Here is a 143228-nt window from a genome sequence, read left to right as displayed (position 1 = left end):
AATGGGAAAATAGCCCGACCCAATCAGAAATGAATGAAACCATTTTTTGTCTTTTTAAGATAAAACCCTTTTTTATTTTATTTTTCTCTGGTACAGCAAGATCTCTGTATTCACACTAATTTTATTAAGTCCATAACGTAAGAGAGTGTGTGTGTATTGTATATATGTGTGTGTGTGAGTGTGTGTGTACTGGGAATTTAACATTATAAGTTTATTTTGAATAGTGTCATTGAAAATACATCCCCTTGTGCATTATTGGGAGATTTCATATAGTTAATAACTATCGTTTATGGTTATAGCAGAGGTTTTTATGCTTTTATTTAAGTTAGGATCCCAGATTTTAAATGCATGCCTTGTTCTCAAGAACTCTGCAAGAAAAGTGTCTGTGGCAGCCCTTTTTGTAGTGGCCAGAAACTGGAAAGTGAGTGGACGCCCATCAGTTGGAGAATGGCTGAATAAACTGTGGTATATGAATGTTATGGAATATTATTGTTCTGCAGGATGATTTCAGAGAAGTCTGGAGAGACTGACATGAACTGATGCTAAGTGCAGTGAGCAGAAGTAGGAGAACATTGTACATGGCAACAGCAAGATTATATCATGATCAATTCTGACTGCCATGGCTCTCTTCAACAATGAGACAATTCAAACCAGTTCCAGTTGTTCAGTGATGAAGAGAGAGCCATCTACACCCAGAGAGAGAACTGTGGGAACTGAGTGTGGACCACAACATGGCATTCTCACCTGCTCTATTGTTATTTGCTTACATTTTGTTTTCTTTCTCAGATTTTTTTTTTTTTTTTTTTTGCTTCTTGATACTATTTTTCTTGTGCAACAAGATAACTGTATAGATATGTATATATATGTTGGATTTAATATATTTAACATGGATGGGACTACCTGCCATCTAGGGGAGAGGGTGGGGGAAAGGAGGGGAAAATTTGGAACAGAAAGTTTTTTAAGGGCCAATGTTGAAAAATTTCCCATGCATTTGTTTTATAAATAAAAAACTTTAACTTAAAAAAGAAAGAAAGAAAAAGAACTCTGCCAGAAATTGGCTTGCACAATTAGGATGTCTCCCCTTCTTTTTGCTAATTCCCTTAATTCCGATCTCTGGCTTGCGGAGTTCTTGGAGAAGAAAGGGTGGGGCATTAGTGAAGTCCCTTATCTTTCTGGCTAGACTGGGGCTAATGGACATGATCTCACTGGTGCCAGGAAGGTCAGTATCGCCTTATTGCTTTCTGAAGCCTGGTTTGGGGCCGCTCTCCACCCTCATCAGACATGTCAGTCTTTACCTTCATGGTGTTTGTCTGCTCTGAGCTTCCTTCAAAGCCCGGATCAGTGTCAGTTGCCCTGACAGGAGGCCTTTCCTGACTTTGCCAGGTGCCCTCTTACTTGTACTTTCTGCCTCTTGATGTGTGACATTGTATTTACTTACGTCCTTCCAGCTGGATGCCAGGTGTTCCCCTTGCCTGTGCGTCTCAGAGACTTGGGGAGCATTTGTGCATCTTGGGGGGGGCTGATGGGGAAGAATCGGACCCGTGATTGCCTAAGTGGAGTTATCTCTCTGGAGGAACTTCCTCTGCCAAGGTGGCAGTGTCAGTCTGAAAGTCAAGAAGACTCATCTTCATGGGTTCAAATCCAGCCTCAGACACTTACTAGCTGTGTGACCCTAGAAAGGCCATTTATACCTGCTTCCCTCTATTTTGTCATCCATAAAATGATTTGGAAAAGAAAATGGCAAGTTACTCCAGTATTTTTGCCAGGAAAACCCCAAAAGGGGTCGCTGAAAGTTGTATTACTGAACAACAAAGGAGAGTAACCAAAGTTCATTGAATCGAATGGAGCAGAAATGAAGGGACATGTCCATCCCAACTGCTACTGTTGAAAGCAATATGTTATATTCTAGGTATAGTATATACTATGTTATACATTTATGTATAACAGGCACTATACCAAGCACTGAGGAAACAAAAAGATGCAAAAGGTAGTTCCTGTTCTCAAAGAGGTTATAATCTAATAGATTTTCATGAAGTCTTCCTTCACGCCATTTTATCTTCCTGTGACAGTCAGGAAAAATCGTGATCATGGAAATTTTGGAAAATATTAATGATCATACCCATAATCCTTTGAGCCAAACCCCAACAGCACAACCTATCTCCTACCTACTTATGGTACCCAGGGTTCACTTAAAATTTGCAACTCATGAATCCCCACTAGTGTGTTTACTTTTGATAGTAAACCAGTCGACACAATTAAAATACAAAGAGACATCTACTAAGATTGAATAATAACAGCACCAGCTAAAAATATTTCCCACATAAACTTAGGGCCCCCTTTCCCACAAATGCACACAGCATCAGTGGCAAGAATAAGCACATACATAGAGCTCAGTAGAAAAGAGAAACATATTTAGCCAACTCACACCTCTACTGCAGCAGAGCTCCCTCCTATAGCATCTGGGTGAGTCTCCAGGGGTCTCTACTGGACCTCGTAGGCTTGTTCCTCACTGGACAGCTTTAGTCTCACCACCTCCAACTTGCAACTCAGAGACCATTTGGGCTTACATCTCTTAGGGCTGACAGAAGCCAGATCAATTCTTTCTCCTCGGGGTTTTATCTCTGAGACCTGCCACTTCTTAGGAGGGGTGATCGGGGCACAAAATCATCCCAACAACTTCAATGCCCTGAGAGCGAGTCTTTCCTATCACAATTTTTCCTTCTATGGTTCTCTCAGTAGGAGTCTTTCTCCTAATGAATGATAACTGTCTCTTCACATTTCCTAAATTTTCACCTCTATAGACTACTCTACTACTGTCTTAGGCAATGGTCATTTGTCCAATAATCAAAAAGTGCCTCTGGGGTAAGGGATTTCCCAGTTAAAAAACCAAAAACCCTCTAAATCTCTCTTGTGGCTCCATGCAAATAAGTAATGTTCCAGAGGCCTTCTTTGGTCTGGGGAAAAGGCTCATTGAGCTGCTTCTCAGCCGCTCCCATGGACAAAAGAGCTGCTCGAATCCTCGCATCCTTTATGAAGTTCAAAAGAGAAAATTCAAAGTTTGTGCCCTTTATAAGGTGCAAAACAATCCCCTCAAACCCAAAAGAGGCTCATTTAGCCTCTATGTGGTGGTGATTCGGTCTGAAAGGGGCCCACTCCTGCATCTCATTGTCTCTAGATTATTTGTCCCAGTTCCTTCTTGCAAACTTACTAAAGTCAGAAAGGGGCAAACACTCCTTCTACAAGAAAATGACCCCCCTTAGCAAAGCCATTTTTGAGCAGAAAAAACAAATCTATCCCATTTAAACCAGGTGAACCTCATTTCCTAAATGGTGTTTTATTTTTTCCAGAACAGCTCAGATTAAGATTATCTCACTTGGCCAAGACAACCTTATCTGGCCAAGATCACCTCCCCTGGCCAAGACCCCCTCACCTGGCCACACTTGCTTTTGCTAACCAATTCTTGGCTTTTTTGGTACACTTCCTACCTATGGTTTTTTCCCTGGTACATTTTCTTATTCATGAGTACCAGTAGAAAGAAACTGCCCAATCCAGCGAATGGTCCTTTGCTTTTTCTCTAACCTTTAGTATGTAGATCTGCCCCCTCCTTTAAATGTTCTTTCCTTTCTTTGCTTACATGACACAATCTTCTGGTCTGACCAGTCATTATCAATCTTCATTCCCGGTTAATTCTCCTCCTGCTGCTGCCCTAGAAATGTGGGCCTGTACCAAGCCCTTATTCCTGACCCATTTCACTTCTTTCTACATTCTCTTCTCAACCACTCAGATATCTTCAAGCATCTTTGTGTGTGGATAATTTTCGAATCTCTATTTTTAGCCTCAGTTTCTCCCCGGGGTTTCAGACCGATACTTCCAACTCACCCTTAGCTATCTCATGGGATTGTGAATTCAGAGTTAGGAAGGACTTTTAGAAGGTCAATTAAGCGAATCCCCTCATTTTAAAATTGTAGGTGCCGGGGCCTAGGTCCAGGTTTGGTGACTTTCCCAAGTAGCAACTAAAGAGCCAGGTCCTCTGACTTCAAACCCAGTATTCTTTCTTTTGAATCCAACTGTATAGAAGTAGCTCAATTAGCCTCGTTCCCTTCCAAAGAATGCCTCTGGAGCATTTCCTTACCCACTTATTTGCATGGACCAAGAGAGATTTAGAATTTTGTTTTTTGTGGGGTTTTTTTTAAACTGGGAAACTGATCCCCAGAGACTTTTTAATTATTGGACAAATGGCCATTGCCCATTTATGAGTAGCCTATAGTGGTGAAGGTAAAAGGCCATATTTTCCCCACCAAAGTCATCTTTTCTCTACCCGTCCCCTAACTTCCCTCTTTTTGTCCGTGGAACTTTGCCCAGACTAGCAACCTTATAGTCACCTATTCTTCCATTTCTCTCACCCTCTTGCTGTTTAATCTGCTTTGCATCCCCATGACTCCTTTTTGGAGTTTTCTTGACAAAGACATCGGAGTGGTTTGACATTTTTTTTCTCCAGGTTATTTGACAGATGAGGAAACAGAGGCAAACAAGGTCAAGGACTTGCCCCAGTTCCACAAGTGTCTGAGGCTGGATTTGAACTCATGAAAGTGAGGCCGCCTTACTTTAGGTCACATGTTCCACCGCCTAGCTGCCTCCTCTCAATCTCTATATCCAACCACTTGCCAAGATGCGTAACTTAATATCTTCGCCAGATCTTCTATCTTTTATTGTCTACTTTGTACACTTTGTTACAGCCTTGAAGTTAAAGGCAGGCTTAGAAGGAGGCAAGGGCGGAGTCCGCAGGCCGGCCACTCCGAGGCTGCAGACTTAGGTGACTTGAAAATAGTGATACTCTAGACAGAAACAAAGGAGGGAGGAGGAGGCAGGGCTGGATCTTCTACACAGCAGTGAGGCTCAAATATTCTGAAAAGGGAAGGCTCTAAGACCTGGAAGAAGGTTCCTTTTTTCGGGCCTAAAAAATCAGAGCATCTTGGATCTCTCCAAATTGGAGATCTTATCCAGGAGGGGGGGAAACGGTGGCAAGGGTGTAGAAAAAGCAAGAAAAAGGAGAGAAAAGGCCTTCAGTTGGAAGGAAAGTGCTGGCTCCATGAGTCTGCAGAAAGCAGCTCCCACAGAGCCATGGGTCCCAAGCAGAGATTGAAAAGGGAGAAAGGTAAGGGCAAAGTGTTCCACTTAGGACACTCTCCCGGAAAATCTTCCTGGCCCCCCATGCCCAACTTCTGGGCTCCCTCTATATGCTCTGGGCCTCAGTTTCTTTATCTGTAAAATGAGGGTCCAACGGAATCACTTCTCTAGTTCCCCCCTCCCCGGAAAAACGCAACGGTTCCTTAACCCTTAAAAAAGGTGTCTATGGAGGTAGCTGGTGGTGCAGCGGATAGAGAACCTGACCTGGAGTTAGGAGGACCTGAGCTCAAATCTAACCTCAGACACTTAACACTTCCCAGCTGTGTGACCCTGGGCAAGTCAACCCCGATTGGCTCAGAAAATAAAATGCCTAGAGGCAGCTTGGTGACCCAGTGGATAGAGAACCTGCCCTGGAGTCAGGAGAATCTGAGTTCAAATTCCACCCCTGACAATGGCTGTGTGACCCTGGGCAAGTCATTTCATCTTAATCCCCGCTATTAGAACCTTCCCAGGTCTCCTTCCCAGGTCTCCTTCCCAGGTCTCCTTCCCAGGTCTCCAAGGCTTTTTTCCCACGAGGGTCAGTGCCTCCGTCTCCCGAAGAGAAAGCAGTTGCGAATGGACAAAAGGTAGTCTCGGGGTGCGGGGTTGGGGTCCCCCCCCCCGCCAGGCCCCGCTCCTGGGTAAGACCCGCGCCCGGCCGGCCCTCGGGACAGAGCCTCCGGCCCCCCGCGCCCGGGAGGCGCCGTTGCTTCCCGGTACTGAGGGAGCCAAAGGGGGCAGGAGCCAGAGGTGGGGAGGAGGAGGGAAGGACAGGGGAGGGGAGGCGGGGAGCGGGTGCTGAGCTCCGCGGGGATTTCCCTGAGGGAGGGTAGAGGGGGGGGGGAAAAGGAGGGGGGAGCGCGCCAAGGGAGGGGACGGGGGGGGGGACCGAGCCCAGGAAAAGCGGGAGAGGGCCGAGGATTGGCGGGAAGGGGAGTCCCGCAGCCTCGGGCCGGGGCCGGAGGCCGTCCCAGCGCAGGGGGGGGGGGCGGAGGGGAGGGGCCGCGAGCCCTATTTGTGCCGGCGCTGGACAGCGCTCGGCTCAGAGCCTGGGTCCCGGGGTCCTGGCCGCCTAGGCTGCACCGCCTCCGCCCCGTCGGCCCCCGCCGCGCCTCCCGCTGCCATGCTCGCCCGCCGGCGGCCGGCCGGCCCCGGCCCGACGGCGCTGCTGCTCGTGGCGCTGCTGGCCGCCGAGGCGCGGGCCTCCTGGCTCATCCGGCGGCCGCTGAGTCCGTCCGGGCCCGAGCTGCGCCAGGCCGCCCGGGCTGCCCTGCATTTCTTCAACTACCGCGCCGCCTCGCCCAGCACCGTGCGGGTCCTGAAGGAAGTGCTCAACGGCACCGCCCTGGTGAGTGAGCCCGGGCCCCGGGCCGGGGGGCTAGGAGGGCGACCGCGGGGTCCCGGGGGGCTCCTCCGCGCTCCCGGGAACGCGCCGCAGCGCGCCCGCACCCCGCGCCTAAGCTCCCTGCGCCCCGAGTCTAACATCCCTCTCTCCCGCCTCCACATCCCTGCGGCCCGCGTCGGGACCCGCCGAAGGCCAGCTCGAAGCTTCCCCGAGGCCGCCGTGGTGCGCGTCCCTCCCAAAGCGCGGGGTTTCCCGCCCTCCCGTCCCCCGGGCCCACGCTCTCTCCAAGTCCCCGTCTAAACTTTCTCAACCTCCCGGTATCCGAACCCATCCCAGCCCCCTCGGGCGGAGTCCTAAAGTGACCGGCCCCCCTCCTGCCGCTGTCAGCGTTCTGAACCACGTTCTCTAAGTTCTGGGCCGCGCTCCAGGTCTCCGACCGACCCATGGTTGTAAAGCTGCCGTCCCTGCGTTCGGAAAGTAGGCGGCGTCAGCCTTCTCACGTCCCCCGCGGGGCCCTCCCCGTAAAGCTCGGGGCCGGCTCCCGAAGCCGAGGGTTGGGGGACCCCCCCACCCCGAGTCTGGCCCCAGCGCCCGGCGGCCGAAGGCCCCGGCGGCTCGACTTTCAAAAGGCGGCGCCGTGGGCAGGTGGAGAGCGGGGGAAGGGGGCTCCGGCCCGGGAAACTTCGGGACCGGGGCCCTCGGGAGAGAAGCTCCCCATCTGCCCGGCAACCTCACTCAGCGTCAACTAATCAACGAGCACTGATTTAACGTCAAAACATACGTGCTGAGGGGGGGAGGGAGGAGAGATGCAAGCAGAAAGAAGGAACCAGTAAGCATTTATTAAGCACCTACTGTCTCCTTCCCCACAGTTTAGCTGCAGACTGATGGGGCTGATTGTAAATGGGGATCTGGGGGGAAGGATGAAAGATGCACACAGAAAGAAGGAAACCAGTAAGCATTTATTAAGCACCTACTGTCTCCTTCCCCACGGTTTAGCTGCAGACTGAGGGGGCTGATTGTAAATGGGGATCTGGGGGAAAGGAGGAGAGATGCACACAGAAAGAAGGAAACCAGTAAGCATTTATTAAGCACCTACTGTCTCCTTCCCCACGGTTTAGCTGCAAACTGATTGTAAATGGGGATCTCCGAAAAGCAGCTTGGGTTAGAATATGAGTCTTGGAGTCAGGAAACCCTAAGGGGACTGAGCAACCTCGAACCACGATTTTCTGCTCTGTAAAATGGAGGTAATAATAGCATCGACATCCCCAGGTTGTGGTGAGAAAACGTGCTGTGGCAGTCAAAGGAGATAATATAGGAAGGACCCTGTTTCAATATGAATTTTGATTTTCCCAAGACTTCTTCCTGCCCGAGTCCTGGGATTTTAGGGCCTCTGAAAGGAAGCTGGATTCGCTGCCCTTTCTGTCTCTCTCCTGGCCCTACATCCTCTGAGCTGGGAAATGAGGGGGCTCTTACCTGAACCTGGCCAGGGCAGGCTCCTCTTTGTATCCTACCTTTATCTTGCAGTAACGGGCTTGTCTCTGTTAAATGGGAGCTTCAGAACAGATTTTTCTTCTAGCCCCAGTCTCACAGAATAGGCGTCTAATAAATGCTTGTGGGTTGACTGATTAATTAGCACTAACTGGGCCCCAGATGGGGCTGCACAGGTTTTCAGGGAAGAAAGCCGCCCCTAAACAGGATGTCCACCTGCATAGGCCGAGTTTCCACCCGCTCCAACGGTGTGATTATGAGCCTTTGTTTCCTCATCCACAAAATGGGGATGATGCTATTTGCTCTTGTACCTTGCTCTGTCTAATACCTCTGAGGATTACTGCATTCTCATTTACCGTAAGTGCCATATATGTCCCGCGCTGATGCTATTTTAAAGTGACAGGTAAAGAAATGTGAGGCAGTGAGACTGACATAGAGCTGGCTTTGGAGCCAGAAAGGGGTTCGAATCCTGTCTCTGACACATACTGGGGCGACTCCGGCCAATCGCTTACCTCTCGGTTCCCCCGTGGGGCTTGTCCGCCTTGATAGCCAGAACATCCTTGGTGGGACTTCCCCATGCCAATGGAAGCCTAGATTGAGTCCATAAAAAAATGATAATAATAATCACCAAGGAGGAGGATATAAAGATCGCATCATGACTTTTGGAAATCGTAGTGACGGGCACCAATTTCCCTTAAAATATAGCACACACTTTTCTGGCCCCCTGAGAGAATTTTTTAGTGGTTTACAGCTGAATAGCCTTGTGTCCTATAGACCTACCTGTGGCCTTTAGGTGGCGCAGTGCACACAGAGCATTTTCCTGTGTTCAAATCCGGCCTCAGACACTACTCACTGTGTGACCTTGGGCAAGTCTCTTGGCTCCGTTTGCCTCGGTTTCCTCCTCTGTAAAATGAGGAGGAGAAGGAGATGGCCAGCCTCTCCAGTATTTTTGCCAAGAAAACGTGGAGTCACAGAGAGTCAGACATGGCTGAAAACTGACTGAACAGACCTACTCCGAGGTCCCAGACATTTACACATTCTCCTTCTGATACGTAAAGAGCTGCAGTCTTCAGCAGCTCAAGCGTGGAGTCTGTCACCAGGTGGCCGACTATTTCGTTCTTGTTCATATCTGGAATGAAAGAAAACATGGAGTTTTCTCTCCCCTCAGACTTGGTTTTCCCAAAACGTAGGCAAGCAGGTGGTTTGGTGGATAGAAAACACCTGGGACGTAGATTCAAGAAGAGAAGTTCAAATCCAGCCTCTGATACTTACTCGTTTCATGAAGATGGGTGAAGTGGTCATTTAACTTCTGCCTGCCTCAGTTTCCTCATAAATGAAATGACATCATTACTAGTGAGAGAAAATGAGAAATTTGTAAAGTGCTTTGCGAACCTTCACGTGTTAGATCAATCTGCCTATTCTCGTCACTTGCCCCGTTAGCATCTGGATAGCTTGACTTGCTGTCACATCAGGGAAGCCTCCAGGGGGCAAGGTTCAGCCCCTGTTGTCCCAACAGAGAGAAAGCAATTGAAGGCTTGTAAAGAACCTTACCTGCGCTTCCACATTTTCTCCCCACAAAATCCTGTAAGGTGGGTGTGGCTATGAAGCCCATTTTACAAAAAAAAAGTCACTTGCCCAGGATTTACCCAGCTAGGAAGTATATGAACACAGGTCTCTCTTGCTCTAATCCTATTGCTTTTTGTGGGGGAGGCAATTTGGGATAAGGGATTTGCCCAGGATCTCAAAGCTGGTGTTAAGTATCTGAGGCCAGATTTGAACTCTTAACTTCAGGGCCCGTGTTCTAGCTACTGGCGCCATCTTGATGCCCCAAACCTATTCCGCTTAACTTGATCCACTTAATTGCATTACCTACTTCACAGTGTTGATATGAACCAAAAGCTTTGGAAACTCAGAATGCAAGAAAAATGGGAGATAGCAGATTATAGGCTCGGTTCTCACCCCCTCCGGGGCTTAGTAGCTCATTTCTCCGGTTGATGTGGCCGTGAGCTCTTGGCCAAGCCATCAGCTTTTCCAGATTTAGTCCCCTTGGTCCTCTCATCACCGGAGCCATCCTCTGAACCCTTTCAGCGAGGTAGGCCCCTTGAAAGAAGGCAGGGACGCTGATGGCACTGGGGAGGGGGAAGCGGGCCTTGGACGTTAGGAGTGGGAAAGACCCAGGCTCAGACGCTGGCTAGCTGCGTGACCCAGTCACCCTCCCTCTCGCCTCAGTTTCCTCATCTGTAAGGGGAGGAGGAGCAGTGGTGAAGGCTCTCCCAAAGCCAGAGTCCTTGGTCCTTAAGTAATCTGCTCAAAGAATTGTTCTGGAAACGCCAGCGGCCTCTAGTGGGCAAAGGCAACAACGGGATGTTGTGAGCAAGCCCCGGAGAGATGCTGCGGTCCCCAGATCCAAGTCTGCCGGGGGCCCTGCGCTCCCTTCTCGGATCCAGACTTATCCGGGAGCAGTGAACTCTGGCTAATAGTTGGGAATGGACCCAAAAACAATGTGTGTGTGTACGTGTGTGTGTGCTGTGTGTTTATGCGTTGGACTGTGTGTGTGTAAGTACAGGTGTGTAAGTGCATGTGTGTTTATATGTATGTGTGTAAGCATGTGTGTGCACATATTGTATTTATGTGTTGTGCATGCGTGTATCTGTGTTTACGTGTGGGGGTAAATACACAAACATATATATCCACACATGTCTCTATGCGAAGAAATGGGCGTTCATTCCAAGGCAGTCCCAGTAGACTTTGGACAGAAAACGCCGTCTGCGTCCAGAAAAGAACTAAGGAGACTGAATGTAATTCAACACTTGGGAGCTTCACTTTGCTGTTCTGTTTGTTTTTTTCATCTTTCCCATGGTTTTTTCCAATAAACTTTGGATAGGAAATGCCATTTGCATTCAGAAAAAGAACTATGGAGATTGAATGTAAATCAATACATGCTCTGTTCACTTCTTTTTCTGTTTATTTTTCCTCTCTGTTATGATTTTTCCCTCTTGTTCTGATTTTTCTCTCTTGACATGATTCTTAAAGCAATGTGTATTAAAAAGAAAGAAAGAGAGAGAAGAAAGGAAGGAAGAAAGGGAGGAAGGAAGAAAGGGAGGAAGGAAGGAAGGAACGGAGGAAGGAAGGAAGGAAAGAAGGAAGGAAAAAATGGGCATTCATACACAGAACCCTTCCTTGTTTGTCCAGCACTTTACTAAATGCTTATTGGGCAGCAAGGTGGTAAAATGGTTAGAGTGTTAGTTCTGAAATAAAGAGGACTCATCTTTATCCAAATCTGATCTCAGACACTTACTGGGTGACCCTGTTTGCCTCAGTTTGCTCACCTGTAAAATAAGTCGGAGAAGGAAATGGCAAACTGTCCCAGGATTTTTGTCAAGAAAACCCTAAAGTGGTGACACAAAGAGTTGAATCAGCCTGAAAGTGACTGGACAGCAACAAAAGATGCTTCCTGGCTGACCAGAAAAGCTAGTGCACACATACACACACAGAGCGTCCCCAAAGCAAAGGACTCCAGTCCCAGGCTTGCCGATGTTTTCAGTTCTGACCTTGAACTCTGCATAAATGCAAATCAATCCTGAAAACTGTGATACAGAAGCCCAAAGCACCAGGTGCTGAGCTCCTCCACCTCCCTCTCCCCATCACCCATCCTCCCTGTGATTGAACCATCGATTGGTGTTTTGTCATCAGTGATCATAATGACCGATGTTTAGAGATGCTTTCAAATATTTGTGTACCTTATGTCTCCCTACAAGGGTAGAAGGGGGGTGTTCCAGCCCCGTTTTATCAAAACAGAGGCGCCCACAACTTCAGCAGCTCTGCCATGAAATGCCCCTGCTCCCCCAGGCAGAAGTGCAACGGCTCCTCCTTGGGCCTTCCCCACGCCAGTGCGGCCGTCTCTCCCAACCACAGGGGCCGGGATGTAGAAGTGCAGAGAGGCTGTCGGCCTCATTTTACAGATGGGGAAACCGAGGCTCACTGCTGCAGCCACCTGCGCCCAGTAATAAATATGGGCTAAATGTATAGTAAAACTACATCGAAGTGCTATATATATATATATATATATATATATATATATATATATATATATATTTATACTATATGTATATATACTATAAATAGTGATACTAATAAATATAGCAATAACAAAGTCAGGCCGGCAATAAGGAGCAGAGCTGAAGCTTAATCCCAGCCTGGTCTCCGGGTCTCCAGAAGAGCTCCAGGACACGGAACTTGTCCTTCACATGGCCTCCCACTGGATTTCATGTTTTCCATTCCTGTTGCCCGCTGTATCCCTTCGCTTTGTCCATAAGCCCTTCCCTGAATAAATCCTCCTTTGGACAGAGGCCACCCACAAAGCCAGGCTCCCGCTCAGCATTTCCTCCGGGACACAGGCAGACAGATGATCATAATAAGAGCCATAAGTAATTCTGGGAAACTGATGGTGGAGTCTCTTTTCCATGACATTTTCAAGTAAAATGCCATCTCGACTCCCCTGCTGTTTGACATTTCTTGATGTTTCTCCTCTATTTTTTGAGCCAGAATCCTAACCCCGGAGTGGGTAGTGGAAAGTCACAGAGTGAGAGAGGCTGGGCTGATTTCTCCCAAGTTCTTTCTTTCCTAAGCAGGGGCCTTGTCGGATGCTTCTCTTCATCCCTGGAAACCTCAAAAAACAGAGAACAGGAAGTGCCTAAGTAACATTTATTAATTGAGTTTGCCCTAATATATATATTATTTTACCAGCTGCTTGAACAAAGACATAGCCAATGAGCTTAGATAGATGACGGGAAGCTGGAACACAGTGTGACCACATCAAAGATGTCTTGGCAGCCTGGAGTGAGAGGTTAAGCCATGGGAGTCTGAAGAAAATGGGGTTTGAGCCCAGCATTTCCACTTAATAAGTAGCCACATGGTCACAAGAAATCATATTCTTTAGAGCCTTGTGATCCAGTTTGAGCGCCAGAATGGTGGCTGACGGAGACATTAGATGCCGGTAAGCACCAGAAGTTGGGGTTCGGTCAATGGCCATCCTCTTTGGCAAAAGGCAGATTTACACAAGGAAGAGCTTACGGATGAAATGAAGGGACACGGTGTGCACCAGGAATGGATATGAAATAGAGCGGGAGGGCGGGTGAAAGACCAGTTCCTCAGTGGAACTCACAGTTACCAGTAGGAAGGGAGGACCCATGAGGTTGGGGATGCCCTTAGCCGGGAGGCTAAATCCTGAAAGGGACTTAGTACCCTGAAAGAGTTAGCTGTAAGGGGGAGAAGTGGGGGTAAGCGAGATACCACATGGCAGGGGGAAAGGTTCCATGCAGTATTTCTCCCTGAAATACCTATGGGAAGACTCTCTTGTTGGTTGGAGTCGGCTGGATTTTCTCCCCTAGAATACACTTGCTAATAAATGATGCGCTCTGAGTTTCTGCTTGTTACAGGAGCTCTGTGGGCTTGGCGGTGGAGAGGAGGGGCTCCGGCGGCTGCTAGGCCAGAGTTGCCACTAGAGTTTGTCTTGGGCTTGAGATTGCTGGGCTGGTTTTTGGAGGTTTCTGGCACAGGCACCCGAGGAGTCTCACGGAGCCCTGGCACATGGGATACATCGTCAGACTGTTGGCATCTTGGTTGGTTTTGATGACCTGCTTTTTTTCCTCTTCCATTTTTCTTTAAATTTTTGTGAAAGAGAGGGAAGGGATCTACACAGAAATGAGGAATTGGAAAAATAAAAAGTCATTTTAAAAAAAAATTGTTCATAGATAGCACAGTGGCTAGAGCACTGGCCCTGAAGTCAGGAGGACTTCGGATCCAGCCTCAGACACTGGCAAGTCTCTTAACCCTAATACATCACTGAAAAACCCCTATTCCAAATAAAGATTTATTTACTGAATGAATGAACAGCTGGGATGGAATTGAGGCAGCAGAGAACGGCTCTGCCAATCTCAAACTTGCTGGCCAAGCTAACTAATCAGCCACTACTTTCTGGGAGGACTCAAAAATGTCCGTCCCCTTTTCAGGGACTAGTGTAGGGGTGACCCCGTAGTTCTCAGCCAGCTCCAGCTAGATGCACCAAGATGAATGATAGCTCATAATGAGAGAGCTACTATGTTTATAGTTTTAGATAGTTAAGGTTTACAAAGCACTTTGCATATTTTATCTCATCAGATCCTCATAACAAACATTATTATCCCTTTTCTACAGATAAGGAAACTGAGAATGAGAGAGGTTAAATAACTTACCCAAAACTGCAGAGCTCCTAAGTGTCTGTGACAGGATTTGGACTGGGGTCTTCCCCAGCTCTAGTCACTATACCTCCTAAAGGGATGGCTTTGAGTACTGCCTATTGACTGGCTCTGTGTCAGTTTTCCTAAGAAAGTGCAGAGCCCCACTGAAGGTCAGCTCTTAAGTAATAATTGGTTTTGCCCCAACATGTCCTGAAATGGTCACTTACAAATGGAGGCGTTGCCATCTGTGTCAAGGGAGGGGATACCCATAGCAATGGTCACAATCTACTGAATGAATGAAAAGGTCCATCATCCCCATTTTGAGCCAACTGGGGGTGTTTTAATGGGGAAGGGATTCTCCCCTTTCCATTCAGAATCACAGATCTTCAGAGTGAAAAAAGATCCTGGAGGTCAGAAACTCTAGCTTATACTGAGTAGAATATGTGTGTATATGTACAAGATATTTTGTCGTTGTTATTCATTCATTTCAGTCATGTCCAACTGCATTTGGGGTTGCTTGCTATCTATGGAAAAGGAAGGGGGGAGGAGAGAGAGAGGAAAATTTGGAACACAAAGTTTTGCAAAGATGAATGCTGAAAACTATCTTTTCACATACTTGGAAAAATAAAAAGCTACATTCAAAAAAGAAATTAAAACATCTTAGGATTCACATAAAATCGTTTTGACCTTATATATTCCCTGGAAAGGTCTCAGGCATCCTCAGATCACACTTTGGGAATGGTTTCTCTAGATCATCCCAAACCCAATTCCTCCAAATGGCTCCAATTCTACAAAACCAACCTTAGGAGAAGATGATTCTCTCCTTTAATTGGAAGAGATCGACGTCTATGAGTTCTAAATACAAAACAGCCAGGGATAGAAAGAGTCATTTTTATATGAATTTTTAAAGTTCTAAAATCAGGTTAAAGAAATCAGGCCTTAGCAACCAAGGGGAGATGGGACGGAGTCCAAGATGAGCAATGTTTTCCTTTGGAACAAGAGGGTGTCCTTTCAACAGATCAGCTTCGGGCAGCAGCATCTGTCTGGAGATAAGAATATACGGCATTATATGATTTCCATGATCTCCTACCACAGAAAACACAGTCCTCTGGCAATAAGGTCCTTAAGCTAATGATGTTGTTTTACTGATTTCAATGCTTTCGTGATTTTGAACGATTGATTAGATAAATGAATTTTTAAAATGTCCACTTTTGAAACCAGTTAATATGGTGCTCAAAATATCCCAGTTCTTTAGTAAGTTCCCTGGGTTGTACCGGTGACCCTGCGCATGGCTCTTTCCGTATCTATTTCTTTGTTTTTCACTGTGTATTTCTGTGACTTTAGGCAGGAGATGATCCCGAATTTCCCAAGGGTCCAACAGCAAAGGGCCAGCTCCAGGTATTCAGACCAAGCTGAATAGCTCATAATGAAAACTAGTATTTCTAGAGCTTGAGGTAATCACTTATCCGGGGTGCCCTAGCGCCTAAGCGTCTGTGGCAGGACATGTGGGCCCCATGAAGGGATCTGGAATAGAGTTGGGGGTGAGGAGAGGAGGCCTTAACCTTTTCATAGCTCTCACTCCCAAATTCAAACTGTTTCTACATCTGAAAATTGAAGGTGACTTCTAATATTCTTTTTATTCTCAGTTGGAGCTCATGCATCCCTAAGGCTCCTCAATCCCCCTTCCACAGCATAACACCCATCCCCTCTCGGAGCTCCCAGCCCTTTTCAAGGCTCTGTTACTTTCCACTTATTGAACTGTTACACAACAGCTTTCTCATTGGACTCCAGCTTCTCTTCTCTCCCTGTTCCATTTCAATCAATGATCATCTATTATCCAGAGCCATCTCCCGTCATTCTGATCTATATCTGGCCCAGATGGCTCTGGAGGAGAGAGTGAGCCTGGTCATTTGGCACAGGCCTCCCTCCCCTAAATCCAATTCACCTACGAGATTTCGCCCTCCTGATGCCATTACTCCTCTTCAATAACGAAGGACAAACAACAACAATGGTCATTTATTAAAGGTTTCTATTTGCCAGGGGCTGTGACAAATATGACCTCATTCACAAAAATGGGGAAAGGGCCCACATGTGCAAAAGTGTTTGTGGCGGCCCTTTTTGTAGTGGCAAGGAACTGGAAGCTGGGTGGCTGCCCATCAGCTGGGGAATGGCTGAACAAATCGTGGTCTATGAATGTTATGGGATATTATTGTTCTGTAAGAAATGACCAGAGGGATGATTTCAGAGAGGGCTGGGGAAACTAACAGGAACTGATGCTGAGTGAAACGAGCAGGGCCAGGAGACCATTGTACACGGCAACTAGATTATCTGATGATCAACCGTGATGGATTTGACTCTTTTCAACAATAAGGTGATTCAGGGCAATTCCTATAGGCTTTGATAGAGTCACCTGCATCTAGAAAGAGTGTGGAGACTGAATGTGGAACACAACATTGTGTTTTCACTTTTTTTGTTATTGTTTCTTGCATTTTGTTTTTTTCTCATTTTTTTCCCATTTTGATCTAATTTTTCTTGTGCAGCAGAATTGTGGAAATATGCATGGAAGAATTGCACATGTTCAGCATATATTGGATTGCTTGCCATCTAAGGGAGGCGGTAGGTGGAAGAGACAGAGAAAAAATTTGGAACACAAAGTTTTGCAAGAGTGAATGATGAAAACATCCATGCATGTATTTTGAAAATATAAAGCTCAGAAAAAACTTTTCCACTATTATCTCATTTGATCCTCAAACAACCATGGGAGAGAGATGCTAGGATTATCACAGATGAGGAAACTGAGGCAAACAGAGGTTAATGACTTGCCCAGGACCACATGGTGGGTCTGAGGCTGGCTTTGAATCCAGGTTTCCCTGATGCCAGACCAGGGCTTTATTCACTGCACCACCAGCTGTTGGTGAAATAGGGCTGCTGTGAGGGTCAAATAAGTGAGCATAGGTAACATGTCGCATACGGTTTTGTAACTGAGGAGATGCGTTTAAATGGCAGCTGTTATTGTGAGGAGGAGAAGAAAAGGAGGAGGAGGAGGAGGAAGAAGAGGAAGAGAGGAGGAGGAGAAGGAAGAAGAGGAAGAGAAGGAAGAAGAGGAGGAGGAGGAGGAGGAGGAGAAGGAAGAGGGGGAGGAGGAGGGGGAGGAGGAGGAGGAGGAACGATCTCCCCAGCTACAGCACCAGGACTTTGCTTTTAAAATGCCACTTAACTCTGGTCTACTGCACTTGTATTTACGACAAGCCGTGCCCAATTGCACCTTAAGCTGCTCCCAGTTGCCTGAGGGAGTGTGGACCCCTTGTTCTAAGTCATCCCCGAGTACAGCTGCTGCTCTATACAGTTCCAAGAAGTTTTCTCACCCCCCAACCCTATGCCTCAGTTCCTTCTGGTCCCAAATCCCCTATTCTTCATTTTTAAAGAGCTTCTGGGGCTTCAACTTTATTCATCAATAATTCAAAACTTTGGACCTCATCAGTCTGGAGACCCCTTCTACCAGCTTTGACAACTTGTCAATCAAGCAGTGAGCAATTATTAAGTGCCTAAGTGGAATCATGGAGAGAATGATGGGACTGGAGATCTGAGTTCAAATCCCACCTCAGACTCTTACTGGCCCAATCCCTTTACTTTATAGATGAGGAAACTGAGTCCCAGAGAAGTAGAGTGACTTACCTGTGGCCCTACTGCCAGGATTTAGATCCAAGTTCCTTTTGATCTTCAAAAATATCAGTGGCTGCCCCAGACCTCTCCTTGCAGCCGTCGGATGATAAGTGTCTGTGAAATCAGTGAGACCAGGGCTTGGAACAGGCATGCGGTCCATTGCTGGGCCCACACTCAGTCTGGCCCTCTGCTGGGATAGCCTTAGGGAACTCAGGATCCTCTTCATGTCAGGATGAGGCATCGAGGAGAACCTTAGTGAAGGATGATGTGGAAGTATTATCATCATCACCATCACCATCGTCATCATCTCATTATCATGTTCCATCATCATCTCCATTATCACCATCTCCGCCACCATCATCATCATCACCATCATCATTATCACATCACCATCACTATCATAACCATCATTAACACATCCACATAACCACATTATCACCTCACCGTCACCACCATTATCACTAGCACCTTCAGGATCATCATAATCACCTCATTATCATGTTCCATTATCTCCATCCTCACCCTCACCATCATCACCATCATAATCACCTCATTATCATGTTCCATTATCTCCATCCTCACCATCACCATCATCACCATCATTATCACCTCATTATCATGTTCCATCACCACCATCACCACCATCGTCCCCATCACAGCCCACACTCCTACTATTCTCTACTCGACAAGCGGTTCCCCGGGGGGCCCCAGGAGAACGCAGACTTCCCGAGGGCCATTTTGGTTTTGCTCCGAGTCTCCCGCAGAGGTCCAGAGCAGACGAGGGATCTCGGAGGACACCGAGTCCGGGCCCTCATGTTTCAGAAGAAAGGGGTTAAGTGGTCTGCCCAGGGCTACACAGCAAATCAGAGGCTGTATCCAAGCCCAAAGCCCCGTGCCGGCTTGGAGAGTCTGGCCCAGTCACAAGTCCTTCCCATCTCCCCGAGTGCAGGGAAGGAGCTGGATTGGTGGAGGGAGTTTCCTCAGTGAGAATCCCTCTTACCAGTGAAGCCGCCAGTCCGGTCAGGAGCCTCTTACAGCTTCCCGAGGGCAAAAACTCCGACCTGGATGTTTCTGTACATGGAGGGCCTTGCCTAGCGTCTGGTCCATTCTTATACAGGAGGCTCTTAATAGATGCTTGCTGAATACCCGTACACCACTCTGTCCTGGGGGGTGCTAAAAGGGAAGGAAAGAAGCTTCTGTGAACGCCCCGCCCCAGAAAGACACAGGGGTCCTATCTCCCATCCTCTGACCGGAGGGATTGTCTCAGGGCTTATCTCTGAAGGGACTGGTCAGACATCGAGGGCAATGGCTGAGTCATGGGAGGAAGAAGGGAGGGAGGGCCCCGTGGCAGGACAAAGTCTCATCTCCGATAGAACCCGAGGACCTAGGAAAAGGGCCTTTAAGAAAACAGCCCCACAAAGACCAAAGCAGCCAATAAGAGCTATGTGAAGACGCACTGGAACATGGTCAGCTGCTGCCTCCCGGCAGCGATGCAGTGGCAGCCGGGGTGTGCACCCACAAACTGCAGACCCAGGGGTCTTACCCTGCCCCCCTGCCCCCAATTGTACTGGGTTTAAGTTTCATGTTTATATTTCTATTCTCAATGCCGGGCACATAGTGGTGCTCAATCAGTGCTTGCTGATTGACTGATTGGTCCAGCAGGAGCCAAGTGGGTCCCATCCTAAGTGATCTCCAACTTCCCCGCACAATTCACCTTGAGTGGGGGGGCTGGTTTTCTGCCATTGTTAAGTTTGCTTCTGATGGCGTCTGTCCACGCCCAGCCCGGTGCCTGCTGACCGAAGGCACAGAACAGAGCTACTGGTGGGTCTATGTCCTGGGGGCGGCTGGAATCCCCCTCAACAGTCACTTCCCTGCCTCCAGCAAGGTCTCTGAGGATCGTGGTGGAGTCACTCCTGTCAGGCAACTAAGCAAGCCTTCGGTTAGCAAACATTAGGCGCCTACTGCATGCTAGGCACTGGCACAAAGGAATGAAACCTTCCTTATTTGTGAAGAATCTCTGTTTAAACAGAGACAAGTAAATATTACACAAAAGCGGAAGTCCGGCCATTTTCAGCCATGTCTGGCACTCGATGATCCCATTTGGGGCTGGCGTACTTTGCCGTTTCCTTCTCCAGCTTATTGTACGGGAATCAGAGAGCGCAGGGTTCCCTGAGACAGCGGCTGGGAAGGACGGGGCCGGGTCCTCCTGATTCCAGTCCCCGCTGGTCCTCCTGACTCCAGCCCCACTGGTCCACCACACCAGCTCGTTGCCCGTCTAAATAAATCCTGCCCAATGACAAAGCGAATACCTACAGAGATCCCATGCCGTCAAACACAGGCCAGGTGGGCGCCGGGATGGCTGATGTCTGAGCCCGTCCGGGATGGTGGGCATCTGTGGGCCAGACGGCACATCCTGGGCTAACCTTTCCTTTCTCTGTTTCAGATCAGGGAAGAAGGGGAGAACATCAAAGTGGCGTTTTCCATAGAAAGCTACAGGACCGAGGTGGGTTGGATTCCCAGGAATGGGCCAGGGAGGAGGAAGCCCCAAGGGAGAGGGTCATGGAAAGCAGGAGAGCGGAGGGGTAGTTGTGTGTGCCTGAGGGGCCCGGAGGACCCAAGGGGGCTGGGCAAGGTGAAACCGAGAACGTGAGACACCCAGGGCCAGACTCCCACTAGAACTCTGGCTTGGACCCAGGAAGACTCCACCTCCTCCTGAGCCCCTCAGCAACTTTATGGAGCTGGTTCAGCCATTTATCCTCTGGGGGGTGGACTGGGTGCATCCTGAGGACCCTATCAGCCCTACTAAGGTCCCCCCCATCTCAACTTCTATAATCCCCACAAAAAGTGGCCCCAATGCAGATGAGTGAGCGAGAGGTTATTGATCCCTCCAGAAGAGTCTCCTCCCCTAGCTAGATGACCCAAAGCCAGGTTCTTCCAGATGGTCCCAGGCCATGTCCTGCTCCTGGGGACCTCCCCCTGGGCTTCTCCCCTTGCTGACCCTCTCTCTGTGTCTGTGTTTCTCTCTCTGCCTCTCTCTTTGTGTCTCCCTGTCTGTTTCTCTGTTTCGGTCTCTAACTCCCCCTTCCTCCCTCCACTTTCCTCTCCCTCCCTCTCTCTCTCTCTCACTCTCTGTTTCTCTCTCCTCTTCTCTCCCTCCCTCCCTCCTTTTCTCTCTCTCTCTCTCTCTCTCTCTCTCTCTCTCTCTCTCTCTCTCTCTCTCTCTGTATGTGTGTATATCTTTCCTCAATCAAAGAACTCGCAACTGGGCACATGCTCTGCCCTAGTGGGGTTCAAGGATCATAAATCCAGACCTACTGTCAACATATCCTGCACACCACTCCTAGACCAGAAGGAAAGAAAGAAAGAGGATTACAAACTATACAAGCAAATAAAGCAGCTGGAGACACCCCCTTTCGAAACCACAATCCCAGGTATGTGCCAGCATCCATTGAAACATCCAGGGTATCCGATAGTTTCTGGAGATAGGTTCTCCACTGAACTGAAGGACGGAGCAGGGGAACGATCCAAAATATTTTTCTGAAGCTGCAGTTGCGGGCAGGTGGAGAACAGGGACAAGATCTTGAGCACTCGATTGCTTGCATTAGATTTAAAAGTTACTCGTCCCTGCCTGGTTGTTCATCCCTGACAACATGACTACTATCCTCTTTCACAAGAAGGCCGTCTGTGTGGAGAGGGTTAGGAACAGAAACAATTGGTTTCCAATCAATAACATCATCTCCAAAATATCCAAAGGAAATTCTCCCTTACTTTGTGCCAATTGACATTTCAGAAGATGCTAGTGGCAAATTTGGATTTGGATTACTCTTCAAGGAATCTAATTCTTATGATGCAATTATAGGTTTATTAGTAGTAATCCAATCTGAATTATAATATTTCTATCTAATTATTTATCACTATGTATTATATTACTAAGTACTATAGTAATTAAAGGAATAGCTAAATGAAATACAGGATAAAATACAAAGTAGAACTAGAATAGTGGAGGACCTCAATATGCTCCTATCAGATGTAGACAAATCTAAGAAAAAAAGAATTTAAAGGCAAGGAGGGAAGTTTTGAAAATTTTAGAGATAGTAGATTTCTGGTGACTGCTACAGAGGAATAGAAAAGAATGTTTGTGTGTGTATGTGTGCACATATGTATATATGCAGGCATGTATATACATTAAATAAAATTCACATATACATATATGTATATTTTAAGTCATGTGCAGCATCTTTCTTTTTCTTTTTTTTTTTTTTTTAAATTTAATAGCCTTTTATTTACAGGATATATATGGGTAACTTTACAGCATTAACAATTGCCAAACCTCTTGTTCCAATTTTTCACCTCTTACCCCACCCCCACCCCCTCCCCTAGATGGCAGGATGACCATTAGATGTTAAATATATTAAAATATAAATTAGATACACAATAAGTATACCTGACCAAAATGTTATTTTGCTGTAGAAAAAGAATCAGACTCTGAAATATTATACAATTAGCTTGTGAAGGAAATCAAAAATGCAGGTGTGCATAAATATAGGGATTGGGAATTCAGTGTAATGGTTTTTAGTCATCTCCCAGAGTTCTTTTTCTGGGCATAGCTAGTTCAGTTCATTACTGCTCCATTAGAAATGATTGGTTGATCTCGTTGCTGAGGATGGCCTGATCCATCAGAACTGGTCATCATATAGTATTGTTGTTGAAGTATATAATGATCTCCTGGTCCTGCTCATTTCACTCAGCATCAGTTCGTGTAAGTCTCTCCAGGCCTTTCTGAAATTATCCTGTTGGTCATTTCTTACAGAACAGTAATATTCCATGTGCAGCATCTTTCTAAAAATAGACCATATATTAAACCACAAAAACTTTACAACCAAATGCAAAGAAACAGAAATACTAAATACATCTTTTACTTACCATAATGCAGCAAAAAAAGATACTAACTTAAGGACCACTGAAGAAAGGATTAAAATTAATTGGAGACTAAATAACTTAAAGAATTGGTAAATCAAAGAACAAATCATAGAAACAACAGATAATTTCATTCTGATAACAATGAGACAACATTTTAGAATTCTGGGAATGCAGTCAAAGCAGTTCTTGGGGGAAAATTTTTATCTCCAAGCACTTTTATCAACAAAATCGAGAAAGAGAAAGGATAGACCTTAAAAACAAACAAACAGAAAATCAATCATTTGAATTACAATTGGAGGATATTGGTAGTAGATAAAGTGAATTTGAGATCCAGAGCTGTCCCTGGAAATAACTGATCATTTCACTCATACTATGTAGGCTCATAACAAAGCAACCCTTTGTGCATTGACATCAGTGATAATAATAACAATAGATTTTCATACATCACTTTGACATTTAGAAAGTCCCTTTTGTATATTATTGCATTTGAACCTCACAACATCCCTGAGAAGTAGGCACTATTATCACTCCCCATTCAACAGAGATGGAAAACTGGTTCAGAGAGGTTAAAGGTTAGTACATTATCACACAGACCATCAATGTCAGAAACAGGATTGGGGTTCCGTCTTCATGATTCTGGATCCAGAACTGTGCTGCCACAATTTAAAAGACTGGAACAGAAATTTTTTTTCCCCTAAAATATTTTTAGGAAGGATTTTTCTAAGAGAATTTAGAATTGATTTTGCTCTCTGCTGGAATTTCCCCTTTTTAATATGATAATGAACACATTCTAAATTTTTTCATTAGTAGCTGTGAGCCTCAGTTTCCACAGCTATAAAATGGGAGAAATAATATTTAAACTACGCATCTTTCCAAACCTTTGAGGTGCTATAGAAATTTAATAATTCATAGCTCAGAATGCCCCTGTAGCACAGACAAAGCATTGGACTATACCTTTGTGTTAAATTGGTTAAAGTCCTGTCCTGCTTAATTTTGGGTTAATCCTATGGGGTAGGAGAAACAATTTGATACAGTGTCCTTGGAGCCAAAAAAAACTCTGATTCAAGGCCTATTTCTGACGTGGACTGGCAGGGTAAGTCAGGACTAGACCTTTCCCTTCTCAGTGTCCAACCCAGATCTCCAAGACTATGGGCTGCAGGGGAAATACCTACCTGCATTGGTAAAGGGAATTTCCTTACCTGGGAGTTCCTTATGTCAATGACATCACAGGTCTAGTCTCTATCCCCAATAATGAGTAATGCTTCCTAGAAGGTTCTTCTTCATCCGAATCCTGCCATCAGTCCAACTTCCCATGAATCAATTTGCCTTCTACAGTGTCAGATTTCTAGCTGACAGATATTTTAAGAACATAAGAGCAGTGTAAGATGAAACAAGGTGAGCAGGAAGAAAAATAAAAAACAAGGCAGCTGAAGGATGCAGGGTAAACTCTGAACTTGGAGTCAGGAAAATCCAAATTAAAATCCAATTTCAGGTACTTATGTGTGACCTGAGCAAATCATTGAACTTCTGCCTCAGTTTCCTCATCTGTGATATGAAGATCCTAATAATACCTACCTTGTTGTGGTGAGGATCAGATGAAATTTTAAATATATATATATGTATATATATATAAATAAAACACTTACTTATATTTATATGTATGTATATATACATATATACACATAAAGCACTTAACATATAGAAAACACTTACGAAATGTTGGTTAAATCTAAATCCAAACTGAGTGAAGATTTGCAGGTGTCCATAATGGGGCATCAATAGGGAAACTGATGAAAATGAATTTGTGAAGAAGGTTTTGTTCTGCTTTATAAATGTGTTTACATCTCAATGTTCCAGCCAGTGTCTTTTGCTCCATCTAATGTTCTTTGAGTTTAGCTCTCCAGCTGTTCGGGCATCATGGTAGCAAGGAATGACAAATCCACCTTTGAAATACTGATTAATACTTTTGTGAGAAACAACTGAACATCTGGACCCATTTTCTATGGGAACATCTGCAGGAGCAGCCATCATTTCCCATTTATCCCCGCAGCTAACATGCAGGAAGTGGGAAAATAGGAAATAACCTGGTAGATTTGGACAATTAAAAGGCAAATTGGGATGGAAAAAAATGGTTGATTAACATCAAACCGGCTCAACAGCTCGCTTTGGAGACATCGGGGGATTATTTTTGAATTTAAAAAATTTGGAGGCACACCTGCTGATGGAGAAAAGGAAGATAAGATCCTTGGCCCGTGATATTAGGCCTTATTTTCAGTCCCTTTTCTTCCCCAAATCACAAATTGTTTTCACTATTCTCCCATCATCTCCATTAAGAGTCAAACAGCACCAAGTGGGATTTATGCGAGATGAGTTTCCTGCAGAAGGCTCATTTGCTAAGTGATTCTTTTTAGCAGTCACCGTTTTATTTTGTGTGATCACACACAAACGCGGCTTGTTAACTCAGGAACGCAAGCAGATGGCACGTGGAAGGAGCCAGCTGGTGAGGCTTTTTCCATCTCACAGTCTGGAGTCAAACCCTGTGACTCGGCCACAGCAGACTCCCAGAGCATCCTGAGACTGGGCAGAGACCCCGGCAAATGAGAGGGTGCGCTCAGGCAGGGTCCCGGGAAGGCTTATAAGCAAACCTTTGAATTTTATAGTTTTCAGAGTGTTTTAAAACTTGAAAAATCCTTTATACCTATTATCTCATTGAGTAACAGTATTGATAAGTGCATTTAGGAAGTGCCCTGCAGGAACAGCTACGTGGCTCAGTGGATAGAGCACTCAGAACTCAACACTTCCTCGCGGGGTGACCCTGCCAGAGAGAGAGAGAGAGAGAGAGAGAGAGAGAGAGAGAGAGAGAGAGAGAAAGTGTTCTGCATATATTAATTCACTGGTCCTTAATCCTGAAGGAAGATATTACAGTCACTGTAATCTCCAGTTTATGAACGAGGGAACAGATGTCAAGAAAGATGAGACGATTAACCAGGTGCACAACTAGCATCAGAGTGGGCTCCCAGCCCCAAAAGTCCCACCCAGCTCCAGACCCCATCACCCTCCGACATAGAGCATTGTATTCCATTGTATTTCCACATGCTATAAAGCATGGGAGTTCTTTGCTCCACCAGGGGTGCTGCTGGACTTCGCGTGATCCTGTTCCACCATGGCAACCCAATGGTCAGGCAAAAAGGTGCTCTCTCCACCAGAAGGAGCCTAAGGAAATTGCCAAGCTCTCTGTGATACTCAGAAAGCTGGCTGCCCCTGCCCTTGGTCTGGCCGGTAATATAATCCATCTCCTTATTCCAGGAGTGTCGGTTCTGTGCGTTCTTCCCATTGGATGCTTGGCTTAGCACACACCCTGTGAAAAAAGGCACTTTCTCTTATTTTCAGTGGCAGGATTGGCGTCCAAAAGTCTTAGGGCCATAGTAGAACACCTCCCTTGGGGTGACATGCTCCCCCACTAAGGTAAACTCTACCCATCCAGAGCAGAGGAGTTTAAAAAGAACAAGTCCTGGATACTCGGCCGCTGGCCCCCTATTCTCATTTCTGCAGGGAGGATGGAGCATGAGTCGCTACTCGTTGGATGGCCCATCACTCTGGGTCCCCCACAAGTCTCCATTCTTGGGCTTCTTCCGTGCTCCAGAGCGTAATCGCTGGCCGTCTCTCCCTGCAGTTTCTAAGTCTCGTCCAGTAGAGGAAGACTCATCCTTACGTTTTCAGGCACCTGCCGCTCTCTCTAACTCTTCCCTGTTCTTTGGCTCCTTCCCTTTAGGAGCTTGGCAGGTAGGTAGGGTCTCTTTTGGAATTCCACGGGCAGGACCAACTGAGGACCTGGGATGTGTTCCCTTCTCTTCCTCAGTCTCCAGGAGCACAAAATGAGAAGGACGTCACTTCTCCCTTTCTGAAGGTTCATTCCTTGACGCCATTGTTCTGCTTTTGCACTACAGAGCACAAAGACTAGCGGTTCCCTTAGTGTTTTATAACTGGCTTCCCCCGAGTGGCAAGAAGCAGCAGGGAAGGTTTCAGAGAAGCAGAGTGACCAGCTCCAGATGCCGGGCCTGTCACAGCCCGGGTCCTCAGTTTAGCACTGAAATTTCTCTCCACTAAACATCTCTTCTTCCTTCCTTCTTCTCAGGCAAGCTTGGAGACATGGACCCATCTCTGCAGCCCCTGTGGGAGTTAGCCATGATCGGGAACTCTTTCCTGATGTGGGAGAAGACGACGTCGACGTCATCCTACTATTACGTGCAGCAGATCACTAATATAAAGAAATGGGTAAGCAATAAAGAAAAAAAATCTGCATTAAAGAGTGAATCCACCCCACGGCCCCATGAAGGAAGGAGCGGGACCCAGAATGCACTCTGGCCCTCTTGGCAGCTCGTGGGCTAACTTGCCATGTTAGGGGGTTTCCAGAATCTAGATAAGAACTTTCGATTGCTCAGCCAAGATTGTAGTTTCCTTTCAGGAGACCAAAAGGCACAGGACACACCCTCCCTCCCGGCTAGAGATAAACTCATTTTTCAACCCTAACCCTAACCCTAAATCATCCTTATCTCCTCTGAGGACACATGCTTGTTATCGGTGAATGCTCTGTCACAAGGTTATGGATGGCCTGTTGTCCACAGTTCCACTACAAGCATTATTCCCTTCCTGTGTCTCAGACTCCTCCTAACTGGGTGGTCCTGAAAGTCTGGGACCCTCTACAGAACTCAGTTTCCTTATCTGTAAAATGAGGGGATTAGGCCACATGATCTCTGTGGTTCTGAACTTGCAAAGCTCTTCTCTTCTATGGGATGGATGGTCCCCCAGAAAGGTGAAAAGCTCTCCATCATCGGCTTCTCTAACAGATTCTGTTGGGAAGAGCCTAGGCCAGGTGACAAGGCCCAGGTGGGTTGTAATCTGCTCCAGTGGAGTCTTCACATTCGTGAAGTCATTCATTTGTGATGTTCAGTTCAGTTCAATCCAATTAATATTTGTTGAGCCACAGCGGGTGAGCTCAGCCACTAATCCCCATCTCTGTCTACTTCTCCTAAATTGTATTAGACTAGATAGCTTGTAAAATGGCCCCAGCTGAGTCATTCTGAGGCTCCAATCTTAATATCGAGCCAGATACAACTGAAAAGCTTTACTCCAGGGTCCTGGGTTTAAGTCTCCCTTTTGACACCTCAAAAAGTCAAGACCCAACCCTGAGCCTCAGTTTCCTTCTCTGTAAAATGCCAGGACTGGGGTGGGGGTGGGGGAGAAAGCTAAGAGGCCTCTGAGTTGGGATCCTTTGGCCCTCCGTGCCTCCATTGGAATAGTGACTAACTCAATTCAGTTCAATAAGCATTTCTGTATTTCTTTCAGAGAAGAAGCTCTCTCTATCAAAGCAGGTCCCTCCCTTCTGGGCCACGGTCATAGTCAGTAAATCCTGATTAAGCAGACTTGGGGCAGAGCATAATCTTGGGAGGGGGCACTAAGAGGTTAAGGGACCTGGAGGAAAACTATAAAAACTCACTTCCCAGAGCCCCCATTTTAAAGTGTTAGTCAGTCATTAGAGATAATGGGGACTGTCCCATTTGGGGAAAGTCTTGTGCTTCCTTTTAAAAACTCATTTAGAGGAACAGCGTTCCCTTGGTCTGATCTTGGGGCCACTGGGGGGGGGGGTTCCTCTGATTTTCCCTCCTTCCCCAAGGCTCAGTTGGCTCAGTGTCGGGGGCAGCTGTGCTCAGAGAGAAAGAGCCGATGCAGACCTGAGCAGGCCCGAGAGTCTGCCGGGAAGGGGGAAGCAGAACTGGTTCCATTCCAGCCAAGTGGGTGGGGGCTAGGAGCCCCTCCTCCAAGGCTCGGTTATTCCCAATGATTTTTTGATGCAGTAGCCCCCGGCATCCCAGGCCCATCAGCGGAAACAAATGGAGCCCGAAAGACATCCAGAACTTTGGGTAATGGAGATTTAAATAAAAATATAAGCTACAGATCAACAAATGTAGCCGAGCTTCCGCTGGCTCCCAGCCAGCCTCCATAACTCTCACCCCTGGGACTTGGGGAACAGCTGGGGAGAGTTCTGAAAACAAAAAAGGATTAAGGTGTTCGGTGCCATTGGGAGCACCTGAGCCAGAGCCCTGCGCCTCTTACCCAAGTCAAAAAGGGAGCCCTGGGTCATCGTCCACACAGCCCTTCACAGCGAGCTCAGTCACTCTGTTCTCACACACACACACACTCCCTCCCTCTCTCTCTCTCTGTCTCTGTCTCTCCCTCTCTTCCTTCCCCGCCATGAATCCATATGGATCCATATAGGAGGATGCCCTTTAAAGTTTTTCGCAAACGTACTCTGGTGCCCTCAGAAAAGAATTATGGGGCAGTTGGTGGCTCAGTGGATAGAGCACCAGCCCTGAAGTCAGGAGGACCTGAGTCCAAATCTGGCCTCAGACACTTAACACTTCCTGGCTGTGCGACCCTGGGCAAGTCACTTAACATCAATTGCCTCAGCAAAAAAAAAAAAAAAAAAAAAAAAAAAAAAAAAAAAAAAAAAAAAAAAAAAAAAAAAGAAAGAAAGAGAGAGGAAGAGAGAGAGAAAGGAAGGAAGGAAAAGAAGGAAGGAAAAAAAAGAAAGAAGGAAGGAAGGAAGGAAGACCTCATTAACTGGAGATAGAACATGGAAGTCATTTAGGGCATTAAGGGAAACGATTGTTCCCAGAAGTTTTCCTTGGGAAAACCAGACTTGCCCCATCTCCGACATCAAACCCAGACCATCCCTTCCGTGGCTCACCATCTCATTAAAAAGACAAAATGGGGAGAAGCAAAAGCCAGTGGAATCAGCCCTAACTGAGATGTTCCCCATCCTAATGAAATCACAGCTCCAGCCCCCCAAAGTTGACTCCTTTATATTACTGGGGCACAAGCCACTATTTCCCACCCTAGGGTATGTACTGAGTTTTCTTAGTCCCTGTTTCCCATTTGTAAATGGCCCAGAAAAGGAGTGGGACAATAATGTAGTACGAGCAGGGACAACAGATGGATACACAGAATGGGTCAACAGTCAGAGAACCACAGAAAATGCAACCCAAGACTGGGTTTCAGATCTCACACTCACTATCTGTGGGACTCGGGGCAAACTCTTGCTCAGTAAAATGGAGAGCTTGGGATGGGCGGCCATTGGGGTTCATTACAGCTCTACCTTTGTGATCCAGTCATCCAACCCCTTTGTCAAGGGATCAAAATTACAGTAAATTCTCACCAACTCACCCAATGGACCTTGTGATCATTTGTCCAGGTAAAAGTACTTAAGGAGGACCCCATGACGTAGAACAAGGATATTCTAAAGGCCAAGAGGGATTCTGACATCCACCCTTGCCCAAGAACCGAGTTCTAGGCGTGGGGTGAGAGTGAGGGATGGCGAGCTAAGCGCAAGCCCCAGAATCCCACCAGGAAGGATTTCTCCAAGGAAATCAGCCGAGACGCCTTTGCTGAGGAAGGCAATAACCATAAGAACAAGAGTTTGAAACTCTGAGGATGCTGGAAATTGCCTGATGTAAAAATGGGGAAACTGGCCTGATGTGTTTGATGTGTCTTAAGTCAATGATGTCATCCAGGGGGGCCAGATTCCCATCACTGACTTCAGCACAAGCCCTGTCTCTGTTTAGCATAAAATCGGCCTCCAAGACATCGCTTCTGAAGGGCAGAACTAGGAGCCATTGTCATGGGAACGTCATCCAAGATTTAAAAATAAAACAGATTTTTTTAATTACTGAAGGAAAAGGATGACATACACCAGTCAGCTTTTGAGAAGCTCAGCAAAAGAAGAGAACAAGCTAATGAGATGAGGTGGACAAACAGAAGCATCAGGATCCGGACAGAGCAGTCTCCTTCAGACCCAAACACGACAAAGTGGATCTCGTCGCTCCAGAACCATCGGGGCCAAATGGGACTGGAAATCGGCAAAGCTTCTCCAGGAGCAAGGGGAGGGGGGTTTTCTCTAGCTCTCCGCAGGGGCCAGGGTTTCAGCCGGCTGGTTCTAGAGCAGTCTCTCGGGGGATAAGCTGCCAAGAATGGCAAAAAGCTACCAACTCTGGGTGGGGAATTATCCAGACACTTGGATGCTCTTATCCGCCATCTTCCTCAGGCTGGGCTCCTGGTGACTTAGGGTCATGGATTTAGAGCTTGGAAGAGACCACGGAAATCCTATAGCCCAACCCCTTCGCTTTACAGATAAGGAAACTGAGGTTCAGTAACTTGGCCCATGGAATAAGAAGGATTGGGATTCAGGTCCAGGTTCTCTTAAGTCCAAATGCAATTTTTTTTTTCCTAAGAGGAGGAGCTGCACAACCACTTAGTCTGACCCATCCCTGGAAAAGAAGCCCCTTTCTACAACATCCAACAAGGGGTCATCCAGCCTGGCCTTGGGAGCTGTGGGCTCCTCCGGAGCCCATCAAGCAAAAGCTAGATGACCATTCCTTTGCCATATTAGGTGGGGGACTTCCTTACATAGCTTGGACTGAATGGCTGCTGAGGTCTCTCCCAACCCTGAAATCTTACGTTTCGATGACTTCCATGATGGGGGAACCCATGCTCTCCTAAGGCAGTTGCTTTCTATTTTTTGATTAACATTGGATAACAATTTTAAGAGGTTCTTAGCTAGGCAGCCAGGTAGAACACGGGCCAGATAGATCGCTGGCCCCGGAGTCAGGAAGACGAGTTAAAATCCTTCAGACCATGACTAGCTGTGTAACCCTAGGCCCTGAATCGCTTTCTGCCTCAGTTTCCCCATCTGTGAAATGTGGGTAATAATAGCACCTATCATCCAACTTTCTGTGAGGACAAAATGGGATAATATTTAAAGTGTTTTATAAACCTTAATATATTAGTGTTTTATAAAACAATATGTTAAAACACTATATAAATGCTATTACTATTATTTTAATTATTATTAATCTGTTTCTTTCTACCCATGAGTCTGAGTTCTATCGTTTGGAACCAGAGGAAGCCTAATCCCTCTCGCACCAGGAGACAACTTTTCAAAAACCTCAAATCAGTGTCATTATCCCACCACAACCAACCTACTCTGAGTCTTAGCCACTGCTGACAATGACACATTTCAGTCACATTACAAGCTGGTTCCAAAACAGAAATGGAAAACTTCCTCCTCCCAGATCGCATTCTAAAACATCCCCAAGGAAAGAAAAGAAACAAGGAGTTTATCTAGCATGACATTGGTCAACAAGCATTTACTAAGCACTGAAAATAATAAATAATGGAAAAATCAGCCCTGCCCTCTACGGAGTCACAGTCCAGTGGGGAAGACGGCATGTTAACAACTATGTACATACAAGATTGGAGTTAGTTAACACTTGCATTGAGTTGAATAGGAAGCCACTGAAACTCTTCTGCAGGATCTGGCATGTCACAGGCATCTGTTGACTTGATTGATTTGATTTGACTTGATCTGATACCAATTCAAGCTATTTTTCATGCTCATTCTTCTTTCCTTTTGCCAGATAAGGCCAGATGATTTTATCATTCTCCACTATAGGCTCCTGCTTCATGAATTCAGGACCCAGGTAAGAGATCTCACAAACCCTTAATAAATAAACATCACGTTCATTGTGGGTCCTTGTCCATGCAGTAACGGCGCTTTCTATTCTGTCTTTTCTAGGAGATCATTTCCTGCCACTTGCATCTGGTCTGGCATCCTGAAAAACCCTCAAAAACACAGTATCACTGTCAAGATTCCGGGACACAAGAAAATGGTTCTGGGAATAGTGAAGGCTCAGGCTTCCTATAAAATCACATAGTAACTTCTGAAAGCCTCCTTATTATGCTTCTACCAAATTAAAATGATTATACTCAATGGCTTCAGCTGCTACCTGGTACCATAGGTGACTAGAATCAACTCCAAGTGTTCTGGAGATGTAGATAACACGGGGATTAAATAGTCAATGTTCAGAAAAATGCACATTATTTTTTTAATCAGCTTCTAGGAGCACATGGCTGGTTCCCATAACTCACGAGTTCGCTTATCTTCACTCGGAGCTATTTTGGGGCCACTTGAATGTCAGGACTGGTCAAGCCCTAAACTACTACCTAGAAATTTAGAACGAATTAACGGCTTCCAGAATTTGACTGAATTTGCTATTCTCCAAAGCTTGCCCCTAATATTATTTTTCACACTATAACTGATTGTTTTATATCACTCAAATCTCAAGAGTATCCATGTCAGTAGGTAAATAAAGATAATATATTTGAATAAAAGCAAACTGAAAGGGAAATAAATATTAAGCTGATTTAAGATAAAGTTGGTGATTTTAAGGTTTCTGGCAGAACAATTTCTTCTTGCCCAAGAATCAGTGGTTAAATAAACATGATTACATTTCTAATTAAGAAACTGGCTTTGTCATCATTTGCCTTGATGGGCAAGGCTTGCTGAGGATGGAGAGTGAATTTAAAACTGAGATCGTAAAGCATGGATCGGCAAACAAAGTCTAGGGGAAGGTTTTAGGAACGGGTTAAAAAGGCTGCCTTGTCCAACTTTCTCATTTAACCGACAAGGAAACCGAGACCCAGAAAAGGTAAGAGTCTTGCCCAGATACCCAAAGGGAGTAAACATCTGAAATGGGATTTGAATTCAGGACTTCAGGATCTAGTTAGTCGTCTTTCTTGTTGTGCCACAGTTCTCTTTTATTGTCCTGACTCAGTTTCCCTAATTGTCTATCTTGCCTCGGTTTCTCCGGCATTACATTTCCAGCATACCAAGCGTCTTTCTGTTTTTCACTCACAAAAGACTTTGCACCCTTGGTTTTTCCCCTTAGCCTAAGTAATTTAATAGCAAGCAGGAGAACACATAATGGAAGCTCTAATTGAATCCAATGGGGTACCTCCTAGGGGCAGGACCAAAAGGGCTGCGGAAGGAAACAAAAGGGATGGAAAATAGATGTTCCTATTATCTGATGGTACTCAGAACTGGTACCGTGTCATGGAAGGTCAGTGACAATGTCAGAAACCTATTAAGCAAATTACTCGGGCCAATAATGACGAAGCAGCAGCCTCAAAAGATCTAGCTGACAAAAAAATGAACATTTCCCCGTTTACGTGGAATGGTAAAACAGCCGGCACACCTGCCTAAAGCCTTGGAGCTGATTCCGGATCAAAGGATGACAGCCATTTAGTCCAACCATCTCTTTCTACAGATGAGGAAACAGACCCCCGAGGGCAAAAGGTTTGCCTAAGATCCTACAGAAATCAGATTCTGGAGGGTCATGGGTCACAGATTTAGAGTTAGAGAGAAGGGACTGCCCAAAGTCTCACAAGAGAGGGACAGACCCACGGACATCAACGGAGCTCTTTCCATTGTATCATGAGGTCATATGACCATTAGTAACACTATGAATGACTCAGGCTCCTCCAGCACTCCTCCTCCACCACACCCTGACATCTGTCTGCCCAGCACCCCTTCCTTATTTACACTGACTTAGGAAAGAAAGGCAGCTCACCTCAAACATCTCAGAGTCTGATGGGAAAGACAACACACAAAGGACTTCCATTCACAAACAAGATCCACAGAATAAATTAGTCACAGAGAGAAAATAGTAGAGTTAAAAATCCCACATAAAGGTGGGATTTAAACTGGGACTTGAGAGAAATCAGGGAAATCAAGAGGCAGAGATGAGGAAGAGCATTTAAATGGAGGTTATGGGATGGAGGGTCTGATTCCACATACAGAAAGAGACCAGGGTCATTGGACCACTGAGTATTTGCGGGTGGGATGCAGTGTAAGAAGAATGGAAAGGGAGGACAGACTGGGCTATAAAGGGCTTTGAATATCAAACAGATTTTTAATTTGATCCTGCAGGTACTGGGGACCCAATGGAGTTTATCGAGTAAGGGGGGGACATGGCCAGATGTGGGTTTTCAAAAGATCAATTTGATAGCTGAGTAAAGCATGAACTGGATTGGAAACACATTTGAGGCTGTGAGAACAGCCAGATCACAATAGTCCAAGTGTATGGTGACGAGATTGAGAGCCAGCTCTTCCTGACTTTATATCCAGTGATGTAGCCATGACTTCACACTTTCTAAATTAACTTCCATAGATTAAACACTCTTGATAATACAGTAAAATGGATGATTTCTGCTCAAATCTGCTCCTCAAGACAATGATTTTAGTAATCCAATGGGTGTGACATTTTCAGAAAAAAAGACTTAAAATTTTTCAAAAACTTTGCCTACTCTGATTAGCACCAAGTCTCCCATGATCATCCACAAAAGAAGGGATTTTTGTTTTCAGGTGCCTAAGCCAAGTATCTTCATTCAGTCTTAATCTTGATTCAAGAAAGGGAAAAAAAAAAGCTTTGTTAGATTATTAACCTCCAGGTGGACAATTAAGTCCTTCCCACTATTTTGTGAGGTTCTGAGACGAGGTCTGCAAACACAGTGAGCTAATTAAGAATAGGAATTTGGCTCTTAAAAAAAAAGTTATCAGGGGAGAATCCACATGGAGGCACCCAATATCTTGACATTTTTATTTTTAAATTAATATATAATTCATAAAAGGGAAAGGAAAGGGCATCCATTTAGCATGTAAGATTTTCTCAAAAATCTCTCCATTGGAAATGGAAAGGTCATTTTAGACCTTTTATCTTATTTCACTGAATAGATACTGATGACTCATCTAAAGTAACTGGGATCATGTCATTTTTTATGCTCTGTATAGCAAAGAGTAGCTAGAAGATGGCTTGGATACGTCAATTATTTAGAATTACAGGAAAATGCCTTTTCTTTTCCAATTTCATTCGGCCAGCTGCTTATATTAATAGGTAAGGTTTTTTCCTCTTAGAATTACAGATTTAAAGCAGAAAGGGACCTCAGAAGTTGAGTACAATCCTTTCATTTTCTACATGAGAAAACTGAGGCCCAAGTTCACATAGGAAGTCAGTTACAAGAGTTGGGATTTGAACTGGGGTCCATTATTAGGCTAATTCATTATTTTTCATGTTTAACTTTAAAAATCAGTCTGGTTGAATGGGAGAATTAATCCTTTTAATGGGACATTCAGGAGAATCGAGATTAAAGGATCTATTCTTCACCCAGAGTAGGACTTGGGGGGAGTTATCTTAAAAAGTCCACCTTGATAAAGGGTTAAAAACTCTTTAATCAGAACTAAGCACTGTTAATTGGGTGGGGTCTCCGCCAAGATTCAACTCAATCTCATCATCAGCCCAGTCCTTCAGAGGCTGCTTTGACTAACAGGAGCTAGTTTCTGAATGAGGAAGTAGAAAGGGGGAAAAAAACTTGGATCACCCCATAGTCCTAATGGATATAATTAATAAATAATGTTATAGAAATGAAATAATTATTTCTCTCACCATAGTTATAAGTATTGCATAAATTAGGAAACTTTTTTGCATGTTTAGAGAATTGAAAACACAAGATAAATCATACCTTTCTACCCCAAAATAACAAACTCTTCCCAGCACGTAGAGTCTACTCTTCCTTGGATTTACAGAAAAAGTCAGGTGTTCCTACATGTTTGCAATTACCTAAAATCTTTCTAGCAGGATTGGGTCCAAAAATATGCTCTAGATCAGGGCTCCTTAAACTTTAAACCTCTTTTCCCCTGGAAAATTTTTATGCAACCTCAGGTATATATTTATACAAAACAGTCGTACAAATCAAACATTTACTGATAATAAATCATGATTTCGTGACCCTCACCTTTAGTTACATGACTCCATATAAAGATCCCAAACCCAGAGTTTAAAGAACCTTGTCTCTAGATAACCTGTGAAATTATTTCTATGGAAGAAAATTGAAAAGTCCTAAATAAAAATGAGAACATATCTGATTAACATTTAGTGCTATTAGACTTCCGGCCAAACGTTCAAGATACAGAAAACCAAAGGCAGCTATCGAACCTAATGGGAAATAAAGTTTATGGCTACTTTCAAAAGTGGAATCATTTAAATATTTAGTCCGATGCAAAAGACCAAATATCAAGCCAATGTCTGAGGGCCCAAATACTAACCCAAGAGTTAAGGGTTAACTAGAAATTGCCTGGGGCTCCATAAGTAAATAATGGAGCAATTAGCTTCCCATGGGAAGGGACCAAGTTCAGTCCTTATTTTCTTGTGCCAGTATCTGTCATCACTTCATCACAGTACAATTAACACCGTAACTTGCCTGTCCCAATTATTCCTCTAGTCGTGAGAGAGCCAGCGGGTGGTTTTTAGACATTTTGAGTATATGAGGCGATTCCAAGCAGCTTTGATAGCTAGAGAAAGCGCTTCCTCCCTGGGAGTTCCCCAAGTCAACGGACTCACAGGTTGCTCCGATTCAGAAACCACATGTAGCCTTGAGGGTCCCACTCACAACTAAGGAGCCTGCCATGAAGGGCTAAAGGCCAGGATGACCTCTGGGATCACCAGCCAGGGGCATGTCTGGTTGGTCTGAGCTGGGGGGGGAGGTTTGGACCCATCTGGAAGAAAAGGGTCTGTACAAAAAACACAGGAATTGGGTGGGAATCGGCATGCAAAGGCGGGCTCTGAGAAGAATGGGCAGGCCCAAAGTTCCATGTGGTGTCACTGGGAGACTTGGTTCTGAAAGACTCAAAGATCTGGCTCAGGGTGCAAAGAACAGCTTCTCACTCACTCCGAGGTCCAATGAGGGGGTCTCTTTTTCACTGGTGGGTGTAAGGAGAGGAGACTTGCCAATGGCTTTTAGATCTCCCAAGATGATGGGCAAGACGGACGGTGAAGGGGTTTTCCATCCCAGCTACACACACACTGTATGTTTCCCTGTAGTCCTAATAGATTGCTGTTATGTTGCAGAACAGGGGTAAGGAGTGGGGTGAAGTCTGCAATTCTCTCCCTAAAAGGGGGAATCTTGGATTTGGGGCATCACTTAGCCAGGGGAAGGGGATCTAGCTTGAAACCTGATAAAAGCACCCTTGAGCTAAGACCTGGATTACTGTATAGTGGAAAGAAGTGTGATTATCAGCAACACAGAGATGTTAGACTGGTAGCTATGGTGCCATCAAAGTATAATAATATCAGGGATGTTACACTGGTACCTAGGGTGCCATTGGAGTATGAGATATATATATATATATATATATATATAGGTTGTCCACAAAACATTTGACACTCACTCTTGGATGGATGCTGGCTCCCATGTGCCCTCCTCTGCTGGAGGTATTCCGAAGCCCCGTTCCACTCAAACCCTTGAATCCCGCATCCTCTAGGTTGGAAATCATCTGACCCAACAACATGCACCCTCCGTTATGTGTGACCTTCCCCCTCCTCCTCCCCATTAAAACGTGACCCCCTTGCCAGAAGAGCCGTCTATGTCCCCAGCCCTGGGGCGTACTTGGCTCATAGCGGGCGCTTAGTGTGTTCCCATTCCATCCCATAGACGGCCCGTCAAGCAAAATGGAGTGATTACGAGGGAGAGAGGGCTAACGGACAAGACAGTGACACAGAAGCAAAGACTGACAGGCTGGAACGATGGGACAAATTTCTATTTATTTTATCCCGGTTACATTTTCTTATTAAAATCTTACACTTAGGTTCAAGAACAGAACTGCCATGTACAGAATGGAAGTCATGGGTCAGTGCAAGAGTTCGGACTCTTAAGTATGAGGCTACAAAAGCTCATTAAGAGAACGCGAGCTCCCCAGACAAAGGCAGCGTTGGTTGCAGTGCACTCTGGCCTGGTCGGCCTGCATCTGATGTGCTGTGTGTAGGTTTGGCTGCCCCATTTTAAGAGTCCTTTATATGCTAGAGCGAGTGCAGGGTCTGAACGGGGAAGCAACAGAAAAGCATTTCGTGGGAATCTGCCGCCGCACTTTCGGCTAGAGGTGCTCCAGGCTGACCAGGTGCTTTCCTTGGCCGGAGAAAACAGAATTAGGACCAGTGACAGACTCTAGCTTGAGAGGAGTAAAATTTCCTTAATTATGCACATAATTATATATATTTTTTCATATATATAGAGGGGGGAGGCAGCCCAAAAGTTGAATAAGTTGCCTTCTGGAGTTTGACTGCTCATCAAGGGTGTTGCAGAGGGATTCAACTATATGATTCCTGGGATCCCTTCCAACCTCAAAAACTTGATTCTGTAAACGCTTAAGGAAGAAAAGTCTCCCGAGTTAATTCATTCCTATTGCCAACTTCCCTGAAAATCTGAACGAGCCTCGAACGACTGGAGCCAAGATGGCTGACCCAAAAGCACAGTCCATGAGGACATTTAGTAACAACACTTGCAAGGCTTAAGTCACCTTCATAGCTAATTATCAACTCAAAATACAAAGTCATGCCAGGGGATGCTCCCAGAAACCACAAGGAACCCAATGTCATCCTTTAGTTACTGGGTTTTTGCTTTTTTAACATCCCAAGAAAGAGACGGGAAGTCTACAGTCATAGGGTTTCTGCAGGAAATGATCAGTATTCCCAACTTGGTTTAAATCAAACTGTGGAGATGAATGAGCACCCGCCTCTTCCTCCCCTTTCTCTCATTTCTCCCCATCCTCCCCAAATGCCAATTTTCCTAAATATCAGTTGTTTCAAGCCTCCAGACCACTGTTCATTTGTTTGCAAACAGAAACCATCTTTGTAAGAGGCAATAACCTGCTGTGGACCCATCTCGGAAGGCTGGATAAAGGCCTCTCTGAAACCGAGGGTTCTAAGGCAAGACAGACTCTTCCGCTACACGAGATAGAGTCTAGAACGATAGGCCATGATGCCATCCAGAATGCTCACAAGCCCAAGCTCCCACCCATCCCCTTGCAGGCACCAGGGGGCCTGGAGCTGTCCGCGGTGCTGCCGAGCACCTTCTGACTCATCTAGCTAGGAAACACTGGACCGCCCTCACTCCCTACATGAGGCCCTAGCGGAATGTCCTCCGCCCTCCTAAAACCAGACAGAGCTGTGGGAGCCTCCAGAGTCACAAACGCAGGGCCCTAAACCCTTCAGAGCGAGAAATTCGGGCCAGTACATCAATTTCCTGAAGCAAGGACCCGAGCCTGAAAAAGCGCCTTTATCCCCTTCAACAATCAAAAAACATTGGTTCACTGGGCATGCAGACATTTGGTAAGAAAAACCCCCAGTCCAAGATGGTAACCCCTCAAATAAATATTGTTCAGAATAGTATAAACGTTTTTAATAGACATCTTACAAGACTGAAAAAAAGGACTCCATGGCCATAGGGCATTATACATATATTAACTTTAGGTTACTTCTGAATAAAAAGAGAGGAAATCCGCTCACATCCTATTCTCCTCGGCCTAAATCCACTCTCCTGGACTCCAGCCTTCGGGGGAACATGGGAGACTGGAGAGGGAAGCAGAATGCAGTCCATTGCTCGGCTCAGGGGAGAAAATCAGCTCTTGGCTTTTCCCTTCTTGGCAGGGAGCTGGCCCGTGGCTTCCAGGTACTTGTGGATGAGCTCCTCCTGCGTGGCGGGCAAGCACTGCTGGTAGCGGGAGTACTCCATCGTATATTCGCCTTTTCCCTGCGGGACGGAAGAGAGCACAAGGTCGCCCTGGACTCATTATGACTGTCATGGAAAGTCAGGCAAAAGTGAGGCTGAAGAGGGGACCCCGAAACTCTGAAAATCCTTAAAGGAGAAAGTCTCCTTCAACTCCGCCTCAGTGAGGGACCCCGCCCCAAAGGGCTCGGCTCAGTCCTGAAACTCACTGAATTCAATTCAAATTCCAGCTCAAGCTGAGACCCAGCGAGGAGCCAACTTGGGATTCCCCCCACGGGCCCCCTTCAGCTTATATCCATAAAAGAGCCAAACTAAAACCCTCTCTTTGCAGAGGTTCCAAACATTCCATGCTATGCCATGCTTGGCACGCCAAGGGCCTCTGCCCACGGGAGAACTCTTTCCAGGGCCACCCTCTCTTTACCCTCACCTATTTCCCTAACCAGACTCGATGCCTCTGTCAGGATTTCTAACCTTACTTCCAATCCCCATAATAAACTTCTTTTATCAAGCTATGTTTCTGGGTCTGTAAATTCCTTTACAGGGAACTTCTGTGCCACCAGAAGGGAGTCCCCAAACTCCCTACCCTTGCGCCCAATCCCAAGGGGGTGCAGGGGAGCCAAACCTCTGCATCTGGTTCCCTGAACCCCAAACCTGCCACTAGACCAAATCATTTAAGTCCCTGGCCACCAGAAACCCCGATCTCATTTTGGTTCCTTAAATCTAATCCTCATCAAGGTCTGTTACCCAATGACCAAGCATGCATTTATGTGCTTGTTGGGTGCTGGGCACAAGAGTGGGGACGGTCAGTCCTTTCCCTGGGTGCTTACGTTCTATCAGAGGAAACACCGTAATTAAATATAAAATATGCAAGGCAAGTGGGGGCAGCACTAACAGTGTGGGGGCTGGGGGTGAGAGGAGAGGCCGTGGATGCCGTGAGAGTAAGAAAGCTTTCTAAGAGTTTTAAGTGAAAGGATGGACACGGGACAATCCGTTTCCCTTTTCTCTGTAAGACAGAGCAGGGAAGAGAACTCGCCGGGCACGCTGGCGCAGCTGCTTTCCCGGGCCTCCCGGGGTGGGCAGCCTGGCTTACCTCGGTGCACGACCGCAGTTCCGTGGCGTAGCCAAACATTTCATTCAGCGGCACCTGAAAGGCAAGGCAGGGAAGGTTCCAGCCCGGCTTCCAGAAAAACATCGAACACAGAAAAGGCGCTCGCTCCCATTCACCTCCGGGGAAGCGTCAGAGGAACAAGCCAGAGCCCCCCAACAACTTTCTGGGCATAACCCCCCACTGACTTGAAGCCCATCTGGCCAGACTCGCCACTTGTGTCTTGCTGTTTGAATCCATGGGACCGAGATCAGGCCCCCGCAGTGTTGTGCCTCTCCCCTTTGGCCTCCTGGAGCAGCCCCTGGGGAGGCCAGAGCCTTCTCCTCTCCTCAGAGGGTCCCTGGGGAGGCCAGAGCCCTCTCCTCTCCTCAGAGGGTCCCTGGGGAGGCCAGAGCCTTTTCCTCTCCTCAGAGGGTCCCTGGGGAGGCTTGAATCCTCTCTTCCCCTCAAAAGGCCCTTGGGGAGGCCAGAACCCTCTCCTCTCCTCAAAGGGTCTCCTGGGAAGATCCCCTGATACACAAGGGCGAGGGAAAGGCAGGGGCAGAAGAAGCATCACTCAGCTAATTCCAAGGCCCACCTCCGAGGGAAGCAGCTGGACAGACACACCCAAGCCGGGAGATGCTTCCATAGCCTGGGCACTGTTCTGGGTCCAGACTCCCAGGATCCCAAGCTCCCTGCAGGCCCCAAGCCTGCTGCCTCTTAGCTCCCAGCCCCCTGCCACAAGGTCTCCCCCATGGACACAAGGCAGGTCTCCAAGAGCCACAAGGGGGTCTGTGTGAGCCCGTCACTGCCACAGATCTCAGGGCTCCCACGGACTCCGCCTCCCCGGGGTCCCAGCGGCACTTACGTCTGCGTACAAAGTGAAGCAGTCCTCGGCGCCGTCCTGGCCCGTGATCACTCCGTGGCGGCGGTTAATCCCAGCAATCACGCTGCCCTGGAACTCGTTGGGAGCTACCACCTCCACCGACATCACGGGCTCCAGGATGCACAGAGTGGTGTTTGCCAGGGCTGGGGAACAGAAGCAGACTTAGCACCCACGGGCACAGAGGGCACGAGCGTGTGCCAGTGTCTGCCGTGACAGCAGAGGGAATGGATGCGTCCGCCCCGACTCACTTCTACTAGCCCAGCCCAGAGGCCGGTGCCCCAGACGGTTCTGCAGACTGCAACGTTCCATCTAGACCCGCTTCTCTCTGGGGCTGGTTTCCCCAAAGGAGACACCAGTTAACTGGGGCTTCCTTCTGACCTGAGCAACCTTTCCAAGCACAGACACTTAGCCCTCTCATGGTGGGACCCAGGGATGTAAAGCTAGGGGGGGCCTCCCCAAGGTTATCAAGCCCAGTCCCCAAGTCCCCTTTCTCCAGGCATGAGATTGCCCAGACCACCCCAGGATAAGAACCAGGAGCCCACATGGGATAGCCCACTGTGCCAGACCCTCGGGGGTTCAGTTTTAATCACATCATTACAAAGTTCTTCCTTTTATCTAAATGAAATCATTCTTGCTTCAATTTAAATCCATTTTTTCTTTTCCACTTCTTGTCAGACATGAACAACAATTGCTCCTCTGTCCCTGCTGGAGTAACTAAATCACACCTTTGAGTTTTCCCTTCTTAAAAAAAAAAAAGACTTTTTAAATACACATTTCTTTATGAATCATGTTGGGAGAGAAAAACTACAACAAAAGGGAAAGATCACATGTGTTGATTTACATTCAACCTCCTTCGTTCTCTTTCTGGATGCAGACGACATTTTCTGTCCAGAGTTCACTGGGATTGTCTTTGATGACTGAACTGACTCAAGTCTTTCATGGTTAATCAATGCATATTCTTATTGTTACCGTGTACAATGTTTTCTTGGTTCTGCTTGTTACACTCGGCCCCGGTTCATACAAATCTTTTCAGGCCTTTTCTAAAATCAGCTTGTTCATCATTTTAAAAGAGAATATTCCTTCAATATACCTTCAAAAACCAGGACTTATTCTATCCACTACCTTCAAAAACCACTCCCTGACTGATGGGCGAACACACATTTTCCAATTCTTTGCCACCACAAAAAGAGCCGCTACAAACATTTTTGCACGTGTGAGTCCTTTTCCCTCCTTTATGATTTCCTTGGGCTACAGACCCTTAATGGCACTGTGGGGTCATAGGTTATGCACAGTTTTATATGGGCTTTCCCTTTTTAAGCTAAATAATCCAACTTTTTTCTTTTTTTTTTTCTGTTTTACCTTAGAAACAAATACTTTAATTATTCAACACAATAAATTGTTAATCACCAAGCATATGTTTTTGATTTTGTTTTTCTGGATGCAGATGGTATTTTCTACCTAAAATTTATTGAGATTGCCTTGGATAATCCAACTTTTTCACTTTTCTTCCTCCTAACTGTGTTCCCTTTCATAAGTCACTTTGGAGGCTTAAACATACCTCAAATTAAATGCATCCGCTGCTGTAACACAAGCCCGTTTAAGGTGGTTGATTGGACACTAATGGGACCTTTGGGATCATTCTGAAAATGGTCTTTGTGCTAGTTAGCAAGGGCGGTCTGCCTAAATCTGACAAGGTTACCGATCTCTTCTTAAATGGTTCTTTTAACAACGGAAAGAATTTCAGTTCCTTCATGCTAAATTTCTTTCTTTGGGGGGAAAGGGGGAAAGAAGGGGAGACTTTATTTATTCAGCACTTAGTACCTACCACACATTGGGCTAAACACTTTACAAGTATCATATCATTTGATCCTCACACCCAACTTGGAAAGTAGGTGCTATTTATTATCCCCATTTTACAGTTATGGAAACTGAGGAGCACAGAGGTTGCATGATTTGCTGAGGGTCATAAAGCTAGTGAGTGAGTGAGGCTGGACTCAGACCTTCCTAACTCCAGGCTGGAGCTCTATCCACTACTTGCTAGCTGCAGGCAGGCATTAAGGTTAAGGGAGATAACATCAATGCAAAAATTAAAAGCATTAGGGAAAAACAACACTGGCTGCCTCCAGCCTCTCTTACTTGGTCTGGGTACTCTCTTCTTGGTCTGGGGCTGTTCAATGAGGCACATGTTCTCAGATAGGACCAAGTTAATTTTCCTTTCCTTGTGACCAGACCGGGTCCCCAGTCTTCTCGCTAAATTTCTATTTGGGGGAACGAAAACAAAGACAGCTCTTTTCCCATCCACCATCACAAGCTCCCTGAAATCTGCTCAAGCTTAAGGAGGTGAACCCCAGGTTAAGAATTCCTGGCCAACCTCAAGGCTCACAGGCTGGCGTCCTCCGGAGCGCAGAAGGGCCTTCAGAGGCGCCCGTCCCTTCAAACAACCCCAATCACAAGCAGGGAAGTGCGTCGCCAACCACAATCTGCCAGTCCAACTATGCTCGTGTTCTGAAGCACTGAGCCGAAATTCTTGAAACCGTTCTCCAATTCGGAGCCCTCTGCCCAAGCCGAGCCCCATTTAGTCCAAACGAGGGACTTTTACAGCATTTTTTCAAAGGCCTTCAATGTAAAAGGCCATCTCAGACTCCCAGGCTCCCTTTGATGATCTCTTAGAGGACTGAGTTCTAAACCCAGACGGGAGGATGAGGATGAACAAAAGCCACGGACCAGCTTGTGAGCCTGATCGGCTGCAGATGGAGGAATGGCAGCCACATCACCGGCTTTCCCTGGCTCTAAAAACAGCTGGGGGTTGGTTTGGTTTAACATGGACTGTTTTAAGCAGATGAAGAAGTCCAACACCTTGCGAGAATGGCAGCTCCCCAGAGCCCTTCCCCTCTCCCTCCGTCCTCCCTCTCACTTTGAGCCTTCTCCAGTCAGCCCCACTACCTGACGAGGTTCCGATCCGTAACCGCCAGTTGGCAGCCATCGAGAAGGGAGCAATGGCCCGCCTGACATTGCCAGGATACGGGCACAGCAGAGACATCTGCAGCCAAAGGCTGCAATGGAGAATCCCATGGGATGGCAGCGGAGCGCCTGACTTAATCCCAGGGAAACCTAGAAGGTCAAACTGCTCCCTGGAGCTCGGCCTAGCTGCTCTAGAGGGCTCTATGTGTGATGGGGTAAAGCCAGGTGAGAAAGACAGCATAATCTGCATATGCTGCAAAGACAGCATAATAATAAGTCAACTAGTCCATCAAACAACAAACATTTATTAAGCACCTACTGGGTGCCTGTGGCACTATTCTGAAGATACAATTCAAAAGAAGGAGGATATCAAGCAAACCAGTATGCACAAAGCAAGATAAATAGGGAATGATGGAGAGAGAAGAGGCCCCAGAATTAAGAGGGCCTGGAAGAGCCTGTGACAGACGGGATTTTATTTGGGACATAAAGGCAGCCAGGAAAGACAAGTGGTGGCCACAAGGAGGGAAACCCTAGAATTTAAAATGTTAAGAAATGAATGATAAAAAAAAATTTTAATACCCAATTGGGAAATATTTGTACAAAACAAGTACAAATATATTATTTTAAAAAAAAAAAGGAAAAGAAAATGTGAGCCAGGTGAATTTTTGCTTGTCGTCACTGTGAAACCATGTGTTTGGGATGAAGAATAACTATGAAAAGATTTTTTCTCTAATATTTTCCCATCTATAGCAATAAAATATCATCTCTGAAGGAGATAAGGTAGAATTAGTACTGACATGTAGTGACCAGTATTTTATCTCTAAGTATTAAGTAGGAGATGGGTAGTGAGGAAACTGGAAGAACTGGAATTTTCACATTGGGTTTCTGAGTTATTTTCTTTTCCTCTAGAACAGTGATCATCTCTCAGTGACTAAGCAGGGGAGAGGAGGAAGAAAACAGCCATTCTGAATGAGCAAGTTTAAAATGAGAGGAAAAGGTGAAGAAAAAGACATTTAAGATGGACTTTGCGTGTAGGCCTCCGTCTGCTCGAACCACTTGTATGGGGGCTCTTCACAAGTGCTCCATCTGTGGGGTGACCGTCTAGACACGTAGACATATGGACGTGTGCATGTACGTGGGAGGACCTGTATGTGTAGATGTGCTTGCCTGCACAGAGATTTTAACGATCCAGAAATGATCCTCCTCAAACGGCTTGTAGTTAACATTGACGGCTATTTGGGGACTTTTTTTCCCAACATGTTTATTCAGTGGGGAGTAGCGGATGGAGCTGGGAGTGAAACCAGGGAAACCTCCTTGATTCAAGTCCTTCCTGACAAATGCTATTTGGGTGACCCTGGGCAAGTCTAGGTCGGGGAGTTAAACATACAAAAACTCTTGGAAATGTTTAACAAAATAAATAAAACATAATGTAAATTTGTGGCCTTCTAAATCACACTATTGAGCAGAATTTGCTATCACTGCTCTAAGCAAGGCCCTAAGTCTGAGCTGATGAGAAACTGCACCACAAGTCTGAGCTTTACCTCCTATTTATTCTTCAGTGCTTTCCTTAAAAGGATAAGACTTAAAAAAAAAAAAACTTTAAATATAAAGCAACTAGATGTTTATGTAATCCCTATAAGGAATCAATATTTAGCTAATAATAATTGAGTGATGCATAATTTTCATTTTAAAAAAAGCAATTTGTTTTCAACACACTGCGCTCAGGTAAAGGGCCGATGCTTGATTTACAGCTTTGGATTTACTAACGAAAATTTGTGAAAACTAAATCCACCTACGTTAAATGTTCCTCGAATATCATACAGTCCTTGAAATCTGGTATTTATAATAAATAAAATGTACAAAGCATCTCTTTGCTCTACTGATGTGACCATTTCCAGGTTTCCTAGCAGCAAAAGGCCTTGGGCTACTGCCTGTCTTGGTTGCAAATGTTTTCTAGAATATCTAAGATTTCAGCTTCAATTTTTTAAGAGGGAAAGATGAGCTGGATGCTCTTAAACCAAGACCTGCCATTTATTTTAAGTTCGCAGCCTTCAAATCCTTCTTGTAGTGGCAAAGAAGTGGTGATCAAGGAGGTGCCCGCAAGGAAGGATGACTAATAAAATTCCGGGATGGGAAGGGAATGGAAGGCTACCTGCCTTAAGAAATGACAAAAGAGACCATTTCAGAGAAGCCCGGAAGATCGGGAAGACCTGGCATGAACGGATTAAGAGCGAAGCGGGCAAAGGTGAACGATGACATTGTTGGAAAGGAAATGATTCTGAAAGGCAATGCCTTCTTGCCATCTTGCAATGGCTGACCACAAATCCGGGGACTCACAATGACACATGCACACACACGTTTCCAGACAGGGCAGACTGAGACTGTTTTTTTAGACACGGCCATTATGCAGACATTTCATATTTTTTACACGTTTTTTTTGTTGTTTTGATTTTTCTCCCAGTGAGTATGGAGAGAGAAGAAATGTTTGTTAAATGAAAATAAACAGATTTTTTTTTTTTTGACTGAGGGAATTGGGGTTAAGTGACCTGCCCAGGGTCACACAGCTAGGAAGTATTAAGTGTCTGAGACCAGATTTGAACTCAGGTCCTCCTGACTTCAGGGCTGGGGCTCTCTCCACTGCGCCACCCGGCTGCCCCCAATAAACTGATTTTTTTAAAACAACTCAGAAAAAAAGCAATAATCACTTCAAAATAGGATGTCTTAAAAACGAATCACGCCAAATTCCCTCTCATCTCCTTTTTAAACAGGGTTACTGGGCAGACTTACAAAGAAAAGCCACGAACATCACATACACGACAAACACGGCCCTTGACCCGAGCCCTGTCATATCTTTTTGGAAAAGCTGGACTGTGGTAGTTCTAGATCTGGAATGTTCCATAGCCTAAGCAAAAGGGGAGGGATCAAGGACTGAGCTCACCTCATGGCCTCTAGTGAAGGGAACCAGGGATTCACCAGCCCAATTCTGGTCAACACTAATCAAGGCACCCGTGAAATGCTTATTAAACTGCAGGGGATGCGAAGCTGGGGAAATGAGCCCAAACGGCAAAACTGGGATCCCAGAAGACCTCAAGAGGCCAGAAGGATGAACTGCAACTAAGAGGAAGCACTTCAGTGGAGCTCCTGGGATTCCGGAAGGAAGATGGAGGCGTTGGGAAGGCAGAGTTCACCTGAGAAGGACACAGGTGTTTTCTGAGACACCACCACCCCCGGGAGCAGCGGATTCGGACCCGAAGGTGCCGTCAGCCTTGCTGTGCAGCCTCTGCCTGGGTCAGAGGACAGCAGGAGGCCCGGGGGGCCTGAGAGCAGTGACAAGCCAGAATGCGCCCAGGAGAGTCATCAGGAACAAACTGGATCAGCCCCAACACAAACGCGTCCGGCTGCGGTGTCAGATAACTCTCGGGTGCCTTTCTTGTCATTTCTTTCTTTCATAAACATCCACTACAGAAAAACAATCTGGACAATTGAGGGCTTCCATGTCAATGAGTCTCTGCAGGAGAGGTGGCTGATTTCTGCAGTACTGCAAAGCTGCCTCTACTATAAAGGAAGTTCCTAATTGCTTCTTTTCTATTTAAAAAACGACAAATTTCTATTGCCATGTGTGAAAGAAGTCCACTCGGGGAGTCACCATCTAGTTCCTGCCCTGTACATAAATCACTTAAAAATCAGAACATGACCATCGGTAATTTATACGAAAGATGCTTTTTTGAAGTTCTGACTCTTCTTGCCTCGTATTCTAAAGGCACAGGTGACAGATTTATCACAGATTTTTTTTGTTGTCAAAGGCAAGAAACATCTAGATGAGTTGAGAGAGCTGGGCTTTGCTGTTTTCCCCTAGGACTCAACCCTCTCTCTCCACCTGTGACGGCCTACAAAGAGCACATGATTTGACAGCTCAATCCTACCTTGCTTCAGCGCACCTTCCCCGGCTCGAATGAAGGAGATCTCGTTAGAATCTACCATGTGGTGTGCTCCATCTTCTACGACAAACCGTACCCCAGATATCCGGTGCCCCGAGAGGGGGCCTTTCTGACAAGCATCCAAGAACCCCTGAAAAAAATGGCAGAAGGGAGTATGTAGGGGTAGGGGTGGCCATACAGCCTACAGTGACTCATAACCCTGCCAAGAACCCCAGACACTCAGGGGTTTGAAAGCTGAGTGAAGAACATTACTCGGGTATAAGACTGCAAGTGAATAATGAATGAGATAATATTTTATAGCTCTATTACACAGGTATTACAGCAATATGAAAAGAAAAAGGGCTGCCATCTTTGGCGCTTTCCCTTAACAGTAATTACTTCATTTTTGCAGCCCATCGTAAGAGAACATTACTATGATTTCCCAATGAGGAAAACAAGGGAGGGAGAAAGGAAGCCACTTCACATACTATTACAAAACTTCCATCAAAATTGAGTTCTCACTATAGATCCCAATCCCTCGAGTATCATGCCGAGAGTAATAGAGCATGCCTTGAAATGGTCTACAATATCAATAAGGGCCAAAGTGGGGGAGATGATTACGTTAACCTGCCATTTCCTTCCTGTAACAAAAGTATATTTCTATTAAGCTTTTTAAATTTCAATTCTAAGTAATTTAAAAAAAAATGCCTACTTGAGGCAAGCTACTGAACAAATAACAATGGAAGGATTACAAAGGACACGGAGGAAGGAAGGCAAAATGAGAAATCCAGGAGTGTTACCTCTGTTCCCTAAATTCAGCAAAGAACCTCTCATTTTAAGGGAGAAAAACTTTGAAATTAAATAAGAAATAAAAATCACTCGCAACTTTAAATTCTACCCTGAAGCAACAAAACAGCGAAAGTCCATGAGACTAAACATACATAATAATCTCTCTAGAAGGAAAAATTTCAATTTTTAAAAACTGTTTTACTATGACATTTTTGCAACCAACTAAACACATTCAAGCTATTATCAGAGAGGTAAAGCTTATGATCAGAAAGAAAGTAAAATCTCTTACTAACCTCAAAAAGGCATGAATTTATTGGCCACATGGCCACACAATTAAAGAACAGAAATTCCTTAAATCAAATGAGAAATGGAAAGGTCAGCCCGAAGAAGAAAGCTATAATTAAGGCAAATAAGTTAGAGAGGAAAGAAATAAGATGTTAAGTCAAGTTAGTCAGGCCGGTGTTTTAACAAACCAAAATGAATTTTCTCACCTTTTCTATGGCGGGAATAAACTGCTTTGGGATATTTGTCCCATATGTGTTATCTACAAATTCCAGCTTGGTGTAGTTCTCAGGTTCTAGAGGTTCTAAGACGCCTATCACTTTCCCATACTGGCCAGCACCACCAGATTGTTTCTTATGAGTAAAATCGAACCTGCAAATGAAGTAGAGAGAGGCAAAAAAATGGCCGTATTATTTCATATTTCAATGGACCTCAAGATAATCAGCCACTCCCTCTGCTCCTCAAGGGCAATTCCTGGCGATACTTTCCCATGGATCCTCCCCAGAGAATCGACCCCAGTACTCAGTTTTCCTCTAATACCTTTCGGTGCCTCTAGGGCAGCCCCCCAACTCCATTCACTCCTCTTAGCTGTTCCCCCACAGCATTTGTTATTTTAAATTAAGGAAATCTCCACATCTCTCTCTCTCTCTCCATCAGAAAATAAAAAACGGTCCTCGGACTAACATTTTACACAAGTCAGCCCAAGTGGGTCAGAAACTCTCAAAAATTAAGTTTATAAAGAAAGAAAGGAAAACAAGATGAAGAGTTAAAATAAGAGGTACCTTAAGACGGGCATGTGGTGACCCACTGGCTAACCTACTGGGGACTGTAATGGGAGAATAGAGAAGCAAGACCAGAGGGCCACAGGGTAACTGGAGGAGTGTGGCCTGGTCCTGGAAACACAGGGCTGGGCTGCTGAAGCCCCCAAGGGGCTGCAGCTGGCCTGGGAAGCTGACAAGCAGAGGGAGTCATCCTTGTCTTTTACAGCTCCACTGAGAAGAGGAAAACCCAAGAAGGGTGAGGCCTGCTGCTTGGGGTGGATGGGATGATGTCAACAGCCAGCACAGCAGGAAGAGTTGCTTAATTCACATTTTACTACTGTTTGTTCTGCCCCAAAGAAGCACCTTTGGAAAGGGTAGAACCAAAACAGCTCTGGAGAACGACGCCAAACCTCTCCCCCCTTTCCCCATAACTGCCAAGCGCCCTGACCCCGGTTGTCCCCTTGCCCTCCTCTCTCCCACGACCCCTGGTACCACGTGTCACCGATCTTGGCGTTTCTACCTCCACGACATTGCTCGCCAACGTCGCCTCGGCCCTCACCTGGACCGCAGCGGACAGCTGCCCGCCTCAATGCTCTCTCCACTCCATCCTCCACTACATCACTGGACATTTTCCTGAAGCGTATGCCCACCACAAACTCCAGGCTCCCCCCTTTCTATTTGGCAAGGGTATCTTTCTACTCTTCTTCTAGGTCCCACTCCCCACGCCCTCTGTGACTGGGTCACACGGACCACCTGCTGCCCCCGACTCCTGGGCCCTTTGGCTGACCGTCTGCCACATTCGGTGAGCAGTGAGGGGGCGCAGATACTTAGCTGGTGATCCTGGGCAAGTCACCTGCTTGCCTCAGTTTCCTCATCTGTAAAGTGAGCTGGAGAAGGAAACGACAACCCATTCCTGTATCTTTGTCAAGAAAACCCAAATGGGGTCACGGAGAATCGGACACGAGTGAAAAACAACATATCTGGAATGCTGTCCCTTCTCATCTTCACCTTCAGCCTTCCCTGGCCCCTGGTTCATAATCGATCTGCAGGAGGCCGAGGCCTTTTTCAGTTCCGACACCCCTTTCTTTGCTCCCCAACATTCAGCCCAGCACATCATTAAGTATTCAGTGAATGCTTAGTGCCTCACTGACCAGACAAGATAAAATACAAAGCCCAGAAGGGAGCCCTTGACTCCCCTTTGATGAATTCAGTCTATCCCCAGATACTCCGAGAATACACAGATGGGATCCGCCCCAGACAGGGGGCTCTGAAAGGCGGAGAAGCGGGGAGGTTTTGAAGGCCTGGAGGACACACGCCGGCCCAATTTACAAATCCTAGGCCAATGACTTAGCTTCAATTCTTCAGAAAAGTCTAGATGGCTCATCAAGGAAAAGAAAATGCTGGTTCTGGATTCCTCAGGCCCAGCTCATGGCTTAGTGACCTTCCTTTTGTAAGTGACCTTACAAAACTGCTTTGTCAGGGAAATTCTAGGGATATTGCTTATCTGGAGCTGTACCAAAGCACCATCGTTTATTTATTTGGGGGGGGGGGGGGAGAGGGGCCAAGACAACCATGCAAGGTCACACAGCCGGGAAATGTTTAAGTGTCTGAGGCATGATTTGAACTCAGATCTTCCTGACTCCAAGGGGGTTGTTCTATCCACCACACCCAGAAAGCTCCATTACTTGACAAAAGCACTTCATTTTATTCTTGGTGGGAAGTTCCCATTGGAGTACCCAGAGGGTGCGCTGTTATTCCATCATTTTATCAGGAACTGGACAAAGGCGCAGAGGGCGAGATCACCAGATCTGCAGATGATATCAAACTGGGAGGACGGAAGAAACTGTGATTCAAAGGATCCAAAAGGCTCTTGGCAGTTACTGCATAGGCTCAATCTGACGTGGTGAGATGCATTAGGGGTAAATGTGAAGCACTGATCAGAGGGAACAAAAAATACAACTTCACAAGCATAAAACAGGCAGAAAGCTTGGATAGAGAACTTCTGTGCTAAAACTGCAGACTCTGAGCTAATCTTGAGTGACGGACGAGGCAGCCCCCAGTGGGAGCCGCAGGAGGAGGGGCCCGGAAGGGACAGGACGGTGAGAGTTTGACTGGAATCTGCTCGTCGGCTCCTCTCCGGAGGCTCGCCTTCCATTCTGGCTGCCATGTTTAAGGGCACTGATGAGCCTTCAGGAGAGCACAACCAGCAGAGGGAAGGAAGAGCCTTAAATGGTTGAAGGGGAGACTGTGTTGGATGTGACAGCTACCTTCGGGCATCCCAAGGGAAGGAGGGACCAGGCTGGTTCCAGTAAAGAGGCACATGAAGGGCAGGAAAAACTCCCTGACCATGAGTGCTGCTCAAGAGTGAAACGGGCGATCTTTGGCCCTCCCAGCAGAGGCTGGACACTAGTCAGCCATGACTCAGTCACAGGGAAGACTCCTTCCTGGCCAGTGGGTTGGACTCCACTTGTAGTGGCTGCGTCAGTCCCTTTTAACTCTCAAATTCTGGGATCCTCCGAATCCCAATTTTCTTCAAGGTTCCTTTCTCCCAGAAGCCAATCCTGCACCACCTTAATAGCTACCCGACTCCCCATTCCTGACTCCCCCTTCCTCCCTCCCCCTCAGGGCAGGGGCAAGCCCAGGCCCAGTAACGTCTGGGTGCTGAGAAGCTTGGGAAATGACTTTGAATTGAATTCCACTTCGGATGATGGCCCAGATACTTGGGACATAGAGGTAGGGAAGCCCAGTGGATACGGGGGGTCGGGGTTGGAGAGATTGGGGCTGGGGCGCGCATTTGGAGACTTTTCTGGGTAGAGTGCTAAGTAAATCACTGGAGCTGCAAACCCCAGTCAGGGCCCTCCCCGAGGCGCGGGCTGGGAAACCCACAAACCACTGACTGCCAGGCAGCTCCCGGGCTGGGGTGGGGGGAAAGAAGCAAAGGATCCGAACCACTTTCCCAGGGCCTCCTACAGGGAGCAAGGAAAGAGCTGGGCTGGGGGGGCAAAGGGCAGGGCCCCGCCCTCCCCCGCCCAGGGCCCGGCCCCCGCCTCCGGGAGGCACCCGGAGCCACAGGAAGCCCGGCCGGGCAGGAGAGCCCCGAGGGCAGAGGGAGCGGCGGCCCCGGGCCTCAGCTTCCTGCCTCCCGGGAGGGAGGGGAAGGGGGCGGGGGAGGAGGAGGGAAAGAGGAAGAGAAGGAAGGGAGGAGGAGGGAAAGGAGAGAAAGACGCGGAGGATAGGAGGAGAATAAGGAAGGAGGGGGAGGAGGAAGGCGGGCCCGCGCCGCCCCCCCCCCCCCCCCCCCCCGCCCAGCAGCCCCCACCCCCGCCGTCCAACAGCCAAAAGCTCGGCGCTGCTCCGAGTCTCCACTTGGTCTCTCCTCGGTCCTCGGTCCTCGGTCCTCGGTCCCCCTCCGGAGCCGCCGCCCCCGCCAGCGATGGAGGAGCTCCACCCGAGCCATTACCCCGCAAGGCGGGCGGCCACGCTGGTCCAGAACTACATCAACTACCAGGTCGGGACCCCGCACAAGGTGTACTTGTTTGGCAAGGTCACACAGGCCACCCTGGAGGTGAGTGACCGGCCCCGGCGGCCCCGGCCCCACGAGTTAACTTATTGGAGCAGCAGGTGGAGGGAGGGAAGGAGGGAGGGCGGGCGGGCGGCGGCCGGGCCGGGTCCCCCACGAGCCTCCTGCCGTCTCAGCCCCGCTTCTCCGGAGAATTCCCACAGCTGCGATTCAAATGGCAGGAAGGCACTCCGGGTGGGGGGGGGGGCAGGAGGGCGCCGGAGGAAAGCCGGGCCGCACCTGCGGCGGCCGGCCGGGGCGCCCGGGGGCTGACAGCATTTCCCGCAGCCCGGGCCGGGGCCCCAGTGGATGGGCTCGCGGAGGGCTCCCGGGGAGATTCAGCCTGGCCACAGCCACGGTGCCGGAAGAGCCCCGCTTAGCCGGCCCAGGCTCCCTCACTAAGACCCCGCAAATCGTTTGAAAAACCAAGCAGTGGGTTACCCCTTAAGGTATGGACCACTCGGCCTGGCGCGGAGTTGGGTCGGTTTTGTTCTTATTCTACAACATCCGGGCTGTCCTAAGGGTATTTACCTCGGTAATTAACACACCTTGACCCTTTGCCATTGCTCCCGGCCCGGCCCATCTCCCTTCCCCAGACGGGAGAGTAAGACTGGCCTTCTCTTTATCTTGTTAATTCAGGACATTCCAGGAAGGGGCCATAAGTACCACCTGAAATTTACTTTGGGAGAAATGGTCAAGAACGTAAGTAACGTGATGCTTTAATGTCATTGTAACAGCTCAAATTCTCTGAACAGAACCTAAGGTTGCTGTTCGCAAAATCCTTGCCCCCTAAATACTGAACTATTAACCCTATGGAGCTTTGCGGTCTGCAAATGCAAAGGCCCAATGGGAAATGGGCATTTTTGCTGCGTTATATAGAAAACAAGCCATCAATTTCACTTGGTTTCCATTTTGAGCACCACATGACCATGGTCAATCCCATCTTATGGATACCATAGAACTGTCCAGCTTTGCTGGAAGTACCTTGAAGGAATTTGGTTTTTCCATTAATTATTTTTCAAATTGCCTTCCTCATTCCTGTTCTGATTTACAAGAGGCTGGGGGGCGGGGGGGGGGGGAGAATAATCTTCCAGATATCTACGAGTTACAAAATGGCCAAATATTGTTGGACAAACATATTTCAATAATAGCAAAAACGGTACGACATTAAACGGGCTTAATAAAAATGTGTTAATATGGCAAGGAAACAGTGGTTTGGGCCACTGCCCTGATAAAGTCTGATAGGAGGCGGTCGTTTAAGATGTTAACCGTGAGCCAGAGACACAGGGTCTATAGGAAATATAATAAAAGGCATCCGAGTTGCTAGACAACCAACCACCTTTAAAACGGGATTATCCGCTGCTGGCCTCTGGTACGGGATGAGAGATGAGATACTTTCAGAGGCCAATAATAAAACAATGATGAAAGAGCTATATGTTTGATTTTCCTTCTTGTGGTACCATTCGCACCTCACTTTGCTAATGTTTCAAGGGAGGGAGGGCGGGCACTCGGGGTGATGTGACTTATATCTGATTTTGCAAATGGTTACTATTCATATGTGAGGATTCTATACGAAGTTAATATGTGTCATATATATATATATATATATATATATAAATGAATATATATGTTATGTGCATATGCATAAAGCCATACACTCATATATCAAGGTGTTTAAATAGTCTTCTGGAAAAGGGTACAGTGGGGCAGTCAGCACACCCAGAATAATCACAGAAGCAGAGTATTTTGAATTCTAAGTCGGCACCAGAAAATCTGAATTTTATGCAAATATATTTTAAACAGGAGATTATGGTGAACTGCGAAGCGCAAGTATTTTACCCCACAACTGGAGAGAACACTGTACCCGAAGTGGAATATACGTTTTTAGGGGACGCTGGTAAAAACACAGATGAGGAAGACAATAAATTTTATGAGAGTCTCAAATCCATGAAGAAACCATTGAAAGCCAAGAAAATTCCAGGTACATGTAAAAAGACTACAGATCTTATGGAGTCTACCTTTGCCCCATGTGCCAGCAGCTATAGGCATTTGTATATAGGCTGGGTGGGTGGGGCAGGTCTATTCAGCACCACCATCGCTGGACAGCCGCGGACCTCAAGGCAGCCAGGGAGGGGCCCCTCAGCCAGAAAGGGAGAAGGCCAGGGATGGAGTCTGAGGCTGGAGATGTCCCCTCCAGCTGCTCAGGGGGTCATCCCCCAGCTCCCTCTCAGCAGGCCCGGCATTAGTCCAAATGGTACCCAAGTCAAACAACAAGGGGGTGCTTAAGAATAACTTATTGACAACTATGTCGATAAAATGATGGCCGCCTTCACCATCTAAATGCTTCTCCTCCTCCCCTCCCAACAGACGATTATGGGTACATCCCTCCGGAACTGAAGCCAGTTCGACACCTAGCCATAGTGGCCTCTGGTTACGTAATATGGCAGCATTCCAGTGAAAAAACATGCTATAATATGGCATGGGTAGAAAATGTCAAGCAAGTGGTGAGTAGCACCTTTTGGACCATCAGACATTGGGGATGATCCCAAAGATCCATTCTGACCATTAGCAATACAGCAAATGTCGTTGTCCCTAAATCAATGCTTAACCATCCACTATGAAAGGGAGCAAACAGTTATACAAGACCATGAAATATCTGGCTCTGAAATATGATGATCAAATTACTGGCAGCACATTTTGGTTCTTAATTATGTAGAGTTGTTTCAGCCTGATAGGAAATTTAGTTTGCATTTCCTAAACACAAAATTTAGGAGGCAGCATGGCAATGGTAAGGCATGAAATATTTTCTTGGGGGACAGATACTTGCTGCCAATAATCATGCAGAGGCAAAGCAGTGTTCTGAGACTGTATACTCAAATGAGTACTCTCATATCCAAAAAACCCTCCAAAATAACCTATATTTTTGACAACTAGAAATAGATTATAATGCAATCCCTTACACACAAATACATGCTGTCAGTGTTTCTTCGTACCAATGAAAAATATACCTACTCACAGACATGGCTTTTTTATCTTCTATTAGCTTTTAAGGGCATCTCAACAGTCAATTTTTCCTTAATCACAAATTAAATTGACTAGTAGTTGTTTCTGAGAACATAGATCTTTTCAGTCATTTATTTCTTGCAATTTCAGCTCCAAACTTTTAGTCACAAGCACTTAATGATTTTGATCTTTTCACCTTTATTCGTAATTCCATATTCTATACGATTTCATTTTTAAGTTATTAAAGACACTGAAATTGCTCTCCCAAAGTGTGCTTCCCAAACTACCCAGGTCACGTTTGGCACCTGTTTTTCTCAATTTAATGTTGGAATGTATCTGCTCTCTTTAATAAGTCGTTGATAGCTTTGCTACTGAGACCTTTCCCAAGGTGCATTATGGGTTTGTTTGTTTTTTAAGTAGTTCAATTTGAAGGAAAAAAGGGTGAAAAAATCTCTTTCTCTACCCTTTCATTAAAGTTTTACTTCTATTGTAGGAATAAAACTTTAGTTAAATTTGTTGCACCTGGCTGATTTGTTCTGCAACAGGAGACCAATTATAATAGACTTTTAAGAACTCTTCTCCATTGGCTCAGATCAATTTTAAGTGGCCCTTAAATCCAGATTATAAGAATTGTTCTATCAACTCATGGGCAATAACCTAACTCTAATTTTCTTTGCCCATATGCCCGAAATATTATTGCCCTGGAGGGGGAGGGGGGAATGAATTAAGACACAGAGAAATCGTGGACTTTTACAGCTGTCACATCCATAAGGTATTTTTTATAAGAGAGCCTGGACCAAGACTGGGACTTGGAGTCACATCAAGTACCTTAACAGAAAGATTCCAATTTTTCAAGAAAATGTCTCACTAGTGGATACATTCCCTTAACAGTCAAAGAAAAGGGTGTCTGCAGCGCCAAACAAAAGCAAGCTCCCGTTTGCCATTCATTACGGATCTGCACAGGAAGGACAGGAAGGCCCTCTGCAGCAACTCATTTAACCCTTGTATTCAAGACAATCACAACTGCAATCACCATAAAACCACTGTATTCCCGAAAGAGTTTAGGAATATTCCAATTCTAATTGGAACTAACTAATTCCATTAGTTGTCTTAAAGAGCCAGAAGCTCTCCTCACAAGATAAACCAAAAACCAATGTCTAATTAGACATTGCTCTTAATTAGAAAACCCTGTAAACATACACACTGTGTTTATCCCAACTTCTAGATTTTCCAGAGTAAGCTTTCCATAGAAATGTATGCTGCTTTAATACAAATAACTCATTTTAATAATTGAGTGTCCTTTGAGCTCTGCTTTCATGAATAATGACGGATGCTCTCTAGGTTCTTAAATAATAAACTAGTCTTTTAACAATTCTTATGCAGCTGTCACAATAATGAGGAGACTAACGACACAAAGGGCAAACAGTGATGCTTTTTGAACATTCTAATTAAGCCAGTTCAAGTTGGAATTGCAGGATGAAGGGACCTTGGAGGTATCTAGTCCCCCACTCTCAGGGAAACAACCCTGAAGAGGTGCCTTGCCTTGCCCTAACACCCCACTCCCCCAGCAGAGAGCAGAGAGTGTAAAACTCATTCTAGACTGCCTAGTGAATTCAGTTCACTTTTGTGAACTGCATCTCAAAATGAAACCTGTTTTTTTGTTTTCCTAAAGAAAAGTGTTTTAATTTTTAATTTAATTTTTGTTACAGAAAAGAGAGGATGATTTTATTGAATTGGACTATAACGTCTTGATTCATAACTTTGTATCATCACAGGTAAAGTAACATCACCATACCCCTGCCTCAGGAACTGACTTTCTGGGCAAAATAACAACTTGTTGACAGATCCATTTCATGTGTGATCAGCTGCCAATGCCTTTCCCTCAGAGATCTGTATATATGTCCATATGTAGCATGACACCTTGCCTCCCTTATCCTTGAAGACAAAATTCTTTGCCACTCAGGCACATAAAATCCTTGTTGACCAAATGTCAAACATATCAAAAAGATACCAAATGTCCTTAAACAACTCTACATTTTTCCTCCCTAGGATATGAATCCTTGCCAAATACAAGTCCTCTGGCATCCCCAGTATGGAGTTAAAGTCAAACACTACAAACGCCAACTGCACCGAAAGCAATGAGCAGGAACACGCAGTCACCTGTCCTGCTTGTGCCCTTCATCCATCTACAGAGCTTGGGAACCAAACTGCCCAAGATGTATCGGTGTCCAGACTGCTGTGTACTATTGTGTAGATTCCATAATAAACCACTCCAACCTATGCCTAATTAGATTAATTGCACACTATACTTACGGTACAGGCTCAGTGATGCTTTCTCTAAAGGCTACTTTGGGCTTTCCAGTGACACAGGGGCAGCCATATTCTCTTTCCATCCTCTAGGGAAAGGGGAGAGGCAGGAGGGGAAAGAGATGTAAACATCAGATGTAATCCATCAATAAATCTACGTCTAAAATCTAAGCAAGGAATCTGCTCTCCAGCCATTTCCTATCACTTTTATGTCTCTAAAATGAAAACCCATATGGAAAAGCAAGTCACTTGAGATTAAGGACTGAGAGGTAACTGGGCCCAGGGGCTGGCAGAATTCACCCACACCCCTTTTACTGCTACAGTGTCTGTAATGTCAGGAGAGGCAAGGTCAGAGTCCTGGGGCCACATGCACATCACAAGGAGCTCCCTAAAACGGCGAAATCCCATCTTGGAAAGCCCCCAACTAGACTCCTTGAGATCAATTTCAAATCTTGTCCTCTACCAAAAGTAAGGGTATGAAACACAAAATGGCCAGAGGTCAGAAGGCAAGGGAGCAGTGGTCTTTACCTGAGCATAAATTTCCAAGTGTAATTCTCCCATTCCTGAGACAATTGTCTCTTTGCTTTCAGTATCATAGTGAATCCTAAATGTGGGATCTTCTCTTGTAAACCGGGCGATGCCTTTTGAAAATTTATCTAGATCGTTCTTTTCAAAGTAAAAAGCAATGAGTTAAGTTATTTGTGTTGTTCCAAAGACAAGAGTTACTCTATATCTCATTCTCAAATATCCTTGAATTAAGTAAAAAGAAAAGTCTACTCTGCCATGATTTTTTCCTTAAAAAACTTCAGAGTTCTGGGGGAAGAGGACATCTTATGGCCTAGAAATCTCCAAGAGGAGAGGGAGTTTTCTGCTTTTCTGTCCCTTCACAGAGAAAGAGGCTCCTGAAGTTTGGGTTAAACCTATTGCACTCCAAAGTGGCCCCTTCTCAAGAAGGCCTGCACATTTTAGAAATGCCAGGCCTCCAGCAAAAGCCTGGGTTAACATGGGTGGTGCAGAACAGCTGCCCATTAATCTGTGCCCTGCCAAGGAGCCACAACACAGCCTCCACCTTTACTCACTTATCCTGAAGGAATGACTGAGAACAAAGAATAAAGGGCTTTCTCCCCTGCTGGACCTAAGTGGGGACGGGTCACACTTCCAAAAAATGCCTACCTTGTTAGAAGGCTTCATTGATATAGAAATGACAGGATCAGGAACATGGATCGATTCCTAGGAGAGTTTAAAAAATAAGTTCTAGTTTAGGTTAGAACAGACTGGAGAATTACACAAAGTAACACAAATTAGGAAGGACAAAGGACAGTTCTTGTGGGTTTTCTCCCAAACTCTTGTCACCAAAGCAGCTAAAGAACCTTAGTGGGAAATCCCCACTCCCAGTGTAGGAGCTCAGTCTCCTCATATGTAAAATGAAAGGTTAGAGGAAATGATCGCCACTCTCTAAATAAGATATTCTGTACAAACCCCTAGATTTTCTTATCGGCAGTACTAGCCGCTCATTCAGATTTGCTTTCTTTTCACTCACAATGTATAATACTTGGCACACAATAAGCACTTCCAAGCGACTAGATGGGCAAAATCTGAGGCGGTTCAGTTCTATGATTCTCTTGTTGGATGCCCATGTAATTATTTTAAATTTTCAAATTAAAACAAAAATCCCAATTTGGAAATTTTAAAGGGCTAATTTATCAACAAAGGAAATGGCAATTAAGAATCAGCTTAACAGGCACCTAATATGTGGCAGGAAAAATCATGGAGACAAAAGTAAAAGGCCTTTTTTCCCTCAAGGAGTCTCAATTCTGTGAGGGAAAATTCCCACTGTCCTCATCTGTAAGAGAGACCAGGAAATCCAGAAGACCCCAAATTCAGGATCCTGCCTGTCTCTACGTGTCCAGATTGGATCCTTATTTTCTAATTGTTAGGAGAAAACAAGTTGTTAATTCTGGTATTTGTATGGCCAAGATGGTGAGATTCAACAAAAAAGACAATGCTTTTCTGAGTCTTAATACTAAATGGACTGCATAAAAACACCGATTTTGCCAAGTCAAGCAGAGAATTGCTTTGAAGCAACGAAACTTACCATAGAAAGATCAATATTGTCTTTGTTTGTGAATGTATCTCCGCTGGCGCAATCGATGCCGAACAATGCAAAGATGTCTCCAGCATAAACTTCCTCAACATCCTAAATGAGGAAAAAGAATACTAGGTTATCAAAATGGGGTACATAGTGTCTAACAGAAACACAAAGTGACCAGTTAGGGGGCATCTCCCAACACTTCTGGCAGCCAACCAGCAGCAAGCCAGAGCACCTTCCCTTGAGTCTCATTTCTGTCCCATTTCAGACAGCCCTCTCCGGGACAAGCCATGAAAGAATCGGTAACTCTGATATCACCAAATTTCGTGCAATGATTTCTTGGGGGTTGAAAAGTCCCACATGTGCACCTTCGATCAGATAACAAGATGTGAGATAGTTATTTTCAGTCCATAACTTCAAAGGAAGTTCTAAGAGTGTAGGCAGGAGAATGAAGTCCATTGTGCCTAAAAACAAGCTTAATTTTCAACAGATGTAAAGGGGCCCCAAAATACAGGAAATCCGAGAGCAAAATGCTGCTGTCCGCTAAGCTTCCTGGCTTTTGTCCACATGTTTTCGCTTCATTCACGAGAGCCTCCTTTTTCCTTGCTTGCTGGGCAGCCCGAGACTGGCTGGGGCCCATGACACAGCTGGCACACACCCACCCGGCCCTGTTTCCCACCATCCACGCCCTCTGCTGCCCAACAAACAGAACAGCAGCACCGTGGACCTCAGAGAAAGCTCCGTCATCTTCATGGCACTGGATGGGGAGGGCGAAGCCCAAGCCAAAGCCCCCTCCCAGCCTGGCGCTGATTCTGTCGCACTTGGCAGGCTGGGCAAAAATATGTTGGCACCAACTGCTTTCGCCTGGGAGTGGGAGGAGGCAGAAACTGCCTTTTGCCCTCCAGACACCCCGCGGTGTAGGAGACCTCCAACCCTATTCCAGATCCACTAGGGAAAAAAGGGATCAAGCATTTCTGGAAAACGTGACGGCATTTTTAGAACACATGAGTGACCATGAAACTTCTGGGTCCTGAGAAGCCTTAGAAGGGTTTTTCATGCTCTTACTGCTACAACAGAACCTTGCTGAGACCCAGAGCTGATCACTTGGCCAAATGCTAGCAAAGAGATCCTTCTCTTTGGCCTGAGATGTTGCTATAGACCATCCCCAAAGCAAATAAAGTGGCAATATGCTATATACAGCTTGCAGCATCTGGCAGAGAACCACTTCTTTACAGGGACTGCCTTTTCCTAATGCTAGGAAACACTGAATCAGAACCATGGGAAACTGTAGAAAGGAGAAACAACAAAGACACAGAGTAAGTGATTTCCATTAAACGGAAACTAGCTCTTAGGACAGGAAGGACATACCAAGGAGAGGAGAGAAGGAAATGTCTGGCCTCCGCGGTGGGCCGGATACTTGCCTCCATCATGTCTGCGTGCATTCGGACGAGGCGCTGCACTCGCACCTTCTTCTTGGTCCTGGTGTTATAAATGGTGTCGCCCTTCTTCAGCTCACCCTGGTAATTTCGCACGTAAGTCAACTGTCCAAATCGGCCAGCCTGGAAAGGGACATTGGACGGGAAGGCAGACGAGAAGAGCACGTGGTCAATTCAGACCATGTCCCAGCTGCACCATCTTTTTGAGCTACTGACCCTTTTCTACATGATTCATCAACCCCCAGGAGAGAAGAGGGTAACTCTTCTCAGGGAGCCTTAAGGGAGTCACCCAGCAGTTCTCCAGCACTCCAAAACAGACCCCCCCCCCCCCGAATTTCCTTCAAATTTTGTCTTTAGAATGAATTGACAAGAACTGTTTAAGACAATGTTTAGCCAATGCCCATTCCAGTCGTGCTCAGGGAGAAAATAAACAAACCCAAGTGGTATGTAAACTACTATCTAGATGATCGTGGACAAATTATCTTTTCCAATTCAACCCTCCCCAAGACATGCAATTACTTTCACCATTCTTAATTAGCAGAGTTATTCAGCAAAAATAAAATAATGGCCTACCTCCAGTTTAAAAGCCAAGCCAACAAAAGGTTGGGAACCGTCTCTTTGGGAGCTCATCAGGACTTTGGGTTTCTCTTCAGTGTCCCTTAAAGGAAGTGAAAATGGGGGAAGCTGTAGGACCAACAGAGCCCCTCAAGCTCACTTAGCAGCCTGTCAGCTGGGGGCAGAGGGTGGCTGCTCCCCCCTCTCTGAGCCGCATCTCCCAGCCAACATGAATGTAACTAGGACAAGGCAGCAGCGCCCGGCCAGCGGCTAGGCCCCTGCCGAACGATGAGACAAATCAGGGGGGATAAAGAAGGTAGAAAAGCTTTTAAGCACTAGAGCCTATTTACAAAATCTGTGCCAGAGGAAGGAGAAATAGACTCATAACATACAAAACAATGTTCTCTACTTAGAACAAGTATGAAAAACAAGAATTTTTTTTTTTTGCAAGTTATATGCAGAAACCACTGCCCAAGATTTCTTGATAATATTAATTTGTGCGCTGGAAAATGAAGCCCCTTCAACACAGAGCCCCGGATCCCGGCCCTCTTGAGAGAATGAAAATGCCCTCCCAACCAGAAAGCATGCCCATCTCTCTTACTCCTGATTGAGAATGGCATAGTTCTGGACCTCGGAGGGATTAGGAAGATAAGCCAGGACACCATCGAGAAGAGGCTGCACCCCTTTGTTCTTCAAAGCACTTCCCACAAAAACAGGCGTAAACACTCGGTTAATGGTTGCTCTTCGGATTGCAAGCTAAAAAGAAAAAAAATAAAATTTTATCTAAATGTTACTTCTGTTTGGCTCCATTTAAACAGTATATTTTATGCCTAAAACCCAACAAGTAAGAATAAATTAGCATTTACTGCTTTTAGTCAAGATTTTACAGCACAGAAACCAATAGCAATTGGGAGAGTTGCCCCCTTTTTCTTAAGGCCATAATGGAAAACTGAAAGGTCACTGCCCAACAATGAATTCTTGCTCCAAACTCTCTTTCTAGCCTCGATGTACCTTACTCCCTTTCACAACTCTGCTCTACCCAAATTGCACAATTCATCGTTCCCCTGATGGGCCACACACAGGTCTTAGTCCTGACAAAGAAAGATAAAACCATGGCATTTCCTCGGAGTCACAGTGTACACCACTTATCACTGCGCTATTGAGGAAGATGGGATGCACACAGATGTAGATAGAAGATAAAATAACTACAAGGAAGTTAACCATAAGAGCCAAGATGGTGGAATGAACAGAAGGACAAATATGAGTTTCCCCCAAATACCTTTAAAAAATGATTCTAAACAAATTTTAACGCATCAGAAACCACAAAAAGACAGAGTGGAACAATCTTCCAGCTGAAGGAGGCTCAGAAGGTCTGCAGGAGGCATCTGTGGCATCAGGGTGGGAATGGAGCATGATTATGGCACAGGCCACCCCAGCAGAACCTGAGCCCCAGGAAACCAGGAGCAGGCAGTGGGGCCTCTGAATCTGGTATTGGTGGCAATCTCTAGACCTTTCTGCCCACAGACACTAACGGCAACTTGGCAGGAAAGGTTTGGGGCTAGGGGAGCCCCAGCAAACCAGGAGAGGGCTGTGAGAGTCACTGCATCAACAGCAGTGGCGGCAGCACCTGGTAAGCAGCAGCGATCATGCAGAGACAGCTGTGGCTTCCGGAGATAGCCCACAGGTGGGGGGACCCAAACAGCTGGTCAGGAGGAGATTTCTGGGACCTCTTTGTTGGCACTGCAGCAGGACTCTGTCACTTTGCCCATACTCAGATCTGGGTGGCAGTGCTGGCTCACAGTACGGATCCCTAAAAGGATCGCTGAAAATAGCTGCACAAAACGTGAAGCCTGGGACATTACACTCTCCAGCCTGGAAAGGTTAAAGGTTAAAAGCCAAGTAATAGTCCAGGCAAATGAACAAACAACAGAAAAAGATTCTGACCATAGAAACCTACTATGGTGACAAGGAAGATCAAAATACACAGTCACACGATGGTAACAAATTCAAAGCTCTTACATTCAAAGCCTCTAAGAAAAATTTTCCATGGCCAAGGACCATGGAAGAGCTCAAAATGGATTTTGAAAATCAAGGAAAAACTGGCAAGAGAAATGGATGCAAAAGGAAATACAAGAAGCTAATGAGGACAAGCAGAATTGGTCAAGTGGAAAAGGAAGTACAGAACCTCACTGAGAAAAAAAAAATAGGGAAATAATTCCTTTAAAATTATAATTAAGCAAATGGAAGCTAATGACTATAAGGGTCCCTCTACTCACCAAGAGGGTCTCAACTGGACTCCTACCTTTTCCCCGGTCTTCAGACGTATCTGGCACAGCTCTCTATAGCTGTGTTCTTTCCCCACAGAGCACCCGGGACACCAGATGTTGTTAAGCACAGCAAGCATTTATTAAGCACTCTACATTTTCTATAATGGTGTCTCTCCTTTCACAGTTACATTCTTTCTTATATACCATCTCATTACATCATCTCATATCCAGCTTTCTTTATTCTTTGCCCCGTCACTGTACAGGCTACTCAATAACAAAATCATTAATCTTGGGGTAAACAACCTTTACTACTGCCTTCCTGTTTTCTCTCTTTGCATACAATGTTTCCCCTCCTCAGGTTATTTCCTGCTATACAGTTCCTTTTGCCATGTACCCCTCAAATTACCTAACAAATGACTTTATGAGAAATGAAGATACAATAAAACAAAACCGAAAGAATGAAAAAAGAGAAAACAATGTGAAACATCTCATTGGAAAAAACAACTGACCCGCAAAGGGTAAGAACAGACAATTTTCAAATGATGAAATTAAAGCCATCTAAAGTCATATGAAAAAATGCTCTAAATCACTACTAATAAGGGAAATGCAAATTAAAACAACTCCGAGGAACCACCTCACACTTCTCAGATTGGCTAAGGTGACAGGAAAAAATAATGATAAATATTGGAGGGGATGTGGGAAAACTCCTTGTTAGTGGAGTTGTGAAATATCCAACTATTCTGGACAACAATCTGGAACTATGCTCAAAGGGTTATAAAACTGTGCATACCTTTTGACCCAACAGTGATGCTACTGGGTCTGTATCCCAAGGAAATCATAAAGGAGGGAAAAGGACCCACATGTGCAAAAATGTTTGAAGCAGCTCTTTTTGTGATAGCAAAGGACTGGAATATGAGTAGATGCCCATCAACTGGGGAATGGCTGAACAAGTTGTAGTACATGAAAATAATAGAACATTATTGTTCTATAAAAATGATGAACAAGCTGATTACAAAAAGGTTTATATGAACTGATGCTGAGCAAAACAAGCAGAACCAGGAATACATTGCACACAATAACAGCAAAAATGTGCAATGATCGACCATGAAAGATTTGGTTCTTTTCAGTAGTGCAGTGATCCGAAGCAATCCCAATAGACTTTGAAAAGGAAATACTATCTGCAACCAGAAAAAGATCTAAGGAGACTGAATGTAAATCAACACATGCTATGTTCACTTTGCTGTTCTGGTTATTTTTTTCTCATGTTTTTTCTCCTTTTGTTCTGATTTTTTTTCCTCTGATTCATAAGTGATTCATAAAGAAGTATATATTTTAAAAGTCAATATACATGCATAACCCGAAAAAAATAAAATAAAAAACACAGCTTGCCAGTAAGTTAATTACAAACTAGAGAGAACATCAGTTATGGAAAGATCCAGTGAGGTTCTGCACAGAAGGTTACTAAAGAGCTGCACCTGGCACAGAGGAAAGAGGCATAGCAAAAACAGGTGATGGAGAAAGGACTTTTGGTTAAGCTACGGAAGGCAAGAGGGCAGCCCTGCACAATGGGGCTGGAAAGAGAAGGCTGGGCCAACCTTGAAGAGCCACTAGAGTTCACTGAATAGGAAGCGACGTGGTCAGATCAGCACCTCATGAAAATCAATCAGCAATTTTATAGACAACGACAGCTAAGGCTGCTACTACTACTACTACACATTTAAGTTGTAAAACTTGCAGATCAATATTGGTCAAGAGAATTTACTCATCAAGAATTCCCCACACTAATAAAATCACAAGCCTGGACCAAACTAGTGAAAAGGGTTTCAGATTTACTCAAGACAGAGCCTTGGGAGGACATCCACAATTAGGGAACATACACACTCGATGATAACTCCCAAAAGAAGTCTGAGGAGTGGGAGGATCAAGAGATAGCAACATCATGAAAATCCAAAACAGAGGGGAGATTCAGGAGAATAGTCAGCAGTGTCAAAGACTGCAATGGTCAAGGACAGAAATGAGGAAAACCATCAGAGCTGACATTAAGAGATCACTGCTAAGGTCAGCTAAGTGGCACAGTGGGTAGAGGACCAGCACTGAAGTCAGGAGGATCTGAGTTCAAATCTAATCTCAGACACTTAACACTTCCTGGCTGTGTGATCTTGGGCAAGTCACTTAACTCCAATTGCCTCAGGGGAAAAAAAAAAAGAGATCACTGCTAACCTGGAAGGGAAAGGCTCAGTTGAGCTGGCTGCTGCTGCTGCTACTACTACTACCATTAATACTGCTATTATTATTGCTACTATTACTGCCACTACTACTACTACCACCACCACCACCACCACCACCACCACTACTGCTGCTTCTGCTACTACTACCATTACTACCACCAGCACTGCTGCTGCTATTATTGTGGCTAGGATGTAAAATGTAGTGATTAAGAGGTAAGAAGATCATACTCCAGGAGTTCCAGAGGGTCTAGAACAGTCAAGCTAGGAGCAAGCTAGGAGGTTCTTTCAGACTTTGGTTTGCTTTGGCCAAAAGAGGGAAATCTGGAAATAGGAAGCGACGCCGATTCCAGAGGCTGTGCCGTGGGCTTAGCATAACAAAAATCCTTTGTGCTCACCCTCCGGATGATCTCCGTCACAGCGAAGGCCCAGAATTGTCTGTGGCTGTCTTTTCTCATTGCTGCTGTGACCCTCGCTGTCAGGGCTTCGGCTCCCTGCCTTGCTGCAGGTGTGAGCATTGAGATTTCCCACATACAGCTGATCCCTCCCACTAGGGCCCACTGGAAAGTGAGTCTTTAATCAAATGCCATTTCCCTCACTTTGAAATTAAACTTCTGTTTGATTCCTGGCTCTTCCGTCTCTAGCCTGTCTTATTTTGAGGGGTGTAGAGCATGCAGCTCTAAATCTACTCGATTTAAGTGCAAGGCTCTTAATCAGAAGAACAATTTGTAAAGGGAAATGTGAACTATCATTATAGAAAAAAATGGCTGTTTTATAAACCGTGGTACAGGACAGAGAACCCAAGCAACTTCACAATGCCCTTTTCTCTACACTGTAAATAGGAGGGGATCATATGGAAGAAATGAGAGCGTGCAAAAGAAATGATCTGGAATCTAAGCACTTGAGAGCTGGAAGGAATCTTCAAGGGCATCTTTGTCAACTCCCTCACTTTTTTTGCAGAGAAGAAGGGGAGTGGGCGCTTAGACTGAAACACTCCAAGTACTTGGTCCCTCAGGTCGCCCCATCTGCTGCTGGCATGAGCAGAAACTGGAGCCCACAGGGTTGTGGATGACCAGGCATTCTGCTCCTGACCCTTGAAGGAGTTCTCTCCTAGAGCTTCTTGCCTCTGTGTCTCAGAACGAGGAGGCAGCAGCCAACCACGGGGCTCGGCTAACACCCTGAGGGGAGAAGAGTCTGAGCAGTGAGGAGATGGAATTGAGGAATGGGAGAGGAGACAAGAACGGCAGAGGGAACTCAGGGTAGGGACAATCTCATGGGCCTCCCCAAGGAGGCATCGGGGAGCCACTGAAGACTTCTGAGTAGAAGAGTAACCTGCTCACTACCTGTAGAGATGGCAGATAAGCTGGACCTAGGGTGAGGACTGCAGTAGGGAAGGAAAGCTTCTGGTGCTCAGCAGGTCAGGCTTTGTGGCTAGCACCTGATCACACCCTTACTTGCCAGTGTAGACAGGGAAGGAAATAAGGAGCCTCAGGAATCAGGAACATTTCTGCCTAGGATTATTCTGCTTTTGTACAAAGGAGAATCCAGGAGAGAGAGAGAGAAGGAGGAAGAGAAAGTGGAACAAACCAACCTTCAAAAACTTTTGCTCCTGAAGCCTTAACCTCCTTCCTCAGTAGCACATCTGCTGTAAGAAGGGGAGAGCGTCCTAAACTGAGAACATGAAACACACCCGACAGCTGCACGCCTGCCTTCCCTCTCTAGCAGGCTTGTTACCCTCTGAACACTGGGCGGCTTCCCTCCTTACAAGTAATAAAGATATTTAGGGTAAAACGATCCAAGAGAAGGCAATCCTTCCTGCATGCACAATTTTAGCCAAAACTGCCAAGGATACCCGATGGAATTAAAAGCAAAATAAACAATGACTGGGCCAGTGGGGAATTACGTTCTTTTTGTTTGGCTAAAAGCACCATAACTACAAGTATGGTTCACAGCTTCCAATTACGCTTAAGAAACATGTCCATCAGCTTGTCCTCTAACATTTGAATTTGAAATTATATCAACTAATGAAAGACAGAAAAATTCTTCAAGTGTTAGGGAAGGGGAGGTAGGTACCTTTAAGAGACACCTCTGGTACTGACATAAATGCTCTCCCAAATTTTCTATATTTTCTTTTGTAAAAAAGGCATAGCCGATAAGCTAATATTTATGATGTATCTTTCTCAAAGTACATATTATTCCTTCTTTTCTATTCCAAAATATTATACAAGAAATCAAAGTGACATGTTATAAGAAACATTTTTCAAAGACCCATATTGGTTTTTGTCATTATTCCCTCAATCAGCAATGAGGACAATAGAAATACCATTTATAGAAAGAAAAAAAAAAAAAAGAAAGACCAAGATATTGCTTCGCCATTAAAGTAAGGACTATTTTGAAAATACTTGCCTTTAAATCTGTCACTGAGGGGACCTTTTCTTCCAAGAACAGCTCTCCAAGTTGCTCGTCTGAATTTGCAACACATTCGATGAGTTCCTGACGGTGGTCGGTGGCCGCTGCCCTAAACTCTGCGGGGATTTCGGCATATCGGATGGTCTGGCTGAGGAAAGAAAGTCTTTTGTTTCAAAAAATAGGATCTCCTGCTCTTCTGGAAAAGCGAGGGCGTGCAGGGCAGGCTTCCCTCCGTGATCTTTGCTCAATTCTGAAAGCCCCTGGGCAACGCTGCCCATTCTCTCTTTGGTCACAAAAGAAGAGCAAAGTCTCCCATCTCCCCAAACTTCCCTGGCCTGTCCCCTGGATCCCTTTCTGTCTCTCTCCTCTGGGACCCTGTTTTAGCCATCCTTCTCCTGTCATGAATCATCACTGACTCCCCATGATCCTTTCCCACCTGCTTACTAACATGCTCAGAATTCCCCAATGGTAAAAAAGCTTTCCTGTGGCCTCTTCCTCTCCCTCCCTGCCCACCCCACCAAAGCTGCTTTCTCAAATGTCACCAATGACCACTTAAAGCCAAAATTGACAAATCATTGTTTTCAGTCTCAATCTTTCCTGTCCTCTCTTATGGGCAGTTTTCAAAGGAGAAAATTCAAACTACCCACAAACAAGAAAAAGATGCTCCAAATCTCCACTAAAGAACTGCAAATTGGGGCAGCTCAGTGATACAGTGGATAGTACACCAGTCCTGAAGTTAGGAGAACCTGAGTTCAAATCTGATCTCAGACACAACACTTCCTGGCTGTGTGACCCTGGGCAAGTCACTTAACCCCAACTGCCTCAGCAAAACAAAACAAACCAAAAAAACCAAACTGCAAATTAAAGCAGCTTCGCCTCACACTAATCAGTGTAGCAAGGGTGACAAAAAAGGAAAATGATAAACGTTGAAAAGAGTGCAAGAAAACCTGAATGTGAACATATGCCGGTAAAGCTATACCTATATTGTCACTAAACTTCATCCAACCTCTGACTCAGCTATTTCATTATTAGGCTCATGCCTTAGAGAGAACACAGAAAATGAGGAAAAGGAACATAAATACAAAAATATTTCTATTAGCTCTTTCTGTCGTAGCAGGACTTTAGTAAAGAGAAGATTACATGTTATTTTTCATTAAATATTTTGGAAGAAATCATTCCTACCCAATTTCAGCGAGACGCTACCTTCTGAAAGGAATTCATTTTCACCCTTTATCATATCACTGTTCTCCAAATTTCAGGGTTGGCCACTCACCCAAAGTCTCCATCAAAGTATATGGCGCGCTCCTCAATGAGGTCTATGATGCCCTTAAAATCACCCTCCAAGCCAATGGGTATCTGGACAAAGGCTGCATTGTGATTTAGCTTTGATCTGAAAAATAAAAACCGAGTGTTTGGGATTGTAAGGGAAAAGGTGGCAAGCCACTAATTATATAACTACCTCACGTTTTAAGTTAAAAATAATATCCCGGCCAGACAGTGCTCACTTGCTACTCCAGAATTCTCAACACTGAAAAATGAACAAATCCAGCTCTAGTTTTCTCAGCCTCAGGGGAAGAACCTGGGGTTGACTGTCACGCCTTGACTTCTCTGCAGGGAAGCCCAGGTACCTACACGCGCCACTGTGCCCAATGCCTCCACCACCATTCAGTGCCATTTCTTTCAGCAACTGGCAAGGTGGATGCTCACAGGTGACTTCCGATCACAGCCATCTCTTTCCTTTCACCCATCATCCCAAAATCTTTCCTTTCTTTCTACTGGGCCAAAGGCCGAGAGCTCCATGACCCGAATGGAAAGGAAATTTCCCATGTTCAAAATTTCTGCCCCGCTCAATTTGTTATGAAACCTGAGCAAGACAACTCACTTCTAAAACTCATTTTCCAATCTGTATAGGGGAACAGTAATGCTCTGGCCTATGTTGTCATGGAGGTCAGAAAAAAGGAAAGCACTGAACTGATGTTGAATGCGACAAACGATTCCAAAAAAGTTTCAAGCTAAGAAAGCCGATTTACTTGGGTTTCAGAAGTAGCAAACCAAAGAAAGCAAATTTCATTTTATCCTCATGGAATCTGAAAAGGTATAGCCACAATTCCTAACAGAAAGGGCAGGTAAAGACACTCCCCATCACTTCGGCACAATGCACAAGATGTGTTTAGGCCATTCTGGGTATAAAGGAGCAGGATGTAAGAGGATTGGCCCCTGGGGCAGGTGCCACTTCTGACATACCGTGGGACAACCTCTGGGGGCTCCAGGGAACCCTTTAGCCTCTTGGCTGAAGAAAAGGAGCCAAAGTGAATTGAGGGTTTTCTCACCGGTCTCTGTTGTGGGTTCTAAAGGGTTGTTATAAAGCACAGAAAATGCTAAGCTTCAAAGACCTGGATGCAAAATCTAACCGAGATCCAGACTAGCAGTGACTCTGAGTGGGTCTCTTCAGTTCTAGGTCCTGGCAACTCCAGAGGATTATTCTAAGTCACAGGTGAGCCTCAGGCTACAGCAGGTGCTCAAATGACAACATTTGCCTAAATTGATGAAACCATCAGTCAGAGACAAATGCTTTATGTTTCTGAAGGCAGCTACATGATGCTGGGAATACAGTGCATGATTTGGGGTCAGGAGGTCCCGAGTTTGAATCCACTCTCAGACATAATGCTTATGTAAAATGGAGATAATAATAACACTGGTCCCATGGGACTGTTGTGAAGATCACATGAGATCACCCTTCAAGGTGTTTGGCAATCTAAGGAGAGCACATGGGCTCCTGTTTTCATCACCCTCACTGCCCTGTACTAAGTTTTACACACTGGGAGCTGGCCACTCTAAATATACACCCCACTTAGGATCCCAGACAAAAGTGCGTCCATTGAAGTCTAGGGAGACCCAGCAGCAGCACTGCCTCTTGTTGCTAAGGAAGCTGAAGTAAACGGGGGTTAAAAGGCTGCGGCCCCTGCGTCAGACACAGCACCTTTTGCTGACAGGAGCCCACCCTTGGTACCTCATTTGCTGCAGGGCTCTCGAAGGGCTGGAACCCATTCGGTCCAGTTTATTAATGAAGGTTAAAAACGGAACATTGTATCGTTTCATCTGCCGGTTGACGGTCATCGTCTGGCACTGAACGCCTCCGACCGCACAGAGCACCAGGATGGCGCCGTCCAACACACGCAGTGCCCTCTCTACTTCGATTGTGAAGTCCACGTGCCCTAGAGAGACAGAAGCGTCTGGTGACAGCTCGAAGGGCAGCCAGGATCGGCCCAGCAGGTCCTCGGTTCATCTCCCACTTCGAGCAGCCCTGCAATAAATTCTCCCATAGAGTGGACAATCATCAGGCCAATGCCAGAGTTAGTGACCATGAAGAAGACTGCTAGTCACTATCTAAAGACACATCTCTCTCGGTCCCTAATACAGGTACCAACTTCTGTGCCTGCTCGGAACTTCCCTCTCCCCTGGGGTGGGTGAAAGTCAAGTGGGCTGGTGAGCCGTGCTTAGCACAGGACCCAGGCCCACACATACATCCTTTCACTATCAACAGGTCATGTTTGGTGTGGACAGCTCCAGAATGAATTATATAAAAATGGGACCAACTCAACAAAGGCCCTAATTTAGTCTCTTCAGCTAAGAACTAATTAAATGGATACCCAATCCAATGATTCATTTTCAATCATGAGGCAACTGCTAGAAAAAGTGTTGGTAAGTCTGGGATTGGTAACCTGCAGTGCCAAGAGCCCTGCAGTGTATCAGTCCTTGTATCTCAGTATCCTCCCAGTCTCTTGACACAGAATCTAGCACATTATTTACAACTGACTGCCCAGAGCCACATATAAATTATAAGTTAAATAAAAAATTAACATAAAATAATAAACTAGCTCATGTGGCACAGTGGCCAAAGCCGTGATCTGAACCCTGCCTCCCAATTCGGGAGCTCTGGGGCCATGGAGAAGTGCCGTATCTTCTCGGAGGCCGTGTCTCTTCATCAGACCTTCTGTACAGCAGAGACTTAGAGCCCCACGACAATGCAGTTGGCATCATGGGAGGCAGACTCAGAGCTGGAAGGGACCGTGGCTATCTCATCGGACCTTTCATCCTGCCCCTGAAGATGTGGGGGCTGGAGAAAGGTCAGCCTGACACGTATGGGACGAGAGCCAGGCCCCGGGGGAGGGAGCTCATGCTACATGCGGTGCCCTAACAGCCACGAGGATAAAAGGCCCACCAGGCGTGTCTATGATGTTGATGTTCACGTCTTTCCACATGGTGTAGGTGGCCGCAGACTGAATAGTGATTCCTCGCTGTCGCTCGAGTTCCATGGAATCCATGACGGCACCGACTCCATCTTTACCTTTCACCTAAATGCCAAAAATAACTCAGATCACAAAAAGGGAAGGATTCTATCGTGACAGGATCCCGACTGAAAGAGAAAACTAAATGGCTTCGAAGAACAAGATTCAGCTGATCCCAAAGTTGCCGAGTCTCATGGCAGACATGATCAGTGAAGAAATCCACCACTTTGGACCCTTGCTCCCCTGCACCATTCCCACATCCCTAAGGGCAGCAGTTACTCAGCCCCCCACATGCACATAAGCATTTACAAGATGACCTTAATTTGGGGATATTGTAAAAGGTCAGTCGTAATGTGCCAAAATGCAGCGTCCCACACAGGACTGAAAAAACTTCATCCACGTCATCGGATAAATAGCAAAAATCAACATGACCTTTCTTCTTTGTACTTCCCAAGACTTTAGCCTTTTCACCTTTTATCAAAATGTAGCTGAAGATTGCCAGAGATTTCTATTTTAAAGCATATTGCTGGTGGTGTTTTTGTTTTTTAAGTGGAGTTTCTTTAGCCATGACAGAAAACAGCTGCCGGGAGGTGGCGGCGGGGCCCCCCACCAGCTCCTACCTCGTGCATTTTGGCTATTCTTCCAGTATAGTAAAGCACTCGTTCAGTTAAAGTTGTTTTTCCAGAATCAATGTGAGCAGAAATGCCAATGTTGCGGATCCTCTCATTAGGAACAACTCCGGAACACCATCGACAGCCCTTCCAAGTGACCTGAAAAGACACGGCTAGTTCAGTTCCACTCACAAGAATATAAAGAGGCAATGAGGCTTGGCTACCAAGGCAGGCGTTCCTCGACTACAGGATCACAGACACCATGGGCAGGTGAGGACCGACACATTGCCTCATGGGCAACAGAAGGGGCCCGTGCCAGATCCCTGGACTTAGGCACCAAACTGATGCACAAAGCAAGTAAAGGAAACTCATCTGTTCACCTTGGTACCTTTCTTCAGTGAACATGGCAAGAGAGGATTTGACAGACTCATTGTAGGACATAGCATTCCATTAAAATTTAAACCACGTGCCTTGCTTTCCCTTTTTTGGTGAGCCATTGTTTATCAGAATGAAAGCACACATTTATTTCCCCTTTGTCCCCAAAGCCAAGATGATTCATGCCCGAGTCTGGGGCCCACTTCTTGTGCTTATGGGTTCCATGTGGTCCTTCAGCCATGTTCTTGTGCTCCTGCCATCGAACGACTACTATGGGCCAGGCTCTGGGTGGCGTGCTGGGGACACAAGGTTTAACAAACAGGCCCTGTTCTCAAGGAGCTTGTGTTCCGAGTAAAGTAAACACACACACACAACTTGATGTGTTAAAATACATACAAAATAAGTGCAGGGCAACTTTTTGGAGGGAGTTTCTAAGCATTCTGGGAGGGAAGGCAGACCACCAAGACTTCCTGTAGAAGGCTGCGTCTCTTCTGAGATTGGCATTCCAAGGAAAGCTGCCTCCCTCCCCCCAAGTCCCCAGGCTTTTGAGCTGCTTTTTCTCAAGCCTGCTCCTTCTGGACTCCTCTGAGGTCTCTGACCCTGTCCATCACCCCCTCCTCTCTCCTGGTCCTCTTCCTACCTCTCTGACTGTTCCCTCTCAGTCTCCTTTGCTGGACTCCCTTCCAGATCACGCCCTCAAACTCTGTGTCCCTGGGGGCTCTCTCACGGACTCTCTTCTGTCCTTCCCAGTGACCTCATCCGCTCCACTGTTTCATTAGCATCTCAGATCTTTCTGGGCTGCCCCTGCCTCTGGGCTCACCAGTCTCTTGGACTTCTCTAGTGTAAGCAAACATATCCCACACCACCCGTTTGTTTCCAAACTTTGTCTCCATCTGACCAAGATTCTCCCCCCACCACTGGTTTTAGCTCCCCTGTGTTACCTTCCCACTTTAAAATGCAAACTCCTCGGGGGTCGGGCTCTTTCCCCTTGTGTGTGCACACCCAGTGGCTGGCAAACAGTAAGCCAAGAAAGGCTTGGGGCTCAGATGAGGCCATACATTCTACAGTCCAGCCAGGCTAGCTCCCCTCTGAGCTGGGATGATCTCCTTCAGCCCCAGCTTCCTGGGCTCGGCTCAAGCCTCAGTTTCCAAAGGAGGCCTTTCCCTGCCTCTCCCATCCCTCGCTAGTGGACCTTCGCCTTTTCCCAGAGCTCACCTTCCATATACCCAGTGTGCCGAGATCATGGTCATCATCGCCCCTGCCCACATGACGATGAGAGCCTCCTAAGGACAGGGATAGGGTTTTGGCCTTTCTCAGCATCAATCACCAGGCCCACCGGGCACTAAGTAAGCTCCAGAGAGAACTGCTTGTAGACTGAAGAGGATGAGTAGGTTTCACGGCCTGGCCCCGGGTTGCCAAGTATCCTGGCCCCCGGGTCCCAGTCCTACCAGTCACGAGGTGGGCAATGCCGACTCCTGGGATGTGAAAGGAGACTACCCGGCTGAGTGTGAGTGCCCATCTCTGCCCAGAACCAGACAGGAAAAGCACCAACTGCTTCCCCAAGTTTTCTGGTACAAAATACGAGCCAGTGCTTTGCATTACTGACCGTGCCACAAGCACAGCTTTTGGGGAGAAGATGGGAGCGAGCCTTTCAGTAAGTGCCGTGAGGACGGCTCCGAGGCAGCCCAAGGCAGGAGAACTTTGATTCCTGAAGTAAAAACTCTGCGCGAGCTGGGTGTCCTTCCTTGCTTTGGATAAGAAATGTTCTTATATCCCAGAGACTGGAGACTGCAGCACACATGGGCTGATGGGCTGGGCCGGGTAACAGGGGATCCTGGTGGAAGCCAGCAAGTGGCATGCAGAGGCTCGGGGAGCCTCTTCTGTGTATCCCCAGAAAAACAAACAAGGCTCGGTCTCTCTCTGTCCTCTCTCTCCCGCCTCCCTCCTCCTGGACTCTCTCCTCCCACCCCAAACTTGTAGGGCAGAGAGGCAATGACGTGTGTCCGGTCTCAGGCCCCAGCCTCCTACGAGCACTGGAGGCCGATCCAGGGGAGAAGAGGAGGCAACGAAGGACAGTTCTTCCCATGGGGCAGGGGGCACTGAATCTGAGACCATTCCAGCGGCAGCCACGAACCCGTTTGCCTCAGTTTCCCCAACTATCGTCACTAGTAGCCCGGTCCTCCCGGCGCTGTTGTGAGGATCGAGGGAGAGAATTATTGCAAAGCTCCTGGCAAATAGCGGATGCTACAAATGCCACAGCTGCTGCTATTCAAATGTCCAAAACGGGTGGCACAGATTAAATTGGAACTGGGCTCCCCTAGTCCTGCCCAGCAACAAGCAGCATTTCTTGCTTTATCATCATACTATTATAACAGCTAGAATCTGCCAAGGTGTTTTATTTCCTGAGGCACTTGGGGCTCAGTGACTTGCCCAGGGTCGCACAGCCAGGAGGTGTCAAGTGTCCGAGGCCAGATTAGAACGGGCCCTCCTGCCTTCAGGCTGGGGGCTCCCTCCACGGGGGCGCCACCTAGTGCGCCAGGCCCGGCGGTTTTCTGCAGCCAGTGGTGTGTCCGGCGCTCTGACAGCGGACACGCTGGGCCCTCCACGAGTAACAAAGTACCTCGCTCTGACACAGACACGCTGTGCCCACCCACCGCGCTCAGACACAGACACACTGGGCCCCCCACGAGTAACAAAGTATCGCGCTCTGACACAGACACGCTGGGCCCCCCACGAGTAACAAAGTACCGCGCTCTGACACAGACACGCTGGGCCCGCCACGAGTAACAAAGTATCGCGCTCTGACACAGACACGCTGGGCCCCCCACCGCGCTCAGACACAGACACGCTGGGCCCCCCACGAGTAACAAAGTATCGCGCTCTGACACAGACACGCTGGGCCCCCCACGAGTAACAAAGTACCGCGCTCTGACACAGACACGCTGGGCCCGCCACGAGTAACAAAGTATCGCGCTCTGACACAGACAAGCCGTGCCCACCCACCGCGCTCTGACACAGACACGCTGGGCCCGCCACGAGTAACAAAGTACCGGGCTCTGACACAGACACACCGTGCCCACCCACCGCGCTCTGACACAGACACGCTGGGCCCCCCACGAGTAACAAAGTACCGCGCTCTGGCACACTGTGCTCCGGTAACAAAGTACCGGTGGCGCTGACACACACACTGACACACACACACACACACACACACGCGGCCGCCTCCGCAGGCACCAGTTCCGCGTCAGTAACAACGGTGACACTTTCGCGGCTCAGTTGCGTCGGACTCTCCGTGACCCCATTTGTTTTTTTTGGGGGGGACCTCGGAGCGGTTCCTTCTCCAGCTCAGCGGGGAGACGGGGAGGGGGGCGGAGTGATTGCCCCAGGGTCAGGCCGCCTTTGAACTCCTGGGCCTGCAGACCGAGCGCTCCCCGCCGCCCGTCTCCCCACTGCCAGGGAGCGTTGTTAATGACCGCCACGCTTCACCAGCCCCGTAAGAACAGACTCCTACTTTGTGCCTCACAGTAACGGTGACATTCAGCACCGATGCCGTTTTAATGCCTACGGCGCCCACGTGGCACTTTAACAGCGGCATTTCTAGAGCGCTCTCCGGGGTGCAGGCGCTTTGTACGCGCGCTGTCACCACGACCCGGGGAATGGGGAAACTGAGGCACGGGGAGGGGGAGGGGCGCACGTGTCTCTCCCCCCCCCCCCACAGTCCACCCCAGGGCACGGACCCCCAAACCAAAGAAGGTGCGACCCCCGGACCCCACGTGGGTAAGCAGGCGGGGGCGTGACAGTGCCGGCCGAAGGTCACCCCGCCCCGCCCCGTACCTGCCTCCCGGGCCGGAGCCCGCGCCCGCCCAGCGCCGCCCGGACTCGGAGCAGCCACATTGCGGGACTGTGGACGGACGCACGGACTCGCAGACCCACGGCGCCGTCTCCCGGCACCCGCACGTCCAGCCGCAGGCGCAGCAAGAGCCGCTCAAAGTCACGCCGGGTTTCGGCCGCTCACTTCCGGACCGGCGAGGCCGGGTTCCAACACTTCCGGAGCAATGGGCGACCAAGAAGCGGGGGCAGCCCGAAAGTCTCCTTATCGAGGTCGGAGCTCCGAGCGGCGCCGCGCCCTCTGCCGGTCGGAGGGAGCCCCGCAGGCGTGCCCGAGCCGCGGGTCTGCCGGCGCCGCCCCCTGCCGGACTCAGTAGGGCTTGCTCCCCATGCGGCTTCAGAGGTTTCCCCAGGATGCGCAAAAAGGTGGATCCTGGTCACCCTCTACAGACAGGGGGGCCGTCCTCCTCCTTGTCCCCCCGGTCCATTCCCCATTCTCTTTGCCTGGCAGCCACACTCAGTCAGCCTGGATAAGGCGCCTACTATGTGCCAGGCTCCGTGCGAAACGCTGGGGGGGCAGAAACTCAATTCAGTCACCCAACATTAGGCACCTACTATGTGCCAGGCACCGTGCTAAGCGCTGGGGAGACCAAAAGGGGCAAAAGACAGTGCCTGCCTTCACAGAGCGGGGTCTAACTGGGGAGCCCCCTCAGAGAGCAGGCTCCGGGCAGGCTGAATTAGAGTGAGTGAGGGGGGAAAGGCCGGCACCCCGGGGCTGGCCCAGGCTTGTGCGGGACCGGTTAGCAGAGGCCTGGTTTTCCTCCGGGCTTCTAGCATTTACTCATCAGAAGCTGAGATACTGGAGCATAATTGTAGCCGGCTTTGCAAAGATCTGGCTTTACCCGTACAAGGAGCTTCCAAGGTGAAAGCTGTGATTTTTGTCTCATTTTGGGGAAACTGAGGTACGGCCAGGTGACATGACTGCTGTGCGGTCACCCAGCTGGCAAGCATCTGAGACTGGTGCAAATCCGGTCTTCCTGCCTCTGGGTCCAGTAACCCCCTTCACTCGGCCTGTTATTATTGATTTGTAAGCTTGTTTCCTCATCTGGAAAATGGAAAATGAGCCTGCTCCACATGGTCGTGGGCAAGATCAGTGGAGACCACACACAGGACGTTTTGCAAATTTTAAATATCACTATTACAAGTGTGTGGAAAGGTGAAGAACTTACAGATCAAGCACACATTGATCAGAGACTGTTCACTAAAGTGGCTCAGGCCTCTAGGCCCCAGTCACGTGATTTTAGATAAGACCCTTGTCCAAAGAAGGAATTAAGTGGCCGAAAGCTTATATCACCTTTTTCACTGCATTCCACTGACCGAATAGGGAGAAAAAGGTTTATGTGACCAATCACAGCCTGCAGAGGGGGGGATTTGGGGGGTTCTTTGTCTGAAATGTGTAAAAGCTGTAAGCATCTTCAAGTGAATGAGTCTCCTCCTGTGGGTATCCTTGCTGTCCTTTCAGGCCCACAGGCCAGGACCGTCCGCTTCTCGAGATTCTAATAAGTTCTTTCTGTACATCATTTGGAGCGACTCCTGAGTAGTCAGTTTGGGTAGGTGCAATTGCCCCAAACACAAGGAAAGAAAGGGAGACACAGGAGAGTCTGACTGAGTCACGGTGAGTTAGTGACAGCTGGACCGAATCCAGATCTCCTGACTTGCTGAGCGAGGCCCCAAGGGGCCTTCAAGGCCAGGTATGATTCCGTGGTCCTAAATCTAGGCCCCTTGCACCTCGGGAGCTCCCCTTCGATGCTCCCCGCCTCGTGCCCGACTCTGTAGCTCACCCAGTCCCAGGATCAGACACTGGTCCTGCAGCGCCCGCCTGACCCGATCCCCAGAGAAGCTGGGTAACCTCAGCCTTCGAAGCTGCTGTGAGGCTTTTCTGCTTAGAAATGGTGTTCTTTCCAATCTGCATCTCCCCATCTTCCACAGACCAACCCATGCTACCATGGTCCCTCTCTGAGCCATCCTTCCCACACTTGAAGCTGCTCCCACCTCCCCTCGGCCCCATCTTCTCTCCATTCCCAGGTCCTCTCATGGATTGTGGGTCTGAGTCTCTCCAGGATGCTGGGGAAAGGCTTCTGTGAGGCAGTGACCACTCCACAGGCTTCACAATCAGCTTGGTGGGGTCTGGCTGACCGACTCGGTACTCTTTCTTGCCGTCGGCTGGAGGCATTTTTCTTGGCCTGGAAGCTCTAGGTTTGGGCTAAAATGTTGTGGGGAGTTTTCGTTTTGGGATTTCTTTGAAGAGCTGATCAGAATATTCTTTCTAGTTTCATTTTGCCATCTGGCAATTTTCTTTTGTGGTTTCTTAAAATATGTCTAAGCTTTTTTTTTTTTTTTTTTTTTTTTTGGTCATTGCCATCAGGATGAAATACCTTTTTTTGACTTTTTTTCTTTTAACTTTTATCATTTCTCACGGAGTCATTAGCTTCTATTTGACCAATTCTAATTTTCAAGGAACCCGTGGCTTGGTTAAAACTTTTGTTCGTTATACCAAGCTGTTAATTCCTTTAGCAACCATTCCCTCTATAGCTATTTCTTCTCCAATTCTCCTAGAGCTCTCATTTACAAAAATTTTAAGGTAATTTTGAAAACGTTTTTAAAAACATTTTTTCCTAATATTCTAGTTAAATGTGTTTCCAACTGTGCTTTTCTTTAAAACTTTCTAAAGATTTCCCTTAACAGATGGCAAACCGTTTCAGTAGTAAAATGAAGTCACATGTAAAATATTCACATGATACCTTTGTAGCCTGATTATCAGAACATGTAAAATGCCCACCGGATTTTTGACAAGATAATGGATGGCTAAGAGTATGACAGCAGCTTATGGAGGGGAGGTTCTCTCTTCCTCCCACAGCTATAACTATGGAAAGCACAACAGTATTTACTATGAGGATAAAAATTAAGATGAAGAACCTGCTTTGAATCCTAATTCCAAGGCAGTAAATGAAGCTGAGTGTTTGTTCGGATCCTCTAGAGAGGAATATTGCTGGTGTTTCTGAAGAAACAATGAACAAAAAGACATTTGGGGGGGGGGGTGTTAAATCCTTGAATTTTGAAGGAAAAAAGAGACTTGTGTTTGTAATCCTTAACACAGAACTTAGGTATCAGATAGTATACAAGTACAAAAATCAAGTACCCTTATGCATTTCATGGATGATGGATTTCAGATAATCACATCCGTAGAATCTCAACCAGATTTACTTTCCTATATCACAAAAAAAGGGGGAGGAGAGAAGGATCTATCTATCTATATAAAAATGTATACTTAAGAGTTTACTATGAAAGGGGAAAATCTCCGTCTTGGGGCAATAGAAACATACTTAAGGAGAACAAGAAAAAAAGTATATGAAAGAAAGAGGGGAAGAGCAAGGAAAGGGAAAGGAAGAGTGGAATGGATTATAGAAGAAGCAAATGAGATCATGTAATATAACAGCTCCCAATCATTCACAATCAGAGATCTACTTCTGAAAAAAGTAAGTCACTTTTATGTAATATAACAGCTCCCAATCATTCACAATCAGGAGGGAAGAGGGAGAGTGGAATGGATTATACAAGCAGCAAATGAGATCATGTAATATAATAATTGCTCTCAATCATTCAAAGAGATCTACTTCTGAAAAGATAAGTCACTTTTATGTAATATAACAGCTCCCAATCATTCACAATCAGAGATCTACTTCTGAAAAATAAGTCACTTTTATATAAAAGCTCCCAATCATTCATAGATATCTATTTCTGAAAAAATAAATCACTTTACTATGAATACATCAAGATTTAAGAGTGACAAAAACAAAGGTTCCTCCCCTAAGATCTAGCGTATGGTAATTACATACTATTACCTGCCGGTGTTCAGCCAGAGCTTTATTAACACAACTCCAGAAAGATCAGCCACAGGGGAAAAAAATATTTTAAAAGATCTGATTTTCATATAAATTTTATTTGTAGATCATAAAACTAAACACATTAGCCAAACCTGCTTAAAGTAGGAACAACATGGCCAAAAGAAAGTTAAAAACAGCAAAACTATTATCTTTATAAAGTTTTTAGAATTATACACATGCCTTTGTGCTAACAAACTTAAAAGTGCTTTTTGTGTTAATAATTTCTCTTAATTGCTGAAAACCAGGCACTTATTCTCATGTAGCTATAAAGGAGCAACTGCCCAGGGTAGGGGCAATAAAGCAAGGCGAGTAAAGTTCCAAAGAACAGTCAAGGCCAACGATGAGGAACAAGACTGGTCTTGTGCAGCACCATCCCTTTTTTTTCAATTAAAATGAAAAAAATTAAAACTCAAATCAAATTGCACGGAAATTTATTTTTTGTTGGATTTGACAGATGATCCCTTTATTTGAAGAGCTTCCTCAAAAGCCCTTGGTCTTCTTTGGCTTTCGATGGATCTTTGGCGAGGTCTCTCCCTGGGTAAAATAGATATACACAGAGAAACAGATGTGTTAATACATCTCTGAAATGGTGCCAGACTTTGTAAGTCAACAGAAATACCACAGATCCCACTACGACATCATTCTTTACCTTTTAACAGCCCAAATTTAGCTTCAAAATTCTAATTTGTTTGTTTCACTGCACATTAAGTCAAAAGAAGCAGCTGCTGTTTTAACAGACTACAATGACGTCTTACCAGCCACATAGTGCCCTAAGCTCTGTGGCCGCTCGCAGGATTTCGGCTTTATGTTTCATCCAGAAAGCAAGTACCTCATGCTGGTGTTCCAGAACCTCCCATGAACAGTCTACATTGCCAGGTCTCAGTCAATGAGACTTTCAGAGTGGGCCGGGGACACCACCGTCCTCCTTAGCACTGGGGCGTTCCCACTGACTGTCCCTAATTTAAGACTGCTGGAGTTTCCTCCACCCACCCCAACTTAAGAGGATCTTCATGAATTGCTGTGGCCAAAAAAAGGGTTCTGTCACCTGGGGGCCAGCCTCCTGGTGACAAACCTGCCTTTCCTTACTAGGAAGAAAATTAAGTCCTTAAATAATTGTTTAAAAAGGTGCTAGGCACAGGAGACACTCCGCCAACCAAGGCTTCTCTTTACTTTGTAGCCTTCTGCCCGATCCAACGATGGTTCTGTGAAGCCTTCCACCTTCAGCCGCATTTCTCCCAACTCCTACAGCCTAAAACAGATTTCTGTGTAAGGCCTTGTCCGGCTTCCCAGGGTCTGGAAGCGTAACATCACAAGGACTAGGCCTTCTCTTTCCATTCTTTTTGTTTTTAAGATTAAGTCAAAATATAAAGTCTAATCCTTGGTAAAAATTGGTTTAAAAAAAAAAAAAGATACCCAAAATGTAGCATAAAAATGGGACATCACGCTTAGGTTTCCTTTTTTTTCATCTTGTGCTTAATTCCAAAAAAATTTTAGGATCAAATATTCAAAATTTCCCCTTTCCTTCTCCCCATCCTTTCTCTGGTATAGGACTTTTCCCCCTCCATCCTACACTAAGAGAGACCATGCAGATGCAAACCCCAATATATTCCAGGAGCTCAGCAACTACATGAGGGTAGCATTTGCCATCAGCCACTGTGGCTTCCGTCTCCATCCCGAAGCACAGACTAGCGTGCACTCTTTCGTTGGGCTGGGACATGGGTCAGCGAGGAAGGAGCTACTCTGTGCTAGGCTCTGTGCCCATGAAGAACCCCCAGTACGAGGCTGGCTAAGTCTGAGCCTCCCCGTGTTCCTCAGAGCACTTCCATGCGCACACAGCCTGAGGTCTAGGGGGGCACCTACAGCCGTCCCAACAAAATGGAGTCATCTGTTACCTTCTGGAAATGTCTTCATAGGGCAACGAACCGTCAGAGTGACCATTTCTTATTCTCGTGCCTTCCAGGTTCCTCTTTCCTGACTGGATGACTTTTAGAATTTGGCTTTGCCATTCGTTATTGAAGTCTCGGGCATCGGCTTTGGAAGACAGACAAAAGACATGGTTAGGCTTCCCGGTTCAGCTCCGGGCTCCCGGCCTCTGGTTCCCCGGCTTTTTATGGGGCCACTGGACTCGAGGCCCTTGCGCCATCCCTGGGGCCTTGGCATCTACCTGCCCAGCCTGACAAGAGCTGTTCTTTCCCTTGGACTCTCACCGATTCCTTAAATAAATATTCCTTTTACTTCTTAATTGTGTTGGGAGGATGTGCTTATTTACACATCGCATCTGGGGATCCCAGATGCTGTAATGAACTACCATGTCGTGACTCCACCTGTGGGGGGCAGCTGGACAGCCGCTCAACTACTGAGCTCGTTCTCCTCCCATTACTTCTCCTTACCAGAAATGTCATTTGCTAGAATCCCAATGTTCCTCTCTACTCTGACAAACTGCATTTGTATTTCAAAGTCTACACAGAGAAAACACAGAGTACCGACTATCCTGAAACTGATCTGTTAATAATGAAGGTGACAAATCTGGAGAGAGAAAATACCAATTTTGTACAGTATTCTGAAGTTTAAGAACTAACAAGGGAGCATATTCTGAGAAGACGGTGGAGTTCGTCACAAGATTTCAGGCTCTCCCAGTTTTCTCCACAAAAAAATACAACTGAAGCCTCAGGAGCTTTCAGTTTTAGGCCAGGATGGGGGCTGGGAGGCTGAGGAGGAGACTGAAGGGTCTTCCACTGTGCAGAGACCCCAACCACAGTGTGCTGGCCAGATGCTCTCTCAGGCTGCAGTTGTGGGGGAGAAGGAGCCAGAACACACCTGGTGAGTAGAGAGGTGGGAACATGCTGGCTCAGGCTGCGGACACTTGCAGGAAGGAAAGCAGTGTCCCTGGTTTCAGGTCCCAGCCAGAAAGGACAGGTGAAGTTCACAGCCACCAGAGGGACCACCAGAAGCAAAAGCATTTGTGGGACAGCTTGGCTGGGGGTCTGGCTGTAGTCTGGGCGGGGGAGTACCCAAGGTCGCCCCCCCAGAGCTCAGAAATGACAGTAAAAAGGACCTGAGGCCTAGGGCATCATTCCCCACACCTTAGAACCAAAACTTGATTATAATGATTGCTGCTAAAAATAAACAAAATAAAAATAAAAATGAGTAAGCAAAGGAGAAAGAACCCAACCATAGATAACTACTGTGGGGATAGAGAGGATGTGGGTTCATATTCAGAGGAAGAAAGTCGAGCTAAAAAAACACTCCTTTTTCATTGAGAAATGTCAAATGGTTTTAAGTCCAAAAATGAATTCCAGGAAGAACTTAAAAATAACTTTTAAAACTAATTAAGAGATTATCAAGGAAAAATTAGAAAAAGAAAATAAGAGCAATCCAAGACAATCAAGGGCCAGCTAAGTGGCGCAGTGGATAGAGCGCTAGCCCTGAAGTCAGTAGGACCTGAGTTCAAATCTGACCTCAGACACTTATCACTTCCTGGCTGTGTGACCCTCGGCAAGTCACTTAACCCCAATTGCCTCAGGGGAAAAAAAATCATAAAAAGTCAACTAACTAGAAAAAGAGAATCAAAAACTTAAGGAAATAATTCCTTTGAAAACTAGAACTGGGCAAAGGAAAGTTAATGACATCAAGCCATTATATAATGTTATAAGACATCAAGAAATAATAAAACAAAATAAAAAAATGAAAAAGTGAAAGAGAATGAAATATCTCATCAGAAAAATAACTGATCTGGAGAACAGATTGAGAGACAATATAAGAATATTGAGAATACTGATATAACATTATGAGAAATTATTAAGAAAAATTGCCCTTAAGTTCTAGAACAAGGAAGTAAAGTAGAAATAGAAAAATCCACTGATAAACACCTGAAAGAGATCCCAAAAATTCCAAAAAGCTGGGGTTGTGACCAAAGATAACTGACCCAGCAAAGTTAAATATACTCATCAATGGGAAAAAAAAGAACATTTAAAAAAAATTAACAGACTTTCAGCTATTTGTGACAAAAATATCAGACCTTAATACAAAATTTGGCCTATGAGATGCAGGAGAAATATAAAGTAAACATGGAAGACTAATCATAAGGGATCAACAACAAGGTCAAACTGTTTACTTCTTATATGTGAAAATATCTATTTTTATAGTAATCATAATTTGGGTAGTTTTTAAGAAAAAGCTTGGACTGAGGTATATATGATGTAATGATTCTAAAAAATAAAACTGCATAGGGAGAGATAAAAAGGAGTAATTATTTCATAGAAATAAGGCATAAAGAACTGATACAGAAGAAACACGTAGAGGTAAGGGACTGGTAGTGCTAGAATCTTAATCTTATAGGAAATGGGTTAAAAAAGAAACAAGCATACAACTAGGAGGGGATTAAAAGCCTTTTACATTTAGAAAGAAATAAGAGAGTGAAGGTATAGGATAAGGAGGGGCTTTTAGAAGGGGGTGCCGATTCAGAATTAGGAGTAGAGCAGGAATAAGAGGCCTAGGAAAGGGGTGAGTGGGTTGAGAAATAGGAAGGTAAGGTAGAAGTAAATGAGAAGTTTGGAGGGATACGGTAAATAAGTTGAGAAGGATAGTGATGAAAAATTCTATGAAGGGAAATACAAGACAAGTAATTTTAACTTAAAATGTGAATGAGATTAATTTACCCATAAAATGGAAATGGATAGCAGAATGGATTAAAAATTTGAGTTTCAACAATATGTTGCTTTCAGGAAACAAAATTTTAAAGAAGAGTTATACACAGAGGTAAAATAAAGGGCTGGAATAGAATTAATTATGTAAAAAAAGAAGCAGTAATCATGATCTCAAAGTTAAAGCTAATTAAAAGAAAAATAGAAAAACTACACTAGGTTTCAATTCAATATTTTTATTTAGATCTAAATTATTTAGATCTAATTTCTCAAATACATAAAGTAATACATAAGAATATGAATCATACCCCAATTGATAAATGAGCAAGGGATATGAATAGGCAGTTTTTCAAAGAAGAAATCAAAATTATTTCTAAGAAGAAAAATGCTCTAAGTCATTAATGATTAAAGAAATGCAAATTAAAACAACTTTGAGACATCACCTTACACCTATGAGATTGACTAAAATGATAGATGCTCTTCAACTGGGGAAATGGTTAAACAAGTTGTGTGTATGTGATTGTGATGGAATACTATTGTTATATATCAAATGATGAGTTGGTCAGTTTAGAAAAACATGGAAAGATTTAGCTCTATGAGGGAAAATGTTATCTACCTCCAGAGAGAGCTGACAAATAGAAATATGCATTGTATGGTCTTACATATATGTACATATATGTGTGTGTATATTTATAGACATGTGTGTGTGTATTTGCATTTGATTTTAGCTTTCACTTGAGAGGATAGAAAATAAAGTAAAAAGTACCATGGCAGAGAAGAAAAGAAAACCTAGAAAAGAACACCAAAAAGCTAAGTAGTTTTGAAAACAATAAATCCTACACAGATTACATAGATTTTATTGAAATGGAAATTTATTGTTTAATATTGAATCTTCTCATGTTCTGTTGTGTTCCTTGTTTTGTATTTAAGTTTAAAAGAAATAAAAAAATAAAATAAAAACCCCCAATAATGATTTTTGCCCCTCCTTGCAATGTTGTTGTATGGAAAACTCTTAAAATCTAAAGCATCATGTAAGTGTTCAATGCCTTATTGATGATGTGAAGGAGTCCATTTCCTGAGTACAAAAGAAACCATATATGCCTGTTAAAATGCATGGCACATATTCTGACAGACATAGAGTTTGTCAGTCTGTCTGTCTGTAACAAGGGGCAGATATATCTGGAAATGACTCTGATGTATAAAAGATGCATCAACCATATTTTAAAGAGGAAATGGAGTGCAATGCATGGTGAGGACGATGGGTGCTCTAGGGCGCCTCCTGGAGGCTGCTCTCAGCCTATGGCAGGCCTGGCTCACTTACCTTCCCGCATATTGATGAACTCTTGGTTCAACTCCTGGTCACCAGTTTTGCTGTTTTTTAGCCTATTTATGACATGAGCCCGATCATAAATGTGATGACCCACAGCCATTTTTTCTATTCCAGTGTCAGAATCTTTCAGTGATTTCCTGGTTTCCTTAATCTAAATAATTAAGAGAAAATGAATCAAAACCCAGCGACTGATGGCCGTTCTACCCTCCTCCACAGCCGACCAGGTGAGAAGTTCCCGTTCTTAAGATCATAGCTTCAGACCCAGAGGGCTCCTTCTGGCTTACTGACCCTTTGTTTTAGGGAGGAGTCAAGGGAGGCCTTGCCTAAGACTTCACACAGTCCTAGGCAGGAGAAGAAGGGATCCTTGCGGTCACTGAGTCCAGCCCCTTCGTTTCAGGCTGAGGAAGCTATCCTAAAAGCCAAGATTGGAACCCAAGGCCCATGACTTCCAAGCCTGCACCACCCTTGAGGTGTTCTCTCAATAGAATCTCTTTCATTTCTAGACATCGGTTTGGCCTCCAGATGGGACCCTCCTGGGCAGGTCTCAACCTCCCAGAGCCCTCCCTTCTTCTTCCCTTCCTCAGGGGGCATGCACGGGTAAACCCAAGCCAAACACCAAATTAGGTCAAAGTAAAAAGACACCAGAACATATTTATAATGTGGACAAAAGGCTTAAAATGGCAAATCTTCAAAATCTGAGAAAAGTCACCAGTATTGGAGAGACCCGCTTCCAACCTGCTTAAAGAATCCCATGATGTCCTGGGCAAAGCTAGCCCCCGAGGCAGGGTAAGCAAGTCCCTGCCAGGGCCATGCTCCAGGAAGCTTGTCTGGGCTGTGCTGCTCAGGAGGGCCAGTGGGCATAAGTGGAAAGTGGAAAGACCAGGTTGTCCCAAGCCCGAGCTCAGGAGGATTCCCAGGGCCCTGTCTGTGACTACAGTGGGACTGTCAAGGACCATCCAAAAGGGGGGCCAGACAGCCTCTCCAGAGCTCAACGTGGAGCACTGAGGGTTGGGAAACAGTGGTGATGGCATAGATGTGGGCAGAGACTGCGGCCCTCTGGCCCAGGAGCACACTCTGGAGGGTGCTTTTCAGGTACTGAGACAGCCATGTGCAAAAGTGCTCTATATATCATTACTGATGAGAAAAATTAAAGCAACCTGAAGGGATCATCTCACACCAATAAGACTAGCTAAGATGCTAGAAAGGGAAAATGACAAATATTGAAGGGGATGTGGTAAAAGTGGGACATTAATACACTGTCAATGAAACTGTGAATGATTCAACTATTGTGCATAACAGTCTGAAATTCTGCTCAAAGTAATATAAAATTGGGTATTCCCTTTGACGCAGCAACACCACTATTAGATTAGGTCTGTTTCCCAAAATGATCAGGGAAAAGGGAAAAGAAGCTGTAAATTCTAAAATATTTATAGAGGTTCTTTGTGGAATTTGAGGGAATGTCCATCAATTGAGGAATGTGCTGTAAGAAATGATGAGCTGCTTGATGTTAGAAAAACATGGGAAGCCTTGCGTGAAATAATAAAAAGTGAAACAGGTAGAACCAGGAGAACATTATATAAGGTAAAAGCATTATCTTTCAAATAACTGTGAGTAATCGAGTTACTCTGAGTACTATAAATATTCAAAAATATTCAAAAGTAGAAAGGACTTATGAAGGAAGATGTAATCCACCTTCAGAGAAAGAACTGATAAACAGAAGTGGACATAGTATGATTTTACACAACTACAAATCTGTATTGAATGGGGGACTTCTCTAGTGCAGGGTCAGGAGGAAGGGAAGGAGACACGTTAGAACTTAAAATGTAACCAAAATAAATTAAATTGAAAAAGATAGGAAGGCCTATGCAAAGATAAAATGATCTAGAAATATAAAGATGGGAGGGAAGGGAGTAGAGACTGCCTCTGAAGCAGAGGCAGCCCACTTGAGGCGGTCTTAAGGACAACTTTCCTTATCAATGGAAGTCTAGGAAAATTTCAATGACCTCTTCCTAGATGAGGAGAAAGAAGGGCTTTGGTCAACTGTGTTTCCTAAATTACATTTTCACCAAAGACTTCAGTTTAGGAACCAGAAATCTGGTTTGTTCTCCATCTGCTCAAGGAAGCCAATTCTCTGGTATTTAAGAGCACAGAAGGTATCTAAGACAAATGTGAGAGAGGTAGAGCAGAGAGCTGAGAAAAAGAATTGAAAGGAGATCTCCCCAGCCTTGGGCCCAGAACACCCACCCAGAACACCCTGTAAGGAAATGACTGTTTCTTCTATGATGCTTTGCCACATGAGGGCTACCTGTTTATCAGGTGAAAGGCTCTAGGTAAGAAAGGGAGGGTGTCAGGGGTGGTTAAGAAAGGCACTAGACAAGGTAACTTCGTAGTCTGCCTTTGCTTTCCTGGATTATGGTAGTAGATCCAGGTTTAATTAAGGCAAGCACTTCTACAGAGGGAAGTGGAGAGGGTACTGAGGGAAATAAGAGTTATGGGGGGAAAAAAACTTATTTTAAAAAGAGAAAAACATTTCAAATAAGAAAACAGTTTAAAAAGGTACCAAATAGCAGTAAGCTGTTCCTGCTTTTACAAGTTATTCCAAAATACTCACCCCCCCAGGAGCTCTCCGCGTCTGAGAAGAAGCTTGGAAAACCTTTGGAGGCTCATTACCTACTTTGGAGAAGGTCATAATGGAAGAAGAACAGTAGGAGTGTCCTTCTGGATCAACTGACATATCACTCTACAGAGAGAAATACAAAAAGATGAGGGTCAGAAATTCACTGCTCAGATTTCTGAATCACTGCAACATGAGAAAGAGTAAACTAGACGGCAAGAAGTGACTTAGAAAATCTATTAAGGGCATTCATACTCCTGGAGAGCTTCAATGGCCACTAAGAGAAATCCCAGCTACTCTTCTCCACCCTTGTGAAGGACTGGCAAATAGTACAAATAGACAGAAACACCAAGCTGGCAGACTGACATAAATGCCCACTTGAGTGAGCAAACTCTGGGAGCCTCTGACCTGAGGCCTCCTGGGCCTCCCATGTTAATCTAGGACCCCATGGAGCTCCCCGATCTATTCAGGAGTCCGGAAGGGTTCTGCTTTTGCCCAAGATGTCTAGGATCCACCGGAACAGAAGAGAATTCCCATTAGAAACATTTAAGAGGGCCCGGCCCACAGGCCCACTAGCTCTTCCTGGAACATGGTCCCCGGAGCAGCAATGGTTTCCCATGTGGTGTCCCTCAGAATGTGAGTGAGCAATGGGGTGCCCCAGGACATGCTCCCATTCTGGCCCCTGGCCACCTCTTCCTCTGGTAGGCTCCTCTCCAGGAGGAAATCAGACCCCGCTCTTACTCTTTCATTCTGCTGGCAGAAGCGATTTGAGTATTTACCTTTACAAGTCAGCCTAATTGCATAAAATATGCCCAAACTAAACATTCTGGATGACTCCGAAACGCCCAAGGCCTGCTTTTAGGCCAGGATGGGTTTCTGACTCAGGTTTCAGTGTGACTGTCAGCTTTGGGTCACTGTCGGGATTTTCCTCCACAAAATTCCTCCCACATCTATGAAAGCTTTCATTCTAAAGCTAGTCACAATGTGGCATTCAACTGAGAGGGCAGCAACTAATTGATTTGTGAAGCGACTTCATTTTTGTGTTGTATTTTATAGGATACTGCAAAGTATTACTTAGAGATCTTAAAACCTCGTTATTAATACTGTTTCTATGCCCCACCCTTTGTTTCGAAATATACTTGTCATTCTTCCAGAAAGCCATCCCCTGTGCTGAGTATGGGGCCTATATAACACATAAGAGAAAGAAACCGCTCAGTCTATCCAATGCACCTGTGGTGGCTGACAGTGTACGCCGTGTTCTGCACCCACAGTTCCCACTTAAGTATCAATTAATTTTTAATACTTACAAAACGTCTTTGTAAATCCTGCATATTTTGTCGCATATTTGACATCATTCTGTCCATTGCCTGAAAAGGGTTGACATCTGTATTCTACAGAATATTAGGAAGTGAGTTATTAACTAGGAGAATAATACAAGAGAAACAAACCAACATCCCCAAAACAGAAGTCAAAGAAAATCATTCGGTTCATGCAGTCAGGTCACATGCACATGGGCCAAGCAGGCAAATCAGAAATCATACAATCTGCTTAAAATGGGCTCCAAAAATACGGGCAAACTCAATACTCAATTAGGGGGGAAGTCCAGAAGTGATTCTCATCCATATTTTAAAAAAACCACACCAAGCCCTTCACTTCTGGATGCACCAGCCCCTCGGGCCTCTCTCCAGGGCTTACATTCCTGCAGTAATGGCCCCATCTGTTCTCCCCATTTTGCCAGGCACCGGCCTCCTTTCCCTCCATTCCAAGGCCCTGCCCACCCAATTTTGGGCTCCTCATTTCCTCACCCCAGATGCCCTGGTCACTCCCTTCTGCCAAGCAGCATCTCCTCTCAGAGTGTGCACAGCTGTGGCAACTCTCAAGCACTCTGGCCTTCCCTCCACCAGCCCAGGTTCCTTGAAGAGCTGAGGTCTTCCTAAGCGCCACTCCGTTGGCCACTGTGACCTCTTCTTTTAGCTCTAAAGGGGCTGGATCCCACGCGCTTCCTCTCCCACAGTGCCTCCCTGGCTCAGTCAGGGGTCTGGGGTCCAAGTCAGTCCTCAGAAGGCACCCAACGTGGGAACCCAGAAACAAGGACCTTCCCAGGCTGGCTGCACTCCCACCAGGCGCAGGCCCAAGGCCCAGCTCCCATCACCACCAAGCTGCCCACTGGGATGTTTCTACAGAAGGCGTGCTTCTGGCTGGGGTCTGAGGTCTGCAGGGGAGTCACCCCCCTCCCCCCCCACAGATCTCACATGATAAGACCTACAGATCTCTCAGGCTCTGCCTCCCAAGCCTCTCTTGCTCCTCTGCTGGTGGACCAAACTCTCTGGCTGAGACCAAGGTGGGTCAGGTCAGGAAGCTGCTTAGAGCTTCATGGCATGGGCCGTCTCAGGCCAAAGGTTCTGAGAACACTGGGGGGGCATCTGAAGCTGGAACAAAAGATCAAGCTGTCCGGCAATTAACCCAATTCCTCCTTGTAGGATGAGGCAGCGGAAGCTGGGGAAAGTTGGGGGAGGGACCAAGCTTACTACTTGAGATCAGAGGAGACTTGGTCTTAATAAGCTGTACCCAACAGGCAGGGGTTCCCTTGCCTGGAGCATCTCATACAAAGGCTGGGTGGCCACTCTCAAGGGCATCGTGGAAGGGGTGGCTTCCCATGGGCCACCATGCTCCTGTGGGCCTCCTCACTGTTCCAAGGCCACGTAGGGCACTGGGTTGAACCTGCCACAACTTGTGACTGATCATTAAATAGCCAAGAACCGCTTCATGGCCGGTGTCTTGTTTTTCCACATTTGAAAGTTATTTCCAAAAGTCCCAATGAAGTTATGTCCTACATCGTCACCAGGGGAAGCAGGCAATCTCCTTGAGAAAGGCGGGGGTCGATCCCAGGGACCGTGGAACCAGACAATGGTTATGGACTGAGCCCCATGTGCTCCCTGACAGGCCCAAGGCTGGGCCCTGTTTCTCAGGACACACTCCTCACTGCTATGTTTACACTCCACTTCTGGCTCGCTGCCCATCATGAGCAACCTTGAGATCTCAGCTGGCTTTGCCCAGCCATTTTCCACCACCTGCAATGGTTGGTGCCTGTTGTTCCCACGGGCGGGCCCAGTCCAAACCATCCTCCTGAAGGTTGCCTACGGTTGCTCTCACCAAGCCCAGCAGCTTCTGCATGAGCCCATGGCAGAGTCTGAAAGCGTGCCGCCAATCGCTAGTCTAAAACGCCCTCAGTTGGAGGCTACCTGGGGCCTTCCTTGAGACCAGGAGGCGTGATGTAACTTGACCAAGGTCATCAAGCTGGGAAGAAGCAAAAGCGTAACTGGAACCCAGGCCTTAGAGCATTCTTTTGTCCTTGCCCAACTGAGCAGATTAGGTCTTGTCTATCCCCAGACACTGGAATCAGGACAAATTGAGTTCAAATCCTGCTTTGTCAGCCATGTCATCCAACTTTTCCAGCTCTCCTCATTGACAAGAACTGGGCTGCAGAGTTCCTGAGATCCGTGACCAATGACCTCCAAAGGCCCTTCGACTCTATGCCTTCACCTCTGTGAGACCCTTAAAGTCACAGACACTGCCGACCACTGCCCTCCACTCTTCTGACATCGTCCCCCTCTGTGCCCTACTCCTCTTATCCCTTCCATGGCTCCTTCTCTCCACCTCCATCTCCCATACATGCTCATAGCTCTGCTAGTATCCAGTAACAATAATCTTCCAGATCCTTTAAAGTGCAAGCTGCTAGATCCTCAGTAATCCTCATTGTGGCTTCACAATATCAGAATTGCTTTTTTTGGTGGCTACTTGTAAAGTTTTCTCCTTGATCTGAAAATTCTGGAATTTAGCTACAATATTCCTCAGAGTTTTCATTTTGGGATCTTTTTCAGGGGATGATCGATGGATTTTTTTCAATGGCTATTTTACTCTAGTTCTAGGACATCAAGGCACTTTTCCTTGATTTCTTGAACTACGTCCAGGCTTTTTTTTCATCATGGTTTTCAGGTAGTCCAATAATTCTTAGATTGTCCCTCCTATATCTGTTCTCCAGATCAATCGTTTTTCCAATGAGGCATTTTACATTTTTTTCTTTTTTTTTGGTTTTATTTGACCAATTCTTAAATCTCATTGAGTCATTCACTTCCATTTGTTCGGTTTTAATTTTTAATAAATTTTCTTCAGTTAGCTTTTTTGTCTCTTTTTGCATTTGGCCAACTGAACTTTTAAATAAGTTGTTTCTTTTATTGGATATTGTTTTCAATTTCACTGATTCTATTTTTTAAGGAGTTCTCTTTTTCCATTCCACCAAATCTTTTTTTTTAAGAAGTGGTTTTCTTTGGTAATTTTTTTTCCCCATTTCACTAATTGTATTTGTAAAGTTGTTTTCTTCAGACAATTTCTGTGCTTACTTTTCCAAAGCTCTCATTTCCTTTTCCCCATTTTTCTTCTCTTTTTAAAGATCCATTTCGAATTCCAAGAGAGCCTTTTGAGTTGGAGACCAATTCATATAACCCTTCAAGGCATCATCTGGAGATGTTTTTGCTTTAGTGGTTTCAGGGTTTGAGACCTGCTTTTCTCTGTCCCCATAATCACTATCTATGGTCAAAACTTTTTGGTTTTTGCTCATTTTTAAAGGTTGAGGTCTGCTCCAAGGGCAAAGTGGAGATTGTCCCAAGCTTCCTTTACAGGATGATGGATGGGTTCTACACTGCTCTGGGACCAATGCTGATAGCTTCCTTCCTGTGCTTGGTGGATATGGCTAAGTCCTACTTGTTATGCTGGGGTTCGGGGGCTATTTGTCTTCTGTAGTTGTTGAAGAAGTCTCACAGGTAGAATGCCAACCCACTGGCATCCTGATGTAGTTTGGCTAGAGCCTCCCACTAGACTCCCCATGTGTGGCCTCTCTGTTTTGGGCCATGTCTCTCCCTGCCCAATTGAGACAGACCTTTCCTGAAATCCTTCCAAGATATCTTCCACTGGAAACTGGTTACACTCCAACTATTTGTGGGTTGTCATTCCAAAATAGGCTCACAGGTTTGATCTGGTATTGATTCTGTGAGAAGCCAGGAATCCTGTCTACTATCTGCCATCCTGGCTCTTCTCTTCAATAATTACTTATTATTCTCCTGGTCAATCTTCTCCGTGGATCACTCCTAAATCTACGTCTTTCTGGTTGTGGCCTTTTCTCCAAAATTCTACTCCTATGGTTCCAGCTCCCTGTTGAATACCAACTGAATACTTTGCTGGAATCCCAAACTCCACTTCCCCAATCAGACATCGTCTTCCTCCAACATACAAGCTCCTTGGGCTGCCATTCTCTTGGTCAGTCACCCCAGCTTTTATAACCATCCTTGCTCTCTCCTTTGTCTCTCATCTTCAAGCAGCTGCCAAATCTAATCAATTTTATCTCAAAAACATGTTTCACAATCAGATTCTTCTTTTCATTCCACTGTCATTACTATCAACCAAGTTCAAAGGCTATCTCCAGCCCAAGTCCAAGTCACCAGTGTTTTCTCCCTGCAATCTCTCTTACATGGTGCTAGGAGACTGTCTGATCATGTCACTGCTCCCTTGAACACCCTTAGCCAACTTCTCCAGCCACAGGAAAAAGGTTCAGACTTCAAGGTTCTTTGCAATGGGGTTCCAACCCTGTCCTATAGCTCTCCTAGAACATTTTCTATACTGTTCTCTCAGAATTTCTTGGACTGAACACACTCCCAAGCTTCCATGACTTTGTAAGGTTTCCTCCATGCCTTTCTCTCCACCTCCATTCAAATCTTACCCACATTTTTAATATAAACTTAAATATCTTTTCCTTCATGAAGCATTGGTGGGATTTCTCCCTCTTTTGAACTCTCAATTGCTATGGATTTTCCTGTCATATCATCCCAAGATATTGTTCTTTATTATTCATTCCTTCTTTCTAGCCAATTTTCTGAAGCTGTCTCTATCCCCTGGGGTGCCTGTCACAATACCTCACACAACATTTCAATAAATATTTGCTGAATTCCATTGAATTTGAGCTTGCATTTCAAACCTATAACAGATGTTCTTTAAAGAGCTTATTAGGAAAGAAAAACTTAGGATAAAGAACTAAATTTGAAAAAAAAAATTAAAGTCTCATTTCAGTGAAATGCATCAAGCAAAAGCAACTCGGTGGGGACTAAAGACATTTTAAGTGCCATCTTCCTTCTTGCCTTCTCCAACAGCACCTCAGTTTAAACCTCAAATAGTTATCTTCACTACTTAATTTCTTGCCCCTACTTCCCTTACGACAATTTTCCACTAGAGATACTATTCCACAACCACACCTTATGCCAAATGAGAACAAATCATAGGACTCCTTTTTAATTTGGCTGCAGTAACAAATAAATTATGGCCCACAAAATCACAGACAGAAATCAGGATTTCAGTCAATGCTTAAAAGTATAATCACATGAGATTCATCTCTAGTCATCCTGATCTATATCTGTCCACAAGACACAGATGGCTCTGGAGGGGAAAGTAAAGCATGTGACTTTGAACAGCCCATCTTCACTTAAATTCAATTCATTTGCATGTCATAGCATCATCTCCTTGATGTCACGGTTGTCTTCACGAACACAGGACAAACATCATCAATCATCCACATTTCTGTACAGATCCATATATCTGTGTGTAAATGTAGATTATCTACAGCAAATATAAAACATCAGGTGAGCATTCATTTTCTTTCTCCCAAAAACTTGTTTAGTCACGGCTCTGAAATTTTCTCAGGAAATCCAATTAATTTTAACACTTACCCAATACAGACAACCAAGAAGCTCAATCTGTCTAGAAATGTCCTATATTGCTAAATATTTCATCTGACTAAAATTTAAATGCAAATTGAGATTATATCAATGCATATTATTTCCAACAAGCAATTATGAGATTAGTAAAAAAAAATGAGTCTACTTTAGTTAAAATGAAAACCAAAATTAAAAAACAAACACTAGCAAAGTCAAATCTTCTAGAAACTGATGTATTTCATAGTACAAACCATGGCACCAAAGCTCCCAAAAGGCATAAGTGAAGATGGATCACCAAAACTGCTAAAAGGAACAAGGGCATGGTTCCTTGCCTAGAAGAAAAATGGCCAATTACTCTTTACTTGCTGCATGACAAGCCCTCAAAAGATGAGGAATTCAAAGCGCATTGTCACAAGGCCTATAACTAAAGAAATTATGTGGATTTTTAATTTTTAAAAATTGGGTGTTTTTTCATGTTTTGTTTATCTGTTTATGATCACAGTCAGACCAGTAATTATAAAGCAAGAAAAATAGTTTTCTTCAAGCAAACAGGAAGACCATTTATCACTGTGAGCATGACTGAACGAGCAGCCATTAAAGACATATGAAAGACTGTATTAAGAGAAATATTTTTTAAATGAACCTTCATATTTCATACCAAAGTTAATTCAAAACATATGATACAATGATTAAAATGCTCTTCTTACCTTTTGACACAGGAGACCAGTTTATCTAGTCTGCTATAAATGCTGATTTAAAACAAGTCATTTTTTTCAAGGTAACTAAATTTCAAAAGTTTACGGTTGTACCTAATAGCTTCCTAAGTACACATTTTATATAAAATAAAAAAAAAATTAATGTAGACCAGCAGTGAAATATATACTTGATTTCTAAAATATTTCTAGTTTCTCGGGGAGAAGTGAAATCCACTCTGCCCTAAAAGTAGTCCCAAAGGTCACTGTCACTGAAAGGAAATTCAAAGTCAGTTTTAGGGATAGGAAATGGCCCTCTGATACTAATTACTTAAGGAGCTCCAGGATGAAATAACTCCCTCTACCACAGGTCCAGACTTTTGCTGCAGCTTAGCGTCTTAGAAATTTGTCTGCATCCCACCCTGCTGGGGGAAGGCAAGGGTCCTGAATGTAAAAGGCCAGATGGATGCAGGTCTTTCTCTCTGATCCAAGCTCTGTAGTCATGATGCCATCTTGTCTCTTTTTTCATTATTCAGAAGATAATACCTGACCATTTACAGGATTTTAGCTTCAGAGCTGGAGGGCACTGTAAAGCTAAAGAAGGGGGAGGGACTTGGTCAAGATCACAAAAAAGAGAAAAAAAGACTGGTGTTAGAACCCAAGACCTCCAACATTGTTTAAACATATGCCTGTAACAGTGCCAAAGTCACTTCCTACAAGTTCCAAATCAATTGGAATTTTTACAGAAAATCTTCTTAACCCTTTGGTGAGAGAAAATACAACCCTAGTTGAGAGAATGCAGAAATCATATATTTACCATGAAATCAACAGAAAAATAACACACTTATATAGAATCAGATGAAATATAAAATATAAATGATATAAGGAATTTTTAAGGCACAATAATTAACAGGAATAGATGCTATTATCTTTAATATATTAATATGATTCATTCTGGGTGCAGTTCAGCCAAGAAGCAAATCTGGTCCTACCAAGATGCTGGCTGGTGGTTTTCTGACAGGACAATAGGAACACGCTAACACGAGGAGCTGGAATAGCTGAAAAGTTGGGGAGTTCGGACCCCAAATGCAGTTCTAGCAGCCCTATGATTACTCATGGGATCTGCTCTGAGCCAGTCCATAGGAGGTTATTGAGAGATTTATGGAATGCTGTGACTGAGACTAAGTCCAAGGACGGTCAGGAGGTCATTCAGGGACCATGTGGCCTCACCACTGTTTCCCTTTTTGGTCTCCTAGAATATAGGCTATGGCTATTCCAGAATTCATGCCTCTCTTCCCAGTGATACCCGCCAGCCCTTGGTGCTCAATTCTTCTTCCTAGGGCCAATATTAGCCTTCTTTCTCCTTCTGTGGAAATTTCATGTGCTTTATCTTTCCATATTGAGTCATTATACTTCTGTGTGCATAACATATTAGTTATAAAAGCCCTTAGATGTCTCCAATATTTTTCAACACTGACCCTTCCTTACAATTGTGATGTCAAAGTCATAGTATGCTATCATTCAATTATGTCAGAAAAAAATATGCCATAAAAATCACTATAATTCATTCTTTTTCATTCTAAGAATTAGGGCAGCCTAAGAATTAGGTGCAATTATAATCTAAGTTTTACTAAAGATAAAATCAACTTATTTTCAGATTTAAGTTTCCTTTTTTGGATAAATGAATCTTTTGTGCATTGTTTACTAGAAAATGGCAGTCCCTGTTTTAAGTGGATTTACTTTGAAGAACAAGTCATCATTTTGGAAGCATATTCATTGGGTATCAGTGTCACAATTTACCATTCAGAGGAACTTCAATGACACTTGGGTTGCAGCCTGGGAGGAGAGAGTACAGTTGTGGAGAACAGAACCAGACCTCAGGGGTCGAGAGACTCTCCTACTAACTAGCTGGGTGACTTTAGGCAATTTATTTGATCTCTCTTGGCCTTGGTTTGCCCATCTATAAAATCAGGGACTTTGAGACCTAGCTCACTTCCTGGGCTCTTGTTTCTTGGATAATTTTCTGACTTTTGTTCCTTGTCTCCATAGTTATGATGGCATGCAGCACAATCAGCACTGATCTTGGCCACTCTCATTGCAATGGGAACTCTTTAGCCAAAATGCAGTCTGGTATTCCATTTGTTTCAAAGGCCACTAGGACATTTTTGAGTTACAGTACCCTGCCTTTTCCTCCCTCCCTCCCCCCAATTCAATTCAATGAATCCTGATTAAACACTTTACTCTGTGCAAAGCCTTAGAAATACAAGGACAAAACCCCAAAACAATGACAATCAATTAGAGAAGTAATAACTGTTTGTTAAGTGCCTACACCTGTATAGAATTTACCACTTCTTGACATGGACAATGCTGTATCTAACCAGATTATTTTGCTATTTAAATGAAAAGATTAAGTTCAAATGGGATTTCCCTCACTAAAATAATAATTTTGCTCCAGCAATAGGTATGTGGCTCAGGGAAGCAGAGTACAAGAGCCTGGGTCCCAGAGGCTCTGGGTAAGTTTGATGCCTCATTTCTCTCCTTCCAACACAATGCTGTGTCCAGTAAGGGTACAGAGCTCATTGGCACAAGGCCAGCCTTTGGGGAGGATATTTTTCTCAATTCTAAAATCTCTTGAAGACAGTCCTCAAAGCAGTGATGGACTGTGAAGGCCATCCAGGAGAAACAGGGAGAGGCATGTGGACCACCTACTCTGACCCCAACCCTTGCTAGGTGGCTCTGGTGTTCCTGTGCATTAGTTCCCTCAGATTACAAGCACTTGTGGTATATCTCTCTCATTAGGTTCAGAGAAAGCTCCAAAGTAAGAACACTTGGAAAAGGTTTTGTGAACCTGAAAGCATTGTAGAAAGGTTAGTCCAATTATGATGAGGAATTGTAGAAATCACAGGTTCTTAACACTCAAATACCTACCATTGCTCTTCTTGGTTAACTTTGAGCTCCAAGTGGTTAAGTGGTGATGCTGAAGAGGGGACCCCGAAACTCTGAAAATCCTTGAAGGAGAAAATCTCCTTCAACAATGCCTCAGTGAGGGACTCTGCCCCAAGGGACAGTTCCACCCTTGTTAGCTGGGTGGGATTGGCTCAGTCCTGAAACTCATTGAATTCAATTCATCTCTCGAGTCTGACCCTTCCAGCCTGGGACATGGAGAACTGGCTGGGAGAGCAGCTTTGTTGTAGCAAACACCACACATATAAAGGATGACTCTCTCCCCCCCCACCCCACCCCCAACACTACCATCTTTGGTACCTCTCACACCTTCACTCTCGAGCTACAAAGTCTGAAACAGATTTGAGGATCACATTTCATCTAAGAAACCACAAACCTTCTCAGAGGAAAACCCTCCAAGGAGTCCCCCTGAACACACCTATTGACTAGACCACTCTCTAGGATGGTTCCAAAGTCTCTGGGTGGCTCCCAGCTTTAATTGCTCAGTTGGCTACTCCCATTAAATTTTAACAACTTAAAACTGCACTTTTGGAGTGCCCTAGGAAGCAGTAAGTCCCTACTCTGCCATAAAATCTGAAATCCGAGAATGGAAGTTGCAGACACTTTGGTGATCTGGCAATCCTTGGAAGGCACAGAAACGAGGCCTGGTAGATAGATGTCCAGGGAACCTCAGTTGAGAAGAGGAATTGGTTTTTGCTCTTCCTCATGGGAGTTCTTTTCTCCACCTTGCTCAGAGTTGGGCTGATCCCCAAGGGGATCCTCAGGGTCCTTTTCAAGTTTCTATACCTGTTTGCCTAAGTTGAGGGTGGTAATTGACTGACTGACAGCAATTAAATAAAGCCTGCTGCTCCACAGACCCACTGGAGTGAGAGCCAAGGGCCCCAGTCTACATATGTTATATTGTCATGAAGCTGTTTTTTTCCTCCAATACCAAACGGAACAAACGGTCAACCAAAAAAGATACAATGGCTCACTGACCCTCATCCCTTACACCCATGGGTGGAAATTAATTTGAAACAAATGTGAGTTAAGCTGCTTAGGAACTTAAAATATTCCCTTCTTTTCAGTTGGACCAAAAAGCACTTTTTCAGATAAAGGTAATTGTCAGGAACAGATAGTCTGCTCCTCATGTCCCCTCTGAATTAGGGAAAAGTTGCTTGGGCATAAAGGACAACTCTCAGCAACCATTTTTTACCTGCTAAACTCATTCCTGTAAATTGAACAACAGAAAGAGGCTGCAGAGTAGCGGATGGTAACGAACGTCCTACACTCCAGGGCTGCTTCTATTTCTCCCATCTTTTGGTTTCTTTGATATTTAGAGCAGAAACTTCCCCCAAGTTGGAATCACGGATGTTTATGAGAAACAATGAATAGGAAGGTTAAGGTAACATTGCCCACTCAAGGTTTACTTTTCTTTCTCTGGGGGGGGGGGGGGGGGGGGGGGGGGAGGAGGGGCACGCAAGGTAGTTAGGATAGTAATGAGAAAAGTGTTTGTAACTCAGCTTATTCCTCCACTCTACCTAGCAGGCAAAAAGGGCTAAAGGGCAGTCAACAGCCCACATCTGTGTCCACTCTGTCAAAGCCCAAGGAAAAAAACAAACAAACCAAAAAATGCATTCTACTGTCACTTGTGCTAACAGCCCCAGGTGTAATTTCACAATTTAAGAGTAAGAAAATTACAGGTAACAAACATGTTTCTTGATTATTTCCTTAAAATACGATGTGAGAAATTAATTGTTAATTAATATGAGGGACAAATGAGTATCATAGCAAAAGTTTTTGGTTAAATGTATGGATAAACTGTAGTTCTATAATCATGAGAATTTAGTACAAGCAAATCCTATGACACAATTTTAAAAATTGTCATATTACAGAGTTTTATACATCTTTTGGGTTAATCCCATCCATCCCAGGAAACATGGCAGCTTCAATGCTGATAGTTGTGACCCAAAAGCAGCCTTAAGGAATTAAATGCATTATGATATTTTCTATTTCTTTCCTAAAATTCCTATCATTTTCTTATTAAGAATCTTCAAAATAAAGAACCTACACAACAAGAAACTTTATCATCATCATCGTCATCATCGTGACGAGCTCTCCCACCACCAGCAATGCTGAGAAGTTGTCCAAAAGGCTGAGCCAAACTTTTCATCATTTGACGCATATTTTCACTCTGAGAAGAAAAGGTGTCTCTGTGGAAAAGAAACAGAAGATAAGAAAAAAAAATCATTAATGATGGATTTCAAGTACCATGAAAAGACTCTATTTGAGCTGATGAATACTTTAAAAAGAGCAAAAATTAAACAGATCTATCTTACAATAAAGAATCCTCCACAATATCTCATTCTGTTTTTCATTTAACAAATGGTTTTTTAAAATTAAATATTCTAAATAAACCAAAGGGCATTCCAGTAGACACTGAAGATACAGACAAATCCTTGCACCCACAGAACTTCCATTTTATTAAGAGGGAACAATAAGTACATAGATAAATACATATCAAGAGACTTCCAAAAAGAAAGAGCTTTGTCACAGCAAAAAACTGAAAACAAAACAGATGCCCACTGATCAAGGATCGCTTTAACAAATTGTGGTACATGAATGCAATAGAACATCACTGTGCTAGGAAAAAATTGTGCTCAAATAAAGAGAAGCATAGAAACTTAGATAACACAGCAAAGTGAAGACAAACAAGAAAATAATATATACCAGGAAATGCAACAATGTAAATGGAAAGAACCACCACCAAAAAACAATCAAAACTGAATATTGTAAAATTATAAAATACAAGCTTGGTTCCAAAGAAGAGATATGAGGAGACTTCCCACTCTTGCTCCTTTGCAGATACAGGGATCCTCAAGTGTCCAACACTGCACAGATCATCAATGTGCTGTTGGTTTTAGGAAATTTTTTTTCTTCTCTTTTTAAAAAATTCTTTGTTATAAGAATGGCTGAAAAGAGGAAGGACAAGGAATACAAAGGGAAATGCAGACAATGTAAAAACAAGAGATCTAACAAAGGCCTCCTCCTCTTTAGAGATGACCACTAAACTGCACCATGAAGGCAACTAAGACCTTACATATAGGAAGCACTTTAAATAAATGCTTGATTGTTTGGATGAGGTAGAGGTGAGGGGGAATATTTTTATTCCAGATGTGGAGAAAACAGGTGCAAAAACGATTCAGTTGAAAAATGGCATGCTGTGTGTAGATGACGGTCACTAGGCAAACTTGCCTAAGACAGACCATTGAGAAAGAGAATAATATGAAAAAATTTAAGAGCTCTACCTATCTAGCTGAAGATTTTGTAGTTTACTTTGAGGCAATAAGTTAGGCTGCCCAGGTTTCTGAGGAGAGTGCCAAATGTAAATTTGGGGGCAGTGTGGAAGCTGTTTGAGAGGGAAGAGGTGAGAAGGGCTCACACTATACAAAGCAGCAGGAACTGAGGCTCCCAGGAAGGGGTGTGCATATATGTATGTGCTTGAATGACTGTATATATGTGTGTGTGTGTGTGTGTGTATGTGGGGGGGGGACTGCCACCTCCAGCTGGTAACTGGGTTCCCTCCATCTTAGGCACCGACATCCCAGGACAGTGAAGCTGAGAACCCTGGAAATGGCCAAACTTCCAGGTAAAGGCCCTCTCTTCTTGTCCCTCAGAAAACAGGCCCTGTCAGACATACAACCTGACCCCTGCTACTGCAAGGCACTTGAAAGGCAAGCTCCTGTCCCCAAGTCTTGGCTCTACTGATGGCTCCATGTCACAAAGGATCCGTGTCTCTGGTGGAGACCACCCCACAGCAGCCTTGCGTCTCTTCTGGCCCTTCACTATGAGGCTCCCCCGGACTCTCCCATCTGACCAGCAGCAGAGAGCTCCCACTTTATGTTTCTATTTATATCCTCAGTGCGTTGTTTCTGGTAAATACTTAATGCTCTGTTCACTCGACTGGAAGCAATAAGACTTGACAGAAGGAATTTCTAAGGCAAAGGACGACTCCCTCAAAGGTGGCAGGCACAGCAGTCACTTCAAGAGATGCAGGTGAGGTTGGAGGCAGGAACATGAGACCTTTATGTGAAGGGGTCAAGCAGGGCTGGAATTCAGGAGACAAAGGAGGACTGCATTTGGGGCTCTGACAGTCACCTGCATGAAAAGTTACACCAGAACCAAGAGAAACATGCAAAAAAGAGCCCAGGACGGAGGTTCGATGGCTGGAGGCAGACAGAATGAATGACAGACCACAGAAGCCCCTGGCTGAAACTCGGCTTCTCCCCCAAGCTTACCAACCTCCTTTCATAAATCACTACAAACCCCAGGAAAGCCCACTCATTTAGCAAACTCGGGGCCCAAACTATCTCAACCCATTCTCAAACTTCCAAGTGGCTCAGAGCCCCTTCTGGGGAGCAGAACTATGCTGCAAGGTGACCTTAGATAAAGTACATGACTGATGCTCTTGTACTGAAGGCAATTAATGAAAACTCGGATACAATAGTATACAAGCATATATGTGTGTGTCTATAATTTTCCCAGTTAACTAATTCTAAAACAACAATATTCATCTAATCCCATTGTGTCGAATACCATTTGCAGAAGGTTCAAAGTCATGTAAAAGACACTGATCCCCCAGAGTCAGATGACCTGGGCACTTGAGCCTTGTGGACAAGAGCCTATACCATTCCCACTGACTATTTGTCTTTTATCATCTTCACCAAGTTCCCAGGTCTGAGTGAAAACTCAGATGTTTAAATTTAATGATTAGTGATTTTGAAGCCTTTTATCTGATTCTTTTTGTTCAATAATATCCAAATGCCAAAGCTACTGAGTAAAGACGCCATAGAAGATACAATAATATAAAAAGCTTACAAACCCAAAAGGGTGGACAACACGAACTCAAATCATAGACTCCCTTCACTGGACATCAATTCACATAAATCTTTGAAATGGTTCCTTTCATCCTTCTTACATTATATTCATAAGGAATAATTTGTTCATAATTTGTTCAGCCATTCTCCATTTGATGGGCACTTCCTGCTTAGTTCTAGTTCTCTATTTCTACAAAAAGAGCTGTTAGGAAACTGAGGGGGGAAAATCTTTGTTTCAAATTTCTGATAAACATCTCATTTCTCAAATAAATAGGGAACTGAGTCACTTACAAAAATAAGATATACAATATATAATCAAAAATATCAATGGGCAACTTATATAGCTATCCATAATATGGAAAAAAATTCCCCAAATCACTAATTAGAGAAACGTACATTAAAACAATTCTAAGGTACTACTACTACCTTCACTCTCAGCAGATTAGCTAAAGATTCCAGAAAAGGAAAATGACAAATGTTGAAGGAGATGTAAGAAAATAGGTACTCTGATGCATTTGCTGGTGGAGCTGTAAATAAGTCTAATGTTCCGAAAAACCTTAAGCTAAAGCTTACTAAGCTTTACTAAACCTAAAGCTACTAAGCCTATATACCCTCTGATCCAGTAATAACACTACTAGGTTTATTGCCCCAAGAAACAAAAAAAAAGGGAAGGATCTATATGTACAAATATATTTTTGCCAACTCTTTTTGTGGTGACACAGAATTGGAAACTGAAGGGATGTCTGTGCTTTGGGAATTGGCTGAACATACCATGGATATGAATGTGATGGAATACTGTGTTGTAAGAAATGAAAGGGTTGATTTCAGAAAAATCTAGTCAGATTTGCATAAGCACAGCAAAATGAACAAAACCAGGAAAACAATTTATACAGTATTATTATAATTAACTGTAAAAGACTTAGTGTGACTGAGTAACATTTCTCTTTCAAAGGATTCCATTTCAAAAGAGTTATCCACCTCCAAAGAGACTGGAACACTCAAGAGTGTAGACTGAAGTACATTTTTATCTTGTTCTTTTTGGGGGAAAGAAATATGGCAGATGGAGAAATTTGTTTTGTGACACTATACATATTATAATGAGTTTTATTTTTCTTGGCTTCTTAATGAGTGGGGAAAGGGGAATAAAAGAAAAAAAATTCAGAACTTAAAAATAAAATTTAATTTGAAAAAAAAAAAAAAAGGCAAAGGAGCCAAGAACAAAAATCAGAAATCAGAATAGCCACTACAGATTAATGCAAGGATTGCTTTATTGTCCTGATAACTGTTTTGATGTAAGAAAGGGAAAATGTTAAAGATGTAGATTAAACATTTTTAAAAGTTGCTATATATTTTTTGGTACATATGGATCCTTTTTCCACTTTTTTTTTTATTTCTTTGAAGTACTACCCAATGGTGGTATATATAAGCAGGTTCAAAAGGTATATGTAATTTACTTACGTTTTTGAAGACAGATCCAAATTGCTTTCCAGAATGGTTGTGCTATTTATTTATTTCATAGCTCCATTAATAGTATATCAATAGGTTTACTTTCCCACCATTTTACATTCCCAACTTCCTCAACATTTGTCACTTTCTTTTCTTTTCTTTTTTTTTTTTTGGTCATCTGATGGGTATGAGGTAGAACTTCACAGTTGTTTTTAATTTGTACTACTGAAAACATTGGTACTTGGGGCACTTTTTTCTTTTGACTGTCAAGTTTTTTTTTTTTCCCCTATGAAAACTGTCTTTTCATTTACTTTATCAATTTTGAGAATGGCTTTGTTTTATTTTTTTGTTATTGTTATAAATTTGAATCGATTCCTTATAGAGCTTACAAATGAGGCTTTGATCAGAGAAATTTACTGTAAATATTTTTCCTGTTATCTGCTTCACTTCCAATTTTAGTTATTGATGTTGTTACAAAACCAATTTTGTGTAATGAAAATTATCCATTTACATTCTTTGTTTACATTCTTTTGTTTTGTAATGAATTATTCTTAACTGGACCCTAAGCCATTACTCAAATCCTTCCATCTTGGTTGTTCTGAGCCAATGGGAAAGCCATTAAGAAGCTCAAAACCACCTGTAGGCCAGAGGTAGGCTGGTTATAAATATATATAGTTCTATTAATTTCTCACTAGGTTACACAGTTGAGAAAACTCTTCATCTTATAAAGATTATTTCAGGCCTGGCACTGACACCTTAGACATACCCTTGGCCCCTGTGACCCTGCTTTCTGATAAGATGGCTCCTCTTAGAATCTCCAGAGATTTAAAGGTAGGCCTGCTTTCTCTTCATTTCTAATCAGGCTGCAATCCAGACTCTTTCATCATGACCCAGAAAATGTGAGAAACAAAGATCATCAACAAATAAGAGTTTCTGGAGGATCTCTTCTATTTGGACACAAGAGCGATATAAATACCTCTGAGGAGCATACATTTCTGGGTTTTATGTCAGAACTTCCATCATCAGAGAGGTATTATCTCTGTTGTATTTATCACAAAGCTTTGCAAGACTTTATTAATACACACAATCTTCTTGGTGGAAGAGATCCTTTAAAACTCTTACTGGTTAAGTATTTGATGTGATCAGCAAGAGTGGTAGTTGCCTTCCTTGTTCTTGTCATTTTTACTGCTACATCCCCAATATATGTGTAAGGTAATTCTCATAAATACTATATAAAAATGAGAAAAGTATATAAATTAGGAGTTGTAAGAGCCTCAACTACTTTTTTTTGGACAGTAATACCACCTGTGATTCTTCTCCTTGCCCAATACTTTTGATACCTTCCCTCTTCCCCCATAAAATTTGTAGATATATCTTTGGTGAGTTTAGAAGCTGTTGCTTAACTCTGTGTCATGGATTCCTTTGGTAATTAAAGCCTAAATGGAGCAAGCCTTCTTCTCAGAATCATGTTTTTAAATGACAAAAAGAAATGCTCAATTTCTGTTACAGATCATGAAAATAAAGTAATTATTTTCCTTCCAAGTTCATGGACCTCTTGCAAACTACCCACAGACCTCCTCAGATACAGGCTTTCCAGCCTGCTTAAGTCTGTGCAAACAGCAATTGCCACATTTTTCTTCTTCCAGACTCAGATATGCAATGGAAAAGTGATAAACTTGAAATGCCTGCACTAGATGGTCCACTCTCTGCGTTTCCATTTCTGTACATGGGAAATGCGGTGTTGGAGAAAAGCTCATTTAGGAAATGTTAGCAGATGTTTTCCTTTGTATGTTAATTTGTTGTTTTTCTGACAGTTTGTCTACAAAGACCCTCAGGAAGATGAAATTCACCAGCGTCTCAAGCCAAGCTTTCTGTAGACTTCTTTTTCCCTTCTACTGATGTTTGCTGTTTTATAAGATGATGCTCCTGGCTAATATCTTTTCCTCTTCCATTATAGCATTTTGTGTTCCATGTCTGCTCTCGGTGGCCATCTCCCTACCCTTTTGGCAAAGAGACCAAATGTTTCTTGATTAAGAGAGTTGGGGGCTTTTCAGAGCTCTTCCTAATTATTCTAAATCTTTTGCATCAGTTAAAACTTTGGAAGGAAATATTAAGGTGAAACCTTTACCTTTTGTATTTCTCACTTTTCTGAATTAATGGTTCATTAGAACAGATCAGATTGAAGCAATGGCTTTTCACTTTTCATCTTCATCTTCACATTTATTCTTTCTTGTATTTTGATCTGCCTTTATATTTGACCTTCTTATACCAGAAAATGGATCCTTGATGCCCACTATCAGTAACTGCTCTGTAATATGATTTAATTTCTTTGCATTTTGTTCAGTATTTACTCACCATGTTTAGCATCTTTAAACTATTGAGAGACTTTCACCATCTGAGGGCAACAAGGCTTCTGACCAATTTATCAGCTTCTGATCTTTCATTTCTGCAAGGTCACTAAGTATGAAAAGTGTATGAAAGGTCTTTTCAAGAACTTCATTTACTTCCATGGTGATAAATCCCAAGGTTGGAGTTTAACTTAGAATAATAAGACCTGAGATCAAACCCCAAAGCTCTGTTTGCCATTCTTATAAACTGCTGACCGCAGTAAGTGATCGTGACCCTCTGCGCCTCAGTTCCCCATTGGCCAACTGAGGGAGCAGCATAAGAAACCCCTGAGTACTGGACTCAAGGCCCTCTGACACAGAAAGAAATGTGGGCATATTAAATGCAAAAACCTTCATTTCCTATCTCCTCTTTTTTTTTCCCATAGAACTCATGTCCTAGTCTTAGTCTGAGTGCCTAAAGCCAGATTAAAAAGGCTGAGGCCAAGTCATCATCCCAAGATGCTGGAAGATGCCCAAATTTGACAATATACACGAATATAGAGGATTCACCTAACATTCTTCTTTTTCTCCTCCCAGAGGTCCTCTGCGGTTCCTGGTTCATAATGGTGATGTTGCTAAAATCTGTTTCTTCATCTGTTTTCTGTTTTAGGGATAGTAACTCAGATGCCTCCCAACTCCCAAGAAAACTGGGCTTAGGATCTGACTTACAATGTGGATCTGTAAAATGTGGTGATCATAAAGCACCAATTGAGTTCTTCAAATATTCAAGGCCAGCTCCTAGGGATGCTGTATCGAGTCCACCCCTATGTTTCACTTTAGTAAGCAATATCACTTTAGGCAAGATGGTGATAGATGGGTGGAATGGCAACAGATAGGCAAATACAGAACATGTTAAATAATAACAACCTAAGTGTGTTGATCAATAGTTCCATAACAATCTTCCTCAGAATAGCTCAAGTGTCCCAGGGCTCCATCCTTGGGCCTGTCATGTTTGGTTTTTCACCAGTAACTCAGATGAAGATAGAACACCCATCAGATGGGCAGATGGAACAATGATGTTGATAAATAATATCATAGATCTGACAAATGAATGCTGAATTTAAACCAAATGGTTGCCTGGTTCAAAATAATTAGACAAATAAGGATAAAGCCTGTTATTTAGTAGACATTTAGATATTTAGGGGAGAAGCAAAAGTAATCCTCTTGGCAACAGAACAAAAAAGTCTAGGATGACTGACTGGGACAAAACAAAGCAAAAAAATAAATAAATAAAAGCAATCAATGTCAAGTCCTGTATTTTGTCTTTAAAAAAATCAATCATATGTACCTAGGATGTGGGGAGAAACTTTTTTTTAGCAATTAATGCGGAAAAAATATACTATTAACTCTCAGTGACCTCAGGAAGAATTAGCTGCCTAATCTGCAAAGTAAGGGGTTTATGGTTTACAGCTACTTATTAGCTTTTCCAAATCTGAGACCCAATGAACGCTTTTGTTTCCCTTTCCAAAGAGAACCTCTAAGTTATCCTTCCACTTGGTTAGATCTTCCTTTTAATTTCTGGTTTGATTTGAAGAAAAATATTGATGTCACTGAACAACAACCTCACATTTAGAAAACCTATAGTTAAACTATCATTTATTTATAGTAGCACTCGCACCTGCACTTGGTCTACTCTTTTTTGCCAATCTCTTAAAGAAGCTGTCAAATGAGAAAAGGACTGCACAATACTTGGCGCCATTTTGGCTTGTTTTGGGGACTGCCATGACCAAAAAACTGATCGCCTGCTAGCTCGGTAGGGACTCAGATCCCGGACAGTTTGTTGCTCAGTGTCACATGGTAAGTAAGACAGTGAGAGAGCTTGGCTCAGAGCTAGAAGTCAACAGTGAGGGGCCTGCACATAAACACAAGGAGATTAATTTGGATAAGCTGGATAGAACCAAAGAAGTGATGGGAAAAAGAAACCTGAAGGAGAAGAGGAAAGGTTTCCAAACCCAACGAGCGGAGGAGAAGCACAAGCAGAATGACACAATGCCGTGGTCCATCAGACCGAGAGCTGCTCCTAACGAAGCACTGTCGACTCCGGTCTCTAAAAGATGTCACAAAACAAATGACGTCACCGTCATCTACACTAACAATGGGTCTTTTTCAGAACTGACTATAAAAGTGAAACAAGGCTGTCCCCGCTCCCCACCGCAGCACGCTCTGCCTACAGGAGCACAAGGAAGGGGCACTGAAGTGACCCCGTCTGCCATATTGCTGTCCACAATCTCACAAGGAACGTTCTCGTTCCGACACTCCTGACATCTCTATTTCACACAGGATGACAACCACAGCCAAGTGCTACAGCCTTGGAAATAGGAAAAGTGGAGCCATAGAGAAGGGAAAAAAGCTAGGCCACTTGTGGGACCCTCCATGGAACCCCTTTCTGAACGAGCTGTCTTTCCACAGGATCCCTCAGGTTAGAATTATACAGGGTAAGTCAGTCCAAGAGAGATGCTCAAGAACAAAATTTTGAAGACACAAAGAGAAATCATTTTTAAATCTTGTTTTTTATTTTGAACTTTACAAACACCAAATAAAATGAGAACTTCCATATACACAGCAGAACAGAAAAAATACAAGATACTGTGAATCTCTAAGATAGCCAGTTCTCTTTTCTTTTTTAAGTATATAATGAATTCCATCCATAATTTCAAAACTGTCCTTGTTAGGTTGTGATGCCTTTTGGTCTTTCCTTCTGTTCTCTTCTGTGCATTTTATAAAATACTCCAATAAATTTTTCTTTCTTTCTTCTTTTTTTCACAATCCTTCCCTCCCAAGTTCCCCTTCAGTTGAAAAACAAATCAACCTAATAAACATGGTCAAGCAAAAACAAATTCCTACCTTGGCCATGTCTGAAAATATGTCTTCTTTTACAGATGAATCTATCACTTCTCTCAGGAAGTGGGTTAGCATTCTTCATCATAAGTCCTTTGGAAACATGGTTTGGTCACTGCTTAAGTCTTTCAAAATTATTTGTCTTAACAATGTTGTTATTGTATTAAAAACTTCACTCCATATCAATGTTCCTTTAAATTTTCCCTTGTTTCTCCAAAACTATCCCTTTTGTTGTTTCTTATGGCATGATAATATCCCATTACTTTCCTATACCATAATTTGTCCAGTCAATTAATAAATATACTCCCTTAGTTTCCTGTTCTTTGCTGCTATGCAGGTATTGCTAATATGAATATTTTGGATCTTCGAATTCTTTTCTTTTGATCTTTTTAGGATACAGCCCTAGTAATAGTTCTCACTAGATCAAGTTGGGTGACTTTTTGTGCATGGTTTCAAATTTCTTTCCAGAATGGCTGAACCTAATAATGCACGCAAGCTTCACCAACAAGGCATTAATGTATCCATTTTCCCCACAGTTCTTCCACTATTTGTCACCATCCTTTTTTGTCATCTTTGCAGTGTGAGAAATGGAACCTCAGGAAGGTCTAAATGTTCACATCTCTATTAATGATTTAGAAATGTTCTTATACTACTATATAAATATAGCTTATATTTCTTTTTCTTTGCAAACCATCTGAACAAAAATGTGATCAAAGCACAGAAAATGAATCCTACGGCATGGCACAATTCTGTAAAAAAGAACATCAGGAACGCTGTGTCACCCTCCAATATTAATCATCTGTTAATTGCTCCAGTTGCATTTTTTATATACTCCTTTATAAAATTAAAGTTGTCTGGTAGGTTCCCTCTACTTAGATATTCTTCCCTTTGGTTAAATATTTGTTTTCCTCTTTGCTGAAATGCTTTCTCTTTTTTGAAGGATAGTTTGAAAACAAAAACAGGTTTTTTAAAAGACATTTACAACTGGAGAAAAAGGATCAAAAGATAAAAGAAAAAAATAGTGCCCATGCTCAAGACAGATGAAGCATCTAGGATGAAACAAAGGAGAGAAAGTGAAATTGTTCAGTTCTTATTTGGATTGTTTACCTGCCAAGGAGAATGACCTTTACACTAGAAAGGACAGAACAAAAATAACTTACACGGAGTTCTTACTTAAAAGAAGAAAAGAAATAGTAAGAGAGCATCTAGTTTTCCTTTAATGAATTCAAGGCTGGCCAGAGTGAACCACACCCAAGGGTACTGAGTGTGGTTGCTGAGCCAAGTGGCTCATAAAGGTAAAGAGCTAGCTAAAAAATCATGGAAAATGATTCTAGAAACAAGAAATAGAGTCCATATGTCAGTGGCATATGGTGACACACACACATACTGGGGAAGACTGAGATGATAGGTTCCTTTAAATGCAGGGGGTGAAAGACAGTCTTTCCCAGTGAATTAAGGCCAGAATCCACATGAGAACCCCCCAGGAACAGGGGGAACAAAGTCAAACCAAGGGGGCAAACTGGCTGAGACACCAAAACCTCCACATCAATCAACAATGGAATGAGGCTCACCAATGGCCGCTATTATTTCTGGACTGAGTAAGATAGAAGCCCTAATATCCCTGTCTTCCCTCCCCTTCAAAAAAGAGAAAAAAAAAAGACGAAGAAATAGTTTGATTTTCAAAAAACAGGGAGCAGAAAGTCTACAAACTCTAGGCCAATAAACGTAACTGTTTCTGGGGAAATTCTAAAACAGATTAAAGAGATGACTTCCAAGACAGGGGAGTTGGAAGGGGGGAAAAAGGAAGGGAAGAGTAATGACAAGCAATATCAACCTCATCAAAGACAAGTTGTCTAAGACCAAGCATTTCATTCTGTGAAAGAACTTGTAAACTATAAAATGAGAGCCTGTTGCTATTTTTGAGAAGACAGTGGAAAGATGACCATCAGACCAGAACACCAGCTTCCCAACTGGTGGGATGGCAGCACTTGGAGATGTCCACAAAACTGTTTGTAGAGGCTGCTTACCATCTTATCAATCTATAAGAGCAGAAACTCCATACTTAGCAAATCTGCAAAGGTAGCTAAGAGCTAACACCCGAGATCAGGATCCCGAAGATCTTGACAGGCTATGCAAGGGTCCTCAAACTTTTAAAATAGGGGGCCAGTTCACTGTCCCTCAGACTGTTGGAGGGCCGGGACTATAGGAAAAAAAAACTTTGTTTTGTGGGCCTTTAAATAAACTAACTTCTAGCCCTGGGTGAGGGGGATAATCGTCCTGAGCTGCCGCATCTGGCCCGCGGACGTAGTTTGAGGACCCCAGCATTAGGCTGAATTTCATTACGTCAAATTCAATAAGGGTACGTAAAGTCTTAACACATGGTCACAAAAATCCACCTTTGGATCACACTGGAGATTCATTTTGTACATGGACGTACAACTCTCACTGCAGCATCTCTGGATAGGACAAATTCACATTCTGTGGAGACTGAATGACCTAAGAGCAAGATTTGTATTCAAATTCTGACTCTTGGCACTTCCTACCTACTTGACTTCTAAGTTCCTTGGGAAACTCTAAGACTAACTTATTCATTAAATGTGGCCACAGAGAGGCCCTGACTCTGACCTTTTTCTTTTCCTCATGGCCCAGTTCAAGTCTTCTTGGCTACTCTGAGCAGCTCTTGGTGTGAGCAATTTTGATACAACTTTATTATCATCAGTTTAGGGAACACTGAAGAGATTAGAGTTAAGGAGAGAGAAAATGTTTCTCCCTATCTTCAATACCACAATCCAAAAGTCATATTTAAGCAAAATTTATCAAAAGACAATAAGTTATACTGACATTTATGGAAAATTGGGAGAAAAAGGTAAAATAGTCTGACAATACATGTCACAGAATTACTGACTTTCAAGAACTGCAATGGCCCTTGGAGGACAGAACAATAATCCTTTCTATAGTTTTAAGTGAAGGATGATCCATACTTTGCTTCAAGACTTTTGAGGAAGAATCATCAGCTCCTAAAGCAGCCCTACATCTGGATCCTCTCAGGATCCAATTCAATAAGCATTATTCAATTTCTACACCATATAATGAAGGGAATGTGTGAGCAATGCTGATTAAAAAAACAAACAAAAACAAACAAACAAACAAACAAACAAAAAAACCAGTGAAAAGCAGTCTCTGCTTTCCAGCTTGCATTGTAATGAGGGAGAGATGCAATAGTAAGCAAATAATTCAATACAATATATTTTGAAGCAAGATGGATCATTATAATTCAAGGTATATTTTGGACTTTAAGAAGAGACTTGTCACCAATAGGTTGACCACTTGGAGATGAATTCACTGGCAACTAATGAAACTCAGAAAAATTCAAAAAGGCCTTAAGTCCTACGAAGTACCTTTTTGTTTCCATATTGATGGCTGGAGTAAAAGGGGCCAGGAAATATTAATTTAACCTATTCATGCTTTGTATTATGTGAGTTCTTTGTTCAATGACTAACTGAACAAAAAGAATCATATCGCTCTTAAAGTTGATGATCCCAGATCCTCCTTGAAAAGGTGAATAAGGAAGCTGGTGGAGTCGGCTTTGCCATGCATCCAGAAGTAATAAACACTTAAGAGGCTATTATGTTATCTCATTATTAAAGTTTATGACAAATAACTGAAAAAAGATCACAGAGGGAAAATTGTAACTTACCTGCCAACACCTGTTGCAGAGAATGAAGAGGAAAAGAAATTCTATTAAAAACCTGTTAAGACCTTCTTCCAATTAAATTTTAACATGTTTTTTGATACTCAGTGGCTTCAATGCACAAGCAGGCATAAAGTAAAGTCCATGAAAATTGCATGTTGTAAAAAGACTAGGATTGAGACATGAGATTAGTCAAAGACACGTAGACTTTCTTCAAGAAAAGAATGGGGAGAATTGATAAATAGCTGAATTGTGGATCAAAGCCTAGCATTTTCATCTTTTTACTGTTGTTGGTTTGTTTTTTCCTTTCTTGTAATTTTTTCCCCTTTTAATCCTATTTTTCTTGTGTAGTGAAATATGTTTAGAAGAACTGCACATGTTTAACCTCTAGTGGACTGCTTGTTGTCATGGAGAGGGGGAGAAAAATATGGAACACAAGGCTTTGCAAAAATAAATGTTGAAAACTATTTTTGCATTTATTTGGAAAAGAAAAGAAAAAAACAGGGAGTTGAGAACCAAGTTGGGAATCTTTCTTTCTTTAATCTTTTAAAAATATTTATTTTTAAACTTAACAGAAAATAGGGAAAGAAAAAAAGATACTGACATATGCACAGAACATAAGAGAGAATTCAAACTATAAAGCAATAAATTTCCATTTCAAGAAAGCCTATTTAATAAATACCACTATTTGTGTGAGCTATCAATTTTTTTCTTTGCTTGTTAGGTTTTCTTTTGTTTTCTGCTGTGCGCCTTATATTTTATTCTTTTTGTCACTCACCATCCCAAGAGGGCTATAATTAAGTGCAGATATATATGTATACATGTATAATACACAACAATGTATATATACGCACACCCGTATTGTGCACATATACACAAACCTCCATGTATATGCAAATATGTATATGTGTTATATATACATGAAATATATATACACACACAGATTTGACAATCATATACATATAGATGCATATACATTCATATTTCTCCATGTAAAAGACCATACTATACTTGTTTATCCTCTGTTTTTGTGAAGGTGGAAAACATCTTCCTTCATAAATCCAAGTCTTTCCATATCAAACTGGGAATCTCAGACAAATGAAGTGATTTTATTTGCTCAAACAAGAGTCATTCTCAATCAACCTGTGACTTTTTCAAGACTACTGACTTCTGTTAAAAGTTCAAAACTAAAGGAATTAAAATGAAATAAAAAGCTAGTATGAGCTATTAAAACAAGTGCAATATGACCTATATTTAAATGAGCTATTAATGCCCTCAAAATAGGAAATTAATAGAGGGGAAAATGACATTTACGACAATTTTAACAATTCTATACAAAATATTTAACTGATGTAAATCAAATGCTGCTAGGAGAAACTCCAAATAGCTTATAAAAAACTGCTTTAATTCACAAAGTTTCAATTTACCTCATGTTATATAACGTAAAGATGGGTAGAATTTAAACTTGTTTGAAAACTTTACTGAGAAGGATGTTGAAAGACTATAAGCAGCATTATGGGTACCTCATAAAATGAGAAAGAGTACAAAGCACATCTTTGAGCAATATATGATTAAGAGACCTACCTAATGCAGTCATCCTGGAAATTTCTGTATTAAGTTTAAAATGCTGAAAAGATACACACTCAATTTTAACATTTTATATTCTAAATTTAAATATGGAAACGGGGAAAAAAGCTACAATCATCCTTAAGTAATCAAGGTGTATAAACACATATTTTTTTATAATGGCAAAATTAGAACAGCTTACCTCTTAAGCGTTCTCATTGAAAAAAAAAAATGACACTCTCCGCCCCCCCTCCCCCACTATCTTTTGCCTTCTAATAACATAAAGACTTGTTTAATTTGGAACTATATCTCCAAAGTGAATAAGCTATGTATATTCTTTGAATCAGCTATATGACTGCCAAACTTATACTACTAAGAAATCAGTGAAACATTTTAAACTTATATTGGGTTGCTCACTATCTGGGGGAAGGGAAAGATAGGGAAGGAGGGAGAAAATTTTGCAATGCAAGGTTTTTCAAGGGTGGATGTTGAAAACTATCTTCACATTGAATCTATTTTGAAAAATAAAAAGCTATTATAAAAAAAGAAACTAGTGAAAGAAAAAAAGGATCTCTATGTATAAAATTATTCATAGCAACTCTTTTCATGGTACCTAAAGTTAAAAAAAAGCACAGAGGGCTTTCTAATGGAGAATGGCTAAACAAATTTTGATATATGAATACAACGGAATGTTACTGTGTCATAAAAAATAATGAAATGGACATTTCAGAGAAACCTGGGAAGAGCTCTGTGTGGTGATGCAGAGTAAAGTAAGCAGAACCAGGAGAACTTACAAAATGAAATTGATTTTTTTGATCAATATACACACTAGTTAAGTCTTGTCAGAAAGAAGTGATGAATTTAAAATATATATGTATATATAGAAAAATACCTTGTATGTGAACAATGTGGGAAATTAATTTTGTTGATTTATTCAAGTACGTATTTTCAAGGCTTAGTTTTTCTTCTTTTTTCTCCCTCTTCAATTTATTCAAATAGGGGGAGGTTTAGTAGGCAGCACAAATTATAAAGGTAGAAATAAAAGATAAATTGTTGAAAAGAATTATGAGTGGTAGTATCATCAAAGATATCACATTCTGAAAAATTCTGCACCCCAAACAAGCCCATCCAGCACATTAATCTTATTATGGGTATTTTAATAAATCATAAACAAGTCTTTATATTATTTCATTTCTAGTTCAAGATTGATTTCTATGCTAACAAGACTATAAATAAGTTCTTTAAAATTTGAGGCTTGTCTAATTTGATGAATTTTTATATTTAGTGTATAATTTCCCCAGCTATATAAATAAGCTGCAATTTATGACATTAAATTAGTTTGAAAATTTTTTAAGGTATAGATATTCCCTTTTCAGTTTTTAGAAATTTAATTCAAACAAAACTGATCCTTATTGAAAATTTCCAACCTCACTTAAGGATGCATAAAGGAAGGCTTGAGGCAGTTAGATGGTTCAGTGGATAGAGATCTAAGTTCAAATTCAGCCTGAGACAGTTACTAGTTGTGTGACACTGCGTTAAGTCATTTAACATTGTTAACCACCAAAGAAGGAAATAGCAAACCTCTCCGGTACCGACCAAGAAAACCCCAGTCAGTGTCACAAAGAGGAAGGCAAAACAGAACAAAGGAAACACCAGGAGGACCTGTGGCAGCACCCTCAGTCATCCTACATCTCCACACCTTCACAAGGGCCGTGACATCTCGGCTTGGGCATCTTAAGCCAAAGTATTTTTAGCACTAGTTTCTGAACAAGTTCCAGGAAGCCCAGACTGAAGCCACCTGTTGGTCCGTCCTAGGCAGGCCATCTCTTGACCCACTGCTTCTCAGTTTCAAGCAATGATTTAAAAAAAAAAAAAAAAAAAAAAAAAAAAAAAAGCATAAAAATAAAAACAGCCACTGTGCACAAAAAATAGAATTGGGGATTGGAGTTCCAGAAAGGCAAGGCCATCCACAGGAGGCTTAATTGTTTTTAAAATGCTTGCTTGACTTATTTGCTTGTTTTTGGAACTTTTCAAAAGAAACTCTATGAGCAAAGAAATCCCATTTAAGGATTTGATTTACATTTTTGATAGAAATGAAGTTTAATCTAGAGGCAAATTGATTTTCTGCTCCTCTCCTCCAAAGTCCTGAGGGGAAAAAGTTTACAAAAATTCCAATCAGCTTTCCTTTGCAGGATCTGAATGGACCACTTGGCACACATCTCCTGGAGCAAGGGACAGTGCTTGTGTGCTTGGCTGCTTGGCTTCCTTCCTGTGGGGCAGAAGTTAGAGGAGGAGCCATTCTCTGTAATGTCCCAGAAGGGAACTTACTTTTCAGCCCCACCATCACAAGGAGTCCTTAATGGGTGCCTTGGACCAGACATGAAGGGAGGCAAACGGTACTCTGCTGTGTCTGGCACAATCTTAACTGACTGACTGACAGGGCCCAAGTATCCCAGATGGCACAGCCAGAGCAATAATGAGAGGTTCAAGAATATCTGTACCCAACCTTGGAGGGATAGGGACCACACACACACACACATGGATGGTGGGGGGGGGGAACCACATGGTCCACATTTGTGGGACCAATTTTCTAAGGGAGAGTTGGGGTTTTCTCCTCAGGATGGTTCAAGAATTAGAGAACAGCGTTACTAGGAAGTTCCTAGTCCTAGAACCCAGCTTTCTCAAGACTAGCTCACATGGGCTCGGCCTATCTAACCACTCCATATTCAAGAACCCTAAGATCTGGCCAAGGGCAAGGTTTCTAGGAGGAAACAATTATGTTAAAGAGAGAAGGGGAAGAGGATTTCACAAGGGATCCCTAGCACTGAAGAGCAGGCAATGGCCTAAAGAAGTGAGGGGAACCCAAGGATCTGCTATTTATCTGGACCATATACTTGGCTTAAATCACAAAAGTGCAGTCTATTCAGTAAGGGTCTCGAGCACTTAGTCGTACTGGGGATGGGGGGGGGGCGGTCTGGTTGTAACCTCTCTAGCAAGTCCCACTTCATTTGCTTTCTAGGAGGTGTCTAAACTGTCTGTGAACATCTGGAGGACCAGAAGACCCAGGAGAACTCAATAGAAAGGAAGATCCACAGGTAGGGAGGAGATACTGGGAGATCTCTGTGTTTTGCCAGATATCCAATGGCCTGTTGGGGGTCCTTTTATAAAATTGCTGTTGTTTGGGTTGAGGCAGGACTAGGGCTGTCCTATATCCCATATGTGCAGTTACCCTGAATGCTTGCACAGAGTGTTTAGAGGTGACATTTTTTTCACATCTGTTAGGACACAGGATTTTTATTCAAAGATTTTCTTTCATCGAACTTGGGAGAGGGAGGCAGAGGGAAGTATGATTAACCAAAGAACGCTATGGTTTTCATGCTCTAGCAAAAATTTGTCCATGCAAACACAGAGGCTCGAGGCACTGAGACAGGAACAATTTTTTAAAAAAATACCCAGTAGAAATGAATGTAAACTGTTTGCATTTTTGTTTTTCTTCCCGGGTTATTTCTACCTTCTGAATCCAATTCTCCCTGTGCAACAAGAAAACTGTTTGGATCTGCACACACACATTGTATCTAGGATATACTAGGACATATTCAACATATATAGGATTGCTTGCCATCTAGGGGAGGGGGTGGAGGGTGGGAGGGAAAAATCGGAACATTAGTGAGTGCAAGAGATAATGTTGTAAAAAAATTACCCTGCATGGATTCTGTCAATAAAAAGTTACTATAAAAAAAATACCCAGTAGAATCAAAATTCTAAACAAGACTCCAAATCCTATGCCATTTCTGAAGTTGCATTTCACATGTATGAAGGAGAAATCACAAAACCCAGTAGCCCTAGTGCCATGCTTATGACTGCAGCGCCAGCTTTGCCATAGCTGGCTCCAACTCCAGCTGATGAGAGCTTTCCATTGCCTTGCACACTTCCAAATACGTCCCGCTCAGATGAAGGCCAGCTTTAGTTCAGTCCCAAAGTGACTAACACCTCTAGTGCTGAGAGTGTGTTGGCGAGGGCTTATATTCCCAAGGTGAAGGGGAACAAGGACTGAAATAGATTTGTGAGCACGAGACCATGAGATCACCCTGAAACCTCCCGGACTCATTTCTTCCAAAGCCTCAGCCACCCCAAAGGTTTACTTTACATTCATCTTGTCCTTCCCAAATAAATACATTATTATTTCACAAGGGGACACCAGAAGGCAACAGCTGTTGATCGAGACCTTCTTTTAGTCTCAGTGTCTCTTTCCTATCCATGGCCACTCAAACCTTCCCTCACTATGGTCCCCCCTTGGAAAAAAACAAATTTTCAAGACCACTTTCTCCTCCTCAAATTTTTCTCCCAACCTCTTTTGTCTATCTGTTTCACTTTCCCCAAAGTTGGTGCTGTGCAATCTCATCTTTGCATCACCCGCAGTGACAAAGCCACTTAAAATACTTGGGGAACTCAACAGCAGTCACTGTTAAAGCACTTTTCTGTCTCTCTGTCTTGTGACTGACTGATGAGGAAGCCAGATCTCCCACTTAAGAGGCTGGTCCCTGATCTACAGACACAGTCCATTAGCCAGCACTGACCCACTTGTCCACGGGCTCCCATGGTGGGCCAAACCTTGCCAAGCCTCCTTCCTCCCTGGCCTGCCTTGACAGAATGCTAACAGAACAAACACCCACACAATGGTGCTGGGACCATAAGGAAGCGCTGGCCGTTCAGAAGCCACAACTGAGGGGACGGGGCCTTCGAGATCCCCCAGGAGCAGCCTTGGGCCGGCCCAGCAGTGACCCTACTTTGGGAGAACTAGGGGTGCCAGAGACAGTGGGCACCAAGGTCTCACTTTAACTGCAGAACGCAACTTGTGACAAGTGAGTGTTCTCTCTGTGTATATGTCAAACAAGCTAGAAAATGAAAAGTATAAAAAGGGATTACAGACAATTCTAACCTACTGGAGTGGTGCCCAGAGTGCCAGGCCGGAGTCAGACCTCAGACACTTCTTAGCTGTGGATCCTGGGTAGGTCCCATCACCCTGTCTGCCTCAATTTCCTCATCTGTCAAATGAGCTAGAAAAGGAAAGGGCCAAGCCCTCCACATCTCTGCCAAGAAAAGCCCCAGTGGGATCAAACACAACAAAAACAGGAAGTAGATGGAGGCCACTGACAGTGATTGTCAGATTTCCTACGATGGCTTAATGAATAATATCAATATAGATCAATGATCAGACTACAAGGGCCTACCCAAAGGCCTACAAGAGGCAGAAGTTGTGGGTGCCAGCAGCTGGTTTGAGTATCAGGGGCCAGAGCAGAGAGCTGACATCACATCCTGGGGTCCCTGCTGCACAGCAGCAGTTGGGATCCCTTGGGGGATCTGGTCCAAACCCTTAAACTTTACAGATGAAGAAAAAGCCTGACAGTTGAGCTGGTTTGCTTGAGGTCCCTAAGTAAATAGCAGGGCAACACTATGCACTCCAAGGCCGCTGCCTCCAGATCCAGAGAACAAAAATGGTGAAGGAAACAAACTATCAGAGAGGGGACAAAAGCCCCATCTACCACAAAATGGTGAAAAAGGGTGTGTGCAGACATACAGCTGAGGGCTCCCCCAAGAACCATCCCTGGAGAAAGTCATCACCCAAAGGGAAGATCACCAGTCACTGGGGCTCTGGGGCTCCCACGGAATCCTGGCCACCTAAGGAAAACTCCCAGCCCCCAGTTTTTTTGGGAGAAGCTGCTGAGCACACTTATGGGAGGGAAGATGTGGATGAGAGCGGTCTGTGAGAGGAAGGCACAAATGGACCAAGTGGATCCAGCAGTGGTTGGGGATACAAAAACATGCACAGGATTGGGGCTGCCACACTCAATAGTGATTTTTACCTCTGAGGGACCAAGAATTCAAACCAAAGAATCTACATCTTAAAAAAATCAGTCCCTTAAATTATTCTGAAAGGTAGATGACTGCATAGTGATTGTAAATAAATGAAATGAGTGCTGCATCTTCTGAATGACTGAGACATAGGCAGTATTGATACTGAGGGAGACAGGACCTGGAGGACACCAAGATATTTGAGGAGATTATTTTAGGAGCCCTAGGATTCAAAAGTGTGAATGCGGCTGGCCCAAGTTAATGCAACTTACTGGAAAATTTTTATTATTGAAGTTTCACCAAATCCAAAAGATTCTTTTCAGGCCAGTGTTGGGTTGCTAACTAGGTAGCTGCTGACTCTCTCAATAAGCTCCAGTGGCTCCCTGTTATCTTTAGGATTCATTGTAAACTGACAATGAAAGCCTTCTCGTTCCCGATTCTCCATCACTTCCCTCCTGCGGCCTTCTTTTCTCTTCCTCCGGGCTCCTCCTCTCCTGTCTTTGCAGCCTCCTGCCCCCCCAACCTCGATGCTCTCCAGGCCATGGCAGGTTCAAAGGGAAGTGTGCACAGAGGCCACAATTTCCCTGTGTGCTTAACCTCTGCTCACTGGTCAAACAAATGTCGGGACACTTGAAGGTGACCAGCTCCTTGCCCCTCGCCCTCCCAGGCCCCCCGTTGCCTGACAGATAGCACTCCTTAAGCTCCTGGGGGATTTCTGGAGTCAGATCCCATGTGAAAAACAAGAGCCCAGAGCTTGTCTTTTTGGAAGGAGCAAAGCTGCCCAGCTGTCCTGAATGTTCTCCTATCAGTCTTCAGAGCCCATCTTTCCTGCCTGACTCAAAAGCACCTCCCATGATTTCCTCCTGAAACACTACTCAAGGACCCAGAGGCTCAAGAGCTCAGGCTACCCCCTCCCCCCTCAGAGGTTCCTTCCGTGGCCACTTCCCAAATGATCCTTCGATTCCTATTGAGTTTGCCTGTAGTAGGTAATCGTTCCTGGACTTTCAGCCCAGAGGCAGCTAGGAACCAGAGTTCAAATTCCATCTCAGACACAAATGGGATATTGGGCAAATCACTTCACTTCCACCTGGCTCAGTTTCCTCATCTTTAAAATGTGGATAATAGTAGCATCTACCTCCCAGGGTTGTGGTGAAGCTCAGAAGGGATAATAACATAGGTAAAGTAGTTCTTTGAAGTGCTTGTTCTATAAATGTTACAATAATTATTTTAAAGAATGCATTTAATATTAAGAACATTAAAGCAGATTAAATGAAATGACTGATGATCTCACCTAGGCTTTCCTTATTCTCACAGAAGTGCCTAAAATACTGAGATGAAGAGTTCAAATCAAGACAAAAGGAGGAGAGTCACAAAAAAAGTTTGGACCTAGTCCACTTGACCACTCCCTTTTGGCTGTTCTGACACTCATTCCACATATTTCTTTTTTTTTTTCTAAGAAATGTTTTTATTTTATTTTTCCCCAACTACATGTAAAAACCATTTGTGACATTCTTAAAAATAATTTTTGTCAGAAAGGCCTGGAGAGACTTACACAAACTGATGCTGAGTGAAATGAGGACCAGGAGATCATTATATACTTCAACAACAATACTATATGATGACCAGTTCTGATGGACCTGGCCATCCTCAGCAACGAGATCAACCAAATCATTTCCAATGGAGCAGTAATGAACTGAACCAACTATGCCCAGAGAAAGAACTTTGGGAGATAACTAAAAACCATTACATTGAATTCCCAATCCCTATATTTATGCACACCTGCATTTTTGATTTCCTTCACAAGCTAATTGTACAATATTTCAGAGTCTGATTCTTTTTATACAGCAAAATAATGTTTTGGTCATGTATACTTATTGTGTATCTAATTTATATTTTAATGTATTTAACATCTACTGGTCATCCTGCCATCTAGGGGAGGGGGTGGGGGGTAAGAGGTGAAAAATTGGAACAAGAGGTTTGGCAATTGTTAACGCTGTAAAGTTATCCATGAATATAACCTGTAAATAAAAGGCTATTAAATAAATAAAAAAAATAATTTTTGAAAACCAAGTTCTCTCCCTTTCCCCTTTCATTGAGAAGGCAAGCATTTTGATATAGATTACACATATGCAGTCACGCAAAACATATTTTCTGTATCAGTCATGTTACAAAAGAGCCCAGGAATAATAAAGTTGAAAAAGTCTGCTTCCACCTACAGACTCCATCAGAGGGTAGAATTTTTCAACATGAGCCTTTTGGAATTGTCCTGGATCACTGTATTGCTGATGATAGCTAAGCCATTCACTGGCGATCACTGCACAATGTTGCTATAACTGTGTCCAATGTTCTCCTGGTTCTGCTTACTTCCCTTTGCATCAGTTCATGTAAGTCTTCCCAGGTTTTTCTGAGCGTCCTGCTCATCATTTCTTACAGCACAATAGGATTCCATCACAATCATAAACTGCAACTTGTTCAGCCCCTCCCCACTTAATAGGTATCCCCTCAATTTCCAATTCTTTGTCATCACAAAGAGATTTTGGGGGGTAAAAATAGGACATCCATCTTTTTCTTTGGTCTCTTTGGGATACAGTCCCAGTAGTGGGATAACTGGGTCAAAAGGTACACACAGCTTTAGAGTCTATAAGACAGAATTACAAATGAATCGGCTCACAACTCTGCTAACAGGCAGTAGTGTCCCAGTTTTCCTATGTCCCCTTGAACATTTGTCATTTTCTTTTTCTGTTCATATTAGCCACTCTGATAGAAGCAAGGTGGTAACTTGGAGTTGTTTTAATTTGCATTTCTCTAACCAACAGCAACATTTTTTCATGTAATTATGGACATCTTTGGGGTAGCTTATGAGTGCAATAAATTGAGCACTAGGCCTAAAGTCAGGAATCTAAGTTCAAATCCAGCCTTACTAAGATACTAGCTGTGTGACCCTAATCACACAGGTCACTTAATCCTATCTGCCTCAGTTTCCCAATCTGTAAAATCACCTGGAGAAGAAAATAGCAAACTACTCCAGTATCTTTGCCAAGAAAATGAGGTCATGAAGAGTTAGTCATAACTGAAAAATGACTGAACTGAATAGATAGCATTAGTTTGTTTGAAAACTGCCTTTTTATATTCTTTGACCATTTATCAGTTGAGGAATGACATACTCCTGTAAATTTGACTCAATTCTCTATATACTTGGGAAATGAAGCTTTTATCAGGGAAACTTGCAATAAAAAGTCTTCCCTCCAGTTTCCCACTTTTTTTCTATCTTGACAGCATTGATTTTGTTTATGTAAACTCTTTTTAATTTAATGTGATCAAAATTACCTATTTTGCACCTTATAATGCTCTGTCTTGTTTGGTCACAGGTTCTTTCCTTATCAATCGATCTTGACATTTCCCTAATTTGTTTATAATAGTACATTTTATTTCTATGAGTTACCTATCATTTTGATTTTATCTTGGAATATGATGTGGGATGTTGGTCTTAACCTAGTTTATGTCAAATTGCTTTCTAGGTTTCCCAGCAATTTTTGTCAAATATCAAATTCTTTCCCCTAAAGCTTGGGTCTCTGCATTTATCAAACCCTAGATTATTATGTCCACTTACTACTGTGTACTATGTGTACTATGTGCCTAATCTATCCCACTTATCTTCCACTCTACTTCTTAGCCAGTTAGAAAATCTTGCCTGGAAAAAAGAATGGGAGATGAGTAAGTGAAAAGTAAAGAAAGTAGCCAGTAAACGCAGACCTGTGAAAATCAGGGCTATTTCATTTTTTACTAAATCCATTCATTATTCCTTTCAATCTGTGTATACTCATGTACACATGCTGCGCACTTGCACACAAAACACACAAATACATCACATTAATCCAAGCTGCTTACTGAAAAACAACAAACATGGGCTCAAAAAAGTCTTGGCTTCAAGATCTGTCTGAACTACTTAGGAAGAACCTCACTGGGGTTCTGAAAGGAGTTCAACAAATGACTCCCCAGAACACCTGCTAAGAGAGAAACTCTTATGATGCGTCTCTTATTCCAATCGTTAATCCTGTTTCACAGAAACCAAAAGGCTCCTTTGGGGATGAGTAGAGGCTATTTTTAGTTTTTGGAAATTAATCTAATCTGAGATCTTTCCTCACTTGGGAAGTGATAATAGGTGACTTGTTGGGTCTACTTATATTTTCCTCTTACAAATTTGCCCCTCAAATTCAATACTAACTTGTTTCTTAAGCCATTCAATCAGTGCAATTCCTGTGTCTACAAAACCATCCCAACCCTGACTTGATCAGTGTGGCACTCGACTCCCCCAGTGTTCTTGTCCTACATGTCAACTGAGGGCTGAGGGAGGAAATAAGGCTGAGACAATGAAGTCCTTTTTCTTTCTGCCCTTTCCTCCATGACAAACGACCATTGTGACCTTGCCCTGGACCAGGAGGTGGCTGGTGTCAGCACAAGACCCCGAGTCTCCCCATAACAATGCTGAGTTGTCAGGTCTCTAATAAGGAGCCCCTGAAAAGGGCCTTTTCCCAAGGCGTGGGCCATGCCCGACTACCCCTTTGTTTTCTGGTCAGTTTATGTGCTTTCTTGCAAGGGAGGTTGTTCTGAGAGCCTGGAAATAAAACCAATATAGGAGGGGTGAGAGGGAACAAATCTCCTGTGTGGCAAACATTGTGCTAAGCAAGGGCTTTACAAAGATTTCATCTTTATACCCACACACACCAAATGTCAAAATATATCAAATATATTTTGGATAGAAAAAAAATTGCCCAACTCTTCCTGACCCCATTTGGAGTTTTCTTGGCAAAGATGCTAAAACGGTTTCCCATTTCCTTCTCTAGCTCCTTTTACAGATGAGGAAGCTGAGGCAAACAGGGTTAAGTGACCTGTCCAAGATCACACATCCAGTGAGTGGGGCTGGATTTGAACTCATGATAGTTTTCCTTACCCCAGGCCTGGGGCTCTATCCAATGTACCACCTAGCTGTCCTTTTGCAAACAAGTAGTTTCTCTTTTATAAAAGAGAATTTGTTTTATGTACAATATGGATTTTCCCAGGATTACTCCAACTAGCTTCATCATAGAGCACGAGGAACATCTCCCAAGGGGATGGGTGTCCTCTGTACACATGTATGTGTATATATCTAGACAGAGTCTGAGAACTCTAGAAGAGACAGCCACAAGCAGCTAATGAAGGGGTCTGTTAATTTTCCTAACGGGATCATTTTGTTTCCAGGCCTTCCACTCTTACAAGGCAGCATCTCTGAATCACCATCCATTGGTGCCCCTTCCAGGTTAGAATCAATGCCGGCCTTCCTTAGGGAGGCAACTCCATTTCAATTCAAACAGTTACTGAAAAGGCCAAAGCTGAACCCCGTAACAATTTGCTAAAGACTGTGGTTTATGGGGGGGCAAACACCAGCTCCCTTGAGACGGACCAAGCTTGTTCCCAAGTCTTGCATCTCCAGCAGGTGAAGGCCGAGTCAGGGGGAGCATCCCCTTGGCAGCCTGGCCGATCAGGGTACCCGTTCTTGGGGCACCTCTCTTCTGCCCATCTGAAAGTCTCTCCTCTGTGTGGCAAGAAGACCATGGAGTGGCTTCAAAAGCACCAGCTCCTTTAGCAAACTCTTTTCCTTCAAGGGAGATACCTAAAGTGGCTTAAGCTGATTAATACTTCTTCTAAAAACTACTGACTTCAAAAGGTTAGCCAATGTTTCTCTCTATCCGTGAATAGAAAATTTCTTGAAAAATAGCCAAGTGATTTATCTTCATAAAAGTAAAGTAACTACAGACTATTAAGTACCAACATTCTAATGTTTGTGGTTTTAGTCAAAACGCTGCCACACCTGTCAATGAGTTTCAACAATTCCAAGACAAATTTGTATTAAGTTCTCTTTTCAACTGATTTTTGATACGTGAAATAAATGGTATCCATTAGGGAAAACTGTGCCCTAGATACGCAATCAAATTATGCCTGAGACAGAAAAATCTTTTTAAAAGGTTCATTGAAAGAGAGAGCAACCATTAATGAAATATGAGCAATCGTATCATATCAGTATTGAGAGCTTTACAAAAGTGTATTCAGAAGTCAGAAAATAAAAATAATCTCATCCACATTATTAGAAACTGGCAGCATAATCTACTTCACACACAGTCAGTTTACTATTTTCTCTCTTATGGGAAGCATCCCCTACAGTACTTTATCTGAGCTTTTTTGCCTGCCTAAAATTATCCACTTCTTCCTCGGTGAAAGCAGGGGATGGAAGCCCACTGTCTGGTACGTGAGCATGAGGATTACCTTTTATGGATCCTTGGCTGTATTAAATCACCAAGGTCCCTCCTGATTCTCAAATTCTGTGGTTCTGTGACACTGGGCTATTTCCAACTCTGTAAACAAATTTATCCAGTATCTAGAGCACAAGGCAATCCCTTCACTTATTTGGAAAGCGGCTTTCTTTTTTCTCTTATTTCTTTCCAGATCTCTTCATTTCATTAAAAAATCTAACAACTTACTACACTGCTGCTGACTGAAGACAGAAAGAAGCACAACTGCACGACATAGAATACTTTGTTTTCTTAGAAAAAAGCATTGAGTAATCAGCTCTGAGATTATACGGCTATCTATTCTTAAGTGGGACTTTTGATTCCTACCTCAGCCGACTTTGTTGGGCCTGCTAATCTTCACGGCTCAGGATTTCCCTAGAATCCCACAAGGCTCCGCCGAGACATGAGGGTGGAGAGGGTGCCCTGTTACGAAGCTGGCCGCGACATGTGGGGGCCGCCCGAACTCAATCACCCTCCCAGCCTCCGCATGAGATCACTGCCACAGAACACGGAATTCCAGGCAACAACGCACAGATTCTGTCTGTAAAAGCTTCCTCTTGTTTCCGGGAGCCATCAAACGCAGCCCCAAAAGGTCGCTCCCCGTGTCAGTGACCGAGCGCGGATGCCGAGGTCTGCCTCAGGACTCTAAGGCTCTCCACGATTCGGGGCCCTGAGAGAGGCCGCTTGCTGACTGACTAACCGAGGCCAGCCTCGGCGCCTCCTGCTGCCGGCTGTCTGCGGCCCGAGCTCACAAAGGCCAGGCCTGGGTGCGAGGGGACCCCGGCTCCGAGGGCGCCGGCGGAGGCGGCCGCGCTTTGAATGCCCGGCCAGGCCTCCTGGGGCCCTCGTGCCGAGGTCTCCTCGCCTAAGTGGTGACTCCCCCAAGCATCTGACGATCCCTTCGCCTCCTCTTCAGCCCCCGGCAAAAGTCACCTAGAGCTCCTAAAACCAAACCCGGGGCAAACAGCTCTTGGGGACGGCCGCGAACACACTACAGCCGCCCGACTCCGGGAAGCCCGCTCGCACACGGGCACAACATGAGCCCCACGGGCCGAAAGCTCTCCACACGGGCTCCGACGTCAGGGACACAGGCACCGCTACGCGGGGTTCAGGGGCAGGCTGGGGAGGGGCTGCCCCCCCCCCCGGGCGCACTCACCACGGACCCTCCAGTCTGACCCCTGGGGCCGACGAGGTCCCTCATTAATGGGGGGGCACCGGCTGCAAACCGGCCCCGCGTTCTCGGCCACGGGGGTTCTCGGGGTGTCCCCCACTGCCCCGAGGGGCGGAGGCTCGCCTTTTTCTCCCGCCATCCTCCGCGCCGCAAAGGAGCACACAATACCGCCTTGGTGCAGTCACTGGCCCCCAGAGCGAGGGCGCGAGGGAAAGCTCACCGAGGGCAGGGCGGGGGACGCTGCCGCCAAACGCTCCCAAAGCCGTGGCCTCGGGTTCTGGGCGACCCTGGGTCACTCTCAGCCCCGCCCCTTCCTCCTGGGGAAACTGAGGCCGCAGCGCCCAGGCCGTGCGCGGCTGGGAGCCCGGGACAAGGAGGCTGGAGCCCGCGGCAAGCCCCCGGGGCTTAATGAATGCTTCTAGAACAGACGGAGGGGGTGCCACGCGGGGGGAAGGGGCATTCTGGCCCCCGCGCCGCGACCTTCGCGCCAGGCCGCGTCCCTCGGCTCTCCCCTCCCCCCGCTTGACACCCCAGTAACCCGAGGAAGAGGTCGGGGGCGTCACGGACGCGAGGCGGGTAAACTAAGGCACGCCCCTCCCCCCCACTCACGAGAAGAAGGGGTCTTCCTCAAAGTTGCTCCGCGACGGGCCGAACATCGTGGCTTCTCTCCGTGAGCACGGGGGGAACACAGGCAGACTGGAACCTCGCTGGACCCGGGGCAGCTGACCCGCAGCCCGCCTCCCTGTCAGGTCTCGACGCCGTGACTGAACCGCTCCTCCTCCCTCCGGCCAGGCCACCGCGAGCCAGGGGGAGGGGCTTGTCGCACGTGACACAGGCGCCAGCTCCCCATTGGGCGCCGCGGCTGTAGCGCCGCCTCCGCAGCCATGGCAACCGCGGTCAACACAAACCGCGGCGGGGCGGGGCGGCACAGGGGGAGCGCGCGCCTAGGGGCCTCAGTTTCTTCCCCCTTCCGTTGGACTGGACAATACTAATGATAAGGACAGCTCGCGTTTTCGCGGCGCTTTCTAGGCGCCGGCCGTCGTGCGAAGCGCTTCCTGCCACCAGAAGCTCAGGAGGAGCCGGCGCAGGGCGGAGGGGGGAGGGAGCGCTGTCACCGGCCCGTGTGTACAGAGGAGGAAACTGAGGCGGGCAGAGGAGGCCCGGGGTCATGAGGCGGGTCCGGACCCGCGTTTCCTGGCTTCTGTCCAAGCCCCGTCCCAGCCGGCCTCTGCTAAGGAGGACGCGCGGCGTCCTGGAGCGGTCCCAGCTCGGGGTCACCTCGGGGTCAGGGGCGGGGCCAGCCCCGGGCTCCCCCAAGAGCCTTCCCAGGGTGGGACTGGGCCCGGAAACCCGCCTGGGGTCAGGGGTCAAGGCCGGGCCGGTTACGCCCCCTAGGACCTGCCTGGGATGTGGGTCCGGGCTGAGGAGAGGGACGCGTGGGCGGGAACGAGGCGCTCCTCGCCTGGGTCCGGGGCTGCTGGGAGCAGGCGGGAGCTGGAGAGCGAAGGGTAAATGGCCCCCGCCCGGCGCGCTGCAGGAGGGGGCCGCCAGGCGGGACCCCGGGCCTCTGGCCAGAGACTGGGGTATTTTTAGAGCCTGAAACCCTAGCCCTGAAACCTGGCCCCCCAGGGGGGCCGTGCGGCCTCCGGCCGGCCTCGTGGCCCGGACACTGTGCCTCGGACACTGCCCCCGGGGGGAGCCGGAGCGGGAAACTGAGGGCAGGCCCATTCGTCACCCAGCTAACGGGGGGCCGTGCGGCCTCCGGCCGGCCTCGTGGCCCGGACACTGTGCCTCGGACACTGCCCCCGGGGGGGGCCGGAGCGGGAAACTGAGGGCAGGCCCATCGTCACCCAGCAAACGGGGGGCCGTGCGGCCTCCGGCCGGCCTCGTGGCCCGGACACTGTGCCTCGGACACTGCCCCCGGGGGGAGCCGGAGCGGGAAACTGAGGGCAGGCCCATCGGCACCCAGCAAGCAGGGCCGCCTCCACAGAGATTCTGGGTGTTTTATTTGTGTTTTTAAGAAAATGACTATTTCCTCCTCAAACACGGCTGAGGACAGGATGGTCCTTTTTTGGCGAGTGAGATGACGCTGGTGAGACAGGGTCCTCCTCGGTAACATCCCTTGCCCAAAGTGCACCAGGGGAGGGGATGGTGTCGGTGCCCTGAGGGCAGCCGCTGTGCGCACCCGTTTTACACTAGAGGAGACTGAGGCAGAGGAAGGCGGCGTGGCCTGCTCCGGCCTGAACGTGAGTGTTCCGGGCGCCAGGCCCCAACCGCTGCTCCGCCAGCCTCGGCTCGTTTCTGAGAAAGCTGCTTTTGAAAAATGGAAGTTGACGTTTTTTTCTTTTTCTCCACAGGAATACCTGGACCTCACCTTGCCAAGCTTCTCCTCCTACAAGTCCCCAGGTGCCCACATCGACTCCGGTTCTCATTAGCTCAGTGGGAGCGAGAATGTCCGATTTTCGATTCCTCTTGGTTTTCTCCATGTTTGGGGGCAGACCTGAGGGGGAGGTTTGTGGGAAGGCCTGGGCAAGGAGTTCACCTTATCAAGGGGGGCCTGAGAGCTTTTAAGGTGAACCCTTGCCCCCCTCCCCAGGTCAGGCAGCCCACAGGTAGCACAGTCTTGAATTAGGTCTTTGCATCTGCACACCCGAGTTACTGGAATATCGTGTCCCTCTCGTCCTCGTCTCCCAGCACCGACGTGACTTACCCCGAGGGTCTCTCTAAGTGTGCCTGATCAGCACCTGGGGGTTAGGGGAGCTGGAGGTGCTGGAGCCGGTCCCTCGGAGCTCCAGGAGGCCGGATCCATTGAGAAATGTTCAGTGAGTATCACTCTTCAGAGATCTGCAAATGCTCCAACCTGGGCTTTAGGCTATTGGCCTGTTGATTACAGAGTGAAGAGAAACCGTCAGTGATGCATATTGGAGTTTATTTTTAATTCTGACATTTTGGCAGAGCCGGTAGTTAAACATTTACCCCTCCTCCCCGACTCTCCCTCCCTATCCCCCAGGGTGGGTCAGCACCCAGCTCCTGCCTGTTACAACGAGCGGGCTGGGGCTTCAATCCAGAGGACAGAGGCAGGGCCCAAACGGGTGAATCGGGGAGGCCCGGGGCACTGGCAGGGGGCACCCCCAAGCCCGAGGGCAGAGAAGTAGGCTAAAATGTGCCGGATGGCCTTGGATCGAACAGCCAAGGCGGCGTCACCAGCTTCTTGGGAGGCAGAGTGACTGTGAGGAGATGGACAACTAGTCGGGAAGGGGTCACCAGTATATACTGATTCTCCACGAGGAGACAGACTGAGACAGACTCGGCAAATTGACCATCATCACCCGCTGGCCTCAGGCCGAATCTGAACTCGGGCCTTCCTGATTCCAGGCCCAGCCTGCTGTCCACTTTGCCACCTGGCTCCCCACGTTAGCTTCCTTCAGAGTTTCATTTGGGACTTTTCCTAAGTGCAGAGTTTGATTCTGATCTGGATTCCTCACTGAATGGTACGTGTGGACCAGATTAAAACATACCCGGGAAACATTTAACAAAATAAATACGAATCCAAGGGAGCACGGATAACGTTAACCTGTGGCTTTCTAAGTCAGCTGTGGCCAGCGGTTTAGTTTCCTCTGTTTGGCTTTGAGTATGCGACTCCAGCTGCTGCCAAGGCAGCCTCAGCGACTCATTGGAAGCCGAGCGACTGCGAGGAGATGGAAAACTAAACCCGAGTGTGAGGGGCGCCGGCCGGGCCCAGAGCATCGTTGGGAAGAAAAGGGACTTTTCTGCAGGAGCAGTTTAGGATCAGCTTCCCCAAAGGCGATCCAGCCCGCTGTTTCTCCCTTATTCTGCCCATCAGTCGGCTTCCTCTGGGCTTACTGAGCTGGCGCGGTCACTTGGGGCAGAGAAAGGAGAATACGGAGGACCAGCCAGAGAGCCAGCCCCAAAGGAGCTGGTCAGGTCTGGGCACGATGGGGACCCTAGGCTGGGGCTCTTAGCAAAGACATGCAGGTGACCTAAAGGGTGGAGCCAGGCTTGGAGTCAGACCTGAGTTCAGATCCAGCATTAGACACTTCCTTGATGTGTCACCCTGGGCAAGTTACTTAGTGCCTGACTGGCTCAGTTTCCCCAACTGTAAAATGGGGACATTACTTTTATCCCTTGTGGGTTTTGTGAGGATTGAGTGAGATCATGATAAAGTGCACAGCACGGTGCCTGGTGCATCTTCTGTTTGGCTGTTTTCGGTCTGTCCAGATTTTTATGACCATCTGGGGTTTTCTTGGCAATTTCTCTGCCATTTCCTTCTCAGCTCATTCTACAGAAGAGGAAACTGAGGCAAACAGGGTCAACTGAGTTGTCTGGGGTCACAAGGCTCTTAAGTGCCTGAGGCTGGATTTGAATTCAGAAGATGAGTTTTCCTGACTCTGTGCATCATGGCTCCCCTCCTTGTCCAGCACATATGCTTTCCTCCATCTCCTCCTAAATCTAACCCAGTTCTTATGAACTTACAACCCATGCAGAGGAAAGTCCGTGGACCCAAGGCAAAATACCCAGTGACCACAGGGATAAAAATACCTGACCTCTGAAGAGTTGAGGAGATGCCTTCTCATGGATAATATTGCAAGCTTTGCAGAGTCTGGCCAAGCTTTGCTAAATACCCTCCCTCTCTATCTAAAAAATACATAAATATACATATATATATGTATTTTTTAGATAGAGATAATCTATATATATATATAATTATTGTATTATATTGTATACTATATATATATGTATATATATATTATATATTATATATACAGTATATATATATATATATATACAGTGAGGAATATATATATAATATATATATATATTACAATGCATGGCTTCTGGAAATGGTGATATTCAGAAATTAAAATTCATTTAAAAATCCCTTTTGCTGGAGTATACTCCTGTAGTCTTCCCCCAGTGCCTTACTATGTCATAGAGGTCTCCCAGAGACCTCAGAGGTTGGGCCAGGAAGCACTAAGCCAACTACTCCAGGGCTCACCCTTCCAGGAGAAAAAGTGATCCTAAATGTCATAAAAGATGAATGAAATGGGGGAAAAGATGAGAATGACTTCTAGCTTAAGAAAGGGACAGGAAAGATGGAAAGGAGAGAGATTAGAAGGAAAGGAGAGGAAAGAAGGAGGAAGAGTGGGAAGGGAAGGGTGGTAAGGAGAGAGGAGGAAAGGGAAAGAAGATGGGAAGAAGGGGTGGGAAGAGAGGAGGAAGAACGGAAGTGGGAGGGGAGAACAGGGAAGAGAAGGAAGGAGGGGAGGAGAAGGAAGAAAAGAGAGAAGGAAGAGGAAGAAAGAAGAGGGAAGGAGAAAAGGAAAAGGGAGGGAGAGAGGGAAAGAGTTAACCTTTATAAATCAGCCCCTGACTGGAGGAAGGCTTCTGCGCCAGGCTGTGATTCTCACTGGGTAGAGCACTCCAGGCATTAAGCTGCCCCTTCCCCTGCTGCCCCTTTCTCCCCTGCTGCCCTTTCCCTTCCAGCCCCTTCCCCTCTACCTCCTCCCTCCTTGACTTGCCCACATGAAGCTATTTGCATAAACAGAAGGTCCAGAAAGCCTATGCTCCGAAAGTGAGGTAGGAGCTGAGGGGAAGGAGCAGCATGGAGCCAGGCTATGGCATAATGTATTGGATACAAGACCCGGATTCAAATCCTCCTCCAGGTATTGTCTGGGCCTGGTTATGTTACATCATCTTAGAACCTCCATGGTATGAGGAATGGAAATAATTACACCCCAGCTGAGTTCCAGGGCTCTTGTGAGGATGGAAAGTGCTCTCTAAGTCTGGAACCCTGCATTCATGTCGACTACTATGATTTGGTCTGATGATGCATGATGGGCACTCACCTAAATGCTGGGGCGGGAGGGAGCACACAGAAGGGAGCAACCCCGAGAGTCCGAGGGTACGGTGGGCTGGGAAGAGCCCCAGCGGTTCACAGAACCTGCAGGAAGGGCTGGAACTGGCCAGATGAATCAAGGCTGGGAGGGGATGTGGCCACTGCGCCATAAAACCAGCTGAAACTGGACGAAGTGACATCCTGCTGGGTCAGTAAACAATCTGCTTAATAACAGCATTTATACATGTTGAAGTCCGCAAAATGCTTTACCAGAATTCTCTCTAGGCAGATGCTAATTTTATTCCCATTTTATAGATGAGGAGACAGGTAGTCATAGGTCAAGTGACTTGCCCAGAGTGTCATGACTAGTGAGCTTCTGAGTTAGGAATTCAGGTTTTCCTGATGACTAGACCCCGTGCTCTATCCCTCGAACCACCTGGCTGATTTAGAACTGAAAGGGGCTTTCAAAGTCAGCAAATCCCATCCTCACATTTTACAAATCAGAAACCCGAGGAACCCAAGCTCACCCAAATAGTGTCAGAACCAGGATTCAGACCCATGTCCTTAGCTGCAGATCCAGCATCCTTCGACATATTGTCTACAGCCTGAGGAGGCTTCCCTGGAACCCCCAAATTCTTCATCTTTTCTTACAATGCAGTGATACTCCATCACATTGAGGCACTACAATAGGCATTTCCTAACCAATGACAATGACTTTGGAGCCCTTCTGCTTTTGATCTCCTTGGAACACGGTCCCATTTCAGGGTCAAAGGGCATAGATAATTAGACACTTTTTTAAAAAGCTTAATTCCTATCTGCTGTTCAGGAGAACTGGGCCAATTTACAGCTTAGGTTATGGTTACAGAGGAAAAAAGCATTTCAACAATTAAACAGGTAATGTGAGCATTGTCCACAGTTCTCATATGTCAATTTTTAAAATGGCTAACATTTTAATATTATACTCATCTTTAAAAACTAATTTTTATCTAACGGATTTTAAAATCTTTATCAAGTCTAAAAACTTCATAGAAAAATGAGCATCAATTCTAAAATGAAATCACAATGCAAGAGCTTCCTGTCATTGATCAATATTTGACTTAGGAAAACTTATTCAATTATTTTGGAAGAAATGAGCATTTTCTCGAGTGGTACAATTGTACTCCAGGGACAAAGGACCAACTGATGGAAACATCTCTATAAATAAACATGGTCAGGAAGAGCCCCAAACCGGTCAAGTCCAGGTGCAGGGCAACAGCATGTTTTAGCATTCCTTTTCAAAAACATGGATCGTTAAAAATGAGAAAGAAACAGTGGCTATTTCAAAGCCACAGAGTATTAATGAGGATGGAACAAAGTGGATTGTATTGTTTTTTTTCTCCTAAAGGAAAATTTCAAATGAGCTTCATCTTCTGTCCCTTGTCTCTTTGGTGAGAGATAAAGCTTCACAGTGTCCCACAAGGGGCCATTTACCACCGAAGCTGGTGAAATCCCAGGTAGGAGAAGAGCTGCTTGATTTCGAAAAACAAATGCATGTCCAGCTATTCCAGAATTCTTTCTGTTGTTTTTGTCTCCCTGTGGACAGTGGTTCTGCAGAGAAGCATCCCCTACTGAGTCAGTGGCTTTGATGTCAACTCCAGGCAATGTTTCTTCAGGGGATGGGATAGAAGAAACATTTTGTGACTCCAATAAAATGAGGAGTTTTAGGATCACAGCTCAAGTCCAAAAGTTTAAAGCAAGCTCGGTAAATAGCACCGAAGCTGGCTATTCTTGAGGCCCGTTTTATGTGCTTGTGGGTAGAGACTCTCTGAGTCATTTTGAAATCTTCAGGAAGACTCTCAGAGTTTGGGTCCTACTGGGAAGAAGATCAGAGACAGCCTTGTTCTAAGGAGAAGGTGATTGTATTGGAAAACATTAAGTGGCAGGTCTGTGTTCTTTTCTCAAAAATAAACCTAAATGTTTTTAAGAGCTGAAACATTAGAAATGCCTTGTGGATCTTGAAAGGATTTTTTCTTAATTTGAAAAAAGTGAGCAAGGGAAATACTAATGAAAAAGGCCAGCCCAGTAAGTAGTCTGTTAGCACCATTGAAGGTACAGATTTGGCCTAGGGAGAGACAGGGAAGAAGAGCCTAAGGAGGAAAGAAACTGAGAATCCAATTCTGTTGCATCTGATTCAATTCAGTTCAACAAGCTATATTTATGCAAGGCTCTGCTCTAGGTACCAAAGAGACTAAAACGAGTTCCTATAGGGTAATTTGAGGAAAGGGAGAGGACAATTTGGGAGGTCAATCAACAAATATTGTCAAACTTTTACTAAAGGACAGGCTCATTTGAACTCACTGACTGTATGGTGGGTAGTTCTGGCTCACACCTGCCTGTGGTATTGGTCCAGATTCAACCGTGGAAGGAACTGAGGTTCTCTCTTATTGTCCAGTTAATCAAAGACTTGCTACTTAGACTTAGCAGAGAAAGACTATTCACCAGGGGTGCTCTGGAAGCACTTAGCTTGGATAGCCACAGCCCACCTTATCATCCAGAAACACTTTTCTGGTCAGCAGGGAAGGGTGTAATGACTTAGCTGACACCTGCCAAGTCTGAGGGGCCCTGACGCCCATGTCCGTAGCACTGGGATGCCATGTCACTCCCACCATTCCCATATTGAGAGAAGAAGCTTGGCTCTTTGGATCAATCCAACGACAAGGACATTTCATGTAGCTCCTCCATGTTTTCCAACAGATTCCCTAGAGGGAGTCCACCGAATGGGCTAGGAACCTTATTCAAATGCATGAACTCCAATGAAGCTAGTGGACCGTCTATCCATCCTTTTTCCCTAGTTCTTGCTAAGGAATTGGCTTTTTTTTTCAGCCATATTTTTCTCTGATGTCTTTTGTGCCTCTTTTCCTATGAAAATCCCCACTTGTAACCTGTTACAGCCAAGTAATGACCGATGGGCATTTCTCCATTGCTTTTTGGGCCACCCAGGCTTTGGGACTGAAGTGCCTTCCATGACTTGAGACATTTCAATTCTTCTGTTGGCTTCAGAAGGAGAAGGATCAGGATGAGAGGAAAGGGGAGCCTTTGCTTGAGCTTGGTGAGCTTGGAGAAGATCCACTGGTCAAGAGCCATCTATCTATGTGGGAGATTCATGGGAATTTTATAAGCAAAGCCATCCTGTCTAAAGATATTAGGACCCAGAGAAGCCATTTAGCTTAGTAAAACTCCCCTTTCTACCACCAGGGACAAAGTCTCTGTCTCAGTATCTGACTTAGGGTTAGAAAGTACTTGTTTGTAGCTTTTGCTTCTTTCCCTAGTGGAGATCCCTTGTGCTCAAACCCAATTCAAGAGGTTCTATGTAAAGAGCCCACGTTTATCTCCAGCTCCATTTCCATTGTTAGAGTCCTGGTAAATACTGCCAGCACTCTCTGTTCTACTGTAGCAACAGAAGATTTTGATTGATCACTTTTTCTTGGGACTAAAATTTAATTACTATATTAAAAACATCGGAAAGAAAAAAATCCAAACAGTATTTAAGTAATAGTTTTAATAATGGTTCAATAATCCATAAACTAGGTTCCCCTAGTAACAGAAGTTTTCCAGGAAAGATGAATGGGACTAAATATTTAGTGTAGTATTAGCGTAATTAATGATAATATGAAGTTCATTATTCAAAGCAAAATTATTATCCCCTCTTATCCCAAATGTAAACTGTAGGCTTTTGCTTATTTTTTCTGTTTATTTATTCATTCAAATAAACACTTATCATGGTCGTCTTTGTACAATCAATTATTTATTAAGGACCAAATACCTTTCTGGGCCCTGGGCATACAGAAACAAACAAAAAAAGTTGTTGCTGACCTTTCCATATGTAAACATATGCAAAAAAATACAAGGGTAGTCAGTTAGGGAACTGGGAAAAGGGAGGATTTGAAGGATGAAGGGCTACTATTAGGGCAGACAGTGCAAAGGACAGGGATGGGAGACGGGATATATTGGAGGAAAAGAGAGAAGGTGATTTTAATTAAACAGTAGAGGGAAATATTGTATAAAAAGGCTGAAAAAAGGTTAGTTCTAAGTCATGGAGGGCTTTAAAAGCCAGAGAAGAATTTGTGATAACCACGTATTTTAAAATCAGCCAGCGTCAGGAATTCAAGTTAAGGGAAAATCCTCGATGTTTATTCTTTGTGGAGGTGAAGGGGGATGGCGATAGGAATGTGTGCAGCCGTGACAGAAACCCGGCCAGCAGTCTCTCTGCCTCTCTCTCTCCACCCACCAAAATCGTGTCTACATCATTTCCTATACAACACATCAAAACTCCCACAAAGAGTAGGCGGGGCCATTCTTTCTCCAAGCATATATTAATAATTGTCCAATTGCTATTTAGCCTCCCGTGCTTGGGACCCTCCGTGCA

General features: G+C 44.8%; 4 protein-coding genes across 7 annotated transcripts; 2 read left to right on the top strand and 2 right to left on the bottom strand.

Annotated features, from left to right (window-relative positions):
* The first annotated feature begins 6064 nt into the window (after window positions 1–6064).
* Window positions 6065–33152, top strand: RARRES1 (retinoic acid receptor responder 1). Its single transcript, XM_031957578.1, has 6 exons — window positions 6065–6514; window positions 20324–20383; window positions 21134–21311; window positions 26936–27075; window positions 32274–32336; window positions 32432–33152. The coding sequence occupies exons 1-6, from the start codon at window positions 6290–6292 to the stop codon at window positions 32558–32560; spliced, it is 795 nt and encodes a 264-aa protein (XP_031813438.1). The 5' UTR covers window positions 6065–6289; the 3' UTR covers window positions 32561–33152.
* A 6757-nt stretch (window positions 33153–39909) lies between these two features.
* On the bottom strand, window positions 39910–79976 carry GFM1 (G elongation factor mitochondrial 1). Its single transcript, XM_031957575.1, has 18 exons — window positions 79891–79976; window positions 75691–75840; window positions 75004–75136; window positions 73792–73996; window positions 72055–72171; window positions 70779–70929; window positions 64482–64636; window positions 63899–63983; window positions 63311–63448; window positions 61896–61997; window positions 60974–61030; window positions 60329–60466; window positions 59807–59889; window positions 50380–50542; window positions 49106–49250; window positions 42204–42364; window positions 41342–41395; window positions 39910–40275 (listed from the first exon to the last, which is right to left on the bottom strand). Exons 1-18 carry the CDS (start codon window positions 79948–79950, stop codon window positions 40144–40146), a joined length of 2229 nt encoding a protein of 742 aa, XP_031813435.1. The 5' UTR covers window positions 79951–79976; the 3' UTR covers window positions 39910–40143.
* Window positions 53592–59774, top strand: LXN (latexin). The gene is made up of 7 exons (XM_031957576.1): window positions 53592–53664; window positions 54267–54496; window positions 55130–55192; window positions 56294–56471; window positions 56858–56994; window positions 59203–59268; window positions 59543–59774. The coding sequence occupies exons 2-7, from the start codon at window positions 54365–54367 to the stop codon at window positions 59633–59635; spliced, it is 669 nt and encodes a 222-aa protein (XP_031813436.1). The 5' UTR covers window positions 53592–53664; window positions 54267–54364; the 3' UTR covers window positions 59636–59774.
* A 4266-nt stretch (window positions 79977–84242) lies between the features above and the next one.
* Window positions 84243–133899, bottom strand: MLF1 (myeloid leukemia factor 1). 4 transcript variants are annotated; one of them, XR_004232739.1, is made up of 9 exons: window positions 133576–133805; window positions 104883–105024; window positions 99428–99508; window positions 93723–93806; window positions 92413–92541; window positions 89793–89952; window positions 85721–85859; window positions 84999–85077; window positions 84249–84362 (listed from the first exon to the last, which is right to left on the bottom strand). XR_004232739.1 is itself a non-coding variant. In XM_031957574.1 (8 exons), exons 1-8 carry the CDS (start codon window positions 133620–133622, stop codon window positions 84260–84262), a joined length of 885 nt encoding a protein of 294 aa, XP_031813434.1. In that variant the 5' UTR covers window positions 133623–133899; the 3' UTR covers window positions 84243–84259. The 4 variants fall into 4 exon arrangements, 3 of the variants coding, with proteins under 3 accessions (XP_031813434.1, XP_031813432.1, XP_031813433.1); XM_031957574.1 differs by lacking the exon at window positions 84999–85077 and having other exon boundaries at window positions 84243–84362; window positions 133576–133899; XM_031957572.1 differs by lacking the exons at window positions 84999–85077; window positions 99428–99508 and having other exon boundaries at window positions 84243–84362.
* Window positions 133900–143228: the final 9329 nt, after the last annotated feature.

The sequence above is a fragment of the Sarcophilus harrisii genome, chromosome 3 (assembly GCF_902635505.1).
Source record: "Sarcophilus harrisii chromosome 3, mSarHar1.11, whole genome shotgun sequence".
Classification (NCBI taxonomy): domain Eukaryota; kingdom Metazoa; phylum Chordata; class Mammalia; order Dasyuromorphia; family Dasyuridae; genus Sarcophilus; species Sarcophilus harrisii.
The sequence above is the reverse complement of the archived record's forward strand: the minus strand, read 5'-3'. Positions and strand labels throughout refer to the sequence as shown.

Bases quoted from the DNA above. Each gene is read 5' to 3' on its own strand.
- MLF1 (XM_031957574.1), bottom strand. From the start codon at position 133,622: ATGTTCGGCCCGTCGCGGAGCAACTTTGAGGAAGACCCCTTCTTCTC. The intron at 105,025-133,575 runs GTGAGTGGGGGG...TCTTTTCCACAG, and splicing joins GAGGAAGACCCCTTCTTCTC to AGACACCTTTTCTTCTCAGA. The intron at 92,542-93,722 runs GTAAGTATTAAA...TTCTCTCTGTAG, and splicing joins AGGATTTACAAAGACGTTTT to AGTGATATGTCAGTTGATCC.
- RARRES1 (XM_031957578.1), top strand. From the start codon at position 6,290: ATGCTCGCCCGCCGGCGGCCGGCCGGCCCCGGCCCGACGGCGCTGCTG. The intron at 27,076-32,273 runs GTAAGCAATAAA...TCCTTTTGCCAG, and splicing joins TCACTAATATAAAGAAATGG to ATAAGGCCAGATGATTTTAT. The intron at 32,337-32,431 runs GTAAGAGATCTC...TGTCTTTTCTAG, and splicing joins TTCATGAATTCAGGACCCAG to GAGATCATTTCCTGCCACTT.
- GFM1 (XM_031957575.1), bottom strand. From the start codon at position 79,950: ATGTGGCTGCTCCGAGTCCGGGCGGCGCTGGGCGGGCGCGGGCTCCGG. The intron at 72,172-73,791 runs GTACCAAGGGTG...TTTATTTTTCAG, and splicing joins AGAGCCCTGCAGCAAATGAG to ATCAAAGCTAAATCACAATG. The intron at 61,031-61,895 runs GTAAGTTTCGTT...AAACTCTCCTAG, and splicing joins ACAATATTGATCTTTCTATG to GAATCGATCCATGTTCCTGA.
- LXN (XM_031957576.1), top strand. From the start codon at position 54,365: ATGGAGGAGCTCCACCCGAGCCATTACCCCGCAAGGCGGGCGGCCACG. The intron at 54,497-55,129 runs GTGAGTGACCGG...TTGTTAATTCAG, and splicing joins TCACACAGGCCACCCTGGAG to GACATTCCAGGAAGGGGCCA. The intron at 56,472-56,857 runs GTACATGTAAAA...CCCTCCCAACAG, and splicing joins GAAAGCCAAGAAAATTCCAG to ACGATTATGGGTACATCCCT.